General features: G+C 37.2%; 2 protein-coding genes and 2 pseudogenes across 3 annotated transcripts; 2 read left to right on the forward strand and 2 right to left on the reverse strand.

Annotated features, from left to right (window-relative positions):
• The first annotated feature begins 1,635 nt into the window (after nt 1–1,635).
• On the forward strand, nt 1,636–2,649 carry LOC125833330 (uncharacterized). The gene is made up of 2 exons (XM_049512473.1): nt 1,636–2,025; nt 2,275–2,649. Exons 1-2 carry the CDS (start codon nt 1,636–1,638, stop codon nt 2,647–2,649), a joined length of 765 nt encoding a protein of 254 aa, XP_049368430.1.
• A 27,632-nt stretch (nt 2,650–30,281) lies between these two features.
• On the reverse strand, nt 30,282–37,149 carry LOC125833311 (protein RDM16). 2 transcript variants are annotated; one of them, XM_049512452.1, is made up of 7 exons: nt 36,620–36,772; nt 33,722–33,805; nt 33,521–33,639; nt 32,872–33,309; nt 32,591–32,785; nt 32,234–32,394; nt 30,282–31,709 (listed from the first exon to the last, which is right to left on the reverse strand). In XM_049512452.1, the coding sequence occupies exons 3-7, from the start codon at nt 33,560–33,562 to the stop codon at nt 30,824–30,826; spliced, it is 1,722 nt and encodes a 573-aa protein (XP_049368409.1). In that variant the 5' UTR covers nt 33,563–33,639; nt 33,722–33,805; nt 36,620–36,772; the 3' UTR covers nt 30,282–30,823. The 2 variants fall into 2 exon arrangements, with proteins under 2 accessions (XP_049368409.1, XP_049368408.1); XM_049512451.1 differs by having other exon boundaries at nt 33,521–33,805; nt 36,620–37,149.
• Nucleotides 37,150–51,086: 13,937 nt separating this feature from the next.
• LOC125833331 (flowering time control protein FPA-like) lies at nt 51,087–52,071 on the forward strand (annotated as a pseudogene).
• A 46,936-nt stretch (nt 52,072–99,007) lies between these two features.
• Nucleotides 99,008–104,213, reverse strand: LOC125833310 (uncharacterized; annotated as a pseudogene).
• Nucleotides 104,214–144,179: the final 39,966 nt, after the last annotated feature.

The raw sequence follows: 144,179 nt of genomic DNA on the forward strand, positions 1-144,179 counted from the left end.
AGTCGTCGAACATCTTTGGCGAGCTAAGTGATGAGTCCACAAATTGGACTCATTTAGGGATATGTTTTGATAGAATTAGTGTCCTCAAATGCATGTTTTGTCTCAAAACTGATAAAATACCTTAGGTTTCAGGTATTTAGACTTGGATACAAAGGCATGGACACAATTAAGCAAAAAGGAACAACGGAAGATGAAAAAATGGAGAAATGAAGATCTGCGGATCGCCGAAGCTATTCGGCGTGTCGCCAAATGATTTCACCTCGCCTTTTGTTCTAGTGTGCTAAGCCCTAAAAGAAAGGATCAAATCGGCAGTGAAAAGGAGCAGTCAGCGTGTCGTCGAGCAGTTTCATGAAGTAGTACTATGTCGCCCAATGATCCAAACACTACGATGTTAAAGGATAGAGCAAAATGGCGATGAAACTTACCAAAGGGGGGATCGCCGAGTTGATCGGCAATCTCGACTAATGACGCCGAATGATCCGCTACAACACAGTATTTTGAAAACTATAAATTCTCGTTGAGATTTGTAGCTTAATATCAGATTTTTAATATAAAATTTTTAACATAGAATTTTGAGTTCTAAGTTTGGAGAGGGTTTTGAAGAACTTGAAGATTCAAAGGGTTTTAAATCCAAAAATTTGGACTTGGGTCTTGTGGATTCTTTACTCTTTACTTGTTTTGAGACCTAAATCTTCATACCCATTTGAATGCAAACTCATATTGGTATAAATTTCTATCTCTTTTACATGTGTGATTTTGTGAATATGGGTTAGATTAATTGTTGGGTCTTGCTTGCTGATGGTTTATTTGTTGTTTAGATGTGATTTCGTTTAATAGTTTTGGTGGAACTTAATGAAATTGTAGTTGCAAATATGACTTCACCTTTGTATTTTTGGCTTGCTAGAGAGAGAGAGGTCGTAAAACTAAGACTACTAAATTGATGGCTGGTGGGAGTGGGTCGACATAAGGTTCAGCTTGAGAGAGTGAACCATAGTCCTTCTCCCACACACTCAGCTCGAGAGAGTGAGTGGGCTAAGGGTGAGGTTGTTCTTCATGCGACAAGTGGGTGTCCGAGAGGAACCCATTTGATTCGGGGTAAGTTGCTCGAGAGAGAATTTACCCCACTATAGTCTAGCCTAGTCACAAATACTCAACGGATTCACTATCAAAAGCATGTACCCAATAGTCTAGTCTAGCCCGTATTCTTATCACATCCCAAGAATCTCGTCTCCCTATTCGTATCTCTACGTATTTTTGCTATTTTTGTGTACTTGTCACAAACCCCCATTGATAATTGACGTTTGCGTCACCCCTTAGATTTAACATGTTTATTTCGAAAATGTTTTTAGCTATGACTAATTAGAACTAAATTTTATTCTTCTATTAATTCTCAAGCCCACTCCCTTGGGACTCGACCCCAACCCTTGGTTGGGTTACTTTACTATTGTACGAACGTAGACACTTGCGTTGGAAGTTGTGTTTTGATTACGCAACCATCAAAATGGCGCCACTGCCGGGGAGTGGTGTTATTTGAGAATTCTTAGTTTAGTAAATTTTTTGTTCTTCTTAATTGTAGTTTACTCACTTAATCTTTAATTTTGTTTTGTTTGCTTGTGTGTGAATATTTCAGAAAGCATGAGTGTTAACGGTAGCAACAGTAGCCAGGTGGGCCACCAAGATGATATCAGAAATATCAACGATGTCCAAGATCCCAAGATCAAAGGTCCTCATCTCATGGGAGGTATTGGAGCTATCCGGTTACCTCCAACCGAGGGAAATGCAGTGTTCCACATAACGAGCACTATGTTGCAACTCTTGCAATTAAAGGGACTTTTCAGCGGGTTGGCTTGCGAAGATCCTCACGAGCATCTTTGTAACTTCGTGGATATGTGCGGACCATTCTCATTCAAAAATATCTCTCAGGAGTCAGTCTGGTTAAGATTATTCCCTTTCTCGTTGATGGGAGAGGCGTGCAAATGGTTGGCCGAGTTGCCGCGTGAATCCATCACTTCCTGGGAGGAATTGGTAACCACATTTTAGGTGCAATTTTTCACTCCCTCGAAGATGATGACCCTTCAAGATAGCATTCAAAGCTTCAAGCGTCTGGAAGGAGAGCCTCTGCATGAGACTTGGTTACGGTTCAAAAAGTTGGTACTTCAATGCCCAACCCATGGTTTACCCAATAATGTGCTGCTGCAGTACTTTTATTGAAGTTTGGACTCAGTAAACAAAGGAGTCGCTGACCAACTTTCACCTGGAGGCTTAATGCAGTAGCCATATGCAGTAGTAGCCCAACTTTTAGATAGCATGACAACTATCAACAGAGTGTGGTACACTCGCGAGGACCAAGTCTCTCCTCTCATCTTCAAGCTATCTAAGCAGCTGATTGAAAAAGATCATGAGAGAGACCAAAACATGGCCAAGATCATGACATATCTTGACATTCTATCTAAAAATGTCATGGGGGCTGGTGCCCGTGGTGTCAATGCCGTGGGGGTCGGGTGTGCGAATTCTGAGGAGATGAAGTTTGAAGCTTTGTATAACGAGGAGGTAAACTTTCTAGCCAGCCAAGGCGGTGGCTATCGTTCAAACTACCCAAGGCAGGGTGGTAACCAAGGTTGGGCTAGAGATGAAGGCTGGAAGGATTGATATCGTGAATGGAGGGACCGTAATCCGAATTGGAAGGATGGGAAGAAGGATAGATATGTGCCTCCCCATGAGCGCCAAAATCCCAAGGACTCGGAAGGTGGTAGGTCTGAGGATATGCTCTCACCTATCCTCAACAAAGTAGAAGGGTCAGTCAAAATGTTAAAGGCATGAAAGAAGATTTGTCCACTCTTAGTCAGACCGTCACCTCTCATTAAGTTTCGATCAAACAGTTAGAGACCCAAATGGGTCATATCTTGTCTCATCTCAATCCAAGACAACAAGAGGGTTTGCCTAGTGACACTATGGTCAACCCCAAGAATGAGGTTTAAAGGTGGACTTGTGTCGTGCCACGACGTTAACTAAGGCGTTGTTTGGGAGGAAACCCAAAACCCTTTTTTACTTTATTTATGTTCTGGTAAAATAATGGTGTGTTGTTTGTACAAGTTGAAGTGTGGAAGGTGTTCAAAAAGTGCAGGGTGGCGAGCAACAAGTCTAGTCGGCGAATCACTGAGGAGGTCAGTGATTTCATTTAGTAGTTGTGTTGTAACTTAATGAAATTGTAGTTGCAAATACGATTTCACCTTTGCATTTTTGGCTTGCTCGAGAGAGAGAGGTCGTAAAACTAAGACTACTGAATTGATGGCCGGTGGGAGTGGGTCGACATGAGGTTCAGCTCGAGAGAGTGAACCCTAGTCCTTCTACCACACACTCAGCTCGAGAGAGTGAGTGGGCAAAGGCGGAGGTTGCTCTTCATGCTGCTAGTGGGTGTCTGAGAGGAACCCATTTGATTCGGGGTAAGTTGCTCGAGAGAGAATTTATCCCAACTATAGTCTAGCCTAGTCACAAATACTCAACGGATTTACTATCAAAAGCATGTACCTAATAGTCTAGTCTAGCCCGTATTCCTATCACATCTCAAGAATCACGTCTCCATAATCGTATATCTTCTTATTTTTGTTGTTTTTCCTTACTTGTCACAAACCCCCATTGATAATTGACGCTTGTGTCACCGCTTAGATTTAACATGTTTATATTTGAAAATGTTTTTAGCTATGACTAATTAGAGCTTAATTTTATTCTTCTATTAATTCTCAAGCCCACTCCCTTGGGACTCGACTCCAACCCTTGGTTGGGTTCTTTACGATCGTAGTCATTTGCATTGGAAGTTGTGTCTTAATTACGCAAACATCACTAAGTCGGGCTCACCAAAGGGATTGGCTTAAAAATTATGGTAAGTTAGTGATAGGAAGGCCTTCGGCGAATCGCCGACTACTTTCAGTGAGCAGTTTGTCCGCCGAAAGTTACAGTGCAACAAGGGTTTCAGGGGTGCAAATAAAGAGCGATCAAGAGTACTTTTGGTGAGTCACCGAGAGCTTTCGGGGACCTCAGGCTTCTCGCCAAAAGTTACTGAGTCAAACCACAAATTTAACATGAAATTAAAAGCGAGATGAAGACATTAGGCGGAACGCCGGGTAATTCAGTGAGCTCTACCCAGCTCGCCGAACGGCCCAACATGCCCATTTTCAATCCACCTTCTCGAATTCAATCCCGCAACCCCCGAAAACAAAATCAAAGCATGCACTAATGGAATTTAAAAAAGACTCGTACTACCCATTACCCCGAGATACTCAGATTTTTCTCGGTTCTGCAAAATTTGGCTATTTGACGATATTTGCTTTTAAGAGTGTTGTTACCGGCTCTATCATTGAGTAGTTTTCATCATTTAGCACAAACATGGGCTACTCAAACTTCACCCAATCAATCTAAACAACACGCAACCACAACCCAATACAATTTCATTTATTTAAAAGAACAAAAATTACGGGCATTTGACGATCAAAACAATACGGGCAAGATTTTCAAATTAAAATTGGCATTTAAGCATTCTAACTCTATCAGAGAGGCCCAACACACAACAACACGGTACGATCATTGCAAGTGAGTACAAAATTTTTGAATGTAAACTTGGGATTCAGAAACAAACCTTATATGCCGATTAAAACGCGATTGAAAAGCTAGGCGGCAAAGAAATCCTAGTTTCGAGCACCAATCAACAACTAAAATACTAATGGAATATAAAAATATTGAAAATACTACCTTGGTGTGAGTTTGTGAAGATTAAAAGCGAGGGAAAGTGAAGGATTTCAAATTCTAAGACTCTTTGGCCATTATAAATCGTCTAGTTCGCGCCCATTCGACGACATTAGTGGCACTCGCCGAACTACTCGGCGCCACGCCGAGTAGTCACCATCCTCGCCGAGTTTTACAGACTCATATGTAAATTGGTCTTGAGTCTAACGACGGTCTAGTTCGGGGTAGCCAAACCCTTCGACAATTCGCGGAATGGACCTATAGATTGCCAATCTACACTTGTCGATCACTCTCCACATTTCAACCTGCAAAATCAATACACCATTATTTCTATAATAAAACAAATCATTTAAGACCTTGGGTTGCCTCCGAAGAAGCGCCTTAGTTAATGTCGTGGCACAACGTGAATCAACCCTTAAATTTCAATATTGGGGGTTACCTCATTTTCATAAGGTCACCCTTCTGTTGGATCCGAGTTCGGCGAGGGCATCAATTGGTCCATTTGGGACCCCAGCAACTGAATGAGCAAAGAATGAGAGGTAGTCATCTGATTTAGCATCATAACATTCTCTCTAATCTCTTCCAACACTCTGTCGTGCTTATTGACTTTTTGTAGGATGAGCAAGAGGACCTCTTCAATTTTCTCGCCCTCTTTCTTCTTCGTCTTTTGACGGTTGTGAGGAGGAATGTACTTATCATTTCCTTTGGATAGTACCTCTAAGTCATTGACCTTTTGGTCCAAGTCATCGAGCTACTCCAACAAAGTGGCCATTCCTTGGTCTTTCTCTTTCTTCTTGATGGTCTTGGCCATGTGATCAAGGAGGTGGGCTGCTTTTGCGTAGGGAAACTGGATGAATCCGCCTGGAGAAATTCAATCAGTCACCATTTGAATCTCATGGCCAATACCCCTATACAAGCATTCCAGTAGCATACGTTCTGGAATGTCATGATCTGGGCACTGATGCACGAGAGCTTTGAATCGTCGCCGCAACTCGTGAACTGACTCCTCTTCCTCTCTATTGAAACTTAAGATGCCATCCCTGAGCATCAAATTTTCTTTAGACGGAGGTAATCCATTTGATCACCAGCTTCACTATTTACACTCATTTTCATGTTTCCGTCATAAAACAAACAAACAAAAACAAAACTAAAAATAAAGTTAGTAACATACGACTATCAGAAGCAAAGTTCAACTTAATCAAAAAAATTCACGTAACACCACTCCCCTACAGCAGCGCCATTTTGATGTTTGCATAATTAAGACACAACTTCCAATGCAAGTGTCTACGATCGTATAATAGTAAAGTAACCCAACCAAGGGTTAGGGTCGAGTCCCAAGGGAATGGTTCCTAAAAATTAGTGGTTAAGCACGAACGTGCTAAAGCTAACCGTAGCTAAAGACTTTTCGAATGAAGACATGACAAATTAAAGGGTTTGACACGAGTGTCAATTATAAGGAAAGGTTCAAAATAGTCCCTCATCTTTGGGTTAAGGCTCAAAGTCATCCTTGAGTTTTCACATGGAGCACTAATAGTTCCTCATATTTGCAATATTGGTGCAGTTTTGGTCCTCCTCAAAAATTTTGCCTATTTTTTAACATTAATTTTATCCACAATTTTATGTAAGGAATGTCCAATCGTCTTTCTATATATTTAGTAGAAATAATAACTCTATGTGAGAAGGTGATAAGAAGAACACATTGTTCTCTTCAGTAGAAATATTACTGAAGCTAAACTAAGAACATCTTAACATATGACGTTCGAAGAAAAGAAAAAAAATTGTACTATTGCACGTGAAATTATCGTGATGAACCTCTCGACTTTACCTGCAATACAATTTCTACTTAACAAAAAAAGATGTTTTTCTTCTCACATTCTCTCATATGGAGTTATTATTTTTACTAAATATATAAAATGACGATTGAACATATCACACATAAATTATGGATAAAATCAATGTTAAAAAATAGGCAAAATTTTGGAGGAGGACCAAAAGTGCACCAATATTGCAAACATGAGGGACTATTACTGCTCCATGTGAAAACTCAAGGATGACTTTGAGCCTTAACCCAAATATGAGGGACTATTTTGAGCCTTTCCTCGTCAATTATCAATAGGGGGTTTGTAAAAAAGTAAATATCAAAATCAACAAAAATAAAGAGAGATACGAATATGGAGCCGGGATTCTTGGGATGTGATAGGAATACGGGCTAAACTAGATCATTGGGTACATGCTTTTGATAGTAAATTTGTTGAATATTTGCGACTAGGCTAGACTATAGTGGAGGTAAATTCTCTCTCGAGCAACTTACCCCGAATCAACTCGGTTTCTCTCGAACACCGAGTTGCCGCTTTAAGCATAGCCTCCACCTTAGCCCACTCACTCTCTCGAGCTGAGTGTGTGGGAGAAGGACTAGGGTTCACTCTCTCGAGTTGAACCTCATGTCGCCCAATCCCACAGGCCATCAATTTAGTAGTCTTAGTTTTACGACCTCTCTCTCAAGCAAGTCGAAAACACAAAGGTGAAATCGTATTTGAAACTACAATTTCATTAAGTTACACCATAACTACTAAACGAAATCACATTTACACAATAAATAAACCATCAACAAGCAAGACCCAACAAATAATCTAACCCATATTCACAAAATCGCACCCCAAGAATTGGGGTTTTAGCTAGACATGTAAAAGAGATATAAAGTTATACCAATCTCAGTTTCCATCAATGGGCATGCAAGATTAAGTCTTAAAACAAGTCAAGAGTGAAGAATCCACAAGACCCAAGTCCAAACTCTTGGAGTTGAAACCCTTTGACTCTTCAAGTTCTTCAAAAACCCTCTCCAAACTTAGAGAGAATATTGTCTCTCAAAATTGTATTCTAAACTTAATACAACTAAAACTGACTACTAAGAATAAAAATTGAACTAGTATTTATAGTTTTCAGAAAATGTATTGCGAAAGAGCCAATCGACGCAGTTAGTCGGGATCGCCGATACACTGGGCGATCCGCCCTTTGGTCTGCTTCATCGCCTTTCAGCTCTTTCCTTCAGTATCTTCACGTCCTGGATCATTGGGCAGTATAGTACTACTTTGTGGAACTGCTCGGTGACACGTCGACTTCTCCATTTCACCACCAATTTGATCTTTTCCTTTAGGGCTCAGCACACTGGAAAAAAAGGCGAGGATAAGACCTTTTGGCGACTCACCGAACGGGTTCGGCATTTCTCAGATCTTCATTTCTTCGTTCTTTCGGCTGCCTTTGTTCCTTTTTGCTAAGTAGTGTCCATGCTTTCCCTCAAACTCCAAATATCTGAAACTTAACGGTTTTAATCAAATATTGAGTCAAAATATGCATTTGAGGACACTAATTCTATCAAAACATAGCCCTAAATGAGTCAAATTTATGGACTCATCACTGCCCCAGCCAGAAGCAGGAAATCAGGACTTCAGACCCCGCAGAAGGGATAGGTCCTAGATCATGCCAAGATGAAAGCTCATGCTGATCAACTGGTGAAGAAAGTTTTGGTTGTATGGGGAACTGCTTCCAATAAATCTGAAGAAGATGCAGACAGTCAAGAAGACGTTTCAATTATGGATGTGGAAGAAGATGAATTTGTCTTCAATTCCATTATCTCATTAATGGCAAAATTTGACGATGAAGAGGATCGGAATGAGGTAACTCTTTTTTATCTTAAAAATGATCTATATACTCTTCCCATTATAAGATTGAGAAAACTTGATGCATTATTAATTGACTCAGTTGATGAACTAACCACTAAAATTTTGATGATGAGTAAAAACCTGAGTTTGTGCGAAGATGAAAACTCTGCTCTTAGTTTTCAAGTATCTGAGATGAGTGTTAGGATAGGCATACTAGAGACTGGTAGAGTGCTACTTGAGGAGGAACTTGGTACCTCGGAGGGTGGGAAGCAAAAGCTTAGTAACTTTGAGGTAGAGCTGGAAGAGAAACTTATGACCTCGAAGTAATAAGCTAGTTGCCTCCCTTGAGAGAAACTCTCAACTGATGAAGGATATGTGTAAGATCAAAGAAGAGTTAAGCCATTCCCTCAAATGGACTGACTCATCCAAGATACTCTCCAACTTAGCAAATCAAAGTTTCAATGGCAAAAAGGGGTTAGGCTGTAGACAAATAGAACTTCTCTACAACCCCCATAGCAAATATGTGTCTGTCGCTAACAATCTTTTGTGTACTCACTATGGTCAAAATGGTCATCTGAAAGAAAAGTGTGAGACTCTGAGAAAAGTAAAAGAAAGACATGAGAAGTTCGTCAAATGAAATAAGGTTTTTGAATAAAAGAAAAAGGTTCCTGGTCCCAGTTACCATTTTAACAAGAACACTATGCCCTCATGGACAGGAAGGTTTCTTATTAAGCCTTTTGACTGTTTTTTGGAACTCCATCTGAAGTGGGTTCCTAAATCTAATAAGTGATTCTTGTGCAGAAGAGAGGAAGCAGTCAGTGTTGGTACATGGACAGTGGATGCTCAAGGCACATGACTGTAGATACTCTAAATTTCCTCTCTTTGAAAGAACACCAGGGCGGTGGTGTGTCATTTGGTGGTGGGAAGAAAGGTGTCATTCTTGGAATTGGCAAGATAGGGAGAACTTATGATCATTCCATAGACAATGTGCATTATGTTGATAGTTTGAAATACAATCTCTTGAGTGTTTCCCAAATATGTGACAAAGGGAATGAAGTTAGACTTTTTTCTCATAGGTGTTTGGTTTTTGACTGTATTACTAACAAGGTTGTTATGACTGCCAAAAGAGTCAAAAATATGTATGTTGCAGATCTTGATTCGATAGAAGGAGACGGTATTTCATGCCTAAGTGCTCAAGATGATAGTGCAAATCTATGGCATAGGCGACTGGGTCATGTAAGCACATCCTTGTTGAACAAATTGACTACGGGGGACCTAGTCTGTGGCTTGCCAAAGCTGAAGTTCTCTAATGACAAAGTTTGTGATGCATGTCCGAAAGGGAAACAACAAGATCGACCTTCAAATCCAAGAAAGGTGTGAGCACAACCAAACCTCTAGAGCTTCTCCATATGGATCTATATGGGCCTTTCAGAATTCAAAGCAATGGAGGTAAAATGTATATTATGGTGATTGTTGATGATTTCTCTAGGTTCACCTGGAACATGTTCCTGCGAACTAAGGACGAGACAGCTGGACTGTTGATCACATTTGCCAAAGCAATACAATTGAAGGTTGACTGCAAGATTGCTAGCATCAGATCTGACCATGACACAAAATTTGAAAACTCTCAAATTGAAGGGTTTTGTGCTGAAAATGGAATCAATCACAATTTCTCTGCATCAAGAACGCCTCAGTAAAATAGAGTCGTTGAACAAAAAAACATAACATTGGTGGACATTGCTAGAACCATGTTGATTAACTCAGGGCTGGCAATGAATTTTTTGGGCAGAAGCAATCAATACCACCTGTTATGTTACCAACAGGTGTGTCATCAGGTCTGTGATCAAGAAAACACCATATGAGTTGCTGAATAACAGGAAACCTTCCATTGCTCATCTGAAGTCGTTTGGTTGCAATTTCTTTGTACTAAATAATGGGAAGGATGACCTCGACAAGTTTGATGCTAGGAGTGACGAAGGGGTATTTGTTGGCTACTCTTCTACCAGCAAGGCATACAGGGTGTTTAATAAAAGAACTCTATGTGTTGAAGAAAGTATGTATGTAAGAATTAATGAATCTGAGAGCGGTAATTTACTTAAAGAAGACCTTGATTTGGAGGAGCTGATTAAGAAAAGGCAGAACAACACAATCCAAAATCCTGGAAACAAACAAGTGGCAAGCGGGAGTGGTGAAAAACTCGCAGAGGAACCTAGTCCCTCTAGCTCAGCTCGGGAGGTGTTATCTCACAATATAGAAGAAGAAGAAGGTGAATCTAATTCTGATGTGGAAGAAGAGATTACCAGAAAGTTTGAATAGAAACATCAATCTTCACATCCACTGGACAATCTCATCTCTCCACTTGACTCTGAAATACAAACTAGATCCAGAACAAGAAATCGAGTTTCATATTCAACCTTCATATCATCCATCGAGCCTAAGAATGTCAAAGAGGCTTTACAGGATGCAGATTGGGTAACATCAATGCAAGAAGAACTTCATCAGTTTGAAAGAAGCAAAGTTTGGCACCTGGTCCCCAGACCTCTCAACAGAACCATTATTGGGACCAGATGGGTCTTTAGAAACAAACTTGATGAGCATGGGACTATCACCAGGAACAAGTCAAGACTCGTGGTGCAGAGGTACAACCAAGATGAAGAGATTGATTATGATGAGACATTTGCTTCTATAGTCAGATGGAAACCATTAGAATTTTGATAGCCTTTGTTGCTCACATGGAATTCAAGCTATTTCAAATGGATGTCAAGAGTGCCTTCTTGAATGGGAATTTGAAAAAAGAGGTGTATGTCAAACAGCCTCCAAGTTTTGAAGATGCTAAACTGTCAAATTATGTGCTGAAGCTGGATAAAGCTTTGTATGGCCTAAAGCAAGCTCCCTGAGTTTGGTATGAGCGGCTGTCAAAATTCCTCCTTGCAAATGGGTTCAAAAGAGGTAAAATTGATAATACTTTATTCCTCAAATCCAGAGGAAAGGAGTTGTTGATTGTGCAGGTTTATGTAGATGACATCATCTTAGGAGCGACTTCAGATTTACTAAGCAAAGAGCTTGTTGAGTTGATGAGTAGTAAAATTGAAATGAGCATGATAGGGGAGCTTACCTTCTTCTTGGGATTGCAAATCAATCAATCTTCCCAAGGCACTTCTATATGTCAAGAGAAGAATATAAAGGATTTACTCAAAAAATTTAATATACTTGAAGCAAAAGTTCTGGATACTCCAATGAGCACAACTGTGAAACTCGACCTGGATGGAGATGGAATTAAGGTCAATCAAACCATGTACAGGGGTATTATTGGGTCACTTATGTATCTCATATCCAGCAGATTTGACATAGTCTTCAGTGTAGGGATGTGTGCAAGGTTTCAAGAAGAACCAAAGGAATCACACTTGAACGCTGTCAAGCGAGTTTTGAGATACTTGAAGGGCACACAGGACCTGGTCCTCTTCTGTCCCACTGGTGACTCCTTTGATCTTATTGGTTATGCTGATTATGCAGGTTTTATTGTTGATCGAAAGAGCACATCAGGCATGGCACACTTCCTAGGATCATCACTGATTTCATGGGGGACTAAGAAGCAAAATTTTGTGGCCTTGTCTACAACATAAGCAGAATATATGGCTGCCGCATCTTGTTGTGCACAGCTACTATGGATCAAGCAGCAGCTGGAAGACTTTGGTGTTCTCACAAACACTATTCCTCTTATTTGCGATAACACCAGTGCAATGAACATGGCCAAAAACCTTGTTCAGCATAAGAGGACAAAGCACATAGATGTGAGGCATCACTTTCTGAGGGACAATGTTGAAAAGCAAAATGTGGTGATGAAATTCTGCAAGACAGAAGACCAATTGGTTGATATCTTCACAAAACCTTTGAGTAAAGAATGCTTCATCAAAAACAGGTTGAGACTGGGGATGCACAAGATCACCTGATTCCATGACAAGTCCGCACAAAATCCTCCATTTGATTATGTAAAGGAGGGAAGGTATCTATACTTGGTGCAATGCCTATCATTTGAGAATTCACATATGGTACCTTAATGCAGGTATGCACTCGTGACATGATGGATGAAGGGAAGATCTAATCATACATGCAGGGCTATACACTAAAATGGAACCTGGTCCTCACGAGGTTAGTATCACTTATGCTACAATGTATGTCTGACAAAGGTCGCTGCATGTGTCTCTAACCAATTCATCGCGTCAGTTTTAAACGTCTTTTCACTTTAAATCCAAGAGTCACTACTTTTCAAGGACCCGATACCTCTTGTACTTAAATATAAACCCTACCTCTGAGAATCCATATCTTAAACTCTTCCTAATCCATCTAAGATTCACTCTTTGCTTCTAAATCGTTTCCTTCTCTTCTCATCAAAATGACTAACTCCTCCATTTCTTCAAAAATCCCTATTTCCCAAGAAGTTGAAAACCCTAGTTCATTCAACTTCTCCATTTCTCCCCCATAAGAGTCTCCTTCGACGCCTATTTATGGTGTTGGTGAAACAGGTGAATCCACCACTCGTCTGACTGAAGTAGTGGCTTCTCTTGCACTTCCATCTGGGGAAATCTTGCCCTGCTCTCCTATGTTAGTGTTGTCTTGTGATAAGACCCAAAATTCGGAGGCACAATCTGTTGCGAAGCCTGTGACGAACCTCGTCCTGAAGAAATAGAAGTGGCTTCAAGGGTTGTATATTCCACAATGTCTGAACAATTTTTTGAAGGGCATTTGCCTGAGGAAAGGGGTCCCGAGTCAAACATTCTAGCAGCAGAGGCAGAACTGGTGGTCGTGCAAAGTTTGACTTTGCTTCGAGGAGATGTTCAACCAACTTACTTGGAACTAGATGATAGATCACATGAACAGGTCCCTCTCAGTGGTGAACCTATTTTTGACCAAACTCCCAAGTCTTTTGATGTTGAAACTGAAGAGGAGGAGAAAGAACCTCCCTTGAGATGGAGCAGAATAGGGGTACGGGGAGCCAACACCTTAACAGTTGGTGTCCCAGATCGAGAGATAGTTAAAAATGCTCTTGAGGTCGACCACATTGTTGAATCCACTATGTCTGAGAAGGAGAGACAAAGAAAAGGAAAAGGAAAGATGGTTGTGTCCTGCTCTAAAGGGGACAAGAAAAGGTATGGAACGAGAAGTGAAACACAGAAATTTATGGGGAGTGCCATAACAACAAGCAAAGTACAAATAGAAAGGGCCAAGAAAAGGGGGAGGGCCGTCATGAGCCTGAAAAGCCTGCCTCCACCCCTTTGACTGTTGGGTCCAGTGACACTGAGTCTGATGATGTTGCTACCTATATGGCGAAAAGAAGGAAAGAAGGAGAAGAAGAAAGGGGCAAATCAAAGGAATTGCAGAAGGCTGCAAAGAAATCACCTGTCAAGAAGGAGAAAGTGAAAAAGAAAAAGGGGACTATTGTCAAATCAAGTCGAGCGAAGGGACCAGGTCCGTCTGTTCAAAATTTTGTTGCAGATGAAGAGATGACAAGGGAAGATTGGATAGCTGAGATGGAGAACCAGAAAGTGTTGAACGGTAGAGTATTCGACCCTGAAATTCTTATTGCATTTGGTATGTCGAACCTCTCTGATGATATTTCTCTACAAGGATGGGGCCATCTGTTCAAACCCCCAACACCTTATCTACATGAACCTGAGGTATGATAATTTTACTATAAAATGGAGCTTCTAGAGGATGGGGGAATTAAGACTACTGACAAAGGTGTTAAAATCCTTCTAGATGAGAAAACCTTAGGGATTATTCTAGGTGTACCGGTGGAGGGAAAATGATCTATTGAAGGTTGTAAACCATCTAGTGGGTTCTCAAAAAGATCCACCAAGTGTGGGAACATCAAGCGTGCAGGATTTTCCAAGAAGTTTCTCAAGGGAGAGTACCAGCTACTCTTTGAGTTCATCAATAAGGTGTTGGTACCACTAACAGAGAAAAGAACAGTAGCATCTGTTGGTGATCTGTTTCTCATGGAGAAATTGGATGAACTTGAGGAAATTAATCTCCCTGCTATAATGCTTGAATACATACACAGGGTAATGACTTGGAAAAAGGCTAAACATGGCATTCCCTATGGCTACTTGCTGAATTATTTGTTTAACCATTTCGAAGTGCCTTCGGGATGAGGGGTACCTGGTACCACCAAGAAGATGCTTATTGTTGCCACCCTGCTGGCCTCTCTTAAACGTGAGTTGACTGATCTCACTGCGATCCTAAATGATAAGGAGGTTGAAATTGTGCAACTGAAGTCTAAGTTGCAGAAGGCCGTCTCAGGAGGACCTGGTACCACTGGTGTGGATGAGCAGGTGGTGCAAAAGTTGAGGGATGAGAATGCAATGTTGCTAAAGACAAATACCTCACTTAGTGAGGAAGTCAAGGCTCTCAACAAGCAAATTATCCAGGCTCATGAGGATGTAAATGAACGAATGTCTTTACTAATGCGCACCCTTAATCCCTTTCCCCCTCCGTCCTAAAAGTGTCGTGTCTCCCCTATTTCTTCATCTCTATGTTAAAAATCTTTTGTGGCTTTGTGTACTGGTTGGCTGACTTTTGTGGTCAGCGTTTGTGAACTAATGTTAATTGTTACTGTGCCCTATTTTTGTATGGTTTAATATTCTCTTTCTTCCTACATGTCCATGTTCAGTGTGGCCCATGGCCCTGAATTCTTTAATGTTTTGCATATAACTGGCATATGTTTACTATTACATGTTGTGCAATCAGAAGGGAACTTAACTAAGGGGGAAGAACAGTGATAGGGGGAACTTTGACAGGGGGAACTAATGTTCATTTGAATGAATGCTTAACACTCATGTGAGGCTACTTGTACCTTGTTTGTCATCATCAAAAAGGGGGAAACTGATAAGTATTAATGCTTTCGAATATTTTAATGATCTCCTCACAAATGTAGGGACCCGGTCCTCTGCAGAGTATGCTCGTCTAGGTCTATATGCTAGACAACTGGCAAGTTATCACATCAGTGGTTGGTGAGGCGCCAGTGTCCTGAACCAATCAGAACGGACGAGGTTGTTTGTACGTTGGACAACAACTTTTCGTGGTTGATATATTCAACACACAAACAACAAATTAACTCATTCATTCAAAGAGAGATATTCAAGCTTCAAAATAGCAAGGGACCGATAGATTGCATTATTGCTTCATGTTTCAGCTGTTACTTTGATTGCTTGTATTTGTGCGTATATTGTAGGAATCATTTCGTTTGTGATAGAAATGTTTCAACCTTGGGTGAATCATTGTAAGAACTTAGTTGTGAGTAACTTAGTGTCTTACATCAAAGTCTATATTAATCGGTTGGTTAGTATAATGGGCAGTGTTGTATTTGCTTAGGCTCGTTTTAAGTAATAGGTAGTATTACTTAATGTGGGGATTAGCAGGCTAATCATGTTGTAAACTGGGTTTTACTTTTGCTTGTAAAGATTAGTAAAAGCAGTTTGAAAATTCCTGTGAGACAGGTCGTGGTTTTACTCCCTTGGCAAGGAGGTTTCCACGTAAAGTTGTGTGTACAACCTTTACTTTCAGCATCTATTTACTTTCAGCAGTTATTTACTTTTATGTCACTATAAATTGTACTGAGGACCTGGTCCTATCGTAGCTAGTAGACGCATACATTCCAACACAGCGGAAGCATACCAGAATCTTACTGCTTGCATGAATAATAGATAATCAATATTGTTTATGCTAGAACACATATAATATGCTAGAACAGACAAACTTACTAAAATTTAATTCAAGAATTACCTCTTGAAGCGTGAACAGATACCTTCAAGTGAATCCCCAAGATAAACAAACCTTCAAGCGAATCTACAAGATAGACAATAGTTATGGTCTTCTACAGTAATCCCAAGTTCACATTTGAACTCTCTCAATACTTAGGTGGGCAAGTATGAATAGAAACCTTCAATCTCATTCTAGGTTAGGAGAATCCCTACTTATAGAGATTTCTTTCCAGTCAAAAAAGGAGAAGAAACCCCAGTGTTCCTTGAAAACAAGAAAAATCACACGTTGGTTTTATTGAACCAAAAACTAACGCTTTCTTTTTCCTTTTCCTTAGAAATAGAATTCTGAGTTCTAGTTAAATATGGGCACTGTAGGGACCACAGAATTAATTATTGAGGCTTCCTATTATGGAAATAATTCCAAATAATTAATTTGAATTATTCTTACCATAATAAATTACAAATCATTCCACTAGAAATTCGTAATTGCACTCCTCTATTTATATTTTGTAATTCCCCATTAAACACTTATGTAATTTCCCATGTTAAGATTACATATATTAATCAATAAATTAAGTTACTGACGAATTTAATTCAATGATTAATTTTTTTATAGCACTACTTAACTTATTTCATGTGTTGGATTCATAAATCCAGTTGCAAGGTTTGACACGATGAAAACTTATAAGTTTCTCAAAAAGGCATATCAATCAATCTCTATAACGAGACATGAATTCCATCAACTAACTTATTATTTCACCAATATATATTAATATCATCCAATCTACCAGGCATATTGACCCATCTCAGAATCTCACTTTTTAATAAATCAAAACGATAATTAATATATACAGATCATAATAGTTATATCAGGATTGAGAATATATGTACATTTAATAGTTTAGAGAATATGTTTTTGTCAGTCAGTCTAAAATAACTATCTCTACTGGATCATGTTCAATACATACAAAATGCACTAATACAAGAGGTTGGAACTATACCATTCTCATAATCAAGATAAATTACATATAATCCTGTGCTGCAATCGTACCGATGACATGTCCAATTTTCATCCTAGATTGTGAACAAAAAACTTTATACTTATAAGAACCGATGATTTAATCATCTGTGTATAAGTTAAAACTATAAACACTAAGGGTGTGTTTGGTATGAAGGAAAATGTTTTCCTAGAAAATATTTTCCTGGAAAACAAGTTGATTTTTGACTTATTTTCTCATGTTTGGTTGGTGAGTAGAAAATATTTTCCGGAAAAGATTGTGTTTAATTTATGAATGAAAAATGTTTTTGAGAAATATCTTTTATTTTTACTAGAATAGAAAAAAAAAATTAAAAACAAAATTAAATTTTTTTGGGGGTGTGGGGGGTGGGGGGTGGGGTCAAGGGTAGAGGTGAAAAAGTGAAATTTTGAAGTTGAAAATATTTTTTTTGGGGGGTGGAGCGGATGGTAGGGCTGGGGGGGGCTGGTTGGGGTTGGTGGGGGGGTCGAGGGTATGGGTGAAAAAATGAAATTTGGAAGTTGAAAATATTTTTTTTGGGGGGTGGAGCGGATGGTAGGGGGGGGGGGGGCTGGTTGGGGTTGGTGGGGGGTCGAGGGTATGGGTGAAAAAATGAAATTTGGAAGTTGAAATTTTTTTAAAAAAATTAAATTAAATTTTTTTGTGGGGTGGGTGGGGGTTTCGAGGGTAGGGTGAAAAAATGAAATTTTGAAGTTGAAAATATTTTTTAAAAGCAAACTTAATTTTGAAGTATATCTTAACATATGATTAATAGTATTTATCCCAACATACTAGACCTGATTCACGGTAATAGTTATGGAATATTTATGCTTTTATGAGTATGCAGATGCAAAATATACTAAAGATAACATATACAGAGTGAAAGTGTTCGATTCTTCTACAATTTTCAGTATGCATTTTCACTACACTATCACTTTAATTTGTAATATCAATTTAGAGCAATCTATAACATACCCAATGTTGTAATTTAGGGCAATCTATGAGCTCTTAACTGATACTTTAAGATTTTTGCAACTTATTATTTTTCTCATGTGTAAATGACAGTTTTGTTATGTGTTAATAAAAAAAAATACAAAGTCCCTTGCCTAGAGCTATTTTAGTTTCTAAAAAGAATAATAATAATCAAAATTATCCTCTCAAACTAATTAATTAATCGACGTTGGAGACTGGATTTGATGGTACCATTGCATTCCAACACTTGACTTCAGTATCCTTTGGCATTTTGTAGTGTGCTCTTGCTATAATAATAATTAATACAACACATAGTATATGGATCCCTCAATTATCTAAAGTCAATTTGTTGTTTATTTTACAATAAACCTTGAACAATGTTATGAATCTGATGATCATTGAACTATGTAACAACAACATAGTGTAATCCTATAACACGTAGGAGCCACATAATTTACTCTGACACCAAACCCTAATTTACACCAAAAAACACCAGTCATGGCCATGATGGCTATTGACCAACCTTCCCCGGAGGAGGCTGGGCCAACAACAATATCACTGACAAAAGAACCATTGAAGAAGACATGTGAATAGATCAAGCCCCCCCCCCACCCCCCAAACCTTATATAAGCCTATTCTGAAGAAACAAATATCTTATCTGCATGGGGAACCAAGGATATTGTGGGAAGAAGAGGAGGTGGATCAGATGATTATCAAAGAAGATTTACAGTTTGCTGTGATAGGAAAATTTTTGTATAGCTGGCCTGATATTCAAGATTTACGAAGACTGATCCCAAAACAATATGAAATGAAAGGAGAGGTAAACATTGGACTGTTGAGCAACAGGTATATACTGATTCAGGCTTCAAGACTGGAGGACTATGTGAGTCTATTATCGAAGCAACAATTCCATATAACACATAATCATATGTCGTACCCACTACGAACACTCAAATGGGATCCATGTTTTGATCCATCGGAGGAGACATCAATAGCAATTGCTTGGATTTCCTTTCCAGCTTTGCCACCAAATATTTTTGGGGAGAAAGCATTGTTCTCCATTGCAGCAGCAGTAGGAAAACCATTGCAAGTGGACTTGGCCACAAAAAACAAAACTAGGCCAAATTGTGCAAGGGTCAATATGGAAGTGGACTTGCTAGGAGATTTTCTGAAAAGAATAAATCTAGGCATGCGGATAAAAACTGGAGAAGTGAAAGAAAAGTGGATAACCATCAAATATGATTATGTGCCTAAGTATTGTAAGAATTGTAAGCTTCAAGGACACAATGAGAATGAATGTTTTATAATTCACCCAAAACAGGAAACTGAGGGTACTGAAGCATACAAGAAGGAGCAGGCGAGAAGATGGGATGAAGAATTACCAAAGGAGGACACAGGAAAAGCAAAAGTAGGGGAGAATGAGGTTTTTCAGGAACAGAGGAGAAAAACCTATCAAAAGGGAGGAAGACAACCATATAAGGGCAAAGTGGAGCATAAATGGAACCCCATACCACAAGTGCAAGAAAAGGGGACAGCAACCAGCAACAAATTTGGGGTACTAGATGACACTAAAGAAGATGAGAGGGCAGACAATGAAAAGGAAAAAAAAGAATACAGACCGGTGGGGAGCGAAAAACAAATAATGAGGAATACAACAAAAATATAGAAGTGGTATTGGAATCAGCGGAAAGAAGTGGGGAACAATTATTAGGGTCCAATGACAACAACAAGCAACACGATGCTCACAGTTCAGTAAATGATGTAGGTAAAGAGGATAGGCACAAGGACTCAGAACAATCAAAAAATACTTCCCCTCGACTGGAAGAGTATAATGATAATGTTGGAGTTACTGATGAAGATGAAGCAGTACCAGTGACAAACCAAGATTCCAAATTAATGGAGAAAGGTGAAATAAACGAAGAAGAAATCGCGCAGGAGAATGCAAAAATCAATACCTTATCAGAACAAGAAATCAAGGAGAAGAAAAGCACATAGGAAGATGAAAGCATGGAGATGAATGTTGAGTATGTGAGTAAGAGTGGAGATCTCTCTCCAAGGCAGATTGGAAACTTGAAAGAGAAGATAAAGAAAGCACCCAAACAGGATCAACCTCAATCACAAAGAAATACAAGGAGTAAGAAAAGGTCCTCTTTTACATCGGATTAATGATTAATAAGGCTATATTTTGGAATATCATATCTGTAAGAACTCAAAAGGCGTTTGAGAGATTAGTAGATCTGCATAAAAGACATCAGTATTCTTACATTGCTTTATTAGAACCTTTTCAAAGCCCATCTGAATTAGAAACACACAGGAGGAAATTAGGGCTTCCTAATGCTAGGGCGAACAGTTCAGCAAAAATTTGGGTCTTTTGGGAAGATGGTTGGGTGGAGACAGATTCAATAGATACATGTTAACATTTAACAATGAAGTACCAATTAAGGGGAACTGATGATAAATTCACAGTAACGACAGTGTATGCAAGGTGTAGTGCTTTGGATAGACAGGAGTTATGGGAAGATCTGGAAAATATTGTTGATCACACTATTGGCCCTTGGTTGGTGGGAGGAGATTTCAACACTATAATTGATGAGTCTGAGAAGTTGGGTGGACTGCCAGTGACCAACTAGGAGACGGCAGACTTTGCATCTTGTATTAGCGCATGTTCTTTGAATGAGCTAAAATTTGTTGAAAGTTGTTACACTTGGTGGACTGGTCGGAATATGATTGCATCTTTAAGAGATTGGATAGGGTTTTTGGGAATAATGATTTTATGCTGTTATTACCTAATAGTGAGGTTCATCCCTTAATTAGACAGGGCTCAGATCATGCACCATTACATGTGATATGTAATGCATTACAAGAACAAGTTGTGAAGCCGTTTAGGTTTTTGAACTTTTGGACAAAGCACAATGATTTTCAGAATGTAATGAATGAATGTGGAATGAAGAAGTTCTGGGGTTCCTTTTTTATATTGTCCATACCAAACTGAAGAAGACCAAAACTGTATTGACATCTTGGAGTAAGAGGACTTTTGGCAATATTTTTCAGAAAATTGCCACTTTTGAAGATATAGTGAAAGCCAAAGAAGTGCAGCTAGAAATTTCTCCAACAGAAGAGAATAGGAGCCTACTCAGCAAGGTGGAGGCAGATTTGAAGCGATATCGACATATAGAGGAAGAGTACTGGAGACAGAAAGCTGGAATGAAATGGTACACTGATGGAGATAAAAACATCAAGTTTTTCCATGCTTATGTGAAGGGAAAGAGAAGAAAGCTTCATATTAAGGAGATTCAGAAAAGGTAGGGAGATATCATTAGCAGCTCTCAGAATATAGGTGAAGAGGCAGTCAATGTTTTTAAGGAACATTTCATGGAGAATCAGGAGTGGAATAACATTGAATTACTTCAATGTATTCGTAAGCTGGTCATAGACGGATATAATGAAGAGATGGGAACAATGCCAACCAAGGAGGAAGTGAAGCATGTGGTCTTCTCTTTAAACGGGGATAGTGCGAGTGGTCCTGATGGATTTTCAGGACAATTTTTTCAGTCATGTTGGGATACTATTGGCGCGGATATTACAAATATGGTGAAGGCCTTTTTTTTATGGATGGGAGTTGCCCAAATATGTGACTCACACTAATCTAGTATTTATTCCAAAGAAGGAGGAGATTAAGACCTATGGTGATCTTAGACCTATCAGTCTTAGCACTTTTGTAAATAAGACCATATCAAGGTTGTTGCATGAAAGAATAGCAAAAGTGCTCCCTAAAATTATTTCCCCTAATCAGCCAGGATTTGTAAAGGGTAGAAGCATTTTAGAGAATGTGTTGCTGGCACAAGAGATTGTTAGGGATATAAACAGGAGTAATTTGCGCAATGTAGTGGTCAAGTTGGATATGACAAAGGCATATGATAGGGTGTTGTGGAAATTCTTGGTAAGGGTATTAAGGAACTTTAGGTTCTCTGAGAGAATTATTAAAATGATTGTGAGATTAATTAGCAGCAACTGGTACTCAGTATTGATGAACGGGCAATCATATGAATTTTTTCAATCATCCAGAGGACTCAAACAAGGAGACCCCTTGTCACCTACCCTTTTCATCATTGTGGCAGAGGTCCTAGCAAGGCAGTTGAATAATTTGTTTGATGACCAGGATTTTAGAGGCTATGGTATGCCTAAGTGGAGCCCAAAAATAAATCACTTATCATACGTTGATGACACCATACTATTTTGTTCAGGACATAAACAATCTATGAAGATGATGATGAAGGTACTTCAAGATTATGAAATGGCTTCAGGGCAGATGATCAACTTGGATAAGAGTATGTTCTATATGCATGAGAAGACTCCAGTGAGGGTTGTTAATCACATCAAGAGGATCACAGCAATCAGACAAGGTCATTTTCCTTTCATTCATCTCGGGTGTCCTGTTTTCTATGGAAGAAAAAACAAGATGCACTTTGAAGAATTGATTAAAAAGGTGGGGAAGAGACTAAGTCTTTGGCAGAATAAATTGTTGTCTTTTAGGGGTAGATACATTTTAATTGCTCACGTCCTACAGTCTATGCCTATTTATCTGCTATCATCTATGAACCCTCATGTCAATGTGATTAATCAACTCCACAAAAATTTTGCAAAGTTTTTTTGGGTAAATGCTACTGGATCAAGGAATAAGCATTGGGTGTCATGGGATAATATGTGCTATCCTAGAAAGGAATGAGGGATAGGATTCAGATCACTACATGTGATGGCTAAAGCTTTATTTGCTAAGCTATGGTGGACCTTCAGAACCTCTACATCTTCTCTGTGGAGTGAGTTTATGTGGAATAAGTATTGCAAAAAAATTCACCCAATTATGGCAAGGGGATATGGAGCATCGCATGTTTGGAGGAAAATGATGACAGTAAAGGACGAGGCTGAACATAACATATGGTGGCAGGTAAAAGCTGGAAATTCTAGCTTCTGGTTTGACAATTGGACTCAACAGGGTGCCTTATACTATGTAGACGGAGAAAATGCAATAGAAGAGGAACTGGAGGTCCAAGAGTTAATAAGAAGTGGAGAATAGGATATATAGGGATTGGGGAGCAAATTATCTGAAGAAATGACAACACATGTGGTGGAAAACATAAAACCTCCTACTGATTCACAGAGGAATGACACGCCTTTGTGGATGGGTAGTACACAAGGCAATTTCACTATGAAATCAGCTTATGAATTACTGAGACGGAGAAATGAAAAGAAGGAGGAGTACAGAAGGATCTGGACTAAAGGATTACCTTTCAAAATGAACTTTTTTCTTATGGAAGGTTTGGAAAAGAAAGATTGCTACAGATGATAATCTGAAAATCATGAAGATTAGCATTGCATCGAGATGTTGGTGTTGTGAGGAGAAGGCTGAGGAAACAATGACCCGTCTATTTCTAACCGCACCCATAGCTACTAAGTTATGGAGGCATTTTGTTATTTTGCAGGGATAGACATTGAAGATATGCACTGGAAGCAAATCATAATGAGTTGGTGGACAATTGACACAACTCCCAAACTGGTGATAGTATATAGAGCGATGCCAGCTATAATAATGTGGATCATATGGAAGAGGAGAAATGAGATAAAGCATGGAGGAAATGTCACTTTCATGGAGATGGTATGGCAAGTACAAGACTTGGTTTGGAAACTAATCAAAACTTACCAATGGATGAAGAAAGGAAAGAAAAGTTGGCCTCACACTATTGCCATGTTGAAGGAATACAAACCAAGATTATACTGCTTGGGAGTGACATGGCAATTCCCTGAAAAGGACAAGTTAAAATGCAATATTGATGGTGCATGTTGGGGAAATCCAGGAAAGTGTGCTTCAGCTTTTTGTGTTCGAGATGAGAAAGGGGATTTGATTTATGCAAAAGCTAGAGGAATCGGAATAGGTACCAATACAGAAGCAGAAGTCTATGCTATTAAAGAAGAGTTGGAGTTTTGTCTAACTCTACATGTACAAGGTATAACCAATGAAACAGACTCACTTACCCTCAAGAGGATGATAGAAAAGCAATGGAAGGTTCCTTGAGAATTAATAGAGATAATAGAAGATATAAGGGTTAAACTACAGTCATTACAAGGAAATATCATACACATTTTCAGAGAAGGAAACACTGTGGCAGATGCGCTAGCTAATGAAGTAATAGAAGCACAAAATACAAAGGAGTATCACTGTTTTCAAGACCGACCTGCAAGCATAAAAAAGCAAATCAACATGGACAAATCACAGATCCCTAATCTGAGGATTAGGACTCGGAGAATAAGCAGGCAATGATGAAAACAAGAATCGGCAAGGAAGGAAGAAAAATACAGACACATAACACAGAGATTCACAAAGGGGGTTACATTAATTACAAACCCAAAGGAAATAAGAAGCACAAATATAAGTTTGTTTGCCTGGCAAATGACAATATATTTGACATTAACCTAGCTAAATGCTCTTGTCACCAAGATGCATCACCAAACAGAGGGATCAATGGAGTCTTCCACCACAACATTCCAGAACAAAAAACAATAGGGAGGAACACGAAGGTGAACCAGTAGAATGGAAGCAAAAGAAAAATGAAGGGAAGGAGAACTCACGAGGAGGCGTCTACACATTGTATCTTGATCCATCATTTACTTGGGGATAAAACACCGACAATCTAGAAAGAAAGAAGAGAGGTCAGATCGGCAAAAACAGAACAAAATGAAAGTAAGTTTGGAGCTTACCAAAGGCGAGTGAAGATGATCGACAGAGCCATGGAGCTGGAAGATACCCAGATGAAGAACAACACAAAGTGGGGACAAAAGGAGAAGAGTATTTTTAAGTATGGTCAAGAGATTAGGAAACCTTTTGTTTTATTTTGGACCAGGCAGTTGGGGCCTAGTCTTACTATGTAAAGACTAACTTTTCTTATGCCTTATTTCAATAAATCGGCCCAGTCATAGACCAAAATTTGATTTTTTAAAAAAAGAATCTAAAAAAGTGATGTGTATACAACCTTACTCCTACCTTCGTGAAGGTAGAGACTTCTGAGCTCAAATAAAGCACATCAAAATCTTATTTAAAACCATCCTAAAGCCAATTTGTTGTTTATTTTGCAATAAACCTTGAACAAGGTTATGAATTTGATGATCATTGAACCATGTAACAACAACATAGTGTAATCCTATAAATAGAATCTAAAAATATGATGTGAATACAACCTTACTCCTACCTTCGTGAAGGCACATCAAAATCTTATTTAAAACCATCTCATATCCAAACCTAGCAACTAAACTAGCATATGGTAGATGAATCACAAATACTAGGTAAATTTTTTAAACAAAATCCTTGCAGGGTCACCTTTGTTAGGTAGAAAACGTTTTTATAATTTTCTTGTGTTCGCTTGGTCAAAAAAAAAATTAAAAAATATTCCATGGCTTCCCTAATAGAAATAGGAAGAACAAGTTGCACAAGTGACATTCCACATTGATTGGTGTCTTCCCTAAGGCTGGCAAGGGGACGGGGACGGGGACTGGGGGACGGGACGAAGAGGGACGGGAAGGGACGGGGGACGGTTCTGGGGGGATTTGGCCGGGACCGGGATTGGGGGGACAAAAATAAGTCTCATCCCGTCCCACTATATATACGGAATGGGACGGGTTTTGGGGGGACGGGACGGGACGGGGGATTTTTTATTTTTTATATACTTATTTATTTGTATTGAAATTATATGTTATTGAATAACATTTTTAGTTTATTTGATTTTTTTTCAATAACATTTTTAGCTAATAAATAATGCTTAAGTTTTCAAATTTCAAATTTCAATTTCAAACTTCAAATTTCAATTTCAAACTTCAATTTCAAACTTCAAATTTCAAATTTCAAATTTCAAATTCAACATTCAAATTTCAAATTTCAAATTCAACTTTCAAATTTCAAATTCAACTTTCAAATTTCAAATTTCAAATTCAACTTTCAAATTTCAAATTTCAAATTCAACTTTCAAATTTCAAACTTCAATTTTCAATTTTCAATTTTCAAATTACAAATTTGAGAAGTTCAAATTTGTCTTTTAAATATTTTAAAGTAATTTAAACTTGAAATTTTGATTTTTAAATGAAGAAAAGGCCCCAAAAAAGAAGGACGTTATGTGCAATACTTTGAATTTTCCTTCTTTTAATTTTTTTGTTAATAATCTAGGTGTTAGTTGATGTATTAAAGTTCCATTTTTTAACATTTGTTCCTTATTATAAAATTTTGTAATAGCTAGTTCTCTTTTTATTATGTTCAACTATTTTCAAACAAATTAGTATATATGTAAATATGTATGAATATATTAAAATTAAAATGCAAGACAATAGTTATATAAAAAAGACTTAATAAAGCCTTCAAATTTATTCAATAAAATCTAATTGCAACTTAGAACTTAGAAGTTACAATTTACAAATATTAGTAGAGTAACTAATCTACGCAGCCACCTTCTAGGAAGGGTTCTGTTTCAATAAGTTCTCATATGTAAAACTAATATTTGTTACAAATATTAGATGAGTAACTAATTTACGCAGCCACCTTCTAGGAAGGGTTCTGTTACAATTAGTTCTCGGATGTAATATAATATTTGTATTTTCCTTTAAAATCCAATTCTAATTGTCGCATCATATCGACGGTAACATCCTCCGGTGTTGGCAAACTTGCTAGAAACTCTTGTGACTCTAATTCATCATCACTAGATCCAAGTACCGCATTAATCCAAGCTTCTTGTTTGGAACTTAACTTTGGCAAATTATAATTTCTCCTCTCGGCGTTGACCTAATCTCTAAATAAAACTGATATTTCCAAACTGTCTTCCGCCAATGAATGTCTATGATCGCCAAGTTGAAACCTTGCCGCACTAAAAGCAGCCTCTGATGCAACTGATGAAGCTTGAATAGCTAGAATATCACGAACCATTTTGCTCAAAATTGGAAATGCAACGCTCCGCCTCCTCCACCATGCTAATAATTCTTCATTGCCATCTTCGTCTTCCACTGTTTCTAAAGATTGATTAAGATATTCTTCAAAATCATCACGGTTAGTAGAATTAAGACCAAGAAAATCTCGCATATAACTTGAAATTCGAGCTTTACTCTGAGGATTAGAAGTTTGACCAACTTCTTGAGTATTTCTGTAGTTCTATATTTTTCATACAAAATTTTTGCTTCTACTTTTATGCTACACTTACACAGTTCACAAGTTGGATTTATTTCCGGTGAAATTTCTAAGGTATCATAAAAAGTGTCAACAAGTCCTTGCACACCTTGTAATTTATAGTCAAGATGAAGTAAAGTAGCACTTAAAAAAATTTGAGGAATAGGAAAAAAATATTTTAAAAAATTTTCAATCATACCTTCAATTGCAACTCTAAATTTTTCAATTTTCTTGTATTTAGAAAATTGAATTGAAATAGCACAAATATTTATTAATACTGATGAAATAGTAGGATAATAAATTCCAGAAAACATGATTGTAGCATCATAAAAAAGTCTTAAAAATTCTAATAGTTCATTAGTTTCTTCCCAATCTTCTTCACAAATTCTGTCTAATGGGTCAGCATTATGAGCATTAAACACCATTTGTATGGATCCTCTATATTCGTAAGCAACTGAAAACATTTCGTAAAAAGAATTTCACCTTGTTTTAATATGTCTTGGAATTTTTCTTGGTGGCAAATCACATAGTACACAACGCTCATTAAATTCCCTAATTCTAGCAGCTCTATTAGCATAAAAAATCCAGGCAGCAGCATATTCAATTTTCATACAACCACATTCAAATAATGAAATACCATCTTGTACAACTAAATTTAATACATGTGCAACACATCTAACATGAAAAGAATTATCATCAATTGGACATAATCTAGTTTTTAACATACTAGCAGCGTTTACATTATTAGATGCATTATCTAATGCGACAGACATTACTTTATCTATAAGCATGTAATAATCTATAACACTCAAAATATTTGAAGCTAAATATGCACCAGTTTTTTTCTCTACACATTCTTTATAACTTAAGATTCTTTTTTGCAAATTCCAGTTATGATTAATCCAATGTGCTGTAACAGTTAAATAATCACGTCCATTAACACTACGACCCATGTCCGAAGTTATAGACACTCTACAATCTAATATGCTAAACACACAACGAAGATATTGATAATGTTTACCTTGATATACAAAAACATCAGATTTAACAGTATTTCTTGAAAAACCTCTATAATTAGGATTATAAGTTTGTTGAATATATTTAATAAAACCGGGATGTGAAGGAAAACTATAAGGTAAACCACAAACAGAAACCATTTTAGCTAAATTTTCATGATCTCTTTCCTTATTATATTTATGTTGTGTTAGTGGACCACCGGGGTTAGAAGGGTCTAATGTTCCTTGAACCATGTTAGAAGCCCCTACGGATTCATTAACATTAATATCAAAATCATTAACTGGAATTCCTTTTTTTCTATTGGCTAATGATTTAGCTTCTTTATATTGAATCGGCACACAAGATAACAAATGTCTATTTAAGCCCCCCGTCCCACCTCGATCTCCACCTTGTTTATGTTTAAAAGGTTGCTTACATTTATTACAAATAACAATAGAATTTTCCTTATCTAAAGTCATAAATTGCCACACAACAGAAGTTTTAGGGCGCTGATACTTCACCTTCTCCCTTGTAGGAGGTATAAGGGGTGAGCGTCCAGAATTTTGCTCCGTTGAATTTGTAGTTTCATTTGGAACATTTGTCACCGGACTAGTAGGTGTATCTTCTAATTCATCTTCTCCCGAACCAACTTCTACTTCTTCACCTGAATTTTCATTAAGATAAGGATTAGTATCACCATAAATTTGTTGTAAAAGTTCACGATCGAGTTGAGCATTTGAATCAATATCATAAAAAGTATCATCAGCATAAGTAGAATCATTTGTATTAAATCTAACTCTAGAAGTACCACCACATTTACTCTTATTTTTTTCCTTACTACTTTTTTTAGTAAAATTAAATAATCTACTAATGCCACTTGGTTCTTTCTCTTTTCCTTTACCGGTATGTTTTTTGTTAGAACTCATATTTAATTATATGTAAAGTATAATATAAAAATAATAATAACACAAAAATTAATGACGAAAAATAAAATATAAATATTATGAAACGAATGTACCAAACGTCTGTGTTAATAGCGGACGTTATAACCGATTCTTGAAGCTTGTAGTTTGTTGTAACTTGTAACTTATAATTTGGAACTCCAATATTTGATAGCAAATATGAGAATTATATATATTATGATATATAATATGAAAACTTAGAATTGAAATATATGTATTATGATATAATATGAAACTTAAATGGAATAAAATATTGAGATTTGAGACTTAAGATTGAGACTTGAAAGGATATAAAAAATAGATGAGAGAATATATGATTTTGTAAGAAATAATAAGGGATAGAGGGGTATTTATAATATTAAAAGTGGGTTAAAGTGTATTTATAATAACTTGAGGGTTTAAAGTAAATTATTAAAAGTAGGGGTGGTAGGGGAAAAAAACCGTCAAAAAATCCGTTGGGGGGGCCCACTAGCCGTTGCCCAACGGATAGAAATTTATTTTTAAAAAAAATAAAAAATAAAAAATTGATAGGGGATCCCACGAACCGGCCAGTTCATCCGAGCCGAGTCAACTGGGACCAACGGGTGAACCGGACCGGTACCAGCCCCCTAATCCCGAAGGCCCCATCCCGCGAGACACAAACGGGACCAGGTCCGGCGAGCCGGTTCTCGGACCGGTCGCGGGCCGGGGCGGGCCGACCCGGTCCCCCTGCCAGTCCTAGTCTTCCCCACCATCCAACACACTTCATCTTCACTATTTTTTCAAATATACTTTATACCGCTCCATTAGTAAGATAATCATAAAGTGAAACATTTAAGGAAGAGATGTAGGATAATTTGCACAAGTACTCTGACAATAAAACTATTAAATGTCTTTCTCAAGGAGAATGTAAAAGAACTTCAAAGATAGGTAATATAGACATTAAAGTACTTGGACTCGAGCCATTTATATAATGGCATTTTAGGAATTTAAAGCTACTGTTTGCCAATTGACACAAGCAAATGCACCAACAGTTATTACATCTAGTAAGTAATATTCGAACAAACAGACGCAACTCATTGCATCAGAACAAAGAGGAGGACAGACATCTATAGCAACCATACAGCTTCAAGCCCACAGTGCTACCAACTAACACCCTTTATGCAGCGACCGCCTAGTCAGTCACCAGATGCTGATGTTGTTGTGCACTACACTACCTCAGCACGGAAAAAAGTGGCTGTTACACATTGATCAAAAACAAAAGGTGTACCTTGAACTACGAGTAGTTAATACTTAATAACAAGTAGAATCTACTCAAAATAGAGAAAGATGCCGATCACAGTTCCACAACCATCTCTGCCTTGGACAGCAAAGGTTAAGAGTAGCAAGTGCTCCTTTGAGAACATGAAATTACAAGTATCCTTGAAGTTTTCACTTTTCTTCTCCTCCAACATCATTCCACAATAGGACCACTCCAATTGTAATAGAACAGCATGAGACTAGAAAATCAGGTTTAGCAGAGACAGCAGAACGTTCAAATAAATTAAAATTCGTCATCTTTAAAGTTAACAGCAAGATCCCAGTAATGGGGAACCCCAGCATCAGCAAAAACTTTACGAGCAGCAGCCTCAGTCCTGCAGTCATAAACAAAAAACCTATGGAAGCTTGATTTAGCAACACTCCCTTGCCAGACCAACACGCACTTGTTGAGAGGCTTATCTTCATCTTCACCTTCACCTTCATCATCTTCTTTCTTACCAGCAGCTGCCCAATCAATTCTTCTAAGCATAAGTTTCCCATATCGCTTGATTGATTTTTTCCCACCTTCAACAACAACAACACTAATACCTCCTGAGATCACTGCACACCCAGTCAAACGATTCTCCTGCGCGTTAACATCCACCTTGAAGCGGGTTTGTGGGTGGGAGAGGTCATTAATTTTGTATACTGAAACAATAGTCTCCGGTGCGATATTTGAGTCATCAAAAAGTTTCCTCTCTTTCTTCTCTCGACGCTCATCAGGAGTAAGCTTACGAGCAATATTCCTGTCTACATGAGCCTGCTCACGCTCAGCAGCAGCACTTCTGATCTCCATTTCAAGCTTTGTAGGATCCTGTGTGGCTTCTGAGCCAAGAACTTTCATTAGATTGCTCATTTTAACTTTCGGCTTTGGTGGTTCCACCAGGCCTTGTCGTATCATTTCTTGTCTTTCTTTCTCTCTGGCCAATCTTCGCTGAGTTCGAAGTTTCTTTTGCTCCTTTTTGGTTAGTTTCAATGGTTGGGGAGGAGGTGGAGCTGGTTCAGCAGGTGGCTCAATAGGGCGAGGATGTTCAACATATATGGTGATCCTTTCAATCTTCAACTGTTCGTTAGTTACGTTACCATCAACAACATCACCATAAGTACCAGATCGTAACAGAGGAGCATCCCTGGCAGGTCAAGGCAAGAAAATAAGGGCAAGCACAAAAGAAACAGTCATTTCAAGTTATTTTCAGACTATTACACAACAAAGAAAACCCTAACCTCTAGTCAATATTTCATTATTTTTCAGCTCCAGAAATTTATCACAGGTTTAGCATAGGTAACAGAAAGAACAAACCAAAGAGGCTTGCAACATCACAAGAATATTACAATCCACATTACAGGTATTCGTGCAGAGAGTTCTGCAGAAAGATATAGCCAGAGGAAGGTGGAGTAATTTCATGTGGATAGGTTGCATAATGCACGTTCTTTCTTTATTCCTTATCTTGGTGAAGCATAGATAGACAGATCACAGAAGCACATCGGGATCTACCACCTACCAAGATGCTCTCATTTTACAGTTAACATCAAGACCACCAGTTCAAGCTCCTGAGCCACACTGTGGCCCCAACAATGAGAACTCAGGAGACATACAAAAGTTTACTAGAAAGCAAAACAATATTGACATTGAAAAACATTTAGATCAACTTACCACCACTCAACATCAGGAATAGGTTCCTTCTGTTTTTCCTTGGCAATAACCCTTTCCGATACCTCAATGAGATTCGGATTTATGTCAGGCTCTGCTTTAGCCTTGGTCAACTGTGCTTGCTTTGCCTTTAGCTCTTTAGCTCGTGCTTCACCAAATTGGCTCTGAAGACAAATGTTGCAACATGATCAAAACAAGTATAGGAAGCAACAACAGAGAATGAGCACTGAAGAAAACAAAAAACAGCAGCAGCAACCATAAAAGAGGGCAGAGCCCAGTGCATGAAGCATCCTGTGTAGGACCCGAGGAAGGGACGTACCCCAATAGCAGCAGCAACCATAACAGGGAAAAGTTAAATACCTTTAACTTGATTATCTCTGCATCTCTGGACCATTTGCCTTCCTCCACAAACTGAAATGTCATCCTCTTGGGCCTCAAAATTTTGTTCTTGTCAATTCCCATGCCTGGATCATAATGAGGATTTTTCTCAGGATCAACCTCAAGTTCAGGTTTGAGAATTTGAAATGCTTCTTGTTTCTTTTTATTGATGTTCACCTGCACATATACTCCAGGTTAAACACAGAAATTCAAACAAAATATAAAATATGAGAATGGACAGCCAGAACAAAAATGAGCCATACCTTAAGGGTGCTCGATGGCTTAAGCATATTGACAATATTTCCCTGCTCATCGATTTCCCTACCAAGGGCATCCAATCGAAGAACAGGGGCCTTTGCAGGCTTTGGCTGAAGGGTAACCTCTGGTGGCATTTGCCCTGGAAACATGTTTATGAGGGGAGCAAATTCTGGGTCCTGTCGGAATCCCATCTTAGCAGCAAGTTCCTGTGCACGCTTTACTGCTTCATATTTTTGAGCTGTGAGCCCCATAAGATGAGGCAAACCACTAGATGGTGGATTGGATGCACTTGGTGCTGAACCAGGAGGTAGCAATACCCCTGCATCTGAAGATGCAACTGGAGTAGGAAAAATCCCTGCATTAGCCGAAGGTTGAAGGCTCTCCTTGGGTCCCACCTGTGGAAGTCCCTCTCTTGTAAAGTTGGGACCCTTGTTCTTGTTTAACTACATGACAAAAATGAGCACAGTTACAAAGACTATGATATGTTTATAGCAAAGTGGAAACTCTAATCTTCCGTTTATATCCTTTTGCTCTCCCACACCCCCAAACCGTCCCCGGGAAAGGGAACCAGGATCGGGAGCAAAAGAGATCCAACAACCAAAAAGAAAAACAGCGTGCAAAACAGAAATGTACTAGATATTTGTAGCAACTTACTGCAGGTATCTTCTTGTACTTTTGAGTCAACTCCTTTTGCATTTGTAAAGCTCTCTTCGCTTTTGCTAAAGCATCAAGGGATAAGCTCCCACTCTTGCCAGCACCAGAAACTGTCCCATCTGTACTAGATTTCCCAGGAATCTGATGAGATCCGTTAATATTAACTCCCTTATTTTCATTTGTGGTAGAAAGCAAAGATACCTTGGTAGCTGGAGAATCACCATGAGCCAAGTTGTTACCAGGCAAAGTCCTTGATGTCACATTGTATGATCCCATTGTCTCACCCTGAAAAGTAAGGTCAGGGAAAAATCAGCACAAAAATCCCAGAGAGCACTAAAGTGTCACAAACAATGAAAGGAACGTGTATTCATCTCAAGATACAACAAAAAAAAAAATGAACAGCACTTCTCAATCAGAAGGAAAAAACACAACAGCAAAGACATGGGCAAGTCAAATAAGCTATCCAAACCTTCCAAGGTTGAAGACTCAGTCCCGAGCAGAGCATTACAATAATTCCATGTGACAATATGACAAAAGAATTTTATCGACTGAATCTCTTAATCAGAAGTGAACCTTTAAAACAATGGTGTTTTTGAGAGCGCAAAGCACAAAAAGAGACTACGCCTGGCCAAAATAAACCTTGCACAGACAGAATGTATATAATCACAATTTTAAAACTGAAAAGTAGATGGCAAAAAGTTCATCCATAGGACAAGCAAATCAAAACATAAATGGATCATCATCCTACTCTTCTACAAGATTGTCAAAACCAATTAGCTGTAGCAACTTTTGCCCTTCCTATGTCCTTTAACCATAAATGTTCTCAACTCCACTTCCTCTGCAACACCAAGTGAAATCAGAATCTTCACCAAATACTTCTTCATCTTCATGATTTTCAGGGACTTCACTTAACCATTCATTAGTCTCATCAATATTGTCAAAAACAAATCCAATCCTTTGTAACAACGCATCAATGTTTTAATTTGTATCTAATATACACCAGATCATTGAGACACTTTAGGGTTGTGGCAAGTAATTATGTAGCATCCCAATTCCTAACCACTTGTTTTGAATAATCACATCATGTTCCTTGATTTAGCTCCTCCTAGGTTTAAATATGGTTTTTGGACTTGTTGGGGATGGTTTCTGTTTGGCACCCAAGGGGCTCGGGTGAGTTTAGGGCAAGAAATTACCCTTCAACATGTTGCAGATTTTATTTGTCTAGTGCAACCGCAATTGCAGAAATGGCCTCACAATTGCGACACTACAATTACGGATTCAGTCATACAATTGCAAATTGCAATTGCGGAAATAGCCATGCAATTGCAAGGCCAGCCAGATTGTAGCATGATGCATTGCGAGCTAGCCATCAGAATTTCATAAATGGTTGTGACATAAAAGGGATTGTTTCCGAAATTTTTGACATTCCAACAAAATTTTGGACGACCTAGGCAACAAATTGGAGGGCAGTCCAACTTGGAATCCATATACCAAACCCTAGCGATTATACATGATTCTTCACTAGATTTTTTTATCAAAACTATGAAATAGAATGTCGAAATTGGAAGATTTGGGTCCAAGCCCTAGAAACATCTAATTGAGAATTTGATGTAACATCTAATTGAGAATTTTGTCATCAAAAAAAAAAAACATCTAATTGAGAATTTTACATCAATATGAAGTCAGATTAGAAATCTTATTTAATATTAGGACTTGTAGGGTTATGGAAATCCCGAAACGTAATTTATTTCAGAGTTTAACCACAAATCTCGAGGTTGTCTTTTTTGGGTTAACTTTGACTTTGGCCTAAATCTAGAAATATGGAATTGACATTAATGGATCAGACCACAATCCCCTTATACCTTCAAATTCATGCCACAACTCAGTTCTTTCATGGTTAGTATGAGGTCCATATACGCCAGAGAAAACCCATTTGAAATCATCTACTAAATTAAACGTTCAAATCTACAGGAAAGAGAAAATCCCAGCTTCAAAATCAACACATTTCCAGGCTCTTTTGTCCCACATAATTAGAATCCCCCCTTTGGTGCCAAGTGCTTTGAGTTCTGCCCAATCAATCCACCTATTCCCCCAAACCTGCCTGATCGGTGAAATGTTCCATTCCTCTATTTTAGTCTCCTGAAAACAAATGATGTTTATCCCCCATTTGTGAATAAGAGATTTCAAAGTGCTTCTCTCATCATTATTGTTGAGACCCTGCACGTTCCAGATAAGAAGCTTTACTCCCATCTTGAGTGAGCTTTTTTGAGACCTGCCCATTTCCTTCTTTCTGTTTTTTCAACAATCAAAAAGAAAAACAGCGTGCAAAACGGAACTGGAGTCGCTGAATTGGAGCCTATATCTATAAAAATGCCAAAGAATGCTCTTCAACTTTTTTCTTAAAAAACAAGTTCCAACTTTATTTTTTCTTCCATTCAGGTCCTCTATTTAAATGCAAAAATGAGGCAACAACTTCCGCGCCGATTGAAAATCCAATTAGCTACTAAACTTACATTTTCTTAATTAGATTTTTAAGTGGTAGATTTCTAATTAAGAATCACTTTGATAAATAATATTTGAATTAATTCAAAACTAACAAATTTACTAACTATTATTTAGAAAGTAATTTAATTATGCTTAGTAGACAACTAAAGGATCAAGATAATAACTTAGACCAATAAAATAGTTCTTTTTAAAATGATCATAAAGGGCTGGCAGTAGCCGCAGAGATTCGAACCTGCACCCACATCTTGTTGTGTCAAGGGTGTCTAAACTATGATATTTAACTGTTGAGGGTAGCATTTTATTTATATACAGGGTATAATTTTCAGTGAAGGGTGGTCTGCCTGACCACCTTAGTACACTGTAGCTCTGCTACGCTACTAGTGAACCATGGTTTGAATATCTAAGATGAAAAGGCAAGGTAATATTATTTTTTTCTTCATCTGCCTGAGCCCAGTGGACATATTAGGGAATACAGTTACTGGAGAAAGTACCATGAGGTGAACACCACAGTTGTGTATTATTTTTATATATATGGCAGCAAGAAATAAGCAAAATAAGTTTAAAATGATGAATAATATGCATTAGGTAACACACCTTAGCAATGGAACCAACAGCCTGATCCTGGACATTATCAGTTGGCTCTTTCTTAGAAGTTGTCATTTGAAATCCACCTCCCCTCCTTTCTTCATCAACTTCCACATCCTCCTCCTCCTCCTTTGCTTTATCCTCAAACCTCCTTTTCTCTCTTCTCTCCTCATCCTTATCCCTCCAATCTCCATCATCAACTCTCCGCTTATCCCTACCATTGTCGTCCTCGGTCCTCCTCTTGTCAGAAACTCTAGGTCTCTTGTCATCCGCATTGCTTCTATCAACACTTTCTGCTCGGTCTTTCCTCTTATGCGAATGCTTTTTCTCCAGTGCTTCCTCCTTCCTATCATGGTAATGAGATCTTTCTCGGCTTCCCTCTCTCTCAGATCGGTGATGTCCGTCTTCTGATCGATGCTTGGAACGATGGTGATGATGACGGTGGTCATCTTCATAGTGCTTATCCTTGGAACTACGGTGTTTGTCTCTGTAATCCCTACTCGATTTCTCTTTCTCAGCCATGTCTATGAGATGTTCGATACGATTAGGGCACACGCATACAGTTTATATTATCTTTCGTCAAATACATGATCCGCCGGGTCGGGTTTTAAGAATCGACACTTCCCTTTGTTTAACACCTATAATATATATATATATATATATGGAGATAACGGTATGAAAAAAAAACTTCAACTTTGGTCGGATTTGTTGTTGCGCACTAAACTTTCATAAGGACATAATAACTCCCTAGACTATTTAATACCGTATTTTTACCCCTTAACTATTTAATAGTGTATTTTAAAGGTATATATGTGCCCACGTGGACACATTACTATTTATAATTTTGCATTATTTTTTATGTCCACGTGGAAAAATATATATGTTTAAAATACGGTATTAAATAGTCTAGGGAGGTAATAGGTTCTCATGAAAGTTTAGTATCGCAACAGCAAATCCGAGCAAAGTTGGATATTTTTCAAACTCTTATCTCATATATATATATGTATAGAAAAAAAATTAGGGATATTTTTTACCCATATAAAAATAGTTTATAAATAGTTTATAAATAAAGCTTTGAGACTTGTTTTTTTCTCTGAGCCTCAATTTTACTATAAACAAAATCAAGTGTCACGTTTTATATCTGATCCTAACGCAATAGATATTTGATGTTGATGAACTGCACTGAAAGCATGTTTTATATCTGATCCTAACCCTTATGTTTGACTTAATAACATGTTTCTAATATTACGTTCACCTTCCTTATTTTGAATTTTTTGCAATAATTCTTTTAATATATTTATTAAAAGAACAATTTTTAAATAATTAAATTGTAATGAATAAAAAGTTAATACTCTAGACATGAAAATATTCTTTATTTTTTTCTACAATAATATGTCGTTCTTTTCCTACTCATTTGTTGTTGCTCTCTTCAATCTTCTTATCGTCTTCGTTTTTCTCTTTAAAAGTAACAATCTTCCGCTGAATCTTTTTTCTTTTAAGAAGAAGAAATCTAAGTAGGAATTCTTGCTTATAATATATGTTTTATAAATTTTATGACTTTGCTTATAGGTATTTAGTATTTTGTTTAATTGATGTTGATGAAGTATCTTGGTTAAGAGCAATAAGGCCTCTATGGGTATTCAGAAAGAGATGATTAATTTTTTGGTTTTATTCAGTGTACGGTATCTAGCTCTTTGAATTTCAATTTTTAATTTGCATTAAGAAGTTTTATTTTAAAATAAAATATTCTTTTTTAACGATGACTCGTGATTAAGGCTAGCCACCGGAACGGGTTGTACTGGTGCCGTTCCGGTACCATTCGGTCCGGTAGTATTAGGAACGGGATGAGATACATTGAATCGGTACACGAAACGGAACGGTATCATGATTTGGTACTGGTTCATCCCGGTTCATTCCGGTTCCGGTCCAGTCCGGTACCGGTAAGTCATTTTTAATTAAAATAAAAAATAATATTTTTGTCATTATTTACTTTTATTAGCATTTTTCTTTTGTTTATTTAATTTTTTAAAATTACAAACTTAAGTTATTTAACTTACAAGTTATAAGTATAACTTAATAACTTATAAACTTCAAAAGATTCAAATCTTTAAAACTTATAACATAACTACATAAGCTCAAAAACTTAAAACAAAAACTTTATTAAACTTAACTTACAAACTTATATACGTAAAAATTTAAAAAAATATATATAAAATAAACTTAAGTAAAACTATTATAAATTTTAAACCTTAAATACTATAAACTAATATAACTTAGAAAAATAAAAAAAAACATTTGTATTTTCGTAATTCAAAATAACTCAAAAAAAATTATTATTTTTTGAAATAACTATATGTGCCGTCCCGTTTATCCCATCCCGTTCCGTTCCGGTCCGTCTCGATTCTATCCCGATATATAGTGGGATGGGACGAAACTGAGCCTCCATCCCGGTAGTTCCGGTCCGGTTCATCTCGGTACCGGTCAACAACCCGGTCAAACCGTCCCGTTCTGGTCCGGTACCGGTTCGTTCCGGTCTGGTGGTCCCATTCCGGTCTGGTGCCCAGCCTTACTCGTGATCTCCATTCGTAGGATTCAAACCCAAAATCTCTTTTTTTATGGATAACAATATGGAAAAATTATCAAACTAGTCAAAATTAGCAATTTATTTATGAAAATTGACTACAGTTTCAAAATATTACAAAAAAGAGCAATATGTTGTTTTTATAGCAAACACTTCTGCTCTCTCCCTTGCCTTTCCTCCCTATCTCTTGCCCTCTCCTCTCTCGCTCACTCTCGCTTTGTCCCCTCTCTCACTTGCCTCTCCTCCGTCTTTCTTTCCCTCTTCTCTCTCTCGTCCTCTCCCCCCCCCCCCCCCCCCCCTCTCTCTCTCTCCTCCCAATAAGAAGAAATACATTCAAATTTGTTATTATCAATTGTATTCAATCAAATTTAGGTGAGAGCTTTGTATTTTATTTCAAAATTGTATTTAAAAAACTCCAAAAACTGTATTTTATATTTTTTGTATCGATTGTATATATATTCATACGAATACAATATGCATTCATCATCTCTGTCAAATGTATTTGTATCCTATTAAAGAGAGGATGAATACATTTGTGTTCGTTGTATTTCGAATACAATTGATACAAAATAAATACATAATCTAATGCAAAAAAAATAGAAAATACAACTGATACAAAATAAATGTTGCTTCCAATTGCACATGCAAGTGTACGCGGTCGCATAAGTAATATAGTGGCTATAAAAGAGCTGAATTATTAACTCAAAGGAATTGTCGATTAACTATTTTACTAAATTATATTAGTCTAATTATTTATTCAAGATGTCAAAAGAGTTTAATTTATATTTAAATACTAAGAATACAAGAATGAAATAATAAAATTACTTACAATGGTTGGAAAATTTCAGGACTGCAACATGCTTAAGGTTTTATGTAACACATCTCATGTAATGAATTAACTACGGTTATCAAATTACTGATTTACAAGGTTAATTTTACGATCATGATCTCCCGACCTCTAGTCGCCTACTCCAATAGACAATGTGTTTATATCTATGGTGATCAAGCATGAAATACTAAAACAATTTAAGCGATAACCAACACTAATTCAAACAATCGATGTTCAGCAATTACCTGTAGTCGCAGCCCCAAAACAAGGGTCTTTAGCTACTAATGTCTAAGAAAAGAAGAAGTAGAAGAAAAGAACCCTAAAAAGTATTATAGCTACAAAGTATGATAAAGAAGTTCCTCCTCACAAAATATCCCTAGGATCCTATTTATAGAGTTTAGGAAAAAATAATTCCACTTCTAGTCCAATTAGGAATCCTAAATAAACTAAAATTTGTTCGGAAAGTTGGGGTTGGCTAGGGGCAGTGCGCCACCATAGCGCCAGGACTGTTGGGGCAGCGCACCAGCAATATGCCTGAACTTGGCTCCAGTAGTTTAGGCCCTGGCGTGGTATGCCAAGACTTTTCCAGGTGTGTTTTTCTTCACGCTCATTTTCCCTCGCTCATGTCGCCTCCTATTTAGCTCATATTCCTTTAGAAACCCATGCATATGTTAATCATGTAGGTTAGTGTGCATTTATTGTAATTCCCAATCAAAACACAATCAATATCATCAAGAATGTCCTCGAAACATAAGGCACATGAAGGTAAATCGTAGTAAATGGGCATATAAATATGCCCAAGATTAATAAATACAAAATACAATCCTCTCTACTCCCTCTCTCCATCTCGCTCGCCTCTCTCCTCTTAATATGTATTCATTTTGATACAAATTAGTTTGTATTTGTATTCTTTTTCTCCAAAATTAGAGAAAAAAAATACACTCTCTCCTTTCTCTCCCAGATCTCGCTCGCTTCTCTCCTTCCTCCTCCCCTAACATTCCTTTCTCTCCCAGATCTCTCTCGCTTCTCTCCTCCCTCCTACCCTAACATTTCTCTATTATCCAATATTAAGCAAACTATAATTACAGAGTCCTATTTAATGTTAAATGTTTACTATTTTGATAAATTTCCCTAAAATTATGCCTTTGCAACTTTTGATTATCACAAAGATAATCACATTAATACTTTTCAATTTCATTGTTGTCAAAATAATTAGAAAATTTGTCAGATTTCATATTTTCTAATTGTTAATTTAACGCTATATATTTCATATACCAATTAAGAGTTACTGACAATTTGATCAAAAAGTGGGTTAGATTATGTTTCCATAAATTCAAAACGTGGTGAACATTCTAGGATTTGGATTTTTTCTTCTAACTAAACTTTTTGAACAAGAAATTTACAAAAGTAAATATTTTTTTAAAATAAAAAATAATATGAATAAGAATGAATTAGTCATATTATAATTATTTTTATCAAGACAAATTGATTAAAAGAATTGTTACAAAGAAATCAAAACAAGGAAGATAAATGTAATATAACAAAATCACAAGGGAGGTCAGTTTTATGGAGTCAAATCGATGAACTCTTGGGGATCCTCCTCTACCTTTGAACCATAAAACTCTGAAGGATTCATCCTAGTAAAATCTCAAACCCTAGCCATTGTTGTTCCATTCGGGTTAGCCCGTGCAATAGCATGTTGATTGACCTGAGTGGTTATGGCATGAGCCGACGCTTGGAAAGCATCCCTAAACTCGACATGAGAAACTTGCTCATTCAAGGGGTCTGTTAGAGCTTGCGGTGCTTGTTAGTTCTTATTCTTATTTCTTCTAACGTAAGCTTTTTTAGGAGGCATGTTATGTAAATATGTAAAGCACGAATTAGAACATAAGAAGGTTAAATAGTGTTAAACTCTATCTCACGACTGAGAGCATGAAAGAAGTGAAGTATTTCCTAAATTATTTCATAGCTTTTTATTCATAGATGTGGCGCGCCTCACACCCATGAATAAGACTCTACTTAACACGACTTTCAAACACCCTAGGAAACTTACACCTGATGCTTTGATACCAAGTTTTTCACTATCTTAGACTACCCCTAGTTGTAATATGGTGCTTAGATCCACAAGTGACCGCAAGCTAACCCATGGTCTACTATAACACTATGATTTGTTTAAACAATAACTGAGAATAACGGAATGCATAAGTTAAAGTGAAATAAATAATAAGTCAATGATTTAAAACTGAATACTCAAAAGTGAGTTTATTTGATACAACATAGAGGTGATATGTCTACTTAATTGTCTATCTGAAAGTCTTGACTACGTTGAGTTTCTAGGATAAGCCCCTAGCTAGATCTGATTGTCTGAAAAGTAAAATAGTAAATAATTGAAAGAAATATAAAGATTTTACTCAAAATGGAAGGACTCACCAAATGTGTTATTGAGATGATCGAAATTCATACTTATCGTAGGTTGGATGTTGAATGTCTGAACCTATATTATAAAATAATATAGTGCAAACAGTATGTGATCATTACTTTGAATGTATTGAATATGTCAAATATGCATGATAAGACTAACAAACTGAATATGAACCCATGTATGACCCATGATTTTAGACTATGAACATATGATGAAGCTTATGAACTATGAAATTATGAATTTATGAAGATATGCATGCTTTTATGAAGTTGATATAAATGATTTGAGGATGCTTTGAGAGTAAAGTATCAATGTTGTTATTGTGAAAGATTTTCTCACACACTACTAAGAATATGATTGTTAAAGGTTTTCTCACATAAGGATTCATAAGGTTGAAATTTTTTCTCACCTAAGTTGAATCAAGATTAAAGAGCTATTCTAAATGAACTTTAGCTTGAATTGGTTGATTAATTGTGCCTTTGCATGATGAAAAGAATATGATTAATGACTATTTCATGGAATTTATACCTAGCATCGAGAGGATATCGAGATGGAGGTTCTCCCGTTAGTAAAGGTCGGGTCACTAGTAGCAATCTCTTTGTCCCATAACTATGTGCCACCATAGAATAGACATTAGCTACTGGATCCACTTTAGTTAGATTTATGGTTCTTATCTTGGCAAGTAAGGACATCCCTTTACGATGTGGGACAAACACTGGATTCCATGTTATAGCTCACATGGTCAATGTCGGTTACATGGTAAACTTCCCGCAATAATTAACTAAGATTACTTCTAAAGTATCCCACAAGTGTTTTAAAGATGTTAAGCTTGTATTAACCATGATTATGTCTTATGTTTTCTAACCATTTTATCTTATGATTTAGCTTGGTCATTGTATGTTATGTAAAGTCCTTTTTAACATGATCATAACACTTGTGCATTGTTATCATACTTAGTACATTCCATGTACTAATGCATACTTGTGCCTACATTGTTTCACTAATGTAGGATCTGACACTCCTATCTCTTACACTTGTGGCTAGTTGATCCATTTGGTATTTGAAGATTGGTGAGTCCTCATGATCCAAGGACATAGACACTTTTATAGCTTTATGTCATTTTAGTTTTCAGATATTTGTACGTGGTATATAGGTTATGTCCCAACTACTTGTTTTGTTTAGTAGATGCCTTGTTGAGTCTTATGTTAGATTTCCACTTAGCCAAACTCTTTTATGATATAAAATTATTTATTTGAAATCTTTATTTCTATTATCTTGTATGATGTATGCTAAGTGGCTTGTGTAGGGCCTCTCGAGATCCTATACATCATGTTACGCCTAGGGTATACTTTGGGTCGTGACAGTGTTGCGCTTTGGCCTGGATCGCACAAAAAATTAGGCATTACTTGTCTACATACATCACATACTTGATCTCAAGGATGGATCTACTCAAGTACATCTTTTATTCCTTCAGTTAAACTAGAAAAGTGGCAAATTTTATTGATCGAGTTTGATATTGTGTACGTGACATAGAAAGCCATCAAAGGACAAGCCTTGGCTGATCACCTCCCAGAAAACTTGGTGGACCAATATAACAAGTCACTCACGACCGACTTCCTTGATGAAGAGGCGTTGTTTATAAGAGAAGATACATCAGAGTCATACAATGGATGGAAGATGTTCTTTGAGAGATCATCAAATTCCAGAGGAGTCGTAATAGGAGCAGTGTTAATATCAGAAACATGTCAATATTACCTAATCTCAACCAAGATAAGGTTTTGTTGTACAAATAATATGGAAGAATATGAAGCTTGTATTCTCGGACTTAGGATAGGCGTAGACATGAACATCAAAGAACTCTCGGTGAAAGGTGATTCTGACTTATTAGTTCATCAGGTGTAAGGAGAATGTACCACTAAGATTGTTAAGATCCTTCCTTATTTGCATTGTGTAAAGGAGTTAAGTAGGATATTCACAAGGATTAAGTTCAAGCAGGTCCCTCGAGCTCAAAACGAGTTTGCCGATGCTTTGGCAACATTGTCCTCAATGATACATCATCCAAACAAGAATTACATCGACCATATAAAGGTAGAGATACATGATCAACATGCATATCATTTTCATGTAGATAAGGAACTGGCTGGAAAGTCATGATTCTACGACATTAGTAGGTTGATAGAAGCACAAGAATATCCTGAAAATACCACAAGCAAGCAAAAATGGACTTTAAGGAGGATGGTCTATCATTTCTTCCTTAATGGAGAAATTTTATATAAGATAACTCTGCATTTAGGATTGTTGAGGTGTGTTGATGCCATATAAGTGATAAGGCTTTAGGAAGAAATACATGTAGTATCATGTGGACCCCATATGAATGGTCACCTTGGCGAATGAGATTTTAAGAGGTGGGTATTTTTGGATGACCATGGAGAGAGATAACATCTAATACGTGCAGAAATGTCATCAGTGTCAAGTGCATGGAGACTTTATAAAGGTTCCACTAAATGAGCTCAATGTGATGGGTACCCTTGGCAATTTACCTATTAGGGCATGGACGTAATTGGACCCATTGAGCCTCCCATATCGAATGTGCATCATTTTATTCTAGTAGTTATCGACTATTTCACAAAGTGGGGCGAAACTTTGACATACAAGGCAATGACTAAGAAGGCTGTAGCAGACTTTGTTCGCAACATATATAGTTTGTCAGTTCTGGATTAATATATCAAATCTCAACATCGATCTTATGAGAGAAACTTGTGAAAGGTTTAAGACTGCTCTTCAAAATTCCACAGTTTATTGACCACAGAAGAATGGGTGCAGTTGAGGTTGCAAATAAGCATATCAAGAAGATTTTTAAGTCAAATAGTTGACATTCAGAAGCAATGGCATGAGAAGCCACCATATGTTTTGCTTGGTTATCGCACCGTAATTAGAACATCTACTTGGACAACTCCATATATGTTTTGAAGCAATAATACCTACCGAGGTAGAAATACCATCTGTAAGGATTATTCAAGAGTTTGGTCTAAATGATACATAATGGATACGTAGCATGCATGAACAATAGATGCTTCTCGATAAAAATAGGATGGACGCAGTCTGTCATGACCAACTCTATCATAATAGAATGACCAAAAAATTTAACAATAAAGTCAAACCTCGACAGTTCACACACACCAGGACAATTAGTATTGAAGATGATATTTCCTCACCAAGAAGAAGCTAAAGGAAAATTTTCACCAAACTGGCAGGGTCTCTATATGATTTAAAGAGTACTATTTGAAGGAGCAATAATATTAGCAAAAATGGATGCCAGAGTGAGCACAAAGCCAATCAATTTAGACGCCATCAAGAAGAACCACATTTGAAGACCTCAAGACTAGTTTTTATTTCTTATACTTTTGAATTTCTTTGATGTAACATAACTACGTCTCGATCTGAATTCCAATGGTGGGGTACATAGGCAACCAACACCAGAGCCGTCTACCTTAAAAAACCCAATAACATTATTTCCATGTATTCAGAACTATGCTTGACCTAACTTCCCTCGATGGGATACATAGGCAATCTTTGTTGGACTCAGCCCCTTCATACTTTCATTTTCTATTGTATTTGAACTTCGTCCTGACCTGGTTCTATTTGGATACGTAGGCAGCCAGAGTTAGTCTTGATTATTACATTATTTTACTTTCTTATTGTACTCAAACTACGTTATGACCTGATTCCACTTGGATATGTAGGTAGCCCGAGTCAAGCTCGATTATTGCATCACATAGTTTTATTTATTTATTTTTTCCTTGTAACTGAATTATGTTCTATTTTGATGCATAGGGAACTCGAGTAAGATTCTGTCATTTCATTGCATAATTTTCACTTTTTTTACCCTTGAACTATGTACAAGCTTAATTCTAATTTGGGGATACGTAGTCAACCTTAAAGGTTTGGTCATACCTATACGAAACCCTCTTTTAGTTATGTATCATCAGAAAACAAAAGATCTCACGAAAGAGTCTGGGAAGTGTCATGAGAAGACAAGACCATGAGAAAGACCACATCTGAATATGGAGAAGCATGATGGACTTTGAAACATGTAATAACCTAAATATAATAGAGAATTACTCTCTCTCTCTCTATATATATATATATATATACACACATAATAAACTTATTTACTAAGAACAAGCTATTGCTTTTTTGAAATATTACTCTACTATTCCACCTACCAAGTATCTAGGGTAAGATATCACATGCGGACTGAGAAGGTGTTGAAAGATTTAGGGTATACTTGGATCGTAACATTGCTAGATTAAATCGAAAAAACAATATTATTTGAAAAATAATGTTAAGTTGGGGTAGTATTATAGAGTCCGTAGTTTAAAGAGTAATTTTTTAAATAAAAATTTTCAAAGGAGTAACAAAAATTGGAAACAAATTAAATGGCTGAAGGGGTGTGTGTGTGTGGGGGGGGGGGGGACCACACCTTACAATAAAAAGTTAACGACACATTAACTTTTTATGGAAAGGCGTTAAGGAACCCACGTCTTTCAAAAATTAAATGTGAAATATGGCTAAGACAAAGTCTCTCACCATACATAAAATATACTAGTGTTCTTTTATTATATTTCTATCATCACTTGTTTAGTTTCTCTTGCACCTAAGAAAAAAAAAGGAAACGAAAGGAAATTTCCCATGTTTTATCAGAAGCTAAGAGTAGTAGAAATCGCCCCAGTTGCTATATCACTAGCAACAACAACAAGGCATTCTTTAAATTTAGCAAAACGAATTTTAACAAGGCTATTGAATGTAAATGACTTATAAGAGTGAATGCATACAAAAGTTTGAAATATTATGCATTGATTTTCTATTTTTTCTTCTATGCTTTTATCAACCCCTTTTCTAAACTCATCACCCCTTTCAAATAATCACCATTACGCCAAGAAAGTCAGATTAGAAAGAATATTTTGATGATAGAATTGTAACAGAAGGAAATGAGTATTCTTAATGTATGGTAAAATCATTTGTGTTAATCATCTTTAACATTTACTTTTTGCTAGGCATGGGTGTTTATTGACTTGTAAGGCGTTTCCATCCACATGTTTTGCCATAAAGAGTTAAGGCGCCATTAAAATTTTATTATAAGACACAATACCTCACTCTTTATCGATTTGATTTCTTGCTATTTTTTGTTACTCTTTTGAATTTTTTGATATGAAAATATCATTTAGGTGTGGACTCCAATATTATATCCAGATAAATAGGCATAAATGTCATAGCCTTCTACATCATCATGCCACTTAGGTGCAACATGTCATAGGATTGTCCATGTGGAAGGCTTACATTGGAAGAACAATAGCCTTTGGTGGAATATTCTAGAAATATATGGAGAGTTCAATGCAAGACATTATAATTCCATGGATTTACATGGAAGGTCCTTGGAATCTTCTAATGGTGTAGAGTATTAGGACTTATTTGTAAATATGTAGGGACTTGTATAATAATAATTATTTATCTATTAGCCCCTAGGTTAGTAGTATAAATAGAGGGACATTCATTTGTAAAAATTATCAAGCAAATCTTCCAAGTCTTAGGCAATATAAAAACTTTCTGAAGCAATTCTCTTGTGTCTTTCTTTAACTCATCATTCCCTTAGAGATATAGTGTTAAAAAGGTTTACTTGATCTTGCAAGATCGTGAAAGATTTGTGAGCAAGTTATCAAGGTGCCGCACGATGTGCTTAGTAGAAGTCTAAGTCCGTGACAACGTGGCATCAGAGCAAAAGTTAATACTAGGGGAATAGTAAATGAGGGATGCATAATGCTGTTAGCACCACCAACGCCATAGAGGAAGTTAGGGAGAAGCACCAAAAGGGAAGAAGGAATCATACGAAGAATGAAGAACTATTTTTCGACCCCTCACCAAGTGAAGCGTTGCCATCTCATTCACCTTCAGCCACTAAGGCGAGTGAAGAAGAAAATGAAAAGTTGCCCATAGATATCATGTCTGGAGTAGAGTGGACCGTGATGGTTGACACTGCAAGGCAAGCTATGGAGATTTTTGGCAATTGTTTTAACAAGGCCGATGACAAGTTCAAGACTCTTAAGGATTTCTCCCTTTAGGGAAATGTCAATATCCTAAAAGTGTTGAAGGGGCATAAATATGTGTAATTGGAGATGAAGGAGACCATCACTTCCTTTGAGTATCGGCTTATGAATGCATTAAGCACAATTGAAACCGAAAAGCCGAAATGGTAGTGCTCAGGGAAAAATTAAAACTGGAAGGTCTGCGAGACCAAGATTAAGGCTCCCAAGCCTCCGATATTCAAAGACACTTGTGACGCACAAGACATTGAAGAATTTCCTTTAGCACTTGGAGAATTTCCTCAAGTGTAACAAAGTGAAGATAAGTGAAAACAATATCAACACAACCGTGTTGTACCTATTGGAGATGGTCATGCTATGATGGAGGCTAATAAGGAAGGGGATTTATACCATTAACACATGGGAGAAACTTCGAGTCGAGTCCAAGAAGACCTTTTTTCCAAACAACGTCATCTATGAGGCGAAGCACAAGTTTAGAGAGTTAAGCAAACATGCAACATACGAGCATATACGGATGAGTTCACCACCCTAACGCTTCAGATTCTCAACCTCACAAATGAAGATATGTTGTTCCACTTCATCGATGGGCTGTAAAATTGTGCCAAGATGGAGTTGGAATGTCGACAGGTTAGGACTATTGATGAAGCCATCAAGCATGCCAAAACTTTAACATACTATAGGCATGAAAAGCATGACAAATGCAATGGAAAGGAGACGAGAAGTAGTCATGCCAAATGTGGGGGAGAACGTAGCAAAAGAAAGGAGAAACAACCAAATCCCAAGAATCACAACAGTTACAAGTATGATGGTAGAAGTTTGGATGCTAGAGCTATGATAAGAGGAAAGCGCAGACCACGAAGGGACACAATTTCTACAGATGTGGTGGCCACATTGCTATGCAAGGTGCCATGAAATGAAGACTTTTGGAGGTATCTTATGGGAACAGAAGTGAAAAAGATGCTCATGAACAAGGGTAAGGTTCAGGCACGATGTAGTTGGGCATGATCCATGCGGAGATGTAATGACTCTGCAGGTCATTTTTTTGAAATTTTGTAAAATTACCATTTTACCCCTCCTTAAGATATGAAAACCTAAAGAAGGAAACATAATTTACAAAAACTTCATTTAATTAATTGCCTTTTGTTCTCCACTGCAATTAACAATTAATTTTCTCTCTATTCTTATTTTTGCCCAAATCTCAGTTTGATTGTTTTATTTGTGTTGAGTAGTTTTCTAGGGTTTCATTAATGGCATCGGGAGAAGCACCATCGAACAATTTATGGGTGGGTAATCTTGCCTCTGACATAACCGATGTAGATCTAATATTGTTGTTTCAAAACTTTGGCCCAGTTAATAGTGTAACCCGATATACCACTCGCGGGTTTGGATTTATCTTCTTTAGAAACATCAACGACTCCAAGGAGGCTAAAGACACACTCCAAGGATCCTCCTTTCATGGCAATGCTCTTAGGATCGAATTCGCTAAGCCGATTTGTGTTTTTGTTTTTTTTCTGTTTCTTTGTTGTTTGATTTGGATGTATTTTTATTATTTCTTCATAATTATTTGTTGAGTTTTGTTAGTAAAATTGTAAATGTTGTAATTTCCAGTTATCTAGAGAAAGTCATCGCCTTTCTGTGCACTCTATATAAAAAAATTTAACAAAATTGTCCAAACAAGTTTGTGATAAAATAAATATGAGTAGAAAATAGAAAAAGTTGTAGATGAAATAAATTAGAAAGAAAATAATTACGAATTTTTCCTTTTCACTTGTAATTAATAAATGAATGAATAATAGATAGAGAATTTTGCCAATTTTGATAGAATGTAACAAACAAAGAGAGAAACAATGTATCAAAAATAATTATTGTTATTGTAAATCTGAAAATGAATTATTTTGCAACTAGTATGATATATTCCTTCGTAAAAGACTGTGTAGCTGGAACCAACTAGTTTGGATTGAAGCGTAGTTAATTGAAGGATTATTTCCTGCTAGCACAACTTATGAGATATTTTTATATTGCATGTCTCCTATAATATGGTGTTATCTTAAATCTTTCAGGAGCAAGGACACTATCCCAATAGGAGCATTCGTCATCCTAACCCTCGAATGCCTCAAGATTTTGTGAGGAACTACTCTCATTCTATGAATGATGTCTTCACAAGGCAACATGTAATGCTCCCTTTGTCTTTGAAAAGTTTCTAAATTCTTTTCTTAGTATTTAGACAAAGAATGAGTACTGTTCATCTGTTAATTCTATTTTCTTCTTTTGTGTAGCCATTTCAGTTGCCTAGTAAAGTATTATGTATAAGTTATCCTCCCTCAGTTCATGTGGATAACGACATGATACATACTCCTATGATTCTACTTGGTGAGATTAATGGAATAGAAACATTTTATGATAAAAATTTCTCATTGGTTGAGTTTAGAAGCGTAGAGGAAGCCCAACGTGCTAGAGAGGGCTTGCAAGGTAAGCTTTTCAATGATCCCAGAATCACAATTGAATATTCAAGCAATGAAAATCCATTTCAACTAGCATAGACAATGGGCCATAATTGGCCTATATTGGCCTCAAATGTATCTGGATGTTTGCCACGTTATGGTCATTTGTTGGATGAACCATATGGTTTAGGACCTTTGGGAAGTAATGTTCTTTCGGGTCATGTTACAATCAGTCAAGCAAATAACAGTGATGTAAGAATTTCTCCTAGACAACACTACTCTGCCCATATATGGCGTGGCATTATCGCCAGAAAAGGAACATCTCTGTGTCGGGCTGTCTGTGTTCCTACTGGGGAAAGTGTAAGATTTGAGCTGTAAGTATAATTTAAACTTTCCTTGTTGCTTAGATATGAGTTTTTTGGATTTCCCCTAGGATTTAACAAATTTCTCAGCGTGTTAATATCAGTCAATTATCATCTTTCTAAAGAAAAATATTTCAACTGGTGGTCTCTGCATTTTTTCTAACCTTTGGGGTATGGAGATGGGGGTTCTTCACCAAATTTCTTATGAAACTCATTTCTATATTGTGTCAAGAAAAGATGTTAGAATAGAATATATAAATGTTTGATCTTTCTTTGGATTAGCACAATTTATATAATTATTATATAAGTTAACTACATTCAAGTGCTGACATTTTTCTTTTTGCAGCCCTGATATAGTCAACTGCTCAGCTAGAATGAGGTTAGACAAGTTGACTATACACTATTCAAATGCTGCTGTCGGGTTCAATATTTTTTTCTTCTTGCGTGATACTGATAAAGATTTTGCCTCATACACAGAGTTTTTATGGTACTTGAGTGCAAAAGATCGTGTTGAAGTTGCAAAGCTTTGTGATGGAACTCACATGTTCTTGGTGCCACCTTCAGACTTCATTAGGAAGGTTCTGAAAGTTGATGGTCCAGCGTGTCTTTATGGTGTAGTTCTAAAGTATGCACCTCATACAACTAGTGGCACATCCTTGCCACTAGAGTCCTATCAACCTTAATACGTCGATGTACCAGAGATTACATCCTCTCAGGTTGACTGAGAGAAGCTCTTATTAACATATGACCATATTACAAGTCTAAGTAATTTTTAGCCATCAAGTAGTGTAGAAGGATCTGCAGGAGCGTTTGCTTCGGATGTTACTGTTGCACCATAGTCTTGGAGATATGTTGATAGACAACTTTAGCTTGGAAGACATCATGATGTCGGGATAGCTCATGACACCATATGTTTTAGTGGTGTTCCGTATAAAAGCAATCTCTTTATGTCCTTAGATATCATTTCTTTTCATTGAATAATGTTTACTCTATTTATGTGTCATTTTTCGATAATAGAGATGAAATGAAATAGGTGCGCGATTGTGACATACTAATCAGAAACTTAATCTTGTAGAAAATATTTGTTAAAGGGCCCTGTATCAGACTGATTAAGTAATTTTCATCACCAATATTCATTTGAACTCCTTTTCTACAAAGATTCCCTCCTTTAGGAGGAAATATTCATATTCTTAATGTGCAGGATATGTACAACTCTTGATGAAGACTTATGTAAGCAAGTGAATATGCTAGGTGAACCCAATTCTTGTACGAGAGTGGGGTTGCTCACAAAAGAGCGTTAAATTGTGTAAAATGAATCTTTGTATATTAAACTTAAGAATACCCCAAAAAAGACCACATGTAAAAAATATTTTTTTTCCTCATTAATTATTGACATAGACTTCATTTCTTTCCATTATTATCTATATGCCCGTTGAGCCCAAAAACAGTTTCTTTGGAGGGGAAACTTACATAAATCTCATTAGTTTAGGAGTTAATTACTTAGATATTTTCTAGTTTGCAATATTATGTATCTTATCGAATTTTGATGCCTCCAAATACGTCCAGATACATGTATCTCAGGTACATGAGTCAAATTTAGGTGCAATTTATTCTAGATACATTGTATCCAAGTGGACTCGCATGTATCTAGGATACATAGCAAATCTCGTGCACCACTCTCCCATGTATCGGGTATCCCAGATACATGCGAATTACTCTAGATACATATAAATACTTGTATCTAGTATGATTCACATGTATCTGAGATACGTATGAATTTCACTCGCCTCTCTCCCTATTTTTTTGTATTTGGTAGCAAAAATACATGTATCTATGTGTAAGATACAGAGGAATTCATAATTAGTGGTAAGATACATAATATTTAATTTGAAAGTATAGGTAATAATAGTATATATGGTAATTAAATATGTCTAATTATGTAGTTTTTTCTTCTTTGGAATCAATTAAAGCCAACAAAATAGACCAAATTAATACAACAATTTTCCCTAAACGATGCTAGGACTCAAGAAACACTTTCTTTAAGTTGCATGCTTCAATATATATAGTTCATATGCAATATTTCAACGTATAAAATAACCTAGGGAAATAAAATTTTCACTTCAAAATTAACATTGCAATATATACCGGAGAGGGAGAGTTAGAGTCTTTCAAATTGTGTTTGGTTTTCTAAGCATCAAGGTTTCATTTCTTTATTTTGTTTTTAACTGGTTATATTCTGTATGCTTTGAGAATAGATTGAGAAATCAAAATTCATGAGTAGATACTTTTGTTTCTGATAATGTGTGTTAATTATTACTCCCCTGATCTCTTGTCCTGTTGCAATCTGAATAAAGGAAAATGACATTTTCAGATATCTTATGTGTAAAAATTATATAAAAAATGGCTTGTAATAAATATAGAATTTTATGTGTAATAGACAAATCAAGCATGGGACTTATGTACTCTACATGTTTAAAATATTTTTTAGCAATTTTTCTAAAGAAGTTTCTTAGGATTGTGACTTGATTTGCATTCGCTCTTTTATTATACTGTTTATTAAAATAATTATCATATAGTGGTATTAATTATTCAAAAATATATTTCATCAAAAAAAAATATTTCATCATTTTTTATGTGGCATCTCTATGACCTCCAATTGCATAATTTCTTTTCTCTTTTCTAACATTACTTTCTTCATTTCACTATGTAATAACAACACAATAATTTCTACTATAAATTTTTTCAATTTCTCTTAATTATTATAAATTAAAAGTTCATCTCCATAACTAATACCACTTCAGTTTCATAACCTTAATTACAATAATTATATCCATTAATCTTATGACTTACTCACACATTTTCATCACTCCATGTAACATCCTAGAAATTAGTAGCCTAAACTAGAGCCTAACACAAGGATTAGAGTCGTAAATAACTCCCAGTACTTTTTTTTTTTTTTGGTTAAGGCATCAAGGTACGAATCCCCAAGGACCAACTAAGGATCCTTGAGGAGAACCCTAAAACCCCCCTCAAATGTTATGCCCGAGGCTACCCCTGGACGCAACACGGGACCTAGGATCACGAGTGACCCCAAGCTAACCCTGCTGGCATAATCATGAGCATACTAAAGATAAACTGAGCAATAAAATTGTGCAGAAGCTAAATAATAATGAAAGTCTGAAATGATGGGGAATACCCATATACTGTCTGTATAAATGGAAAGTGAGAGTTTGAATACAAATGAGAAATCAAACTTCAAAACTAAAGCTGAAACTAACTATGTATGAAATAAAGCCTCTACTAATTAGAAATGATGGGACATGCCCCAGCTAGATCTAGCAAAACAGAAACTAAAACTAAAAGCGATAAAGATAGTCATGTCACTAGTCCTCGGAGAATGAGGACTTACCACTGATGCTGCTGAACTGAAGATCGGGAACTGATCTATGCGTGACCTGACTGCTGAGGGCCTGAAACCTACATCATGAGAAGATGTAGCGCAGAGTATGCGTTAGTTCTTGAAAGGTACTGAACATGCAGGATAGAGTAAAGCTGAATAATAACATAACTGAAAATAACCATATATCTGAACAATGACATGAGATAAGCATGATACAACTGGAAATACTGAATATGAAATACTGAATGCAATGGCCAAGTTTATAACATGCTGGGATTGATTTCTAAACTATACTAATAACATGGTCAATGCAATAAAATCTGACTGAACTGTAAGGGAACTACTAATAACCGACATAAAACAACATGAGCTAAATGTGGAGTCCGATGTATACATCCCATCGAAAGGACCTAATATACCCAACCAAAGGTATAGAGGCATGCTGGCGTGATCACTAAAATGATATCCACATAGAGAACATACAACCTACGGGGAACGTAGTTTTGAGACTTGGGGGGGTGTCTAAGCCTAGTCCACTCGGTATTAAGCTTCCCATATGATTAAGTAATTTAGCACATTATAACTGAAATACTGTAGTACTGGATAGCTCAAAACTGACATGCAAACTGAGAATGCAACATTTATATACTGATAATAATGCATTCAAAATCTGAGGCATGTTTATATATAACTGAATTTACTGACCTAGCATGTGTAATTCATGAACTAAAGGAACTACATAGCTAGGGTTCTGAGTTTATGCATGAATCTGGGCAAAGCAATACTATAACGATATAATACAATTTAGATCATTGTAACAACTTAAACCCAACAATTTTAACATTCAAGAAACCATAAGTCTAGGTAATAATAAGGGAATCAAGAATCTGACTGAAAACTAGGGACCTAATGGGTGAAATGAACTCACTAGTGAAATCCCACATACTTGGTGACGAATTCCATGGAGAAATCTTTCGATTTTGGGGTTGGAACTGATGGAACCTTCCTGCGTTCTTGATCTAGGGTTTGGTCGCCTCTTTCTTCTTTCTACGCTTTAAGTTTCTAAGTTTTGATTAATGATTTGACTTAGGTAAGTTCTAGTTATGTTTATAAGCTTAAACTGATCAAAACCATGTAGTTTAGGGGTTAAACGACATAGTTTAGGGGTCCAATGCATAAGGGAACAGACCAAAAGACCCCTAACTTAAAATCTGTCGGGGTCACCGATGGATGGGACAGACGGACTATCGATAGACTGACGGTCCGTGCTGATCAACTGTCTATCATGAGTGGAGGCTGGTTTTGGGGGTGGTGACCCACGGACACGGACCATGGTCCGTGACCTGACCTACGGACCATAGGTCCGGCCGTGGGTCAACACTTCACCAAATTTTTGGGCTGAGTCTGGAGAGGGGTTGGGATGCAAACCACGGACCAGCAGCACGGTCGGTGGGTCACCCTACGGTCCGTGAGTGGCTACCATGAGTCACACCTGAAACTTTTGGAAATCTGCACTGAGATCCATTTTCGGATATGAGGTGTTACATTATCTCCCCCCTAGAAACATTCGTCCTCGAATGAAGGCTAACTAGCTGAAAATGGAGGGAGAGGGCTGCAATCCCTACCACTAAACTACTGAAACTGATTTATGACTGAACTATGTTCCAAGAACATGCAAATATGCTGAAAATGCAAGTGCAAACTGAAGGAACATGATACTAAGACTGAATTTATGCATGAATGACTGAAAAACTGAAGAGGAACTATTACCTCAAGCTGGAATGGAATCAGAAGGAAAGAGGTGAGGATACTTGACCTTCATGGCTGCTTCTGCTTCCCAAGTAGCTCCCTTTACAGACTGATTCCTCCACAAAACCTTGACTGAAGCGACTTATTTGTTTCTCAACCTTCGAACCTGATGATTAAGGATTTCAACTGGTAGCTCTTCATAAGTGAGACTATCCTTCAGAGGCACACTTTCCAAAGGCACAATAGACGCTGGGTCACCCATACACTTCTTCAACAACGAAATGTGGAAAACCGGATTCACTGCTGCTAGTTTTGTTGGCAACTCTAACTCATAAGTCACTTTACCAACCCTTTTCAAGATCTTTTAAGGGCCTACATATCTAGGACTGAGCTTCTATTTCTTGCCAAATCTCATCACCCATTTCATAGCTGACACTTTCAGGAAAACCCAATCATCAACTTGGAACTCTAGTTCCCTTCTCCTTACATCTGCATAGGATTTCTGGCGACTCTGGGCTGTCTTAAGTCTATCCTTGATGATTTGTACTTTCTCCATAGCATCATGAACTGAATCTGGCCCTATTAAGGCTGCTTCACCTACTTCAAACCAACCAACTGGAGATCTACATCTACGCCCATACAATGCCTCATAAGGGGCTATCTGAATGCTGGAATGGTAACTATTATTGTAGGCGAACTCTATAAGAGGAAGGTGATCATCCTAACTACCCTTAAAATCGATCACACAAGCTCTCAGCATGTCCTCTAAGGTCTGAATGATACACTGCCTGATCATCCGTCTGCGGATGAAATGATGTGCTAAGATTAACCTGAGTACCAAGACCTTTCTGGAATGACTTCCATAAATGAGAGGTAAACTGAGGACCTATATCTGAAATGATAGACAAGGGAATCCCATGCAACCTTACTATCTCATTAATGTAAAGCTTGGCGTAGTCCTCTGCCGAATCTGTAGTCTTAATAGCCAAAAAGCGTGCAGACTTAGTAATTCTATCAACAATCACCCAAATGGAGTCATGCTATCTGCGAGTACGAGGTAAACTTGTGATGAAGTCCATGTTGATCACTTCCCACTTCCAAGTAGGAATATCAATATCTTGAGTCATACCTCCTGGTTTCTGATGTACTACCTTGACTTGCTGAATATTAGGGCACTTAGTCACAAAAACTGCTATATTCCTTTTCATACCATTCCACCAAAAGACTTCCCGCAGATCACAGTACATCTTAGTGGCGTCTGGATGGATAGAATATCTGGAGTTTGGGCTTCTGTAAGAATCTGTTGTTTCAACTTGCCCACCTCAGGAACACATAGTCGACCCTGGTAGCTACGCCACCATCTCCCCCTTGGGAGAAAACCTCAACTCTCTGCTGATGGACTGCACCCTTAAGTTGAAACAATATCGGATCACTGTCTTGCTTTTCCTTAACCTCCACTACCAACGAAGATTCTGCCCCATTCTAATCTGTTACACCACCATCTGATATGCTCATAAGACGAACTCCTAAGCAAGCAAGCCTGTGAACATCTTTTGCTAGCTCCTTTATTTCTTCCTCAACATGTGCTATACTACCTATAAATAGTCTGCTTAGAGAATCTGCTACCACATTGGCCTTACCAGGATGGTAATGCACACTCATATCATAATCTTTGAGGAACTCAAGCCATGTCCTCTGGCTAAGATTCAACTCTTTCTGGGTGAACACATATTGAATGCTCTTATGGTGTGTGAACATATCTACGTGAACACCATAAAAATAATGTCTCCAAATCTTAAGTGCAAACACCACTGCTGCTAGCTCGAGGTCATGAGTTGGATAGTTCTTCTTATGCACCTTAAGCTATCTAGAAGCATATGCTATAACCTTACCTCGCTGTATGAACACATAACCTATGCTGACTCTGGATGCATCATAGTAGATAACATAACCGTCTGAACCCTCTGGTAGAGTCAAAATAGGAGCTGTAGTCAACCTAGTTTTCAATTCTCCGAAGCTTTTATCACAATCATCTGACCACTGAAACTTGACTTTCTTTTGCGTCAACTTAGTCAATGGAGAGGATATGGATGAAAACCCTTCCACGAACCTTCTGTAATAACCAGCTAGACCTAAGAAAATTCTGATACCTATAGGTGAGGTAGGTCTGGACCATTATTTCACTGCTGCTATCTTCTGGAGAATCCTCTCGGATCCCTTCGCTAGACATAATGTGACCAAGGAAAGCAACAAATTGCAACCAAAACTCACATTTGCTAAACTTAGCGAATAACTGGCGATCTTTGAGAGTTTGCAGAACAACCCTTAAATGACTCACATGTTCTTCCTTATTCCTAGAATAAATGAGGATATCATCAGTAAAGATGATAACGAACAAGTCCAAATATTGCTTGAACACCTTGTTCATCAAATCCATGAAAGTTGTAGGAGCATTGGTTAGTCCAAATGACATAACTAGAAATTCATAATCACCATACCGAGTTCTAAAGCTTGTCTTCGGGATCTCACTATCTCTGACTTTGAACTGATGATAACCAGATCTGAGGTCTATCTTTGAGAAATGACTAGCACCCTGAGGTTGGTAAAAAAAGTCACCAATCCTGGGGATGGGATACTTATTCTTGATTGTGACCTTGTTCAACTGCCTATAGTCAATGCACATTCTGAGAGAACCATCTTTCTTCTTCACAAACAATACTGGTGCACCCCATGGGGAAATACTGAGTTTGATGAAGCCCTTATCTAGAAGGTCTTTCAACTGCTCTTTCAATTCCTTAAGCTCAACTGGACCCATTTTGTAAGGAGGAATAGAAATAGGCTGGGTATCTGGAAATAGATCAATTCCAAAGTCAATTTCCCTTTCAGGAGGAACTCCGGGAAGATCTTTGGAAATACTTCTAGGAACTCATTGACTACTGGAACTGACTCAAGAGTTGGGGTTTCAGAGCTTGAATCCTTAACCCGAACTACATGATAGAGATACCCCTTAGAAATTATCTTTCTGGCCTTAAGGTAAGAAATGAATCGACCCATAGGCGCTAATCTACTACCCTTCCATTCTAAAGATTGATTCGTCTGGAAACTGAAAACGAATAATCCTAGTTCTACAATCGACTGAGGTAAAACAGGAATGTAACCAATCCATGCCTAGAATGACATCGAAGTCTATCATTTCTAACTCTACAAGATCTGCTGAGGTGACTTTCTAAGAAACTGTGATAGGGCAATTTCTGTATACCCATCTAGCTATGATTGGGTCACCGACTAGAGTTGAGACTAGGAAAGGTTCTGAGAGAATTTCTGGACTAACATCGAATTTGACTGCTATATAAGGAGTTACAAAAGACAAAGTTGCCCCTGGATCTAACAATGCATAAACATAAAGGTCAAAGACTCATAACGTACAAGTGACTACATCAAGAGAATCTTCCTGATCCTGGTCAGCCTGGAGAGCATACAAACTGTTTTGGCATTGACCGCTACCTGTACCAGAAGAGTTACCCTGCTGAGTTAGGTAACCTGCTGGTGCTGCTAAAGTTGTGGACTGAGGTCTACCATTATTACCTCTTTGACCCTTCTTAGAAGGACAATCCTTCAACCTGTGACCAGACTGACCACACCCAAAGAATCATTCTTTCCTTCAAGACACTCTCCCGGATGGTTCTTACCACTGTTAAGGTAAGTTGGGTAGGTTTTGGTGCCTGAAGCACTACCTTGAGTCTTAGAGCCTTACGCATGACCTTTCTGATCATTACGAAACTTGGAAGAGGAACACTAGCTGATGAAGGTGTTAGAGTTGAAGATTTCTGCTGATACTGCGAGCGATTTCCACCATTAGATTTCTGTTGAGAATAATCATAGTTACATGTCCTTGCTTTCTTATTCTCCTTGGCCTGTTCCCTAAGATTATCACTATCAACCTGCTGAGCATGAGTCATGAGCCTAGAGATGTTCATATCTTCAAGCAACATAGTATTCCTAGTCTCTGTCTTCACTAGATCTGATACCCCATACATAAACTTATTCATTTGAGCCCTGGAGTTAGCAACCATGTGAGGAGTATACATGGAGAGTTGGGTGAACTTGAGTCCATACTCTTGGACCGTCATAGAACCCTACCTCAAATTCATGAACTTTTGAGTTTTTGCCTCTCTCAACTCTCTTGGGAAAAATTAGTCCAGAAAGGTCTCACTAAAGCAATTCCAAGTGATAGGAGCTGCATCTGTACCACTATTCTCCTTCCACTGAGTGTACCAGCTGTGAGCTACATCCTTAAGCTGGTAAGATGCCAACTCAATTCGATCATTTCCAGTTACCTGCATCACTCCAAAGATCTTCTTGACCTCATTAATGAAGCTTTGGGGATCTTCACCAATCTGCGATCCTAAGAACTCTGACGGATTCATCCTAACGAAATGACAAACTCTAGCTGCAGCTGACCTAACATTAGCATTTACTGGAACTAGAGCCTGCTGATTGTTCTGTTGGTCACACTCTGAGCCAACAACTGGATAACATTCCGAAATTCAGCATTCGAAACTTCCTGATCTAGGAGTTGAGGAGCTGCATTTGCATTCCTGGCATTGACATTCCTTGCATAAGCTCTATGAGGAGGCATGATCTTAAAGAGTATAACGAAGGATTAGCACGAGGAATTAGATCATACCTTACGCACGATAAGAGTAACAAAGAAAATAGAAGTTTTCCTAAATCACTTCGTAGCCTCCTTCTCATTAGATGTGGTGCACTTCACACCCATGAAAAAAGACTATACTTAGTGCGGCTTTTCAAACATCCTAGGACACTTAAACCTAATGCTCTGATACCAAGTTTGTCACTCCCCGAGGCAACCCCCATAGACGCAACACGGGACCTAGGATCATGAGTGACCCCAAGCTAACCCTGTTGGCATAATCATGAGCATACTAAAGATAAATTGAGCAATAAAACTGTGTGGAAGCTAAATAATAATGAAAGTCTGAAATGATGGGGAATACCCATATATTGTTTGTATAAATGGAAAGTGAGATTTTGAATACAAATGAGAAATCAAACTCCAAAACTAAATCTGAAACTAATTATGTTTGAAATAAAGCCTCTACTGACTAGAAATGCTGGGACATGCCCCAGCTAGATCTAGCAAAATAGAAACTAAAACTAAAAGTGATAAAGATAGTCATGCCACTAGTCCTCGGAGAATAAGGACTCACCACTGATGCTGCTGAACTGAAGATCGGGAACCGATCTATGCGTGACTTGACGAGAAGATGAAGCGTAGAGTATGCGTCAGTACTTGAAAGGTACTGACCATGCAAGATAGATTAAAGCTGAATAATAACATAACTAAAAATAACTATATATCTGAACAATGACCTGAGATAATCATGATACAATTGAGAATACTTAACATGAAATACTGAATGCAATGACCAAGTTTATAACATGCTGGGACTGATTTCTGAATTATACTAATAACATGGTCAATGCAATAGAATCTGACTAAACTGTAAGGAGCTACTAATAACCGACATAAAACCACACTAGCTTAATGTGGAGTCCGATGTATACTCCTCATTGTGAGGACCCAATATACTCGGCCAAAGGTATAGAGGCATGCTGGCGTGATCACTAAAATGATATCCACATAGAGAACATACAACCTACGGGGAACGTAGTTTTGAGACTTGGGGGGGGGGTGTCTAAGCCTAGTCCAATCGGTATTAAGCTTCCCATATGATTAGGTAATTTAGCACATTATAACTGAAATACTATAGTACTGGATAGCTCAAAACTGACATGCAAATTGAGAATGCAACATTTATATACTGATAATAATGCATTCAAAATTTGAGGCATGTTTATATATAACTGAATTTAGTGACCTAGCATGTGTAATTCATGAACTAAAGGAACTACATAGCTAGGGTTCTGAGTTTATGCATGAATCTGGGCAAAGCAATACTATAATGATATAATATGATTTAGATCATTGTAACAACTTAAACCCAACAATTCTAACATTCAAGAAACCCTAAGTCTAGGTAATAATAAGGGAATCAAGAATCTGACTGAAAACTAAGGACCTAATGGGTGAAAGGAACCCACTAGTGAAATTCCACATACCTGGTGATGAATTCTATGGAGAAATCTTTCGATTTTGGGGTTGGAACTGATGGAACCTTCCTGCGTTCTTGAACTAGGGTTTGGTCGCCTCTTTCTTCTTTCTATGCTTTAAGTTTCTAAGTTTTGATTAATGATTTGAGTTAGGTAAGTTCAAGTTATGTTTCTAAGCTTAAACTGATCAAAACCATGTAGTTTAGGGGTTAAACGACATAGTTTAGGGGTCCAATACATAAGGGAAAAGACCAAAAGACCTCGACTTAAAGGCTGTTAGGGTCACCGACGGACGGGATCAATAGACCATAGATCATCTGACAATCTGTGCTGGTCAACCGTCAGTCATGACTGGAGGCTTGTTCTGGGGGTGGTGATCCATGGACATGGACTACGGTCCGTGACCTGACCTACAAACCATAGGTCCGGCCGTGGGTCAACACTTGGCCAAATTTTTAGGCTGAGTTTGGGGATGGGTTGCAGATGCAAACCACAGACCACCAACATTAGCTGTGGGTCACCCTACGGTCCATGGGTGGTGACCATCAGTCGCACCTGAAACTTCTGGAAATCTACACTAAGATCCGTTTTCGGTTACGAGGTGTTACATCAAAACTGCCCAAAAAGCTGTCACCCATGGAGGGACGTACTCCCCATAGGCTAGTCCACGCTCTGTGGGAGGAGGGCTTGGGTCAAGGACTGGGATGAAGGGCTGCAGAACCCCAAACCACAGACCTTCAAGACGCCACGTGAATCCACTCATGGACCGTGGGTCCTGGGCTGTAGGTTACACATGAAACTGCCATTTGGTAGTTTAAGTCTAGGGGTCTTTTGGAGTTTTACCTTTTAATTAATTACTAAGTAGTGTCATTTTAAGCTTATTTTAAACACCTATATAAATATTTTCCCCACCTAAACTAACTCATCTAAGATCATAATTCCTAAATCCCCAAATCAAAAACCCAACCCTCTCCAAAATCTTCTCTCTAGAACTCCAAAGAAGAAGCAGAAGAAGATCAAGTTAGGGCTTGAAGAAGTAGGATTTTTTCACACGAATTTGTTGGATTTATTCACCTAAGGTATGGTAGTCTTTTATTCATTGATAGCTTTAATCTATGGAGCCCTCAAACTCTCAATTTCAAAGTATGAAATTCCCTAAAAGCTAGAGTTTTCACTCCAAGTCATGGATTCTTTCTAAAAACATTTTTAATGATTTAATTATCATATATTATGGTTGAATTGTTGATTATCGTGGTTTTTATGATAAAATCTCACATGAATCCATGAAACCTCCCCATATCCTTAATTTATGACTTTGTGATGTGGGTGAATTATAGTAAGGTGAATACTGTGAGATTGTACTTGTAGTAGTTTAGTTATTTGAATCATGTTACCATCCATGTCTAATGTAGTAAGCCTAGATATGTTGATTTAATGTGATCTATGGACCTTGTGGGGCAAAGCATGAGAATCAAGTATGCTTATGAGGTTTTTGTATATGCATTTAGTTCACTTTGAGAGTAGAGTGAATATGGCTATGATCTAATTGTTGTGTTGATTGGATGATTATCCTCATGTACACACTTATATATGCATATGATATGATGTGAAAGGTTGGTCATATGTAGTGATTCTAAGGTTGGAAGACTAGTCTTACCTAATGAATCTATGAGTTTTAGTAGGAGTTATATGGATTGAGTGTCAAGACATTCTTCTGTAATTATGAAATTAAGCAAGACTTAACATGAACTCAATGGGAATGATGCTTAGCACCGAGTGGATAGTGATATGAGATGGAAGACTTCACGTTAGTAGAGGCCGGGTTTCTAGGAACAATCTCTTGGGATGGAAGCCCTCACGTTAGTAGATGCCGGGTTTTCTAGTACCAATCCCCTTATCCCATAAACTATGTGCCCTCATAGGTCTTTAGCTAGTGGATCTACCTAAGCTAATAGTTTGGTTCTACCTTAGGCAAGTAGGACAACCCCTTTTCGGTGTGGGGTAGACACCAAATTCCATGGTAAGCTCACATGGTCTATGCCGGTTAAAGCTAATCCCACTATGATAATATGAACTAGAATATGAGTTATGAACTATAGTTATTCAATAAGCTTTCCTTAGTGTGGGTAGGATTATGAGATCTTATTCATACATTGCACAATGATGCTTTGAGAGTATTTATGGTATGTTTCCAATATGATATGATGATCTATATGTTGAATATGCTTATGCCTTATGCTTTTACACTAATTTTCATGATGAACTCTAAACTTGGTAAAATGCATACTTTTCAACTAAAATGTCCCCTTTTAGCATGTTTTCAAGAATTTTATGCATGGCTATCATACTTAGTGTATTTTTGTACTAACCCATATTTCTTTTACATTTTTCCACAAAGTGTAGGTTCGGGTGTTTGAGGTGTTCTTCCTTTGAGACAAGCTTGGATTGACTATTCTCCTAGCTTGTGGTGAGTCCTCATGGATCCGAGGACGATTAATATCTTGTTGTTCCTTTCCTTTCATTGTATTAGACTTTCATATTTCTATTGTAAGGGATGTGACCCTATTTGAGACTTCGATTGTAATAGATGGCTAAATGAGACAATGTCTAGCCTTCCGCTTTGCTTTTATGAAAACTTCTTAAAACTTGAAATGTATTTTTACTCTTATTGTTCTAATGCTTTATGTTATGATGTGCTAAGTGGCTTAGATAGTGCCTTTAGGGGTATTATGTGCCATGTTACGTCTAGGGGGTACCCTTGGGTCGTGACACTCCAACTCTTAATAATCTCCATTACTCATATATCTTTTCAAGTCTATAACTCTTAAATAATATTTTACTTATAATTTTTGACACTTTATCATAATTTTCTCATTATAAATTTTTGTTTGATCACAAGTAAATGTGATGTGACACCTCTCATAAATTAAGATTTTTTTTTGTTGACATTGTCCCTATTTATTTCCATGTATATGTCATAATATTATAAAAACTCAAAAGCCATTTCTTCAACTCTCTTAATTATGGTAAATGTGCTATGTTAATATTGTGGAGAAATGAAGAGGTGTTATATACCGATAACAAAGTTAATGACGTATGTTTCATTATGCTAATAGGTTGTTTTTTTACCTTCCTACTTGTGGGTTTCTTCAGTTTAATATTAGTAATACTGAATTATTTATTGGTTTAATAAAAGAATGAAATTAACAGTTGTAATGGATAGATAATAAAGGGCTACCATATATAATATTTCAATTTGTTATAAAATAATATTATGTGGATGTCCACTATACCAAGAAGTTACTCTCACCAATTATCTACATTATTTCCCTCCATTATGAAGATAACCTCCACCTTTATGATCATTATTCTTGTAACATTTCATCTCCATAACCTCCTCCAGTATATTCATGTTTAATGGCATGTTAATGACTAACCTTTTGTATGTCTCTATGCTGCACTATAAATAAAAGCATAATAGTTCATATTGTATACACTTGAATACTTGGAAGAATAAGAAAAACTCCCATATCTTGTCTCTATATTTCTATTGTTCTCATCTTCTATATTTCTTGTCTTATTTTACTTTAGTTTTATAATACGTTATCAGTACGATTGTTCTACTATTGAAGGATTGAAGCAAAGTAAATATAAAGAAGGTAAAAATAGTTGTGCTTATTTTTCTCTCGGGAAAAGATAAATTACTATATAATCTATTTTATATTCTACTTTTGATTATGCATCATTTGTTTTCTTACCATCTTAGAATCAAATGAGTCCAGGAAATTGCTTTTACTTTGAGCAAACTTTTAGTTTGATCACTTATATGTTTAAAATGTAAAGATAGTTTTGTAAGTTAATAATTTGTAAAGTAATTGTTATTTATGATCTTGTTTTATTAAAATGTAGATCATGTTCTACATACCTTTGTTAATTCATTATAGTTGAATATAATCATGATTTCCCTTAAATTATGTATCATAATTAAGAAATTCATAGCCACCATAATTGATAATATTTTTAAAGGGCTTGAGGGAAGCCCTAGTATATTGGCCTATTATGCTATTGTTTGAGAGGGTAAGACAATGGATTCAAGTTTCACTTTACTAAAAGGATAAGACGTCGGGATATAAGTTCAGGTGAACCATGATGATAAGAAATTGGGTCCAAGTCCCATTAATTTATGGTCTAAGGCTTCTTTTTATGGATAAGATGTTAGGTTTAAGTCCTAATGTGCCAAAGTGATGATATGATGATGATTAAAGCAAAATAATATACGTTTGACCAAAAGTCATGAAATTTACCCAATTAATTTGCTTTATTCTCTTATATGAATGTGGTAGCAATGCATAATATGTCTGAAAAATGACAAGTAGTTGAATGTATGAATATGAGTGTGGTAAAATGTTAATGGTCATCATTGTGGTAATTAAAAGGAAGAACATTATGGGTACTTAAGATGGTCCTTAAAATTTGAAGGTGGTTTTTGTTGGACCCGCCCATGTTTCTTTTTGTATAAGTGAATAATTAGTCTATGAATATAAGTTTCTCACTTGCTTTATGATATAAGTGTTTTAAATCCTACATTTCTTTTTATGGACAATGGGTAGCATTGGTACATTAATTGGAAAAAATACTTTCTACAAGTTATTGAAAATAAGAAGAAGTCGACTTTAAATAGAATCAGTAGTAACTGAGGAATGATTGGACACATCCTTATTTAAAAGACACCTCTTCAGCTAAAATACTTATTAGTTAATTTTATGGAAACAAAGTTTCGATAATTCCACATAAAGAATAAACATATTATGCGACAACCCTTCTTCAATAGGTAAATGACTACGTATTATATCACTTAACATTAATATATATCGATTATTAAAAATTAAACATTTTTTAAGAGGAAAACAGTTTGACAAACTTGTAGCTGATGGACTGTCATAGAGTCCTTAATTAACAGAGTCCTAAATTTGTTACACAACCTATGTAAATACAAAATACATATCCTCAAGTAAAACCCACAAGATTAAGATTCTGACTTCACCTATTTTTGTTCTTCCCTATAGCTATGGCGATATGGGAAGAACTGCCTAACGATCTCCTTGTTAAGATCGTGAATCACATTAAAATGATGGAAGATTTCATTGTTGTACGTGTTGTTTGTACATCGTGGGAGCTGCTATCACTAAGGATGATTTTGACATGTCTTCGCCTCAAGTTCCGTTGCTAATGTTGAATGCTACCAAAGATAACAAATATCAAATATCGAGAATTTTACTCTCTTTCCAAGAAGAAAATGTAAATTTCTATGGCCCACATAATTATATTTTGGTTTAATAATTAATATAACTTAAATCCTAAACATGTGTGGAGAAGTCGGGAAGTTACCTAGTAACTTCCAACTACCCATTAAGTGGGGAAGTTACCTAGTAATTTCCAACTACCCATTAAGTGGGGAGTTACTTGGTAATTTTAAAACTACCCAACATCTCCACTAATCACAATGATGGAAAGTGGAAATAATGTTCAAAACTCTCTAAGATTAAAAGGGTCCTCTCTTTGCCATAAAGATATAGTCTTATCCATCAAAGCTATTTATAATGTGTAAGGCAAGAGAGAAAAACAACTTCTAAAGAACAATAAATAAAAGATTTCTGCTCAATTCAAGTCAAGATTAATCTAAACATGCAAATTTATTTTATTGATTTGAGTTTGAGATTTTGTAATGTTCTTATTATAGGCAAGGAAAATGGAAAGAACATTACATCTATGGGTTTTGCTAGAGGAAGTACTTTTGTACAAAGAACTTCGATTGGAAAAGTAAAGGGTATAGTGTTGTATCTTCTTATATGAATGTACCAGCACATAATAAGATCATTAGGCAACCTAATTTTAATCCAATAGAACATGACACTTTCTTTCGTCATGATGATCTTGAAGTAATGCAAGAGGCTTTGAGAAATAAATCATGTATTTTACAACCTTCAAGGTCTTATATACACAGTAGTCCAAGTATGTGCTCTAGAAAAGCAAGTAGAACCCCCCCCCCCCCCCCCCCCCACATGTACCTATAATAACTGGTACCTACTATAGTACTACTGTTATGAAATTGCTTCAAGTATTTTTCCTTCTATAGTTTGTTGTATGGTGTCCTTGATCTAGTCTAAAATATGTTACTTTTTGTACCTTGATGCATCCCGCTCTACTGGTCATTGCTTTTCTAAGGACAAAATTTCCTGAGCTTTAGTAGGTAATTCATTTTGTTGTTAGTGGACTGAGTTTATTTCAATGTTTTATTAGCAAGGGAGCGAGCACAAAGCTTTACATATGTGGGCTCTTTGAGAAGGTGTGCTGAAAAGAGAACTTTCAATGGAAAAAATAAAGATTCTAGAAATACAAAGTATGATCTGAATGAACTTACACAAGATGATCTTACTCTTACTCAAGATGAAGTTGAAGTGATGCAAGACACTCGGAGAAGTAAAACAGGTATTTAACTCTCTGAACTGTTAGAACTTCTTCATTGTTTATAGATTGAGATTCTGTAATATTTTACTTATGGAAAAACTCGTAGGTTCATGTGAATTTGACAATATAAAAAAGGTTAGAGGACCAAATTTGTGTAAAGTTGTTACAGGACTCAAACCTGGAGAAAAGCTTAGAGTCACTTTTTACCAGAATCGAGTTGTTGGGGATCATCACGCTTTATTTTCGAGATACTTAGGTTCCTTGGTTCGTGATCTTAATATGTGTCCTTTGCGAGTACACTCATGGACATACATCGAAGAAGCTAAATTGGAACACATGTGGGGAGCTGTCACTGTAAGGATTTAAATGAATACTACTGATTGAATTGTATTTCTTGAATCTTGTTGCTGGTTCATTTATTTGACATTCTCTACAATATATCAAAAAATATAGGAATAGATGTAAAGTGCAGTCACCTGGTGTAACATATTAGTAAGAGATTCTTTTATATTGCAGAACTTTAATGTTTGCACAAATTTTACTTGGTGTAAAATATCAAGCTGCTTTAGTAATCAGTAAGAGATTACAAATACGTACTCTACCCTACATAGCAATCACCTCACAACTAATATCTGATACTTTACAAAATGATATCAAGTGTCATTGAAATATTGTTCGTACAATCAAACTTGTATCACTTTTTTGCTATAGCAAGGTTGACAGTAACTATATTTTTTTACTTCGTAAAATCACTTCTCAACTTCACTCCAAATGGTTCACTACTTCATTCCAAACATTTTTCATTGCTTAACTTATCTTGTTGCGACACTGTTTCAAGAGACTGCAATGTATGATTTTTATCTCGTATTCTTCTTTTTTTCTTTCTTTCTTATGCTCTGTTAACTGTCTATTGTCTACAATTGTCCCTCTATTTTGTCAATAACATGCAATTGTCCCTCTGTTCTTATGCTATGTTAATTGTCTATAGTCTGCAATTGTCCCTCTGTTCTTATGCTATGTTAATTGTCTATTGTCTGCAATTGTCCCTCTGTGTTGTCCATAACCTGCAATTGTCCCTCTGTTTTGTCCATAAATTGCAATTGTCCCTTTGTTTTCAGCCAACCCCATCAAGTGTATCAACCTTGCTGATTATTTATTGTCTCTAAGATTTGTTTTAAAATTTTGAGTCTCTTGTTTAATGCCATATGCCAAATATATTAGGAAAAATTTGATAGTGATGACTGATACGCTCAAATTACACCTCTCTAAAGAAGCGTAAGCAATCGTTATCAAGTAAAGAACCCAACTTGTAGGTTGGGGTCGATCCCACGAGGAATATGGTCTAGACTTAAACTTAACTTAAATTATATTCGTTTAGTGAACTTATTTCCAAAACAAGTAATTAAAAGGGGGGATTTGTGAAACAAATTCTGAAAGTTATGTGAACAATTAGTAAGCAAGATTCAAACTTTTGTTGTTATCAAGATGAGAGAGAAACTAGGGTGTACGTGTTCCCCATAAGCTCATAATGCGGTAATCCTAGTAATAGTAATCCTTTCCTAGTGTATTACATGAAAAGTGATAAGTTAGGTATCTCTAATTCCTTGGTCCAACAACTATAGAATTTCATCCCGCACCTTGGTCCGGCTACGTGTGTATAATTTACTAACCCTTACCTTTACCTCATATTAGACATCACATCAATGTATGACTTAGTTTTTACCCTCGCACCAATCGACATTAGACTATTAGATAGTATCACACTAAATCTATGTTGATAATTCTTTTCTTATTAACTACCTCCTTTGTCCGGTAAGTAGCAACAAGGCGAGTTCTAACGTTTGCAACCGCTAAAAAGACTTCTAAACGAAAGAATTATCAATGCATACAATAACACTATTCAAGAATTACTTAGTTACTATTCATACTTTGTTAATTTCTCTTGGTTCCCACAACCCTAGTTATGGATTTAGTTACCCATAAAAGCAAGACCACAATTCATCTTTTTAGATGAAGAAATCATGAACTTACGTAATGAGAAGAATAAACCCAGAATCTCAACTTGAATTTCAAAGTCAAAATCTTCAAAACGAACTTAGAAAATCAAGAATTGCTAAAATTGCAAGTTAATCTCCAAAGCCAAAAACTAGAATAAAAGTAATGAAGTCTAACCCCTAAAAATGAGGTTTACATGCCCTATATATAAAAAAACAAGTCCCAACTAAAAAGGAAATGAAATAAGGAAATAATATTTCAGGATGCGGTTTTGATCTATGACACTGACCTACAGACCATGGATTGACCTACGGTCCGTAGGTCCCTTCCGTGGTTCTGGACTTAGGCAAATTTTCCAACTTCAAAAATCTTCATCTCAGACGCAACCGACGGATCAACATTCGGACCGTGGTTCAATCCATGGTCCGTGGATCCTTCTTCGTAGCTCCATACTTAGAATCTTCAAAATCAGGTACTGGAACCCCCTCTCTAAATCATTTGATGGAACAGTAGGACGGCCCGTAGGTTGATCTACGGTCTGTCGATTGCAACCGTGGTTCCACACTTGGTCAAGAATTCCTTTATTTTCCTTCAGCCTTGCCTACCCATCTATGTCTACCATCTACGGGGAGTGACTGGACCTACGGTCCATAGTTCACATCTGTAGATGCCCTGTTCTGCACATTCTTCAGCTGTGTCTCTCAACTTCCATGTTCGAACTTATTTCCTGCAAACATGATAAAAATACATTAATACCAATGCAAAATGGCCCTAGAAACACACAACTCTTATGTGAAATATATTAAAAATTGAAACGACTCGGAAAAATGATAGGTTAAGCAAGAGCCTATGACTTTGTGTTGACTTTATAATGAGGTTCTATGAGGGGTTTTTATGTAATTTCGTTTTAATTGATTATTATGTGGGGTTGATTTTAAATGGTTTTGGGTCTTAAAACTTTCCTTTAACTAATTATTTTCCCAAATCAAATCCCAAGTTCTTTCTCTCTATATATCTCTCTCTAACTCAAGGAAGAAGAAGAAGAAGTGGGAGCTAGGGTTGTGGATGCAAGGCATTTTCTTCATCAAATTTCTTGGGGAATCTTAGTAAAGGCATGGGAGTTCTTTATCTAGGGCAAGCTATCACCCTAGAGCCAATTTCAAATGGTTTTCAACTTTTCCAAAGTTTGTGAAAAAGCCTAATTTCTACTCAAACTCAAGGGTTCTTCCATGAAACGATTTCAAATGATAAGTTATGATATTATTGATGTTTATTTGATGTTTTAAGGTGAAAAACTCCATGAATCCTTGTATTCTACAAAACCCTAAAATGTGTTTGTGAAGTGGGTCTATTTCTATAAATTCAAAGTTGATGGAATTATGTGTAAAGTGAATTGTATTGATATATCTTGTGTTGTTTAATGTTTATTCATGATTAATTGTTGATAATGGGTGAATTAAGGGTGGTAAGCCTTATGGGTGAAGTATTGGTAATTGCTTGGATTTTGGTGATTTTGGCTATGGCTTTGAATTATGGTAAGAAAGCTTGAACTCTCTTTATTGAATTGATTGTTGTTGGTAGGTTGAATCCACCTTTGGTGGAAGTGTTATATCTTGTTCTTGTGTGGTATTATTGTGAATTGTAGCCATGAAGGCATTGGGGAAGTTGTTGCATAATGTTGGAATATTGTATTATTGTGAATTGAGGCCATGAAGGGCATTATATGAGTGTTATTGTATTGTTATATTATTATATATAAATGAGGATATATGTAAAGTCCTATATGAAGCTATATGTGTGAAGGTATGATGTGAATGAGTTTATGTGATCTTGTGATGATCCTATGTAAAGTGGATAGCATTGTGATATAAAGTATGATTTTTCTCATGATGTATATATGAAATGATGTTGGATTATGAAGTATCCTTAAATGATAATGTTGTGACTTGGTTGGTAGACTAAAGTGTCTCTCCTTGTTACTTAAAGTCTTGAATGCATGAATGTGTGAAGTGGGATAGAACTAAGAAAGGTGCCCTTTCTATAAATACTAAAAGAGGAATTCTACGCCAAGACTTGAATCAGCAAAACTAAGAAATGGTGCCCTTTCATAAGTCTAGCTTTCCTAAGTAAATGTATAACCTTGAAGGATGGGCCTTAGGGCGAAGTTCCCTTATTGAGTGAGATGATAGACTTAGAGATGGATGGAGCCGGAACGACATGATAATCCTTATCTAAGAAAGTCAAATGAGCTATCCTTATGAACCTTGATTGGCCATGACTAAGAAATGGGGCCTTTCTTGGGAAGAGGTACTATGAGTCGGTTGAACTAGAAAAGGAACCCTCTCTAGTACATATGTGATTGAATACTCTATGGGAAACAAGGCTAGCACCGAGTGGATGTGGTTAGGAAGGTGGCCTAGTTGAGTATGAGATTAGGCACAATGAACTTCCTTGGACATCCCCTAAACTATGTGCCCACATGGGTTGCTTACTAGTTCTACCTTTGGCAAGTAGAACAACCTCCACGGAGTAGGATAGACTCCGGATTCCATACCTAGCTAGTATGGTCTATGTCGGTTATGCCTATTCCCATCGTGTGGGATGTGCACTCTAGTTATTGGATAGGTTCTACAATGTGTAGGTAGTAGTATGGGATGCTATCTACACATGGCACGAGTAGGTTTTGAAGATACTAAAGTGAGTTCCCTAAGTCTAACGACTATTATGTGAAAGTCCCCTTATGTGCTTGAATGTCTCCTAAATGGTTTCTTAAAGAATGTTGGCCTATTGATGTTATGTTGTAAAGGAAATGTCCTTATCTAAGGTAATCTTGAGGAACTCTTAAGTGTGCTTGAAGAGGTTGTATGGGCGGTCACTTCTTGTGTTAGTCAAGTGTGTCTTAATGTTATATTAGGTAGAGGTCCTATGGTAATGAAATGACATGTGTTCCTTTAAAGTTAAGCATGGATTGTATATGAATATATGTTGAGTATGTATACAGTTGGCTATGGTTTTATATGTGAACATTGACTTGTATTATGTCTCTTATACTTGTGAAGTGAAGGTTTTATCAAAATGATATGAAAGCATACATTCCTTGTAAATGTCCGTTGTGCATGTTTTCTTGCATGGCCTCCATACTTAGTACTTAATTGTGCTAACCCCTTTCTTTCCCTTTTTGACTAAAGTGTAGTGATTTGGAGATGGTGACATGTCATGGCTACTTGATAGGTTTCAACGTGTTGAAGATGAAGACGTGGTGAGTCCTCATAGATTCGAGGACAATACCCTATATATTCCTCTTGATGTATTTCTAGTATTTTATTTAAGTCTTGTATGGGCTTAGTTCTTATGTTGTACTCCAAAGTATTAGATGGTTTATGAGACATATATATTGTAAAGTTAGATGTTTTAAAAGTCTTCCGCTTGCTTATTAATGAAAGTATTCTTCGTGTGTGAAGAAAGTTTTAAATTCCTTGTGGTTTTTAGCTTTATGCGATGAATGAATACTAAGAGGCTTGTATTAGACCTCCGAGAGGTTGAGTACGCCGGTTACGACTAGGGGGTGCTCTCGGGTCGTGACAAAAATACCGTAAACTCACAACGTATCAACACCCTCAACTTAAATTCATTGTTTATCCTCAAGCGACGCACTAAGACTCTAAACGACACTTGTATAGAAGCAAGCATTGAAGATCAAGCAATCACATAGCTCTCTATCCCGACTCTCTTTTTGAGTGCAAATATTTTCTCTTAGACTGAACAAGATAACTCATGCTGATCAAAATATGACAAAGATCGACCAATCAACACACAACATACACTTTTTTTGCTATCACCAAGGTACCAACTTTCCGACAATGTAACTAGTGCCCTTACTTCAAACAAAATCCTTTTTTCACACATTGAATATGATTTTGAGTACAAGGATTCATTCAATACTTATGCTTAGAAGTAATTTCAAGTACAATTAGTGCTTAATACCATAGGCTTGCCCTTATTTTCACTGTTTAGACTCTCCAAACTAGTTGCTAGGATCACTATAGGACTTTTCTTAGCTTGTAACGTAGGATTGGGGTCAGGTGTGGTACATTTAGGTGCTTTCTAGTGACTTTCTGCCCTCTTTGACATTACATTGGCTATTTACCTCTTCCTTGACCTATTTTTGACAACTTTTCATCCAACTTTCTTTCCTTTCTTTCTTTGCAAATGAATGTGACTTTTGACTTTTTTTTCACTTTATTTTTCTTTTATTTCTTTCAACACTTTTCTTTTCATACCCTTTTTTCCATTTGGTTTCCTTTTTCATAGCCACCCTTTTTAGTTGAGGTGCACAATGTCCGATGTCGGACCAGGGCCAAGATCAAGGTAACTTTTGGGCTTAGCCACCCTCAACTTAGGCTTTTGGCCTAAGTCAAGGTGCACATGTCCAAGGAGGGACCGGGGCCAAGATAATGTTTTTATGGGAAGGCGAGTTAGGTGAATCAAAAGAATTGGTCAATTTTAGGCTCAAATATTTGGATCAAAAGGGAATAATGCTATCATTTGGTTAGATCATTTTAGGCTTAAGTGGACTAATTTGAACAATGACCTATGATCACTTCCTAACTTCTAGCGTAGATTATCTTAGTAGGACCAATAGGGCAAGTTCTAGATTGGCACAAAACTGTCTGAACAATCAACCATTCTCACACACTCTTGGCACATAGTTTTATTATCAGATTATCAGATTACCCAGTTCAAGTTTTTAGCTTAAGTCATGAGATCAAGTTGGTTCTTTATCATGTCATACTCAGAGCCAACACATCTCATTCTAGCCTACATATTTTAGCACATATCACAAATTTTGGACGGGTATCATTTTTCTTTCTTAATTATGCCATCATGCTTCATTATTTCTCATGCTTCTACACATACAATCCTAACACATGCCGGTTCAACAAAAATTAAACAGTCTCTTGGGAAAAAGAACACATGCAAGAAAATCCCAAGAGAGGATTATGAGTTGGGTTACTCAGACTTCACCCTATCACTCACAATCCATCTATCCCACCCCAACAAAATAGAGTGCAATTGTCCCTAATGCACAAAAATAAGCAATAAAGAGTAGGTTGAAGGTGAAGCAAACCTGTGGCGCAAATGCGCCGAAGACCTCAACAAGCGGGTGGGTCCGGTTTCTCGGAGCCCACTGGAACAACACTTGGGTCACCCTCAGTAGTGCCCACATCATCTATCACATCATCATCATTTGTGCTATCAGTCACTCTAACTGCACCATCAATGGTGCTAACATCATCTCCCACGACAGTCATGGCCTCGGTGGTGGGCCTAGAACTAGAGGCTCCAATAATACTCTCACAAGCCCTCTGCTGGCGCAACTCTTCATCTACAATGGAGGCTCTCCTAGCCTACTCATTCTGCTGGCGTTCCCGCTTCCTAGCTTGAGCATCCTCAGTGGTGTCAGAAATGTGACTTGAGTGATGCCTCTTCCCTCTAGCACAGGTGGGCTCGGACTGTGCTATGTCATCACTGAATAAGGCATCAAGCACGGTGTAATCACCCAATGCAGTAGGTGTAGAATCTGGCTCATCTGTTGGAGGGGCTATGATGACATCAAGGTCGGCATGGAGATTGTCCAACTCGATCCGGATAGAGGAGAGATCTGTGACGGGGGATGGTTGTGCGAGGACTCTCAATTCGAAGGCATCTAGGCGCTTATGAACGGCCTGGACCTTCTGGTCCATCATGGTCTCCATCCTCCGCTCCATTCTAACCTCGGACTCTGCAATAGACTTCTGCATCCATAGCTTCACATGATGAAACAGTGTGGCCATCTGAGCCTCCAATTTCTAAACACGAGCCAAGGGCACCACAACAGCTCCTGAAGGTGGGGTGACTCTGGGACGAGCTACGGGCCCGACTAGTGGCCTGAGATGGAGAGGCCGAGGCATCATCAGTGTGGGCTGGAGGGGCAGGGTCATCACCCTGCATCTGCTCCACATCATCTACTAAATTTTCTCCCAAAAGGGGTACATCGACTTATGGCTCTCGGCGTGGTGCCGCCACATTCACCTCATCCCGAATCAGGACTATATCCAGGGTCCCCGTTGCTCGGATCAACTTGTCACAATGCTAGATCGGCACTCCAGAGTCCCTTCATAACTAAAAAATGAGGCAAGGAAAAAGGTAAGTGGTGGAGGGCTTGAAAGCCCTCTCATGAATCTCCGCAATGATCATGCGGGCAAAATCAATCTCGAACCTCGCAACCAATGCTACTATCATAATTACGCGGTCCCAAGTGAGTGTATTATCAACCTTCATGGGAGAAACATGATTCCGTACCAACAGCTAGAAAAACTTAGCTAAAATTATGAGAGTGGCCTTCTTGATGCTTAAGCCCGGAATGGTGACCCACTCGGCTCGCTCTCCGTCAGTAGCAATATAACGAGCCAGCCAGTGTAATACAATCTCCCTTTTCTCGGCACTCCACTGGAACTCCCCTCCCCACACAATTTCCCATCTGTAGTCAAATTTGGTCATATTGAGTGCCCAAGTGTGGCTAGGGCTAGGGCCGTAGAGGAATCGGTGGATGGTGTTCTTAGAAATGTCCACAGAAAACTCATGTACTAGTGTAGCCTTGAGTGAGCTTTGTGATTGGTATTTCTGTGAATAGAGCCTCGAAGACTGGTTGCGTAGGAAACATAGAACTCCCTCACGATCTCCTCACTATATGCTCCTAGTTCCTTGCCCATCTACTCACACTTATGATGTTGAAATAGCCAGTGGATGTCGGGTACAGTGTGTAGGCTCCCCGTGAGAACTCTGTGCTCCTCTGTGATTAGCTGGGCCATCTTATTTTTTTCATTCAACATCTTAGCATCCCTGTAGATTTGCCATTGGCCCTCCACACACCATCTATTTGGCTCCTTAGCAACTAGAGCAGGGTCGTTATTTTGTGGCACTTGAACCTCCCCCGAACTAGTAGGCTTATCAAACGAGGCAGTCTGACCATGTGAAATCGAGCCTATGGCGGACCCAGAAGCAGACCCTACAGCAGAAGCGAACTCAGAACCGAAAGGAGACCCAGCCGGTGACCCGATCAATGTATCCTCCTTATTAGACTGGGAGGCAGTGACTGCGTCGGGGACCACCTTCTTGGCTTGATTCCGAGTAGCCCGGGGTGTTGTGGGTGATGTCCTTCCGGTGGGGGGGACATATTCGGGGTCTTTCGTAGCATCAGTATCCTCGTCGATTAGCCGACGGGTAGGAGTCATTGATTTTGATATATCCTTGACGACTATAGCTTTCTTTGGGGACATTGTACCTATGGGGGAGGAATTAGTACCAATATGAACTAAAGACACACTCGAATTTTTTTTAGAACAAATAATGAACAAAATAAAAAAAAAATAAAATTACAGGCAGTGACTTCAGTGGCTACCTATGGTGGGTTTCTATGGTCCGTAGGTTGACCTACAGTCCGTGGATCCTCTCCGTAGGTCAGAAGTTCCAAAGAGTTGGGCTCTGATGGGAACCACAAATGTGCATAACGGTTCGTAGATTGACCTACAGACCATAGTCCACCTCCGTGGTTCTACACTTAGTGAAATTGCTTTGTGCCACAGACCACAAACATGATCTACAGTCCGTAGACTGATCTACGGTCCGTAGACGGGGTCTCGTGGATCCATTCTGTGCTAGGTATCAGACACTCTTCACTCAAAACTAAATTCTATCAATTTAAACCATGGACCTTAGCCTAATCATGCATTTCAACATAATTTTATGCTAGTTTGTCATCCCAAGGGTTCCAATTACTCAATTTTCAATAGGTATTGCATACGAGGCTAGGTACCCTAAGTCAAAACTTGTATTTAGACTTTTATTACATTGTTTTTACACATTACAAAGACAACACAATCATAATCTATCGTCCCAAGGGTGTTTCTAATTTTTGTTTAGCATGAAATTTCATACAATAGCTACCCAAGGTCAAGAGCCACTTCCTGACTTTCTGTAGCAACAATGAACCGGAATTCAAAGTGAAGGGAAAGTTGATTACCTTACAAGCAAAGGAAATGTATTGTGTGATGACTCTAGTCTTCCAACAACTTCTAACTCGCCTTTTGCACCGAACCCGGATACCAAAACATCTGGGAAATTTGGAATGAAGGAATTTGGGAGAGAGGAGAGTTAATTGGGAATATGGGAGGATGAATGTGGAGAGATTAATAGGGGAATGGTGGTAATATGGAGGAATTTTAGGATTTTGAGGGGTTTAGAAATGGTTAGGAGGAAAATATGGGAAGTGGGAAATGATTTGAAAAAAAGGGTTTTTATTTAAAAGAGGTTTGGGTGGGTCAGGCAGAACTAGGGTTTGGACCCACGAGACCCCGTCTACGGTCCGTGGGTCGACCTACAGTCTGTAGATGGGGTCTGTAGGTCACTTTTACACTTAGAAAAACTTAAATGTCTTACTTAGGATATACGGACACCATTCACGGTCCGTGGAATGAACCACGAACCGTCGATGGGGTCCGTAGACCTCTGCACAGACCTTTTCTTCAGATTTTTACTTTTCGCCCCTGCACATGTAGAAACCATTAGGCCTTTCTTTTTACATTTTCTGGACACTTTTTAGACACGGACTCTATGCTATAGCTAGCTAACACTAAAACAAAAATAAAGCACCTATCTAAAGGAATATAGAAAAGCAAATAAACAAAGAAAACTACTAAACCGAAAAGAAGAACCTATGGTTGGAGAGATTGTACATCTTGGGTTGCCTCCCAAGCAGCGCTTGATTTCATGTCGCGGTACGACGCATGCCTCTTGATTACTCAGACTTCAACAAGATAGTAGGCCTCAACAACTTCTTGCACACTTTCGGCGTTTCCCAGATAGATCTTGATCCGGTGCCCATTTACCTTAAACCTTGTTCCCTCAGTGTTCTCCAGCTCCACCACTCCATGTGGGAGCACTTGCGTGACTAAGAATTGCCCCGTCCACTTGGACTTGAACTTGCCCGGAAACAACCCTCAACCTAGAGGTGAATAGAAGCACAAGATCACCCACAACAAATTCTCGCTTTTCAATCCTTTGATCATGATACTTCTTCATCTTCTCCTTGTAAAAGGCTGAAGTTTCAAAAGCTTTTAGGCGAAACTCATCAAGCACATTCAAGTCACTCATTCTCTGATTTGATGCGGCGCCCCAATCCAAATTTAACTTCTTTAGCGCCCACATAGCCTTATGCTCTAACTCTACCGGAAAATGACAAGACTTCCCATATACAAGTTGGTAGGGGGACATACCTATGGGAGTCTTGAATGCGATGCAATAGGCCCATAGAGCATCATCAAGCTTCCTTGACCAATCAATTCTATTAGCATTTATAGTCTTAGCCAAAATCTTCTTGATCTTTCTGTTGGATACTTCAACTTGCCATCTAGACTGCGGATGGTAGGAGTGGCCACATAGTGGCAGACCCAATATTTCTCAAGTAGCGCCTTAAACAACTTATTACAAAAGTGGGAACCTCTATCGCTGATAATTGCCCTAGGTGCACCAAATCTAGAGAAGATATTCTTTTTTCAAGAATGCGGTGACACTTTTACCTTCATTGTTGGAAAGCGCAATTGCTTCCACCCACTTCGACACATAATCAACCACAACAAGAATATACTTCATCCCATGTGAACTCACAAATGGACCCATAAATTCAATTCCCCATACATCGAACAACTCTTCACCAATATAGGATTCATAGAAAGCTCTTGCCTCTTTGAAATCCCTCCTTCTCTTTGGCAACGGTCACAAGACTTGGCGAAATCATGCACATCTTGGTGGATGGTAGGCCAGTAATACCAACACTGTAAGATTTTATGCGCAGTCTGAATACCACTATGATGCCCACCAATAGATGATAAATGGCATGCCTCTAGTATACTCAACATCTCGACCTCAGGCACACAACGACGAATAATCCCATCAGCACAACTACGATACAAGTAAGGCTCATCCCAAAAGAACTTCTTCACATCATGCATAAACTTTTTCCTTTGGTGAAAAGACAAATCCGATGGCACCAGATCACTTGCCAAGTAGTTAGCAAAGTCTGCGAACCAAGGAATCAGATCATGAGAAACAACTGATGAGTCCACAAATTGGACTCATTTAAGGCTTTATTTTAAAGAAAATAGTGTCCTTGAATGATTGTTTTACCTCAATACTTGATTAAAATGCTGAAGTTTTAGGTATTTGAAGTTTTAGTGGAAGCATGGACACTTGGCGCGAAACGGAGCAAATAGGGCTGAAAAGAACAAGAATTGGAATCCTGCGGATCACCGAGATTAACTTGGTGAGTCGCCGAAACGAAGTGAGCCACCCTTTGTTCCAGTACGCGAAGCCTTGAAGGAAGTGGATCAAAGGGCGAGGAAAAGAGTAGTCGGCGGGTCGCTGATCAATTCTGCGAAGCAGTACCGTACTGCCCAATGATCCAAAATGCAAGGATGCAAAAGGCAAGACACTGAAGGCGATGAGCTGACCAAAAGGCGGATCGCCGAGTTCATCGGCGATCTCGACTAATGTCGCCGAACAATCCTCCACAGCACAATATGTGAAAACTATAAATACTATTTAGTATTAGAGATAAAAAAAACATATTACTATTATTTTTTTTACTTCAGAACATATTCTTGCTTATATTTTTCTCTCAAGTTTGGAGAGAGTTGTGTGGAGACTTGAAGAAAGGAGTTCTTCTTCCCCAAGTTGGAAGTGGGTCTTCTCTATTCACTTTCCTTTGCTTAATTTAAGGTTTAATTTCTTATACCCAGTTGATTTCATTATCATGTTAGGTATAATTTCTTATTTCTTGATGCGTGGCTAAAAACCCCCATTCTTGGGTGTGATTTAGCAAATATGGGTTGATATTCTTGTTGGGTCTTGCTTGCTGATAGGTTAGATGTATTTTAGTGGTGATTTCACCTAGTGGTTGTGGTTTAATCTAAAGGGTTTGTAGTTGCAAATACAAATCCACCCATGTGTTTTCGGCTTGCCTGAGAGGGAGGTCGGGAAACCAAAACCACTAGACTGATGGCCTAAGGAGTGGGTCGACATGAGGTTCATCCCGAGAGGGTGAGCCCTAGTCCCATATCCTAACACTCAGCTCGAGAGAGTGAGTGGGGTAAGGCGTAGGCTGGTGTTCATGCGGCAAATGGGTGTCCGAGAGAAATTCATTTGAAATAAGGTAAGTTGCCTGAGAGGGAACTTATTTCCATTTAAAGCTTAGCCTAGTCACTATTATTTTGCAAATCTCCGATCGAAAGCATGTACCCAACAATTTATCTCTACTTGTATTGTGGTCACATCCCAAGAACCTTTCCCCATACTTGACTTTCTTGTTTATTTTGTTGTTTTAGTACTTGTTACAAAACCCCCTTTTGATATTTGACACTTTTGTGTCACCTCTTTTGCATTTACAATGTCTTTTATCGCAAATGTCTTTAACTACGACTAACTTGAATGAAATTCTAATTGGTTATTAATTCTCAAAATCGCTCCCTTGGGACACGACCCCAACCCTTGGTTGGGTACTATATTATTGACAATCGTAGACACTCATATCGCAGGATGGTGTCGTTGGTCACGATAAGCATCAGCAGCCAATACTTGTTCATCTGGAAAACCATCATTAATTTCAGCCCTATCACCAAGCTTGAGCATAGCTTCTTCCTCCCTTCTAGACAAGTGATTGGCAACCTGATTTTCTATCCCCTTTCTATCTTTCACCAGAAAGCCGAACTCTTGTAGCAACAACACCCATCTAATCAGCCTCGATTTTGCATCCTTCTTGGCCATCAAATACTTCAATGCAGAATGGTCAGTATGCACAATGACCTTAGTACCACGCAAGTAAGATCGAAATTTCTCGAATGCGAAAACCACTGCAAGAAGCTCATATTCACTGTATAGTTCTTTTGAGCCACATTTAGAGCTTTACTAGTATAGTAAATAGGATGAAGAATCTTCTCTCGCCTCTGTTCCAATACCACACCAAGCGCCACTCCACTTGCATCACACATTACCTCAAACAGTTGTCCCTAGTCCGGTGAAATAATGATAGGTGCAGCAACTAACTTCTCCTTCAACTCTCCAAATGCTCTCAGACAAGCATCATCAAAATCAAACTTATACTCCTTTTCGAGCAGTTTGCACAATGAATGTGCAATTTTGGAGAAATCCTTGATGAACCTCCAATAGAAACCTGCATGCCCAAGAAAACTTCTAACACCTTTAACAGAGATAGGTGGTGGAAGCTTTTCTATTACCTCAACTTTCGCTCTATCAACCTCAATACCCTTCTCAGAGATTCGATGACCCATAACTATTTTCACCATAAAGTGGCACTTCTCCCAATTGAGTACAAGATTTCACTCTTCACACCGTTTAAGCACCTCTGCCAAATGGTCCAGACAATGATCAAAAGAGTCACCTACCACAGAGAAATCATCCATAAATACCTCAATAGTTTCCTCCACTATATAAAAAAATATCGACATCATACAATGCTGGAAGGTCGCTGGAGCATTACACAACCCAAATGGCATCCATTTGAATGAGAAAGTCCCATAATGGCAAGTGAATGTGGTCTTCTCTTGGTCTTCCAGAGCTATAGAAATCTGATTGTAGCCCAAATAACCATCAAGTAAACAATACCAACCCTTACCCGCAAGTCGGTCCAATATCTGATGCATGAACGACATAGGAAAGTGGTCCTTTTTTGTCCAAGCATTTAATTTTCGGTAGTCCATGCAGACTCTCCATCCAGTCACGGGCCGTATCAGAACAAGCTCATTTATCTCATTAGGTTCCACAGTAATCCCACCTTTCTTGAGCACACATTAAACAGGACACACCCAACTACTATCTGCAATGGGATAAATAACTCTAGCATCCCACCACTTGATGATTTCCTTCTTAACTTCCTCTTGCATAGGCGGATTTAGTCTTCTCTGGTGCTCAATACTAGGCTTGTGATCCGGCATGATTTGAATTTTATGAGAACAAATACTAGGAGGAATCCCAATAATGTCCGCAATAGTCCACCCAATAGCTTGCTTGAATCTCTTCAACACGGAAACCAATGCCTCAACTTGTGCCACATTCAAATCTGCCGCAATGATGACCGGTAAAGTACCATCTTTCCCCAAGAATACATACGTCAAATGTGATGGTATAGACTTAAGCTCCAATTTTGGAGCCTTTTCAACAGACGGTCTAGCAGGTGGAGAGTCGCGATCTTTATATCTAACACCAATCTCTTTGGTTTTGAATAGAATTCAAACCTATCAAGTGCAGCGACCAATTCATCATAATCTTCAATACCATCACCCTCAAAGTTCATCATTACCGCTGCTAGCTCATCAACACCCAACCTCTCTTCAATAGGTACCTCCGATCCACTCTCTACAATATGTATCACCATAGATACTGATTTGAGCTCACTACTCTGCTTCATGGACCTAGAGATATTGAAAGTTGCCTCTTCATTGTTCAATCAAAACTTCATCGGCCCTTTCTCCATATCAACTAAGGCGCGCCCAGTGACTAGGAATGGTCTCCCAAGGATAATGGGAACCTCAAAGTCAACATCACAATCAAGTATCACAAAATCCATCAAAAAGATAAAATACTGAACTTTCACTAGTACATCTTAGAGCACACCAATGGGCTTCTTCACAGTTCTATCGGCCATAAGCAGTCGCATAACAGTTGGTTTTGGATCCCCTAAATCAAACTTCTTGTAAATAGCCAATGGCATCAGATTGATACTAGCACCCAAATTGCACAACACCTTTGAAAAATGTATCAACCCAATGGTACAAGGAATAGTGAAGGCCCCAGGATCCTCATTCTTCTACACAAGGGACCTTGTAGTAATAACACTACAATGTTGCAACTTATCATCATCCTCAAAACTCACGACCCACTTTTTAGTCACCAAGTCCTTCATAAACTTCGCATACCCAAGCATTTGCTCCAAAGCTTTTATTAACGACACATTGATGGAAAGTTGTTTCAACATACTAATAAACCTGTGGTATTTTCCTTCTTCAGTCTTCTTTACTAACCTCTGTGGGAAAGGAGGTGGAGGTCTAGGCATGAGAACAACTTTCTGAGTTATCTATGCTTCCTTCTCTGTCGCGTTCTCGGACTCTCCATTTACCTCAATCACATCATCATTTTTACTAGCCTCAACTTCAACCCCAGACGGCATAGGTGGATCAATGGTCTGCTTACCCCCTCGAGTAGTGACTACCATACAATGCCCATAATTCTTTGGATTTTGAATAGTGTTGCTAGGAAGTGTGCTAGGTTGACGTGGGTTTATTGTAGTAGACAACTGAGTCATTTGTAGCTCAAGATGCTTGATCGACACTGCATGGGCATCAACTTTTTGACCAATACCCTACAAGTCATTTCGCATCTCATTCACATTCTCATCAGTCGCATCATATCCTCAATACGTGACATATTACCTCTAGCTTTCCTATTACCGGATTCCCGATTTTGAGGAGGGACATAAGGCCCAACCCAATCATTTTTGTAGCCATAGTTGTTTCAGTTGTAGTTCTTGTCGCGATTGTAGTTCCCATCCCGAACATAATGACCCTCTCAGTTGTAGTTTCCATAGTTCCGACCTTGGTTTCCTTGACCTTGGCGTCAATTATCCATATTGGAACCTTGGGTGTTGGCTCAGAAACCCCTTGTCTGATCATTCACCGCATAAATATCCTCTTCATAGTAACATTCCTCAACCGATGGTGGATTTCTAGTCAAATAATATACATCATTTACCTTTTCAGTATCTCCGCTTACATGCTTCAACACCAACCCCAGTTTAGTCCACATCTGAGCCATCTCCTCACGAATATCATCGGTAGATTGGTTAGTTGTAGCTTGGACTGCAAACGTGTTTCTCCCAGTATCTGACTTTCTAGTGCTCTACGCTTTATTATTTCAGGAAATCTTCTCCAGTTTCTCCTCAATCTGCTCAAAAGTGCACTCACCATATGAACCTCTAGCGATAGTATCAAGCAATGCCTTACTATTGTCATCCTGACCTCGGTAGAAGTATTCCTTCTGCGATTCATCATCAAATGCGGTAATTCGGAACACCTCTTATGAAAGCAGTGAACCTGTCCCAAGAACTACTCACAGACTCTCCAGGTAGTGTTACAAAGTTGTTGAGTTTATCTTTGTGGTTCAACTTCTTTGACACGGGAAAGTATCTTGCCAAGAACACCTTAGTTAGTTGTTCCCATGTGTAGATTGAGTTATAAGGAAGCTCAGTAAACCGCACAGTAGCATCGCCTGTCAATGATAGAGGCAATACTCGCAATCCAATGACATCTATGTCCAAGTCCGGTCGACCCACACAACTTTTGCAAACACTCCTCAACTTGGCTATGTGAGCATGTGGATCCTCCAATTCCAAACCAGCAAACAAACCCCTCGCTGTAGGCATATGCATCAAACTATTGGTCACCACAAATGTAATCCCCGGAGGTAGAGGGGGTAGGACAAGAGGTCCTTCAGATTCAATGGCATTAAAGTTGACCTTATAGTTATCACGCAGTCTTGGTCCTGGTGGATCCTGTACCCTAAATGCATCTCTGAGTAGATTCTCAGCTTGAACGTGATTATTCTCATCACCAGCCCTCGGAGGTTGCAACCCAACTCCATCACCTAAATTTCCTCCGATAGGATTGATTGGGACTCCTTGGTTATTCATTCTTTGCAAAGTTCTGTTCAATTCTGGATCGTAAGGAGTAAGTGGTTCACCTTGGCTCCGTGTACTTGGCATACACTAGAGTAGGAACCCGAGAGAAACAAAAACAAAAGAAAAATTAAAATTAGGAAATATTTGACTAAAGTTCAATAATGTAGTTAAACTTAATCTAAATGCCTTATTCCCCGGCAGCGGCGCCAAAATTTGATACCCTCAAATTACACCTCCCTAAAAAAGCGTAAGCGATCGTTATCAAGTAAAAAACCCAACTTGTAGGTTGGGGTCGATCCCACGAGGAATATGGTCTAGACTTAAACTTAACTTACAATTATATTCGTTTAGTCAACTTATTTCCGAAATAAGAAATTAAAAGGGAGGATTTGTGAAACAAATTCTGAAAGTTATGTGAACAATTAGTAAGCAAGATTCAAACTTTTATTGTTATCAAGATTTTAGAGAAACTAGGGTGTACGTGTTCCCCATAAGCTCATAACACGGTAATCCTAGTAATCGTAATCCTTTCCTAGTGTATTACATGTAAAGTGATAAATTAGGTATCTCTAATTCCTTGGTGCAACAACTATAGAATTTCACCCTGCACCTTGGTTCGGCTACGTGTGTATAATTTACTAACCCTTACCTTTACCTCATATTAGACATCATATCGATGCATGACTTAGTTTTCACGCTCGCACAAATTGACATTAGACTATTAGATAGTATCACACTAAATCTATGTTGGTAATTCTTTTCTTATTAACTACCTCCTTGGTCCGACAAGTAGCAACAAGGCGAGTTCTAACATTTGCAACCGCTAAAAAGACTTCTAAACGAAAGAATTATCAATGCATGTAATAACACTATTCAAGAATTACTTAGTTACTATTCATACTTTGCTAATCGCTCATGGTTCCCACAACCCTAGTTGTGGATTTAGTTACCCATAGTAGCAAGAACGCAATTCATATTTTTAGATGAAGAAATCATGAACTTACGTAATGAGAAGAATAAACCCAGAATCTCAGCTTGAATTTCAAAGTTAAAATCTTCAAAACGAACTTAGGAAATCAAGAATTACTAAAATTGCAAGTTAATCTCCCAAGCCAAAAACTAGAATAAAAGTAATGAAGTCTAACCGCTAAAAACGAGGTTTACATGCCCTATATATATAAAAAACAAGTCCCAACTAAAAAGGAAACGAAATAAGGAAATAATGTTTCAGTACAAGGTTTCGATCTACGACACTGACCTACAGACTGTGGATTGACCTACGGTCCGTAGGTCCCTTCCGTGGTTCAGGACTTAGGCAAATTTTCCAACTTCAAAAATCTTCATCTCTGACGCAATCGACGGATCAACAGTACGGACCGTGGTTCAATCCACGGTCCGTGGATCCTTCTTCGTAGCTCCATACTTAGAATCTTCAAAATCAGGTACTGGAAACCCCTCTCTGAATCATTTGACGAAACAACAGGATGGTCCGTAGGTCGATCTACGGTCCGTCGATTACAACCGTGGTTCCACACTTGGTCAAGAATTCCCTGATTTTTCTTCAGCATTGCCTACCCATTTACATCTACCATCTACGGGGCGTGACTGGACCTACGGTCCGTAGTTCATGTCCATAGATGCCCTTTTCTGCACATTCTTCAGTTGTGTCTCTCAACTTCCACGTCCAAACTTATTTCCTGCAAACATGATAAAAATACATTAACACACAACTCTTAAGTGAAATATATTAAAAATACCATAAGCTCACGGTATATCAATGACATGATTGGTCATAAAGATCATGTATTGAAACATATGCGAAGGTTGTGGAACAATTGGAGAGGGTCTCTACACTTGGATGTGAAGTCTAAGCTATTGCAAGAGGTTCTAAAAGATGTGCCAGAGGGGGTCAACAAGAGCGATTGGAAATGGTTGGTCAAAGAGCCATTGGCATCTTTAATCATCGCTATAGCATTTTGATTTCTGTCTCAATATTTTCTGCTGAATAGTTAGCCATCTATTCATCTGCAATTGAGATTCTTTCTCTGTATCCTACAAACCTATACTAGTCTGGATAGTAATCAATGACTGGATCGCCAATAAATTTTCATTGGATTCCTCCACTCGATCATCCACACTGCCCATTCCATGTTACTTCATCATTTTTAGCGGCTCCCAAAACTGAAACATGTAACATATTCAGAAATCTAAAAGGCTTAATTTTCTGATTTGTATTAACACTGATTTCCATATGGATAGGTGAGTGATCAGAGAAGAAATTCTCCTTGAATTGAGTTGTAATGTTACTATAGTTGATAATCCTAAGGATCCTGTACCAGTTGAAACCATGTTTCTTTCCCTTATATGGTCTCTTATAATTTCTCTCTTTGTTCATGAGAAGGTCTTGATAACTTATTCCTTTTGTCATTGTATCTTTTTGGTTTATTTTCTTTCCAGATTTGGCTGGACAATTTCCCTTCTTAACTCTTATTGCATTTTCCACCTAAATCTTTGAAATTCTTGTAGCTTTTGACTATTCTAAGTTTCTTGCAAAATGATTTGTGTTCCATCAGAGTCATTGTTGTAGACAGATTCTTTGCCTGGTCAATCATTGACCACCTCTTATTAGAAAAATAAAGTATGTATATGTGGTTGGAACACCTTTTCATATTTTTGAAAGGACTAGACACTGACTGATGAAAGTGAAACAATTGATGCTTCACTTGCTTCCATCATATGCAAAACTTTTTCCTGCGGTTCAACTGGGGTGGTTCCAGAAATGATGACCAAAAATAACTTATATTTGACAGATTTTAAGATGTCACCATCCATTATTCAGTCTTGTGTCATCCCATCATGCTTGGGCACTTTAGATCTTGTAGTTGATTTTAGTGTAAGGTCTTTCAATTATGGTTTTGCGTCTTATTATTACTTCAAAGTTTGGAACTTGACTGTTGAAACTTATTGTCATCTTCTTTCTGAGGTGGACTTGAAAGTATAAAGCATGTCAAAATTTTAATATTTCAAATGCACTTGTGCTGATCACTATGTTTCCTTTGGCTCTTATTAAATGATTCCTTATGTCAAAACTTGCTTGTTCCAACCTCTTCTTTAAGCAAGAAATTGTGTATCATAATGTTGTTGATGTGCTGTTAATATAGGAAAAAAGTACGTGGAATGCAATGAACAGGTCTAAGTTGAGTATGCCTCATTGTATGGGTAGCAAGCCGATTAGAGAGATAATTTATGAGTTGGTACGTATGTGATTCTTATAATCCTATTAAGAAAGCTACTCTTCATTTCAAGTATATGACTGCTTGTTTGAATGTGAAGGAAGGCAAGCATGGTAATCCACTAGACATGGCGACTATCTTCTTTGAGACTCGTAAGAAGGACAACAAGCTTTTCGAACCTGAAACCAATCAAAAATATGTATGTTCATTTTACAATTTTATTTTATATACTTTTACTTAATATATTGCACTATCTTTAAATTTTCTTGTACTTTACAGGAAGAAATTCAGGAACTACTACAAGTTGAGCAATCACTTACTAATATTGAGGTAGTAGAGAGATGCTTCGGACCTCAGAGCAGGAGTCATGCTGTTGGATTTGGTGGCGGGATTACCAGAAGATTTGAAAGGAGGTAGCTCTGCAAAAGCTGCACTGTTAGAACAGCTAAATGTGAGTCGAAAAGAAAAGGTTGCACTGTTAGAAGAACTGAATGCGAGTCGAAAAGAAAATGAATCAATGAAAAGACGCATGGATAACATAGAGAAGAGATGTGAAATATTTGAAAGTACAATCTTTAGATATCCTTCATCACCACCATCATCAAGTGAACAAAATACTGGTTAAATCATTTTACAGGTTAGTAAGCTTGTTAATGTGCAACAAAGTATTTTCCAGTTTAGTAAGCTTGTTAACATGTATAAGCTGAGCATACCATGTTGCCATTGTTGAACACCATTATTTCCAATAACTGTAATACAAGGGACAACCTTCTGTGGATCTATGTAGCTCATGTAAGGGTATATCTACATGAAAAAAGCACATAGACAACATGACATTCACAACAACATTTCCAGATTTTAGGACTCATCAACCAATTAGAAAGAATTCACAAAGTTTTGAATGGCTTCGAAAACATTCCCATTGTAGATCACAGTAACTACTAAACTCCTTAGTTTTCATACTATCCTTAGTTTTCATATTAAAGTAAGTTTTACATTTATTAAGAGAGGAGTATTTCTAATACATGTTGAAGTACTTGCACTTCGGAAACTCGCCTTGCTTGAACATTTTTTCTACTTTTCCCATTGTCTTTGTCCCTTCGAAGTTCGAATACTCATCAAAGTACAATTAAAGAAGATGAACTAGTTCCTGGAAACTACAAATCATTCCACACTGGACAAAGATGCATTGGATATGAATACAAAAATAAAGCGAATAGAGAAGTACATTATGAGAAGTTACAGGAAACAACTTCTACATTTATGCACCAGAATATTTTTATATACCAGACCTGAATTTATGCAGAAGTAAGCCCACCCAAGTTAGCACACTGGGGAAGTATTATCAAAATTCTTTACTATACAAGTCATCATTTCCTCTTTCAATGTTCTTGCATCGATTAATTATTTCTCTTTTTAGAATGGGTATTGTATTATTAAGAATTAAAGTATACAGTCAAAAGTATTTACATGTCAAAATATATTTGCTGATTTTTTTATGAGAAAATAATTATACAATCATCATTTATGTCTCAGCAACATACCAATTGAACTATTTAATTAACTAATGCAAGCTTTTATCCTTGCAACAGATGATCAAAAATTTGAAGTCGCGAAGGATTTTCAAGTTTGGAGTGAGTTGAAAAACAATTGAAGATGTTAGTAGATGAACCAAGTTGAAGTGCAAGAATTTTATCAAACCTACTTTACTTATTATCTAAGCTATTTGCTTAAAAAATACTAATTACGATCTCTACATATATATTCTAGACTCTTAGTTTTCTTTTTGTAGGATTTTTAAAACCTCTTTGTTTTATGTAATTAACTACATACCATGCTTATATATATTATCAACCATTTATACATATTATTGACTTTATTTTATAAGTTATGAAATTTTGTATAATTACATATGAAATAATGATTTTTAATTATCAATCACAAGGGACAAAACGTAACTAATTTTCATTTCATAATATTTATTTTTTTTAAAATATCAATAAGAATTAACGAAAGGATTCCAGTCTCTAAAAGATCCTATAATATCTCTTTTTGAAGTTATCTACAACCAAAATAAAAATTAACGAAGGGAAAATGTTATCGCAAAAAGAGATCTAACGACCAATTTTTATGCCGTCACTAAAGATTTCTTAACGACCGGACTAGAATTTGGTCGTCTACTTTTCACATCAGAGCTACTAATGACGGGAGACGATCAATTTCTTTCCGGTCGTAAGTAACTAATAACGATTGGATTTACACTTTTAGCGACTTAATTTTCTTTCACTAAAAACCCATTTTGTTGTAGTGATTCTCGAAGAACAATATGGTTGATCTGGGTATGTATTCTTGATTGAATTACTACATTTATATGTATGTGAAAATCATGTAGTTCTACGATCATGAATAATTGTACGAGTATTTCTTCTTGAAGCTAGAGGTAGAGATTATGTGTCATCCGAGGGATGGCTTTGTACCATTTCATGGTATAGAGGAAAAACGAACTTGTTGCACCCTTTCTACCGTACCCAAATTCAACTTCTTGCACTAAAATCATTATTGGCTACACATGGTGTGAAAGTAGTACCTATTCGATGGAGGAATCCATTTATACAAAAACCTGTATTATTTGCCAGCCCTTCTATTACATCATATTACGTATTGATGGTTTCTATTTTTATAACCCATAATTATTTGGCTTTTTAGCGACAATGAGACCTCAATTGGATTCCTAGTAGCTTTATAAGTAGTTTATTCAATTTACAAAATTATATATATATATATATATATAAGTTTTATCTACTTTTTTTAAAATTTTTTTTATAAATATTATCAAAAAAATTACTAATAAGGACGAGTCTATTGTAATGACCCGAAAGGTCATTTTTGGGAATTTTCATAAAATTATTTATTTACTCCTCCCGATATTTGGCTGAGTCATTTTTAATCAGTCGATGAAGTTGTTTTGAGAATTTTGAACCATTCGATAACTAAGGCTATTAAATTAATGGGTAATTTTTAGATAATTTATTTAGTTTGTGACTAATGGGCTAAGTCCATATATTTTAGGGAAAAATAAGCAAATTCCCCATAAAAGAAAAATAATTACAAATATATATCCCTTTACATTCATACCCCACTAAATAATTACACCATATACCCCCTTACTAATTTCGCTTAACTGATACTAAATCAATATCATATACTGTATTGGTATCATTAAGGCTGATAATTTCGCTGAATTGATACTAAATCAGTATATATATACTGTATTGATATCATTAAAGCTGATAATTTCGCTGAATGAATACTAAATCAGTATACATATGCTGTATTGGTATCATTAAGGTTTCTTGTTAAGAAATTACTCATTACTCAATGATACTATAAGAGTATATATATATATATACTCTTATAGTATCATTGACTAATGAGTAATTTCGGAACAAGAAACCTTAATGATACCACAACAATATACGTATATACTCTTATAGTATCATTGACTTATAAGTAATTTATGAACAAGAAACCTTAATGATACCAATACAATATATATATATACTGATTTAGTATCAGTTAAGCGAAATTATCAACCTTAATGATATCAATACAATATATGATATGAATGGGGAGGGGGTATGGACTGTAATTATTTATGAGAGAATGGGTATTTCAGGAATTACTTTTGATTTGGGTATGAACTTGTAATTACTTTGGATTTTATGGTCCATTTATGTAATTTTCCCTTTTTTATTTAATACCCTAAACTACTTGGCCCATATAGATTAAAATAAGTAGTAAGAATTGTCACTTTTTATACTTAATTATTTAAGAAAAGAAAAGAGAGGCAGAAAGTTATCTCTTCGGGCGAAGGTTGAAGAATGTCTCGCACTTCGTATTGCAGGTAAAATATTTTTTCTTCCAAATCACAACCTTCAGCCTAGAATGTTGATTTCAATTGTTGGTAGGGCACCCTTATTATTGTTTGTGTAAATATAGTGAAATTTCTCATATAAATGGTTGCAATTGGCCGTTAGGCATGAAGACACCCCTTTTTGCGCACGGCGGCGGGAGGGTTTTTCCATTTTAAGTGGCGTTATTGATTAAGGGATTATTTTGTTTTTTCAGAGTCGCCACTGGGAATTGAGTTATGGTGTTCCCAGTCACCTTTTTGTGTAATCCCTAATCATAAGGAAATGACTCTTTATTTGGTCTGCGAATCAGAAATTCGGGTAAGGAATTCTGTTGACCGAGGGGAAGGTATTAGGCATCCCTCGAATCCCATGGTTCTAGCACGGTCGCTTTTATTGACTTATACTTATCTTGATATATTTTTTGGATAATTTGTGTCTATATGCTAAGGTTTGCTTATTGTTGAATTTTTATTAGTCTTAAACCTGATGCATAACTGCATTCTCGATCTTGACATTTGGAGACATAACTGTCTTCCCCTCTCGAGTTCATCACATCACATAATCTCAATTTACACTTCTTGGTTTGAATTAACAAAATTAATTATCAAAATAATTTGGTCAAGGTGCGTAACCGCATCCTTGAATTTATTAAGTATCTCAAAAAGATGTGGAACCACATTCTTAATTGAGATGAAATTTAATTATTATTACTCATATAATGTATAATAGAGCCTAATAAATACCTATGACTATATTAAAATAGTCTAAAATAGATAGAGACATCAAAATATTATAGTGTTCAAAAATTTTCCTATATTTCAATTACCCCCACTCGGCTTACTAAATTTTATTATGTTGAATCTTATCATCTTGACGCAATTATGCTTCCAGATATTAATAAAACAGAGCATGGTTAATTTATATATATACTTTTTACTATTCTAAATCTAAATAATAAATTTTGAATAAGACAAACATATGAATTAAAATCACGCTTCAACTAATGATTAATGACACATGTTGACCTATTTTATTAACAATAAAGTAAAAAAAATCTTAAGATAAAACTTTTATTTTTTGTAAGTTATTAAACCAAATCTAATAATATAATTAATGAACCCATAAAAGGCCCTTTTTAGAGAAAAGATAAAAAATAAATAAAAAATCTTTAGTATTTATACTAAATTTAAACTAATATTATCTACATGTCATATAGAATAATAGGAACACTTTGTTTTATTAATTTTATATTATTATTTTTATTTTGTTGTTCTTTGTAAGTTTTTTTTTTTTTGTTTTTTAAACGTTCTGTACCATTATTTTTTTTTCTTTTTCATTCTGTTTTTCTTCTTTGCTTTTTACTTTAATTTTTGTCGTTCTATGTTTTTGTTTTCTTTTTTTTTCCTTTTGTTTCATTATTTTTTTTCGTTGTTTTTTTTTATATTTTTATAATTTTTTTTGTTTGACATTCTGTACATTTATTTTTCTTTTTCTTTTTAATCTATTTTAATTTAATTTGTCTTCGTAGCTTCTCCTTATCCTAACAAGTTTATTATTATTATGTTTTGTTAGAACCCTAAATATCAAGACAACACACATATTATAGCATAAAACATGAACAAAGAATTCATTCAACTTAGTAAGACACAAACATAAAAACTTTGATAATTAATTAAGGAAAAAGAGCGAGGAATGGACTCTTAAGCATGTAAGAAAAACTCACATGTCATATAGCATGTTCGAATATATTTCAGTACACAACATTAATAATATTAACAGATTGAACACATACGAAATCTGAACAACTTCAATATATTGAAATTAATTCTTGCACAATAATGACATAAAATTATGCAAAAAATAAAAATACAAATAAATGTTACCTCTTGTGAAAATTAGTTAACGAGAAGAAAGGACAAATAATCAGGAGCTACGAACTTGAAACCGCGAAAATAGATTTCTAGATCTTCAATCACAATGTGAGAAAGTACAATATGTATTGTTTTTTTTTATGCCTATCTCTGTGTGTGCCTTTTATGTGTTTTTTTTTTGTAGTATGTGGGTGTAAGTATATAGGTGTTAGGATAGGTGTAGGTGTGGGGTAGTGGGTTGTATTGTGTGGGGTGTGGAATGTGGAGGAAAACGTGAGGGAGTGGGAGTGTGGGGAAGTTGAGAGAAAGTGGGAGTATAACTTGATGATGGTTTTATTTTCTTTTCTTATTTATTTTTTAATTTTTGGAAGATAAGTCAAAAGCTTTTTATGTTATTTTTTTTAAAAAAAAAAATTTTGTTCTCCTTTTCCCTTTTTGGTTTTGTACGTGCAGTATGTTTTGGATAGGAGTAGGAGTGGGGTAGGTTTGTTAGATTATTTAGGTTATTTTTTATTTTAATTTTAGTTTTACTCTACTTTTAAAAGAATAATAACTAACTACAAATTATAATAACATATAAACTAATTATTTAAAATTAATAAAAATCTAAGAAAAAGTCAACTAGCTATATATATATAAAAAACAATTAAATAATACTAGCTTATTTATAAATACACGACCCTATCTATGTAGCTTCTCTTGAACCTTGACTTGAGTCTTCGCGCTTCTTGAGTTATGAGATATTGATTTTCATCTCAAATGAGTTCAAAGGTAAACGTCTTTCTCCAGGTAGGTTCCTTTTACTGGTACTTGGTTATTGACTTTTTTTTTTTTAGAATGAGTTGTTGCTTCTTCAATCAAAATTGATCTTGAAAATTACACTTTTTTTTCCATCCAAGATCCTGAGCTGGAAATGTGGATTGACCCCATTCTATCACTAGATTCCTGAATTAAAACAAACAAAAATAATAACACAAAATTTTGCCCCAGTTTAATATAAGAAAATTTTGTGAGAAAAATAAAAGATGGTGCTTAGCTTTAAATCGAGACTTTGAACGATTCGAGCTTTGTCGCGATGTACTCTTTAGAGGGCTTATGCGTGTTTACACCAACTCCATTCTTCATGATGAACCGGTTAAATAAAATTATGTTAGTCTAGTCCTATTATCCAGGAAGGTCCTTGCTATACTACGTCCCATTATTCAGGAGGGTCCTTGCTATACTACGTCCCATTGTTCAGGAGGGTCCTTGCTATACTACGTCCCATTGTTCAGGAGGGTCCTTGCTATACTACGTCCCATTGTTCAGGAGGGTCCTTGCTATACTACGTCCCATTGTTCAGGAGGGTCCTTGCTATACTACGTCCCATTGTTCAGGAGGGTCCTTGCTATACTACGTCCCATTATTCATGAGGGTCCTTGCTATACTACGTCCCATTATTCAGGAGGGTCCTTGCTATACTACGTCCCATTATTCAGGAGGGTCCTTGCTATACTACGTCCCATTGTTCAGGAGGATCCTTGCTATACTACGTCCCATTATTCAGGAGGGTCCTTGCTATACTACGTCCCATTATTCATGAGGGTCCTTGCTATACTACATCCCATTATTCATGAGGGTCCTTGCTATACTACGTCCCATTATTCAGGAGGGTCTTTGCTACACTACGTCCCATTATTCAGGAGGGTCCTTTGCTACACTATGTTCCATAGACTAATAAGACAAACAAACACTTACCCAATAAGAACTATAATTTGTGTGCAATGTTGCCATTTAGCTCTTCGTAGACTAAATTGAACATCTAGATTTTTGGATCTTTGATCTCGAAATAACTTGTGCCCCTGCTTCAACAAAGAAAATTTGTTAGTTTAAAAATGTGGTGGTTGGTTTGTGGTTCTGCCTTTTGACGAGGATTGCTCCAGTACTCATTGTGTTTTACTTTTTCCAAAACCCAGTGCTCGTTATTGATTGATTGTATTTTCACCCAAATTTGCTCATTTTGAGGGACTTAAATCCAATATCTGCCTTTATGTCATGACACTCATTGTTTACCCTTCATCAAATCATTGACTTCTTCTGAATCCAAAACTTGCCGACAGATGATAACTCATTGGCCTGATGCTTTGCATTGTACAAATTTAGAATTGGTAACAAGTCTTGAAATCCTTTCTTACTTTCTTGACATAAACTTGACTCAAGGACATATGAAACAAAGCGATGAAAAGTGAAAGAAAAATATATACTACACGAGAATAGCAAAAAAATGATTCGATGAAGACTCTCTTTTAGAAAGAGAAAGAAAGAAAAACTTATCTGAGTGAGGTAGCCGACTCTACTGATCATGACATGCAATTTGAATTGATTACCCGATTTGTCCATCCAATCTATTCATCGACCATTATTGATCATCTAATCTTGATGTGGAGTTCCAACTATTTGACGGAGTCATAACTAATTTCGAACTCTTATTCGCCTTATGATGTCCACGAGAGTTTTTTTTTCCACTAAAACTCTTTCACTTTGAATTCTTCAACTCTCATTCGTCTCATGGTGCCCGTTAGGGTTTTCACCAATAAAACTCTCTCATTTTATTTCTCTCAACTTACATTCGCCTTATGATGCCTAGTTAGGGTTTTCACCAATAACACTCTCTCATTTTTTATTTTATTTTTTTCTTATTTTCACAACTCACTTTCGCCTTATGATGCCGAGTTAGGGTTTTCACCAATAAGACTCTCTCATTTTTGTTTCTCTCAACTCACATTCGCCTTATGATGCCCAATTAGTGTTTTCACCAATAAGACTCTCTCATGGTTTCATCATTTGTACCCTTAACATACTTACTCTTGACATTTCAAAGGTTGATCCAAAGGTCTTTCTTTGATTGAAACACAACTTTTATACAAGGTTAGAAAGGAATGACAAGATGAAGGCTCAAATATGACTTTAAATGATAGGATTGACTTTAGCTTTGGGATAGAAAGTAAATTAATTCTCAACAAGGGTGATAACATATGAATTAATACTTAGACACAAAACCAAGAATTTCTATTACATCAACCTTTGAAATGTCAAGTCCAAATATAAGGGTTTCTAATACCGAAAAATCACATCATATATAATATCTCTTCACAGCATTAGCATTGATGACCATTTCTGTCATTTTGCCTTCTATATCTGCTAAGTAAAGAGCACCATTGGATAATGCCTTCTTTACAATGAATGGTCCTTTCCAATTTGGAGAAAATTTGCCTTTGACTTCAGCCTGGTGTGGCAGAATACGTCCCAACACTAATTGACCCTCTTCGAAACGTCTGGGATGCACCTTTTTGTTGTATGCTTGTGCCATTCTTTTCTGGTACAATTGTCCATGGCATACTGATGTCATTCGCTTCTCATCAATCAAACTTAATTGCTCCAAGGGTGTTTTGATCCACTCATCATCATCAATTTCATCCTCTACAACAATCCGCAAGGATGGAATCTCAACCTCTGCAGGTATAACTGCCTTAGTCCCATATACCAGCGAATATGGGGTGGCACCCACTGACGTACGAACTGTAGTGCGATAACCCAACAAAGCAAAAGGCAACTTTTCATGCCATTGTCTAGAACTTTGCACCATTTTACGAAGTATCTTTTTTATATTTTTGTTGGCAGCTTCTACAGCCCCATTTGCTTTTGGGCGATAAGGAGTCGAATTTCGATGTTCAATCTTAAATTGACGGCATACCTATTGCATTAAGTGACTGTTGAGATTTGCAGCATTATCGGTAACAATTGCCTTTGGAATACTAAATCGACAGATGATGTTGAAATGAATGAAATCCACCATGACCTTCTTGGTCACTGACTTGAAAGTTACTACTTCCACCCACTTTGTAAAGTAATCAATGGCCACCAGGATGAACCTATGACCATTCGACGCTTTTGGTTCTATTGGTCCAATCACATCCATTCCCCATGCCAAGAAAGGCCATAGAGCAGACATCGCATGCAACTCGGAGGGAGGAGAATGTATCAAATCATCGTGTAGTTGACATTCATGACACTTATGAACAAATAGTATAGAATCCCGCTCCATGGTGAGCCAATAATAACCTGCTCGAAGTATCTTCTTTGCCAGAACATATCCATTCATATGAGGTCCACAAACTCTTGAGTGTACTTCAATCATAATTGTTGAAGCCTCTTTAGCATTTACACATCTTAGAAGACCCAAATCAGGTGTTTTCTTGTACAATATGCCTCCGCTTTAGAAAAACTCGCTAGCTAGTCGCCGAATAGTCCTTTTTTGATTACTAGTGACATTAGTAGGACATTCTCCAAACTGAAGATATGTTTTAATATCATGAAACCAAGGTTTACCGTCAAATTCTTCCTCCACCAAGTTGCAATAAGCACGTTGATCACGAATCTGTATGTACAAAGGGTCGATATGAGCTTCGTCAGGATGTTGAAACATCGAAGATAAAGTTGCCAATGCATCAGCAATCTCATTATGAACTCTAGGAATGTCTCTAAACTTTATTGACACAAACTGTCGACAAAGATGCAAGCCTCATACTCTGACATATTATTGGTACAATAGAATCTAAGTTGGGCTGTCATAGGGAAATATTCCCCTGATTCAGACATAAGAACTGCTCCTATCCCAACTCTCTTCTTGTTAGCAGCACCGTCAAAGAACAACTTCCATCCTTGATCCTTATCCTGAATAACTTCATCGATAAATGACACCCCTTCGTCTGGAAAGTAGGTCTTAAGTGGTTCATATTCATCATCAATAGGGTTCTCTGCCAAATGATCTGCCAAGGCTTAAGCCTTCATTGCGGTCCGCGTCACATAGATAATGTCAAATTCTGTGAGTAATATTTGCCATTTCGCAAGCCTGCCCGTGGACATGGGCTTTTGAAAAATGTATTTTAACGGATCCATACGATAAATGAGATAAGTAGTATAAGATGAAAGATAGTGCTTCAACTTCTGTGCTACCCAAGTTAGGGCACAACACGCTCTTTCGAGAAGGGTGTACTTCGATTCATAAACGGTAAATTTCTTGCTGAGGTAATAAATGGCCTGCTCTTTCTTCCCAGTGCCATCATGCTGACCCAATACACATCCAAAAGAATTATCCAGTACTGACATATATAATATCAATGGTTTGCCCGGCTCGGGAGGAACCAACACAGGAGGATTCGATAAGTAATTCTTAATCCTTTCAAAAGCCTCTCGACATTCTTCGGTCCACTTGACTGTGGCATTCATTTTTAACAACTTAAAAATGGGCTCGCAAGTTGTTGTGAGTTGAGCAATGAATCTACTGATGTAGTTTAACCTTCCTAGAAGGCTCATAACCTCAGTTTTATTCTTTGGAGGTGGCAGTTTCTGAATGGCTTTTATTTTTGAAGGATCTAACTCGATACCTCGTCGATTGACTATAAACCCCAAAAGCTTTCCTGACGGTACTCCAAATACACATTTTGCAGGATTAAGCTTGAGATTATACCTGCGAAGCCTTTCGAAGAATCTTCTTAAGTCTTGCACATGATTTGACTGTTTTTTTGATTTAATGATCACATCATCCACATAAACTTCCATTTCTTTATGCATAATATCATGAAACATGGTTGTCATTGCCCTCATATAAGTTGCTCCTGCATTTTTTAACCCAAATGGCATGACTCGATAACAATATGTATCCCATGGAGTGATAAAAGACGTTTTTTCTGCATCTTCATCATCCATAATAATCTGATGGTAACCGCATAGCAATCCACAAAAGATGCAATATCATGTTTAGCACAATTATCCAACAAAATATGAATGTTGGGCAAAGGAAAATCATCTTTTGGACTTGCTTTGTTCAAATCACGATAATCAACACACATTCGAACTTTGCCATCTTTCTTAAGGACAGGTACGATGTTGGCTAACCAAGAAGGATATTGAGCGACTCGAATGACTTTGGCCTCAAGTTGCTTTGTGATTTCCTCTTTAATTATTACAGTTATGTCAGTTTTAAGCTTTCTCAACTTTTGCTTTACTGGAGGGAACTTAGGATCAATCGGCAACTTGTGAACCACCATGTCAGTGCTTAATCCAGGCATGTCATCATAAGATGACGCAAAAACATCCTTGTAATCAAACAGAGCCTGGACTATATCCTCCTTTTGATGTCGAGCATGTACGCTTATCTTACTCTCTTTAATATTTTCATGATCCCCTAAATTTATCGTCTCAGTTTCACTCATGTTTGGGTTTGATTTATTCTCAAAAGATTTGAAATCCCTGCTTACTTCTTCAAATACTTCGTCTTCATCATATTCGATCTCTTGACTTATTATTTCAGGATTAGGTCGAAGATTAGATTGGATTTTAAGATTCGGTGAAAAATTCTGCATACATGTCATATCACTAGAATCGGCATAGAAAGAACTGTATAGAAGAAAACAAAATAAATATATTAGACTGAAATAAAAACACAATTACATCCTATTGAAAAGGAAAATAGAGAGTTTGAAATAAAACAACGAGACAAAATCCGAATTACAACCCTTGAATAAATCGGATGACAAAAAGAAAAACAAAACAGACTACCAAGACTCATTCTTAATGGGGAGAGGAGTGGCCTCCCAATTGTTCAGCTGGACATTAGGACCAATGAATTGCACATCTCTATCGCTAGTGCCTTCTCCGAGTTCAATCATATCAGCCTCGACAAATAAATCTTGAAAATAGTTGATCGATTCTTCGTGAACCTCCAGCACTGGCTCTGGGCGTGGTGACTCAGAAGATTCTGTTGTGCGGGCTTTGAGGAAAGATTTGTATATGGGTGGTATAGGCTTGGTAAGTGACCATACATCTCTCTTCTGTTTTTTGGCCTTCATTTTGTCCTCGACTCTAACTTGTATCCTAAGCCAAAAGTACCAAGACTCTTTCGTGGACTCACCGGATAAGCTCTCCCTTGCAAGAAGATCCCCAAGCCTTTACCTGGTTCAAAACCATGCTTCAGCATTTTATTTACCGTCATCACGGATGCCATGGGCAGTTGTGGTTTTGAAATGAGATTCCCCTCGAGGATATGCTCAACAACCACTACCTCAAAAGCTTGATAAACCAATGCCTCATTATCATTATTCGCCTTGATAAAAGGGAGGGAAAGTCTTTGTAGACTGACAGATCCCCTCACCATGAACAATCATTTTTTGTCGGTCGTATTCAAACTTAATCATTTGATGCAACGTAGAAGGGACTGCCCCAGCTCTATGCACCCATGGTCTTCCCAACAATAGATTGTAGGATGCATTGATATTCAGCACTTGAAAATTCACGGTGAAATCGACAGGCCCTATTTTTAGTATGAGCTCTATCTCCCCAATGGCATCTGTTTTGGACCCATCAAAAGCCCTAACACATACGTTGTTGGGTCGTACCCTTTCAACATTAACATTCAATTTTTGTAGAGTTGACAAGGGACAAATATTTGCCCTAGACCCTCCGTCAATTAGAACTCGAGTGACATATGAAAGCTCACACTTTACAGTGATATGGAGGCCTTGGTTATGTCCCACACCTTCCACTGGTAGTTCATCATCTGAAAAGGTGATGCGGTTTACCTCAAAGATTCTCTCAGCAATCTTCTCTAATTGACTCACTGTAACTTCATTAGGAACATGTGCTTCATTCAGAATCCTCATTACAGCTTTACGATGTTCATCTGAATGTATTAACAATGACAACAAAAAGATTTGGGCTGGAGTTTTCCTTAACTGTTCCACAAAGGAGTAGTCTGACAATTTCATCTTTCTTAAGAACTCCTCTTCCTCCCCTTCAGTGACTGGACTTTTAACTTGCATTTGGTCATTTTTATTTTTCCTTAATTCAGCCGGGGCATAGCATCTTCCCGAACGAGTTATTCCTCCTATTTCATCTACTTCTTCATTGATTTCTTTCCCCTTGTATGTCACGACGGTAGGCTCATAATTCCAAGGGACAGCCTTGGGATTAGTCATTGGAAGTTGGGACACTGGCCTAATGATCACAGGTGGAATATAGGCTCCTTGCACGATCAAGATAGGCTTGTCTGGCCCTCTTGGAACAACCAATCTTGCCTCTCTCTGACTTGTCCAAACATCTTCAAGTGCTCCCTTTACAGTTAGGATGGGTGCGCTTGATGGGGTCAACTTTTCAGACGTACTTTCCGCCCCTGAAGGCATCATTTTTGTTAAGTCAACGACATTTGCTGAACTTTCCATGCCAGTTTCAACCCTAAGGATTGGCTTGTATGGGACTGCAAATTCTTCGTGGTCATTCATCATCTCTAACATGTTTGTTTCAGTATGTCTGGGCAGTGGATTTTGATTGATGTTCGGTCCATTTGGGCTTTCAACTATAATTCGACGAGTATCGATCAAATCTTGAATTGCCTTTTTCAAGTACCAGCATCTTTCTATGTTGTGCCCTGGGGCATCAGAACAATATGCGCAGTGTTGGGAATAATCAAGATTTCTCGGAGGAGGATTCAACATCTTTCTTTCAATAGGACTCAAAACATTCAACGTTCTTAATTTTTGAAACAAGCTAGCATATGATTCTCCAATAGGGGTGAACTCATCCTTAGCTCCATTTCCCTTCTTGTATTCTTTTCTAAGACGAAAAGGAATTGTAGTTGTATTTTGGTGAATTTGTGGGGGTGATGGATGATTTTGAGGAAGTGGTGCACGCCATTGCGGATAAGAAGGGGGAACAATTGGTTGTGCGCTAAAATGGGGATATTGAGGATATGGGACAGGATATTGTGGAATTTGGGGAGGAAAGTAGTGTTGTGTATGATTATCTTGGGCATAGGTTCGAGGTGCTGATACAACGGTGGCTACATCTTCCCTTCTTTTCTTCCCTCCAATATTTCCATAACCATTTTGAAGCGCTTGTGTTGTGGCTTTTAAAGCAGCTTGGCTTACGATCTTCCCAGACTTGATGCCATTTTCCACCATTTCCCCAACCTTGATAACTTCGGCGAATGTCTTCCCGACAGCAGAAAGCAAGTAATGAAAGTAATCAGGTTCTTGGGCTTGGAGAAAAACGTCAATCATCTCTGACTCCTTCATTGGTGGTTTAACCCTAGCAGCTTGCTTCCTTCATTTAACGGCATATTCACGAATATTTTATGTGGTCTGTTTCCTCATGTTAGCAAGTGAGGAGCGGTCTGGCATAATATCAATATTATATTGGAATTGTTGCACAAAACATCGAGCCAAATCATCCCATGTATGCCAGTTGGCATTATCCTGATCTATGAACCATTCAGATGCAATTCCTACTACGCTTTTCCTAAAATAGGCCATGAGCAACTCTTCTTTGCCCTCTGCACCTCTCAATTGATTGCAATATCTCTTCAAATGAGCTATGGGGTCTCCGTGACCATCATATTTCTCAAACTTCGGGGTTTTAAAACCAGTAGGCAAATGGACGTGGGGAAACATGCACAAATCACTGAATGAGATGCCTTTGTGGCCCCCTAGTCCTTGCATATCTCTTATACTCTGTTCGAAACTCTTCATTTTCTTAGCCATTTCTTCATGCTCCTCATTCTTAACTGTCTTCTCAATTTTAAAGGGGGAACTATATTGATGAGTCTGGGGATAAGAACTTGGAATTTTAAGGGCCTCTTCAGGGGTGTAGCCATGGTCATAAAGAACTTGGAATGAAGGATCATTGTTGGATTTGGGCACCACTGTTGGATTTGAAGTGCTATTAGTCAGTGCAGTTGACACAAATAGCGGGTTACTCATCATAGGTGTATTCAAGGGACGCACTGTAGAAGTTTTAGTGACGTTCGATGTGTTAGTGTAGGGGCCGAATCTAGGTGGATAAATTGGATCATTGGTCGATAGGATTTATATTTTCCTATATTATGATAATGACAAATTAGGACTTAATAAAACACATTTTTATTTTTTATAAAATTCAAAATAAAGTAAAAATTATTGTATATAATAGTAAAAACATGATTGGACACTAAGGAAAACAAACCATCACATTTTTTATTTTATTTTATTTTTTTTAAAAATAAAATAAAATAAAAATCTCCTATTAAATAATCTGAGTAGAGTTGAAAGGAGAAAACAAAATTAGTATAAATTTTTATTTTTTTTTCTAAATAATTATTATTATAAGAGTGATTGAAAAAATAAAAATAAATAAAAATAAAAAACACATAAGAAAAATAAGCACTCAAATCTTTTTGTTGTAGTCTAACCCCTCTTATTAGATAATCCTGCTAGACTTTTTAAAAAAAAATAGTATAATTGGTTTTATTTTATTTTTTCTTAATTTATCTTTACCCCTTTTTAAAATAAAAATAAAAATATGATAGTAATAATAACTAAAAAAATAATAATCTTATATTTATGAACAAAGTACAAATTTTGACAAAGTAAAAGTGTTTAATAAAAGAAGGACACTAAGACCTTTATATTTTTAGAATTTTCCTTTTTTTTTTTTAATTAATTCATCCAAAGCCGGTCGACATTTTGTATAGCCTTCCTAATAGTGCAACAAGTAGAACAAAAAATGTACATGATGGTCTTAAGTGGGGGTACCTGTCCTAGAAGGACTCGACCCTTGTGTCGAGCCCCATTAGTTTAAAAATATGCATTATGCAGATAAATCGGATCCTATTGGGGATAATCATCGCTGAGACTTATTTTACTAAGTTAGCAACCTAATGGAATGAGTGTCTAGACTGGTCGTAAAACGAGTGGACTACTCGAGTTGGGAAGGGATAGCTTACCGGTAGCAGGGCTTTCCGGCCTCACTATTAGTCATTCCCATCATAAGACATGTATTACTATAGAATCCTTCCCAGGAGCGTTGCCGCATCTCTGGTATCTCATGGCTCGAGAGCGTAATCGCATCTCCGAATAAAGTATCTCAGAAGACTCAGATGGGTGCGCGAGGAGAGACAGATATATAACAATTCACATAATATCAATGCGATAAACAAGTAGCAAATAACACATTATACTAACAACACAATATCCAAAAAGAATAATAATAAAAATAAAGATCAAAGTCATACGCAAGTCAATATTTTGAAGCTCGAATTCTGGTTATCCCCAGCGGAGTCTTCTGAGATACTTTATTCAGAGATGCGATTACGCTCTCGAGCCATGAGATACCAGAGATGCAGCAACGATCCTGGGAAGGATTCTATAGTAACACATGTCTTAAGATGGGAAGGACTAATAGTGAGGCCGGAAAGCCATTTGCACCTGCAGAAAAAGAAATTCAGAACATGACAAGGTTGTAAAACACAAAAAAGAAGAGGAGTACTTATCCAGTGAGTAGGCGGTGTTGACGGAAGCCTTTGAAGTACCGAAATGAACTGAGATTGAGCAGAGACACCATGGTCGTAGGGAAGAGACAGAGGAGCTATGATAAGCTCTAGAATAGGAAACCTTATAGATTAGGATATTTGTGATGGTGTGAGGATAGATGTGTTTTTTATTTTAATTTTGTTTAGTACTGTCTGTATGCTTTGTTCTTGGATGGGCAAAATGGGCTTTTGCCCATGTGTATTGTTGCTTTTCTATTAATAAAAACCCAAATTTGAATTAAAAAAAAATTGTTAATCATGACCTATTAATGGCCAAAGATAAGGAAAATATAATATAATAAGGGATTGAAGGAATAAATTGAAATAGGAAAATTGATGCATATTAGTTTCATATTTTGGCTACTGATTTTTGTGGTTAGTTATCTGGCTTCAATTTTGATTCTTTTTATAATTATCATCTTATTATTTAAGTTTTGATATATTAAGATAGGTAATTAAATATTAGATATATTGTATTGTATGAATACTGTTAGATTATGATATTGGAGGAATCAGAATTTTACCCTAGGCTTGAAAATTGAAGAAAAATTGAAAGAGTTGACATGTTAATTGGCATCAAGATTTAGGAACTTGATTTTAGGTTTGCGTGAGTTTTTGGGTCTAGGTTAGACATATAGTAATATAGGTGTTGTTAGTTTTGAAAGCTTATTGTGATTATTTATGTGAACATACTGTATTGATTTGGAAGCCCAATGAAAAAGAAGGCTCAAGTCCCGGAGTGATTGTTCGAGTATTTGAGGAAAATGGATTTCTAAACCCTTGTTAGGTGTATAAATCGTGTATTTCCTTGTGGTATGTGTTAAAAAGTAATGAGACTTGGTGATGGGTTGACTTGCCCATATTGAATAATTCTAATGATGAAAAGGGGGTAATAAAAGGCAATTTGATTAATTATTGATGTGTGATGTGTTGAGAATGGTTTGAAAGGCTCATTGACTCATTGTTGATGTTGTATTACGATTGTGTTGTTGTTAATTGTGCATTATTATGAAAATGGTCATCTCCTAATTATTTATGTGAACATGTCATTTGCATTAGTTCTGAGACATGGTTGTGATAAGTGTTATGTAAATTGAGAAAGAATAAGAAATTATAGAGGATGTACCATTTCGAGGGACGTGTCGCGTGCCCAACAATTACTATTATTGTAACACTCCAGAAATTTTTTGAACTAAGACTCAAACCGTTATTCGTAGTAAGTCAGATTTACCATGGAATTAAAAATTTCTTAAGTGTTAAGGTCACTAGATGTAGCATCTTTAGTTCGAAAAAGAACTAGACAAAATTCATTCAAGTTATTCCTAAGTTCCTTTAAGTTTTGGGTCAACTTCAAACGAACATAAAATTCAGTACATGATGAGTTATGTGGCCCATAAGATATCAAATTAAAGGTCTTTGAATTATCATTCCAATGCCATTGAGTTTGCTAATTTTTGAGCTCGTATGAGGGATATATTCCCGTTTGAAGTCGGGTTGTCCAAATAAGGAAAATTACCCAAAAATAGTCAGGAGTATTTTGGTATTTTCCTTACCCAATCAGATTTTAATTCATTTCTAGTAATGTTTTAGGGGTCTAATATAATTAAGTTTAGTTTCATAATCCTAATATACGCCTAGAGTTTTATTTGAGAGTTCAAGAATAGAAAAGAAGAGAAAGGAGGAGAAATGAGAGGATCATAGTGTTCATCAAGATTCTTGAGTTTTGTTGCGGATTTTCGCCATGAGTTTAATCCCTAAGAGGTATGTAAGTTTCCATAGTGTTGGGTTCGTTCATCCAAACGCCAAACATGATTTGTATATTCAAATTCATCTTTAAAGATTGAAGGGTTTAAGTTCTAGATAGGTGTTCATGAAGTTTCATTCTAAATCTTGTTTTGTTGCGATTTTGATGATTTATTGAGATAAAAGTGAGTGTTTTGAAGGCTGTATTTAGTATATTTGTGTGTACTTATGTTGATTAATCAAATCGAAGTGATTGGGGAATAAACCGTTCGAATCTAGGTGAACTAGAGTGAGAAAACGAGCAAAGAAAGTTGTCGGGTTTTCTGGGTTGGGGCCTAATGCCCTGCACCAGTCAATGCGCCCCAACCAGACTTCTGTAGGTAGAGGGCTGGCACCCTGTGCCACTCAATGCGCCATGGTCGGCTTCCCCCTCCCCTTCTCCACCATTTCGCCTGTTTGAGTCCTTTAAGAGGGTACTTTCAAGCCCTATCAATTCTAAACACTCTACATTACTTCTAAACACCTAGAAATCATTTCTAACATGAATCATACCCTTGAATTCGTAATTCAAAATCAAGGTAGAATTAAGAGTTAAGTCTTGAGAGTTCTTTCGAACATTTTAAGAAAGTCCCTTTAAGTCTTTTTGAGGAGTCTTCTACAACTTCTAGTAACTTTTTTCAAGACTCGAGCAAGTGAGTATGAGAATGGGAAGAATGTATTCATGAGTCTACTTTATCATCACGAGATCCTTCATATCATGAACCATAACTCTTGAATTCATAATTCACATTCAAGAGAGAGTTAAGAGTAGAGTTCAAAAAACCTTTTGAGTTCAATTGTGAATCCTTTGAGATCAACTATCGATTTGAACTAAGTTTTGACAAAGTAAGTATTAGAATGTGAAGAGTTGTATACATGAGTTCCATATTGCTATGTAGACCCTCGAGTCGAGTCGTTCATTCCCATAAATTCCGCATGAACTCCATAAGTTGAGTATATTTGAGAGGGGTAGTATCTTCTAGTTCTAAGTCTTGAGTATTGAGTTCCTAATCATTTTGGGATTATATTCCTAATCATGGGGCTACTACACGTTACCTATGAAGGTCCTTCAGTTAAGTAGTTTATGCATATAATTTCGCATGAACCCTATGAGTCGAGCAGTCTTGAGATAAGAGATATCATTGAGTCCTTGAGTTAAGTAGTTGATGCCCATAATTCCGCATGAACCCTCCGAGTCGAGCATTCTTGAGATGAGTAGTACCATTGACTCATTGAGTTGTTGAGTTCAAGTATTGAGTTCTATGCATGGTTATTGAAAACCTTGGATTGAGTCGTTCACGTCCATAATTCAGCATGAAACCTATTTTAAGAAGTCTTTTTACAAATTGCTTTAAAACTTGTTTTAAGACTTGAACACTTGAGTTGAGAAATTGTAGAGTCGAGTTCATTTTCTTTAAAATGATATATGGGAACTAAGTAGTCCCAAGAGTAAATGTTTTCACATTTAAAAGAGGAGGAAACTGAGATTTCCAATAGATTTTTGAGCAGTTTGAGTAACATCTTTATTTAGAGAAAGATTTTTGAGTAATAATTTCAAACAACAAAAAGAGTAATGTTTTTAAACATAAGAGCATCGATATGGGGTGAGAGTTCATACAACTCACAGCCCCCATAAACCATGTAGCCAACGTGGGTAGAAATGGTCATACTTTTTAGATGATTCCTTAATGCTTTGTAGCATAGACTAGTGGATCCACTTAGTTGAGAGGTTCTATACCTTGACAAAATATAGGACAGTTTTGGTAGCATGGGCGAGACGTTGTATCATCACATAACTCATAGTGATGGTTTTCCGTTAGATAAACTCCCACATAGTTATATTATATTTTATTATATACAAATTGAGTTGTTATTGTGTTCTTCAATACATTGAGTTGCTATCTACTATTTTAAAAGTTTTCCATATATTGTATCTTTTATTGTCGCTTTGTTCTTGAGTATCTTGAGTTGAATTGTGTTTCATTGAGTCGAGTACCTTATTATTGAGTTGAGCCCCATTTCATTGAGTTGAGAACCTTATTTCTGAGTTGAGTATCTTACCCTTGAGTACTTCTGAGTTGAGTAAGTTTGAGTAGTTTTGAGTATCCTTGAGTATTCCTTGAGTTGAGTTGAACGATGTTTCTTTGAGTTGAGTTGAGTTGAGTTGAGTGAGTTGAGAAGAGGTAACTATGTTTCTTTTCCACTAGTTCAAGCTTATGTTATGCTTTGGAATTCCCCTTACATGCTCGTACACTCCATGAACTGATCCATTTGGCCTGCATCGTTTCATGATGCATAGATAGGTATTCAGGATCATCAATAGGCGCTTCGTTGATATCACATGTAGTTCGAGTTAGCTATGATGAGCCTTCTTGCTTTCGGAGGATGTCATTGCTTTTTTCAGTTTTGTCAAGATTTCCTGGGTATTGTCCCGACTTCGATCTTTGTCATTTAGAGGCTTCATAGATAGACAATAGAGTTTGAGAAGTCTATTTCATTTATCTTATTAAATGTATTAAAGACTTGAGTTGCCTATTGTTGGCTAGTTGAATATTCTATTTATATTCAGAGTAAATCATTTGAGTTAAAGCTTTGTATTTGAGTTTCATGAATTTTATTTAGTTTTTACGCTTTTGTATGCTTGAGTTAGTAATTCGCTTGTATTGAGCCAGGATGAGGGTTCGCTTGGGGACTATCAATGGTTCTCGAGTGCCGGCCATGTCCAGGGTGTAGGCTCGAGTTGTGATAAACTTGGTATCAGAGCACATAGTTCAAGTGTCCTAGGGTGTCTATAAAGCCGTGTTAGTAGGGTCTTGTTTATGGTTTTGAGGGCCCCAATTCTATAAATGAGGGAGTACAAACATTTTAGAAAAGTTGCCCTTATTTCATACTCTTAATCATGCAATAGAGCTATATCATAGAGATTTATTCTAACTCGTGCGTTCTCATATCCATTCAACTACCCCCCATACTAAAGGTGGTTGAAAAGCAAAGTCAATCCTTTATCGATGAGTTACTCTTCGTAGAGTCTTGAGGAACTCATGAGACTCTAAAGGGGCTTGAGAGAAGCCTATGAGTGAGTTAAGTGTTGAGTTTCAGAGTAATGCATTTATATGAATCGTGACTTGTTTCAGCTTAGATCCTTATAAGGAAGTATGTTTAGAGCTTGGGTAAAATTTTCACCCAAAAAGGTAACATGAGTTACGAGATTATGAGTAGTAGTAGTAAAGAGTACGCCTTAAGTTAAGAGAATAGTATGGAGAGGATCAGTAATCTAAGGAAAGAAGATAGTGATGGGGCAGTATATGTTATTGCAATTATGCACCCAATTAGTTATAAGTGATGAGTTCATTTATGAGTCAAGTAAGGAATAGTAAGGTTGTAGAAGAGTTCATGATAAGAGGAATAGTTACTAGTCAAGATGACTTAGAGTATATGTTAACCGAAATAGAGTTGATGTCGATGTGTTATCGTAATAGAGAAGACTAAGTATATGAGTGGGATCAGATAGCAGAGTATTCATGAGGTGATAGACCCAAGCTAGGCTTATGAATTTTGAAAGGAAAACCCCATAGTATTCAGAGGATGATAGAACTATTTGAGAGATAATGCACAGTAAGTGAGTAAGTAGTACTTAAGTTGTGAAGTCGAATATGATGGTAAATTATGAGTATGGAGACTAAGAGATAAAGATTGACTACTTGTCATAAGGTCCTAGTGGATGAGTGTTTCTAAATTTGTATCTAGTAGTTGTAAGTTAGTATAGTAACCGAGCAATCATATTGATAATCCGGTTTAGTGATAAACATTAAGCTTGAATTTGCAATGAGTGTTATGATCAAAAGAATGGCAACATGAGTGTTATGATGTTAGTCTTTAGATTTGATCTAGAAGACTTGACATAAAGTAGGTGAGGAATTGAGATGATTAGCTACAATAAATATGAGTGGTACAAGTGAGAGACCCTAACCTTTAGATAAGGGTAGTGAAGTGTGGCTAAGTCACAAGAGTAACAAGAGCATTAAGAGGTGTACCGAGAGGGTATGTAATTAGAAGAGGTTAAGAGAAACACCTTAGAAAGAGGTCTTAGTACCTGCTTATTGAGAGTTCGGTAGTCATGAGATAAACTTCTCCTGAGTGTTAGAGTAAAAGAGGAGGTAGACCAGTTAGAGATGATGGAATAGGTCCATAGCTTTCAAGTGTAATCTTTAGACCTAAGGGGGAGATGATAAGATTTGAAATCAAGTCAAGTGTCGAGAATAAGATAGTAATGAGCTCAAAAAAGTATGGGAGATATCTTTTTAGATGTCCTTTTAGTAATGGAGTGATGTTAGAAACAGAGGGTTAATGATCCTATCGTGATAATGATGGTGTGATAATTCCGTCTAAGGTTATTAATAAAGAGGAAGATCAAGATAAGTTTTTAATATGAGAAATAGTTAAATGAGAGCCCTCTGTTGGTTTTGAAGGAGTTGGTTAGTAGGAGTCCATGGAGTTGTTAGAAGTACTAAGCTTGAATGTGGTGTTGTTAAACATTAGGTGGTTCTTGATATGAGCCCAATGTTGTGTTAAAGAGTAATAGTTTTGGGATGTGATTCCCTATAGAGGTATAGAACCCGAACCCAAGGATTTGGGTTAATATTGAATATAGTAAGAGCATACAATTAGACTCAGACCTTAGTAAGAGTAACCCAAGTCCATACCCAGTCCAGTCGTTATTCGAGGAAGAATGATCCCAAGGAGAAGATATTGTAACACCCCAGAAATTTTTTGAACTAAGACTCAAACCGTTCTTCATAGTGAGTGAGATTTTACCAAGGAATTAAAAATTTCTTAAGTGTGAAGGTCACTAGATGTAGCACTTTTAATTCTAAAAAGAACTAGAGAGAATTCATTCAAGTTATTCCTAAGTTCCTTTAAGTTTTGGGTCAACTTCAAACGACCATAACTTTCAAAAAAGGATGAGTTAGGTGGCCCATAAGATATCAAATGTAAGGTCTTTGAATTATCTTTCAAACTCCACTGAGTTTGCTAATTTTCAAGCTCGTATAAGGGTGATATGCCCATTTGAAGTCGGGTTGTCCATATAAGGAAAGTTACCCGAATATAGTGAGGGATATTTTGGTCTTTTCCTTACCCAATATGATTTAATTCATTTTTAGTAAGGTTTTAGGAGTCTAATCTGATTAGGTTTAGTTTCATAATCCTAATATAATCTTAGGGATTTAGTTGAGAGTTCAAGAAGAGAAAAGAAGAGAAAATAGGAGAAAAGAGGAGAGGATCAAAGCGTTCATCGAGATTCTTATGTTTTGTTACAGATTTTTGCCATGGGTTTAATTCCTAAGAGGTATTTAAGTTTTCATAGTATTGGTTTCGTTCACCCACATTCCAAATATGATTTTCATATTCGACTTCGTCTTTAAAGATTGAAAGATTTAAGTTCATGATAGGTGTTCTTGAAGTTTCATTCTAAATCTTGTTTTGTTGGGGTTTTGATGATTTCTTGAGATGAAAGTGAGTGCTTAGAGGAATATATTGAGGATATTAGTGTGTACTTATGTTGAGTAATCAAATCCAAGTGATTGGGGAAGAAACCGTTCGAATCTAAGCGAACTAGGGTGAGAAAACGAGCAAACAACGTCATCGGGGTTTTCTGGGTTGGAGCCTGGCGGCCTACGCCAGCCAGTGCACCCCAACCAGACCTCTGTAGGTAAAGGTCTGGCTCCTTTTGCCACTCAGTGCGCTAGGGTCGCCTGCCCCCACCCTTCTCTGTCATTTCTCTCGTTTGAGTCCTTTAAGAAGGTACCTTCAAGCCCTATCAGTTCTAAACACTCTAAACTACTTCTAAACACCTAGAAATCACTCCTAACATGAATCATAACCTTGAATTAATAATTCAAATTCAAGGTACAGTTAAGTGTTGGGAGTTCTTTCGAACATTTTAAGAAAGTCCATTTGACTCTTTTTGAGGAGTCTCCTACAACTTCTAGTAACTTGTTTCAAGACTCGAGCATGTGAGTATGAGAATGAGGAGAATGTATTCATGAGTCTACTTTATCATCACGAGATCCTTCATATCATGAACCATAACTCTTGAATTCATAATTTACATTCAAGAGAGAGTTAAGAGTATAGTTCAAAAAACATTTTGAGTTAAATTGTGAATCCTTTGAGATCAACTATCAATTTGAACAAAGTTTTGAGAAAGTAAGTATGAGAATGTAAATCGTTGTATACATGAGTTCCTTATTCATATGTAGACCCTCGAGTCGAGTCGTTCATGCCCATAAATTCCACATGAACTCTATAAGTTGAGTATCTTTGAGAGGGGTAGTATCTTAAAGTTCTAAGTCTTGAGTATTGAGTTCTTAATCATTTTTGGATTATATTCCTAATCATGGGGCTACTACACATTACCCATGAAGGTCTTTGAGTTGAGTAGTTCATGCCCATAATTCCGCATGAACCCTATGAGTCGAGCAGTCTTGAGATGAGAGGTATCATTGTGTCCTTGAGTTAAACAGTTCATTCCCATAATTCCGCATAAACCATTCGAGTCGAGTATTCTTGAGATTATTAGTACCATTGACTCCTTGAGTTCTTGAGTTCCAAGTATTGAGTTATATGCATGGTTACTGAAAACCTTGGATTGAGTCGTTCACGTTCATAATTCGGCATTAACTCTATTTTACAAAGTATTTTTACAAATTGCTATAAAACTTGAGCACTTGAGTTGAGAAAGAGTAGAGTCGAATTAATTTTCTTTAACATGATATATGGGAACTAAGTATTCCCAAGAGTAAATGTATTCACATTTAAAAGAGGAGAAAACTGAGATTTCCAAAATAGTTTTTAGCAATTTGAGTAACATCTCATTTTAGAGAAATATTTTTGAGTAATATTATCAAACCACATAAAGAGTTATGTTTTTAAACATATGAGCTGAGTATATTTTGGAAGTAGTATTTGAGCACCGATATGGGGGGAGAGTTCATACAACACACAACCCTCATAAACCATGTAGCCAACGTGGGTAGAAAGGTTCATACTCTTTAGATGATTCCTTAATGATTTTGAGCATTGACTAGTGGATCCATGATGAGTCTGAGATTTGGACTCATTTAGGGCTTTGTTTATATATATTTAGTGTCCTCAAATACTTAATTTATTCCATAAACTGATGAAAAATCCTTGATTTTTAGGTACATGGATTGAGGAACGAAGCAAGGATACTAACATGCAAAAAGGAACAAAAAAGACTGAATAATTGAAGGAAGGCAAGCCTTGTGATCGCCAAGAGCGTTTGGTGAATCGTCGAAGGGCCAGTTCCACCGCCTAAAGTTCTAGTGTGCCAGCCTTGAGGGAAGAAACCAAATTGGTGACAAAAAAAACAGTCGGTGCATCATCAAGTAGTTACACTATGTAGTTAGAGATCGCTTAAAGTTACATAACTCAAGGATGCTGAATGACAAGGCAAAAAAGCGATGAAAGAGATCAAAGGGTGGCTTGCCGAGTGGATCGGTGAGCCCGAGTTACTTCACCAAAATGCCTATTCGTAGCACATTTTTGGCAGCTATAAATAAGTTATTGAACATTTAGTTTAGTATGTTGTAACATCTTGAAAATGTTTTAATTATCTTTTACATCTGGGGATAGTTTTCTCTAGAGTTTTTCCTTAGCTTCGAAGGATTGAAGAAATTCACTTTTGAGAAATTGGAAGTGGGTCTTTGAGATTCATCAAATTGGAGTATTGTAAGGACGAAATTACTCTTACTGAGTTGATGGATAAACAATTTGGTAACTTTTTTTACCTTTTTATAATGTCTAGCTAAAACCCCAATTATTGGGATGTAATCATGTGATTGTGGGATGATTTACTTTATGGGTATTGCTAATTTTTAGTTTAAATACTATTTAAAAGTGAGTTTAATCATTAATTGTGGTTTAATTTAAGAATTGTAGTTGCAAATACAGTTCTATGTTTCTGTTCTTGGCTTGCTTGGGAGAGAGGTTTTAGAATTAATGTTTTTTATCAATGGTTTATGGGTATTGGGTTGATCTGGGTTTAGCTCGAGAGAGTGAACCCTAAAACCAATTCCACACAGTTAACTCGAGAGAGTGAATGGATTAAGGTGTGGGCAGCTCTTCATTTGCATGTTTGTTGATGTTCGAAAGAAATCACCGGATTTGGGGTAATTTTTCGAGAGAAAGTTACCTCCCTTATAGCCTAGCCTACACACTAATATCTAGCTATTCACTAATAGTTGCAATTACCCATATGTCTATATTTTCCTATAATCGATTACATCCCAAGGATCTGTCTCATTATTGTTAATTCCTTGTGTTTGTAGTTTATAATCGAAAACCAAAACCCCCATCTGACATTCGTGTCACCCCTTTTATTTGATATGTCTTTTTTCGATAATGTTTATTCCTATGGCTGATTAGACTGCATTCATACTTCTTGATTGAATTTAAAACACGTACTGTTCCCTGTGGGATTCAACCTTAATTCATTTAGTTGGGTTTTATACTGATTTACGATAGTTGACACTTAGAATTGGAAGTAGTGTCTTTGAAACGTTATTAACAAAAAATGGCGCCGCTGTTGAGGAGTGGTGTTGTTGGAAATTATTTTGGTGAAGTTAAATTGTGTTCTTTTTAGCCATAGTTGAATCTAGTTACTTTTAGTTTTGGTTTTGTGTTGCTTGTGTTAAAACAGAGGAGGAAAGAGTGTCAACGGAAGTAATGGTAGCCAAGTGGGCCATCAAGATGACATCGGGAATCTCAATGATGTCAATGACCCTAACCAAATGGATGGTGTTGGTGCCATTCGTTTGCTTCTAGCTGAAGGAAACACTATGTTTCAAATTACAAGCACCATGTTGCAACTCCTTCAACTGAAGGGTTTGTTTGGAGGTCTGGCTTATGAGGATATCAATGAGCATATAAGGAATTTTGTTGATGTTTGTGGATCGTTCTCCTTTAAGAACATATCTCAAGAATCAGTCCGGCTGAGGTTGTTCCCATTTTCTCTAATGGGAGAAACATGCTAGTGGTTGGCTGAGTTGCCAAGAGATTCTATCACTTTGTGGGAAGCCTTTATTACTGCATTCCAATTGCAATTTTTCCCTTCTTCGAAGATGATGACTCTTCGGGACAACATTCAAAGCTTCAGCGCTTGGAGGGTGAGCCAATCCATGAGACTTGGCTAAGGATTAAGAAGATGGTGCTGCAATGCCCAACTCATGGAATGCTCGATAATGTACTACTGCAATACATTTACAGATGCCTTAATTAGGTGAACAAGGGAGTGGCTGATCAACTTTCTCTGGGAGGTTTAATGCAACAGCCTTATGTAATAGCATCCCAACTCCTTGATGGCATGACCAAGATAAACTGGGCATGGTACACCCACAAAGATCAAGTCTCTCCTCTCACTTATAAACCGACAAAGGAGCAGATCGAAAAGGATCAAAAGAGAGACCAAAACATGAAAAAGATAATGACCCAATTGGACATCTTGACCAAGAATGTTATGGGTGTTGGTACATGGAGTGTTAATGTTGTCGGTGTTGGTGGTGTAAACCCCAAAGAGGCCAATTTTAAAGCATTGTACAATCAAGAAGTGAACTTCCTAGCCAGCCAAAGAGGAAGCTATCGTGCTAAATACCCAAGGCCGGGTGGAAACCAAGGTTGGAATAGAGATGAGGGCTAGAGATACTGTGATAGATAGTGGCGTGATCGTAACGCCACTTGGAACTAAAGAGAAATGGAGAAGGATAGGTATGTTCCTCTCCACGAGTGTTAAAAGCACAAAGATTCTAATGGTGGCCAGACTGAGGATATGCTCTCACGTATTCTTAACAAAGTTGAAGGGTTCGTTAAAGTTTTGAAGGAAGTGAAGGAAGATGCCAGATGGTAACCTTGCATTCCATCTCTATCAAGTTGTTGGAGACCCAAATTGGTCAAATTTCTTCACATTTAAACCCAAGACAACAAGGGGGGTTACCTAGTGATACTATGGCAAACCCCAAGAGTGAAGCTTGAGTGGGTACTTGCGTCATGCCACAATGTTAACTAAGGCCCTTCTTGGGAGGCAACCCAAGGTTTTAATGCTTTGTGTTTGTTTTTGGAATAACGGGTGTTGAATGTGCAGGTACAAAAAGTGGAATGTGCTTGAAAAATGCAAGTTGGCGAGCCAAGAGTCTAGTGGACGACTCGCCGAAGAGGTCGGCGAGCCTGACTTGGACCGCCATTGGACTCACAAAATCACAGGTGAGAGTCTGTAAAACTCGACGGGCCCATGGATGAGTCGGTGACTCACCGAATAGGTCGGCGAGCCCAGTTTTATCTGCTGTTTGGACCCCTAAATTAACTGGAGGTCCTGTAAAACTCGGTGAGGTAAGTCTCCACTCAGCGGATCACCAAGTGGTTCGACAATGATGACTAAGATCACCGAAAGGGCCATGAACTGCAAGGTTTTAAAAGGTCAAACAGTTTAAACTTTCAATATCTTTCATATTCCCTCATTTTAGCCTCGTACACTTTCACCCACACTCTATAGTTTGCATATTTTTCCCATTTCTTTGTTGCTTGTCATGTTGATCTCGTGCTTAGATTTGGATTACAGTGCCGCCTAGCGTTACAAATTCTTATTTTGGCTTAAAGGTTGGTTTTTCGAACCCTGAACTCTTAAATAGCAGTTGAATTTGAATGCATTTTGTTTAAATCTTATTGTTGTGTGATGGGCCTGTACTGAAATCGTAGTGTTGTGCTAGTTTGCTTATTTTAGTTTTGAAATCGTGCCTAAATTGCTTAAATTATTGATTTCTCGAGTTTTGTGCTTTAAAATTGATCATTAATTTTTGGGTTGTGGTAAATTTTTGTTGGGTCTAGTCGGGTGAAGTCTGAGTAACCTCAATTGTGATAAATGACGTACTTTGCCCGATGATGGATCATTTGACGTCATTCTTAAGGGCGAAAGTCGTTAAATGGCCAGATTTGACCAAATCGGGGGAAGTTTGAGCACCCCAGTAGCATGGGTCGCATAGGTCTGGACTTAATTGCATAAGTGTGTAGTTTGATTTTGTTTTGGGTGTTGCGGGCTTGAATTTGGGAAACGGGGTTGAAATTTCACACGTTGGGCAGTTTGGCGAGATAAGTCGAGCTCGCCGAACCGTTCGACGGTTCGCTAATGTCCCCCCCCCTTGATAGCCTTTAATGTCATGTTTTGGCTAGATTAGAGTCTGTAGCTTTTGGCGGGAAGCCTGAGCTCACCAAGTTCACTCGGCGACTCTCCGAAAGTCTCCCTTGATCGCCCTTTCTGCGCCCTAACCCCTAAAACTTGTTGTAAAATTCGGCGGGATAGTCTGAGCTTGCCGAGTGATGTCAGAGATTTGCTGAAGGGTCTTACAGATCGTCGACCTACCATTTTTATGAGAAATTTTCAAGCTAGTCCTTTCAGCGAACCCAATCTGGCTGGCCAAAGTAACTCGGTGACTTGTTCGACGAGTCTTTCTGTAACTAAATTTTGAGTTTTTTTCTGGAGTATTATCTAACTTTTTATGATTTATTTTTTTGCAGATATGGCTAGGACCAACTGGGATGAGAGTGGAATGTCGCCCCACAAACGAGCAAGGGGAATCGTAATTAATGAGGGAGCAGTTGCTCCTTCTAAAAAGGGAAAGAAAGCACCTCTGAAGGGAGGAAAGGGCAATGGTAAAGCTCCCGTATCTGAGAGATCAGAGCACAACTCCGGTAGTGATGGGGATTCTATTCATTCTCAGGCCTCACTCTCCGAGCCTGAGGATGACCAACCATTTCAGACCTGCAGAGCTGAGATTCGTGCCAGAGTTTGTCAAGATGCATCTAGGATCCTGGAGTCCACCCCTCTTACTGCTGATATAGTGCCAGCTCTGGCACAGACGGTGGTTGAAGCACCACTAGTTCAGGGCCCTTCTCCCAGGCTACTGAACAGGCTAAATGCCGAGGGATTGAGGACTATTCTTGAAGAGAAGAGATTGTCCATGGATGGTGTAGTGGACAGGTACCCTCATGTGTGGGACACTCTCCGATTCCATCTGTTTGAGCAGTTTACCAGTTCTCGTGGCCCTTATATTCCTACATGGGTCCGGGAGTTTTACACGGTGTACAGTAACCTAGGTCCTAAGGGAAAGAAGAAGGCCAGTGCCTTCAGACCGGTAGAGTCTATCATGGTTCGAGGGAAGATAGTGAGATACATCAGCGATTATATCAGCGTTGTATTTGATAGACGGTTAATTTTTGACTACCCGAGTTTGGCTACCACTGTGACAACCCTAGATGAACTAAAGGGACGGCTAGCTCCCATTATTACTGCTATCACCTCGAGGTGGATCGAGGCCGGAGATCCTATTGAGAAGAGGGACTTGAATATAATAGCTCGGTTTTAGTTCGAGTTCATTAGTAGCTCCATCATGCCCTTATAGAATGAGTCCATCCTCCGCTTCCCAAAGGAGGCTTGTCTCGGATCAATCATCATCTGAAAAACCATCAACTTGGGGCTAATCATGGAGCATGAGATGGCCATGAGGGCTAAACAACGCCAGACATCCCTTCATTTCCAGTTTTTATTACAGAGCTATGTCGGTGGGATGGAGTTACTCGTGATAAGACGAAGGAGATTGAGGTCACACCTACATCCTCCACAGATATCTGCCACATAGAGGCTGAGTACACACGGAATGAGGCATATAAGAGGAGAGCAGCTCCGGTGGATGCATCCCCGAAGGTTGATATTGAGTCCATTCTTTCCCAATTCTCCTAAAAACCGCCCAACCTCCCTAAATTCTCTCCAACTCTTCTTCTTCTTCTCACCTTTCATCTTCAAAACCTCCATTAACACCACCAACCTTTATTCTTCTCAACCACCCATTATAAACCCTCAACACCCACAACCCCAACACTACGTTTACCCACTTCTCTCTTCCTCCCAACTCTTTCTCCATGTTTTCCCTCACCCAATGCCAAACCCAAACCCCTCCCCCCCTCTAATTTCGACCTTTTCTTTTTTTCCTTTTTTTGTTCTTTTTCACAAGTTACAATGGCTCCAAAAGCAAAAAATGTGGTTGGTTTTAAACAGAGTAGGAAGGGGGAAGCATCCGAGTCTAGAAATCGGGAACCAGTCCAGAAATTTGGGAAAAAAGAGGTGGAGTAGTATGGTTGAGAATGGTTTGAGTGTCAGCGGGAACCGAAGTATATGGGCGACGAGTACGTCTATGAGGGAAGGTTGCAGTCTCAATTTCCTGTTATTTATCAAACTATGCTTGAGTTGGGGCTGAGATTTATTTTTTATCATCCGAGAGATTGTAATTTGTCTTTAGTTCGTGAGTTTTATGCAAATTGGCTCACTGAAACTAAGTATAAAATTGTTCCTATTAGAGGTAAGGTCTACGATACTAAATGAATATTTGGGGACCCCGAATTGTGATTCTGATGACTTTAATACATTAAAGGATAAACCTCCTTATAGGGATATCCGACATACTTTATGTGGGGTAGAGTCCACAGCTAGGTAGGAGCGTAACAAGGATACTGGGAGGCATAATAGCCTCTATTTTGCTAATTTCAATTAGATTGCTAGGGTATGGCTAAAAATTATGTGTAGTGTATTGCTTCCCACGATGCATCTGACAGAGGTAACGAGGGATAGGGTGGTGTTGGTTTATATGTTGATGAAGGGGATGCCCATTAATGTAGGGGCAATTCTTAGACAAAATATGATGAAATTTAGGAATAATATAAGGTGGAGGTTTTGCTATGGGGGTTTGATAAACCTTTTTCTGAGGGCCCAAAGTATTGAGGAAGAGGCTGTGGACCTGACTATTGCTTTTCACCCGGATTTGATGGGTAAGTTAGTTGATGTGACTCGAACAAAGGCACTAGACACGTCCCATGGACCTGTCTTGTCTGCCCAAGAGAGGCAAGCCCGTGATGACAGTTTCATGGCAAGAATGTTCGGTATGACAGATTTGTAGCTGCGGATAGATGGATGTCCGGTTACAGATGATGAGATGGAGACCATGGTGGAACGCTACCCCTTGACCGAGAGTGCAGCGTTCTTATGCAGGATTGGTCCCGCATTCTTAGAGCCTCTTAATGATGACGAGGCTACTGCTGACAAAGCTATGAATGATGAAGAGGATGATGATGTGGATGAGGAGGCGAATGCCTTGATGGTGTTTGATCGCGGTGACGACGAGGCCTAGAGGCCCGATGGAGTTTTCCTAACTCTATACTTTGCTTTAGATGTGCACTGAGGACAGTGCTTATTTTTAAAGTATGGGGTGGGGTAATATGTCTCTGTTGTATATAGTTGTTTACTGCTTTATCGATTCTAGTGTTAGTTTTTAGTTGTAGAATTAAGTGAATATAAATTGATCATAAGTCCCTTCGGAACGATAACTCGTTTCTTAAAGAATATATATGATTTGCGCAACCACGTATACTTGCGTGTATATTGGGGAGCAACAGAGAGATAAACATTAACTCTAGAAATTATACTTCGAGCTTCTAGGAATGTCGGTTTCCTTCATTTTTCTTTATGTTCGGGGACGAACATGATTTTTAGTGGTGGATAATATAATGACCCAGAAGGTTATTTTTGAGAAATTTCATAAAATTATTATTTTACTCCTCCCGATAGTTGGTTAAGTCATTTTTAATTTGTCGGTGAAGTTGATTTGGGAATTTTGAACCATTTGATAAATGAGGTTATTAAATTGATGGGTAATTTTTAGATAATTTATTTAGTTTGTGACTAATAGGCTAAGTCCATAATTTATTTAATACCCTAAACTACTTGGCCATATAGATTAAAGTAAGTAGTTAGACTTTCACTTTTTATACTTAATTATTTAAGAAAAGAAAAGAGAGGCTAGAAAGTTACCTCTTCGGGCGAAGGTTGAAGAATGCTTCGCACTTCGTATTGTAGGTAAAATATTTTTTCATCCAAATCACAACCTTCAGCATAGAATTTTGATTTCAATTGTTGGTAGAGCACTATTATTATTGTTTGTGTAAATAGAGTAAAATTTCTCATATAATTGGTTATAATTGGCCGTTAGGCATGAAGACAAAAGTTAATTGGTAATCATAACCTAATAATGGCCAAAGATTAGGAAAATATAATATAGTAAGGGATTGAAGGAATAAATTGAAATATGATAATTGATGCATATTTTCTTGCTTTGGCTACTGATTCTCGTGGTTTGCTAACTGGATTCAATTTCTATTCTTTTTATAATTATCATCTTATGATTCAAGTTTTGATATATTGAGATAGGTAATTAAATATTAGATATATTGTATTATATGAATACCATTAGATTATGATGTTGGAGGAATGGGAATTTAACCTTAGGCTTGAAAATTGAAGAAAAATTGAAAGAGTTGACATGTTAATTGTCATCTAGATTTAGGAACTTGATTTTAGGTTTAGGTGAGTTTTTGGGTCTAGGTTAGACATAAAATAATATGAGTGTTGTTAATTTTGAAAGCTTATTCTGATTATTTATGTGAATAGATTGTATTGATTTGGAAGCCCAACGAAAAAGAAGGCCAAGACCCGGAGTGATTGTTCGAGTATTTGATGCAAGTTAATTTCTAAACCCTTCTTAAGTATATATAATCATGTATTTCCTTGTGGTATGTGTTGTGGAGTAATGAGACTTGGTGATGGTTTGACTTATCCATATTGAATAATTCTAATTATTAAAAAGGGGTAATAAAAGGCAATGTGATTAATTGTTGGTGTGTGATGTGTTGAGAATGGTTTGAAAGTCTTATTGACTCATTGTTGATGTTGTATCACGATTGTGTTGTTGTGAATTGTGCATTATTATGAAAATGGGCATCTCCTCATTATTTATGTGAATATGTCATTTGCATTGGTTCCGAGACATGGTTGTGATAAGCGTTATGTTAATTGAGGTAGAATAAGAAATTAAAGAGGATGTACCATTTCGAGAGATGTATCGCGTTCCGTGACGGATACTATTATCGAGGACGTATTACACACCACGACAAATTCTATTATTGAGGGATGAATCGCACTCTGCGACAAGTTTTATTATCGAGGGTCATATCGTACACTGAGATGGATGCATGGACAAATATGTCCCCTATGAGTCCCGGACTGAGAAACAATGAGTGTGTATCATTAGGTCAGACATGCATCATTATGCTTAACATTGCATTTCATTGCATTGTGCATCTTTATCATTGGTGAACTTGATCTTGTGTGTTGCAGATCTTGTGAGATCTTTTCTATGGAACTTGTGTTTGATGAATATTGAGTTTGTTGTTGAGGATTAATAAATTGTTAGAGTGTTGTGTTGGAGTTGTGTGCTATGTAAATTGTGAACTGTTAGGTTGGGCTGGTTTTATGTAGGTTGTAGTTATGGAGGTTCGGCTGGGGTGTAAGGAGTACCCGTATTCTATTCCCTTAGCTTGTGTTTAGAAGTTTAATTGATGAGTACTGTGTGGTTTGATACTCACCCATTGCTTCCACATTTTTGTAGGTTACTAGCCCGAATCTTTGCGATACTTTCTATTCTCTTCTTGTCCGAGGCTTCCTGTGGAGATTTGTGAGGCAATTGTTTGTTATCTCAGCGAATCTTCTTACTTCTATTTATGAACTTGTTCTATTTTAGAAACCACGTCATTTGAGACTTACGTTTTCTTTCAAATCTATTGTAATACAGTAGAGGCTTGTACATGTGACAACTAGGTTTTGGGATATATTTAAGTCGATTATGAATTTCCGTATTATATTAAAGTATTAAACTTTTATTTATAGTTTATTTCCACACTTTTTCGTAATTGTTCAATTTTAGGCTGACTTGTCTTGGTAGGATAAGACGAGTGTCATCATGTCTATATTTGGGTCATGACATTTACTAGTTGGTAAGAAAAGTGAAAACGGAAGACATATTAAAGATGCCTAAAAATGTGACGGGTGAAGACCAATTAGGAATTAGGAAGAGTTAGTTAATTGTAACACCTTGGAAATTGTAAAGTTGAAAGGAAAGAAAAGTTGTAAAAAATTTGTTAAGGCAGTGTTCTACGAGTCCTACCTACGGGTCACAAGGAGTGAATTGTAGAACCCAGAGTTGAGTTTTGGAAAATAAAGTTTCTGAAGTTTGACCTACGAGTAGCCAGGACGAGCCATGGAAATTTGGGCAGGTCGTAGATGACCTTCGTGGAATGAAATTAGAGAAATTAAAATTGGACCACAGTCTATGAGTGGAGATGTGAGACGTAGATTGTTCTACGGGTCGTAGGAATGTCTCGTAGGACTGATCATGACTTAGTGAAATTTTGAACTTTAACTTGAGTTCTACGGGTGAGGTCTATGGACCGTAAGTTGAACGATGGACCATAGAAAGATCTCGTGGAAAGTAAGGTTAATTTTGGGTTTCTGAAGTTGGTTCTACAGTTACCCAGTACAGACCGTAGAAAGTTCTATGTATAGTAGGTCCAAACCATAGGAACATCCGACTATTAATTTTTAAGGGTATTTGGGTCTTTTCCTATGCATTTAATGCCTATACTATGTCGTCTTTACCCCTATTTTTAAGTCATATAATTACCTTTCTACCCCTAAAACTATCCCAACCCTCTTATTCACTCAAATCCCCAAATCCAATCCATATTCATCTTCTCCAATTCTCTCTCAAGTTCAAGAAGAAGAAGAATCTAGAGTTTCCAAATCAAGTCGCATTTTCACCATTTCTTTTGAGTTATGACTAGCAAGTATGTAGGGTTTCATCAATATGTTCCATTCACCCATTGAGCCCCAAAGATTTCTCAATTCTCCAAGTTCAATGTCATCAATTAATTAGGTTTTTATTCAATTATTCATGGGATCAAATTGTGTTGATTCAATTGTTTGATTTCGATCTTATTATGATTGTTTTGACTCAGTTACATGCTTTCCAATTGATTTCACATGAACTCATGCATTGATCATGATTTTTGACTATGAACTCTTTAAGGCATAAATTTATGAAGGAGCTATGAATCTAGGAATGATGATTTCATTAAGTCATGTGTGATTTATGAAAATTAATGTTTGATGAATTACGTTTCTCTAAGATGAGCATCCGTTGAATTGTGAAAGGATTTTCTCACATATTAAGGGATCATGGTTTAGTGAAAGTTTTTCTCACCCATGATTGATTCAAGATTTAATGAGCTACTCTATGATATTTTAAGCTTGGATTAGTATTTGCATTTTTCTTTTCCATGTATGATGATATGTTTATGAAAATGACTATTCCGTTAGGATTTAACTTAGCACCGAGAGAACTTTGAGGTGGAGGCTAAAATAGGGTAGTCTCTTATAGCAACCTCGAGTTCCAAACTATGTGCCCCCGTAGGATTGCATTGAATGACCTAGATAGTGGATCCACATGTAGTATACAATATGATACAAAGTTCTACCTTGGAAAGTAGACTCTCCCTTATCGATGTGGGAGTTACATCAGATTTCATGTCATAGCTCGCATGGTCTGTTGTCGGTTAAAGCTAATATATCACAAAAAGAACTAAGTTATACTAAAAAATTTATGAAACTTTTCTTATGATTTTAAGATGTATTGACCATGTTCATGATTCATGACTCTTCTTTGAAGGTTTTACTATGTTGTAGCTTGGTCATGCACATCATATTTTCAATTATGTCCTCTTATGATAATGTTTTATGTTTAATTGCATTTCGTAGTACTTATTGTATTCCATGTACTAATGCATACTTGTGCCTGCATTGTTTCACTAATGTAATGTCTGACGATCTACCTTCTCCCGCTCGTGGCTAGTGGCTTGACCATTTGAAGTTCAAGAATTGTTGAGTCCTCATTTTCCAAGGACCATGTTACATTTACTTTGCTTTCCTATTTCTTTAGTTTTTGGATATTGTACTTGGTGTACAGGTTACTTCCCGACTACTTCTTGAGATGTTTAGAATGACTTGTCGAGACTATGATTTGACTTTCACTTTATGTCAAAACTCTTTTATTGATATGGAACCATTTACTTTAATTCCTCATATTTTCTATTATATTGTGTTGTATGCATGTCAAGCGGCTTGTGTAGGGCCTCCCATATTCTTATACGTCATGTCACGTCTAGGGCGTACTTTGGATGGTGACATTAATTATGAAAACAGGGTATTTAGCTTAAGAATGTTTATTATAATAGTATTAAGGTAATTTAACTTTATAAATTGGGGTTCCTACTTTTATAATAACTAGTTTTTGGGAACTTGCGTTGCACGTTTATCTTAAAATATTTTTTTTAAAAGGACAAATATACCCCCGAGCTATCATAAATAATATCTAAATACCATTTGTTATACTTTTAGGACACTGATGTCCTTACCATCTAATTTTTGGAGTGTGTATACTCTTTAGACTAATAAAGGGACTCGTGACTCAATCTTAAAGACCTATTTGGAATTTGTTTGATTTTTACCCATAATTGAAAAGACTCACCCAACTAATTAACCCCCCCCCCCTCCCCAAATAAGTTAACACGAACACCCAAATTGTAATCCAAAAACCACCCAAATCATTCACTTTCATTCACCCATCTAATTCCCTAAATCAGATCATTTTTTCCACCAAGATTTTCTTTTTAGGGGATTGAGCAATCTTGGAAGAAGCTGAAATAGTCGAAGACATGAAATTCTTGGAACATTTTTCCAATGATTTCAGTTTTGTTGCTTTGGATAAATTCTCCTTCTCATCAAATGTGCAAAAGAACACAATAAAACAACAAAGTAAATTAAGAAATCTTGCAACAAATTTAACATTTGTCTAAAAATTTCTGTATATTTTTGTCGACTCTATAGCCATACCTAAGTGAAGTCTTTTGAGGGTTTAGCGAATTAGATCGCTGATTTTGGGAATTAGGGAATTAGATGGCTCTCTGATGAATCATTGCACTTCACTGTGCATGTTGGACACTAAACCACATTTTCTCCCATAGCCATTGCATGTCATCTTGAACCCCTTATGACCACGATGAATTGTAGTCTAGTTCTTTCTGGCTAAGTTCAACAAAATCACAATGAAAATCATGTTGTATCTTGATATTTTTATTAAGAAGTCAAGTGGCGGCTTCATCACTCAAAGGGCACGATCTGAATGAAAGTGAAATCCGGGGGAGGGGGATTATAATTTGGGTGTGGGTCTTTAGTTATTTGGGTGGATTTTTAATTAGACAGGTGAGTTTTTTAATTATGGGTAAATATCAAATAAATTTTGGATAGGCCTTTAAGATCGAGACACATGTCTCTCCTCTAGTCCAAAGGGTATATACACCCCAAAAATTAGATAGTAAGGACATCAGTTTCCTAAAAGTATAATGGTGGGTATTTAGATACCATTTATGATAGTTTGGGGGTATATTTGTCCCTTTTCCGTAAAATATTTAATACAAAATTTATCTCTCAAATGATTATGATACATATATTATTGTACTTTCTCGGTGCTATAACATAAAAATCAAAATGTTAAAAAAAGTAACAATTCATAGTGGAGATAAGGAAATCTTGCAAATTTAATGCTATTTTAATGACATATATAATACTTTAATTTATTTTTTTAAAAATCATATTTTCCTAGTGAAGGTTGGACTTGCCAAAAACATGCAATCTTACCAAGAAATTGTAGGGAAAGGTCTCTTATAGACAAAAAAAAATAGATTGCATGACCCTTCCCCTTCTAAACATTTTAGCTAACAAAAAAAAATTGGATTTCTCATATTGAATCCTGATGTTAGGCATCTAAGATTTGTCCAACTGAAAAAGCTCCTTTGGGAAAACTCGATAGATACCTAAAATCATCATCGGGTATGTTAGAGACGTGATATATTTGGCCGGGGAATCCGCAACAACATTTTTTTCTCTTAGGTAGTGCATCCCCACTACATTGGCCACACCATACTTCTAAATACTTTAATTTTAAAGATAAATACATACTATAATAAAATTATTTTTCTTTTAAAATTAACTATCATGCATGATATAAAAACTAAATTGAAATATATATATATATCGCATCATGATCAAGGGTTAATATATCTTCATCATCTTCAACAAAGTATGAAATAGAGAAATTTAATGTGGGATCTAGTTTTATACTGTGGAAGATTAGAACGAGATCATCCTTGGTGTTATAAGGGTTATGGAAGGTAATTGAGAAGGTTTTAACAGAAGAGTTGAAACAATCCGAAAAAGAACACTTGAAGGAGAGAGAATTGATTGTAATCTTCATGAGCGTTACAAATAGCATTTTCCAAAAAATTGTTGAAGAGAAATTTGCAGCAATGAAATGGAAGTTAGAACATCTACTTTCTTAAAAGTCGCTGACAAAAATGCCTCTACTTGAAAATAAGGTTGAACAATCTCCATATGAACGAAGGTACACCGGTCAAAACCCACCTTGATGAGTTCATGGACTTAAAGAACATAGATATAAAAGTTAAAAGTGAGAATCAGACCTTAATCGTTTTATGTTATTTACTATACCATCTAACGATACTTTTGCTGATACATTGTTATATAAGGAAAATGATGATATTATTAATGCACTAAAATCTAAAGAGTTGAAAAAAAGCTTTATGAATAGTAGAATTGAGGGTGAAGGTTTGTGAGTAGGAAAAACATAACAAAAATGATTTTAGTAGAAAAAGTTAAACGCCAGATCAAAGTCTAAAACTAGGAAGTAGAGTTTTTATGTGCGAAGAGTAGGATCATTACATAAGAAATTGTCCTAAACTAGTGGAGAAAGGAATAAAGCAAAAATTTGATTACTAAAAAAATATTATTGACACTAGTAATAATTTTAATGATAGTGACTATGTAGGAGAATTTTGCGCTTTGAGTTCTGGCCATAGGCACAATTCCTAGATACTTGATTCCGGTGCAGCTTTCCACATGTATCCACACAAAAGTTGGCTAGCAACTTACAAGTAGACGAGTGGAACTGGCTGATTTATGAAATTACTTTTAATCATTTAAATACACCCCTTATTTGGTGTTTTTAGTCACACTTTCAAAGATTTACTATAATTGTTGCATAATATCTTGAATATTTTTCATGACCCAATTTCTCTGTAACAACATGTAGTCTAGTTGGCCACCTAGGGAAAAGTGAGGGTGCAACAAGTCTAGACTAGAGGGCAAGAGCCAAGGCAAAGGGGTAAGGCCGAAGCCAAGGGCCAAGGCTTCCCCAAACTTAGCAAACACTGTCTCACCTTCACAACCACCTTCATGGCCAGTGGTGAGGACCACGACTCGTGGAGTGGTCTGTGGAGCTTGGGCAGTATCTCCCTAAAGGCTGCCTAAAGTTGGGACATCACTAGGAGCCACTTCACGATCAGTGGTGAAGACCACGACCCGTGGGAAGGCTCGTGGTCATGCCTTCGACTTATAGGGGGCAAGGCCTTGGGGCCAAGCTACTGGACCATGGACCATGGACCATGAGCAGGACCACGACCAGTGGTGTGGACCACGGCTCATGATCCCTATCGTGGTGCCTGGCACCATGCTGCCTAAGTGAGGGCAAAATTGGAAATTCCTTATTCGGTGGTTGTTAAGTGAGGTCATTTTGTATGGTCTTAGTAAACCTATATAAACCATTTTAAGCCTTTAACCACCCCAATTAAGTCATTATTTCCAAAACCACAAAAAGATCCCAAAGTTCATACCCTCAAAAAAATTCTCTCTCTAGAAAACTCAAGAAGAAGAAGAAGAAGAAGAAGAAGGGGGTCAAGCTAGGTCAAATTCCTCCAATCATAACATCTTTGTGAGGGATTTATAGTAAAGGTATGATATCTTATTCATCCATGGATTCTTCCATCCATGGAGCCCCCTAGATTTACCCCAATTTTGAAGATGAACCCCAATTCTAGTTAGGGTTTCTTCCTATATTGTGGGTGTTGTAGTATTTTGATCCAATTGAGTGAATAATGATCAATTATGATAGAATTAGTAGTTAATAATGATATTATTATGAAATTACATGATTTCCATGTCTAACCCTAGTCTACTTGATGAAACTGAAGTAATGTGGGTTTATGCCTTGAAAGGTGAGGATTTAGAAGATAATCCTCTAGGGTTGATGCATGTGTAGTAATTGAATGAGATTAAAAGCATGTAGACATGAATTGAATTATATTAGAGCATTTATGATGGATCATGACTAGTAAAGCTTGAGATTGAACCTTTATGATGATATATGACTAGAATCACTTAAGAATGAAGCATGTGATTAGAATGCCTTGTAAGCTAGGTATGTATGATGATTGTAAGAAGTAAAACTTTAAGAGTAAGGCATGTAGTCATGAATTTAGAATTCTAAGGCTTTGAGAGTAAAGATAATATGTTTAGATATGCGTGTAATAGCTTTGAGAGGGAAGCCTATATGAGAATGGTAGACTAGTAGATATCATTGTTGTGGAAGGACTCTACCCACCTAATCTACCTTAACCAAGATTGAATGTATGAAGTAATAGAATCACTTGAATTATGATTATATCCATGTCTAATGTAGTTATTCTAGGTGTGTTGATTTGATATGAGCTTTGACCCTAAAAGAGGCAAGGTATGACCTTATGCATGTTTTATGAAAGTTTATTCTCATTAACTCATAATGAACTTAATGTGAAAGTTTTTCTCAAATAATGAAGATTCTAAGGTGGAAAGGCTATTCTCACCTAATTGAATCTAAGAGTAAAATTGATCATGGATGGTGATAGTTACTCAATCATAGTCTAAGGAGATATTCTTATGAACTATGTTGGATTGAGTGTCAAGATATTCTTTCATGAATATGATCTTAAGTCAAGAATTAACAAGCTATCTTGTGGGATTTATTCCTAGCACCGAGTTGATATTGAAGTAAGATGGAAACTTTTACTTAGTTGGGTCCGGCTTCCAAAATGGGAACATTCACCAAGTAGAGTCTGGGTTTCCCAAAGTATGTCTCATGAGATGGAGTCCCTCACCAAGTAGAGTCCGGGTTTCCCAATGGAAATCTCTGTATCCCATAACTACGTTACCCATAGGAAAGTTAGCTAGTGGATCCAACTAAGATAGAAAATTGGTTCTACCTTAGACAAGTAGACCAACCCTTGATGGTGTAGGTAATACCGAGAGGGGTCATATGAAAGCTCACATGGTCCCATGTCGGATAAGGCTATATCCCAACTAGTATAAGATTATTAATGAACTAAAGACATACTTAAATAAGCATCTTCAAGTTTTCAAACATAATGAACTAAGACATGCTTGAGGAAGCATCTCCAAGTGTTCAAATACCTAATGAACTTAGACATGCTTAATGAAGTATCTCATAGTGTTCAAGTTAATAATGATCTTAGACATTCTTAATGAAGTATCTCATAGTGTGAAAGATAATAAACAAGAGGAACTAAGATGTGCTTAAAGAAGTGTGTACTAGTGTTCCAATGTTTTAAAAGAGGGACTAGTCCCTAACCAAGAAGTATGAGATGATGACCTAAAGTGGTACTTAGTATGGATGGGATTATGGGGTCTTATCCATGCATTTAACAAGTATGACTAAAGTTTACCTAGCAACTGTTTCTCTTATGTGATGTATGTTGTGGTAGGATTGTGCTATAGTTGCCTTCCTTGTTATGATTGACTAAAGGTGAGAGATTTCCTTGTCTATGAGAAATAAGCTAAGGATGAGATCCAAAGATAGTAAGTATGATTATGATGACCTAAAAGTGATACTTAGTGTGGGTGGGATTATGGGGTCTCATCATGCATTGCACAAGTATGCTTTGTGGTTACTTGAGAAGTAGTTGTCTTATGATATGAAGGAGTAAGGGTTGACTAATGCTTATATAATGCCTATGCGATTATGCTTATGAATATGTTATTGTCTCTTATGCTTATAGTTTATGTTTTATAAAGCATGTCTTATGATTATGGCATATATCTTATGTTGATTAACCCTTATGTTATGCTCTTATGATTTTATGCTAGCTATCATATTTAGTACATTTTGTACTAGCACATACTCTTGCCTACATTCTCATCAAATGTAGGGTCCGGCGATTTTGAGTTCCATCTCCGAGGATAGCTTCTTAGTAGAAGCAAGGAGTTGAAGACTTGGTAAGTCCTCATAGCATCGAGGATTTGATCACATTTCCTTTATGTCTTTCTTTTTTGTTTTAGACTTTTGTATGGGCTGCGTCCCAATAGTTATTCAAAGTTGTTTTAGATGATTTGAGACAGTATTATAGACTTTCGCTTGCTTTTATAAAGACTTCAATTGTATGGAAAAAGTTTTAAAATTTCTGCATCATTTCTATTGCTTTATGTTATGATATGCTAAGTGGCTTACATTGAGTCCTTCGGGGTTTTATGTGCCATGTTACATCTAGGGTATACCCCTGGATCGTGACAAACTTGGTAATCAGAGCACAAGGTTTACAATGGTTCGAGGATGTCTTAAACCACGGCTAGTAGAGTCTTGTTCACAAGTGTGAAGCGCGCAACATTTATTAATAAGAGACTATTAGATGCTTAGGAAACTTCATTTCTTCATTCTCTAAGTATGCCATAAAATTTGACTATATTAGGTCTCTCTCCTACTCCTTATCCAATGGTCTTTAGGATATGACTACTCGAAGGGCTCATGACACAAGGAGCAATGGAGAAAATGTTGGTTGTGATACCAATTATGGCTATGTGACTAGATAGGACTTGATATGCTAGATTTAGATGACATCCTTTGGTATAAATGGGTTGCATTATGGTTGTGTTGTTGATAGTAGAACTCGACCTAGTCATGATGAGTTTTGGGGAATGTTGATAGATTTGGGGTGAATAGGGTATTTTAGTAAATGTGTAGATGTATTGAGTGAGTGGACTCCTTTAAAGGGTGTAAGTGTAATTCACCATAGTTTAGAGTCTTCTTGTGAGATGAATGTGAAAGTTTAAAGATGACTTAAATCAGAACTTAGTTGAATTGAAATAAATGGTGCTTAGAAAGTCCGTTTAGGCTTGCTCCTAAGGGGGAGATGATGTGCTTGGTTAGTAAGGCCGTTGAGTGTTTCTAATGTGTAGGAGTTGGGTTTACTTGAATTTCTCACCCTAGCAAGGTGAAATAAGTAGGGAAGTTTAGTCCCCGTTTTGTAGGTCCATATGAACTTTTGAGATGATAAGTTCCTCTTGGTTTGTATTATGTGTGGGGTCATGGGTTTTTATGTGCTGCCATGATTTCCTTATATGATGCATGTTCATGAAAGCTTGTGATTTAAAAGAAAAATGAGTTTGCATGATTATTTCCTCATGTTGTAGTGCATTGAGTATGAGTTGCCTATTTGACTTCATGAGATGAATATATGGGCATGCCTTAGTTTGGAGTTGAGAGATTCCTCCTTGAATGAATACTTTTTTAGAGTAAATTGCATATAGGCTCCATGAGTGTATGTTGTGCATGTTTTTGCTACGAGATGGTAGTTCCTCCTTGAATATGAGTAGATGAAGAATTTCATGCATAATAGGTTGTTAGATGTAGTTCCTACTTCCTTGTGTTGCATTGAGTATGTTTATCTTGGAGTTGAAGTTTTCCGCCTTTGTTTATGTGCATTTAGATGAGTTGCATGCATGATGGGTTGCTAGACTAGATTTGTGACCTTAAGAGGTGTTTCGAATCGTCATTCAAGGATGAATGTTCCCAAGGGGGAGATATTGTCACACCCCATAATCTAGTAGGCCACCTAGGGCTAAGTGTGGGTGCAACAAGTCTAGACTAGAGGGTAAGAGCCAACGAAAAGGGGCAAGACTCAAGCGAAGGGCCAAGGCTGCCCCAAACTTGGAAAGCACTGCCTCACCTTCACGACCACCACCACGGCTCGTGGAGTGGTATGTGAAGCTTGAGCAATAGCTCCCTAAAGGCTTCCTAAAGTTGGCACATCACTACGAGCCACTTCACAGTCAGTGGTGAAGACCATGACCTGTGGGAAGGCTCGTGGTCATTTCTTAGACTTATGGGGGGGGCAAGGCCTTGGGGACAAGCTACTGGACCATGGACTAAGAGCGGGACCACGGCTCGTGAGCCCTGTCGTAGTGTATGGCACCATGTTGCCTAAATGAGGGCAAAATAGGAAATTCCTTATTAGGTGGTTGTTAAGTGGTCGTTTTTATGGTCTTAGAACACCTATAGAAACCATTCTATGCCTTTAACCACCCCAATTAAGTCATTATTTCCAAAACCCCAAAAAGATCCCAAAGTTCATATTCTCAAAAGAATTCTCCCTCTAGAAGAAGAAGAAGAAGAAGAAGAAGAAGAAGACGAAGAAGAAGAGGAAGAGGAAGAGGAAGAGGAAGAGGAAGAGGAAGAGGAAGAAGAAGAAGAAGAAGAAGAAGAAGAAGAAGAAGAAGAAGAAGAAGAAGAAGAAGAAGAATAGGAAGAATAGGAAGAATAGGAAGAAGAGGAAGACGATGAGGAAGAGGAAGAGGAAGAAGCAGAGGAAGAAAAAGAGGAAGAAGAAGAAGAAGGGGGTCAAGCTAAGTCAAATTCCTCCAATCTTCCACGAATTCTAAGGGATTTATAGTCAGGGTATGATAGCTTATTCATTCATGGATTCTTCCATCCATAGAGCCCCCTAGATTTCCCCCAATTGTGAAAATGAACCCCAATTCTAGTTAGGGTTTCTTCCTATAATGTGGGTATTGTTGTATGTTGATCCAATTGAGTGAATAATGATCAATTATGATAAGTTTAGTAGTTAATCATGATATTATGATGAAATTACATGTTTTCCATGTCTAATCCTAGTTTAATTGATGAAATTTAAGTAATATGGGTTTATGCCTTGAAAGGTGAAATTGAGGATTTAGAGATAATGTTCTAGGGTTGATGACATATGTAGTAATTTCTTGAGAGTAAAAGCATGTAGACATGAATTGAATTAGATTAGAGCATTTATTATGGATCATGACTAGTAAAGCTTAAGATTGAACCTTTATGATGATATATGACTAGAATCACTTAAGAATGAAGCATGTGTGCCTTGTAATCTAGGTATGTATGATGATTGTAAGAAGTAAAGCTTTAAGAGTAAGGCTTGTAGTCATGAATGTAGAATTCTAGGGCTATGAGAGTAAAGCTAATATGTTCAGATATGCTTGTAATAGCTTTGAGAGTGAAGCCTATATGAGAATGGTAGACTAGTAGATATCATTGTTGTGAAGGACTCTACCCACCTAATCTACCTTAAGCATGATTGAATGTATGAAGTGATAGAATCACTTGAGTTATGATTATATCCATGTCTAATGTAGTTATTCTAGATGTGTTGATTTGATATGATATTTGACCCTAAAAAGGGTAAGGTATGACCTTATGCATGTTTTATGAAAGGTTATTCTCCTAAACTCATAATTAACTTAATGTTAAAGGTTTTCTCACATAATGAAGATTCTAAGGTTGAAAGGCTATTCACACCAATTAAATCTAAAACTAAAAGTGATCATGGATGGTGATAGTTGCTCACGCGTGGTCTAAAGAAATATTCTTATGAATTATGTTGGATTGAGTGTCAAAACATTCTTCCATGAATATGAACTTAAGTCAAGACTTAACAAGCTATATTGTGGGATTTAAGTCAAGACCGAGTGGATATTGAAGTGAGATGGAAGTTTTTACCTAGTTGAGTCCGGCTTCCAAAATGGGAACTCTCACCAAGTAGAGTTCGGGTTTCCCAAAGTATGTCTCATGAGATGGAGTCCCTCACCAAGTAGAGTCTGGGTTTCCTAGTAGAAATCTTTATATCCCATAACTACGTGCCCCGTAGGAAAGTTAGCTAGACGATCCAATTAAGCTACCAAACCGTTCTACCTTAGGCAAGTAGACTAACCTTGACGGTGTGGGTAACACCGGGAGGGGTCATATGAAAGATCACATGGTCCCATGTCGGTTAAGGCTATATCCCAACTAGTACAAGATTATTAATGAACTTAAGACATGCTTAAAGAAGCATCTCGAAGTGTTCAAACATAATGAACTAAGACATGTTTGATGAAATCTCCAAGTGTTCAAATACCTAATGAACTTAGACATGCTTAATGAAGTATCCCATAGTGTTCAAGTTAATAATGAACTTAGACATGCTTACTGAAGTATCTCATAGTGTTCAAGATAATAATGTAGAGGAACTAAGATGTTCTTTGATTAGACGTATCAAGGACACTTTATTCAATTCTAAGTGTCAACGATCGCTAGTCAGTATAATAACCCAACTAAATGAGTTGGGGTCGAATCCCACAGGGAGTGGTACGTGTTTAAGATTCAATAGGAAAGTACGAATATGCTCAAGTCAATCATAGGAATAGACATTATCGAATAAAACATACTTCAAATCAGGGGGTGACACGAATGTCAAATAACAGAGGGGTTTTTATTGTAATTATCAACTACAACAGCAGCAAATAATACGAAGTAACAAATATTGAGATGGGTTCTTGGGATGTGATTCAATTATAAGCTAATGTAGACAAATGGGTAGTTGCATATGTTAGTTAATAGCTGTAAATTAGTGAATAGGCTAGACTATAGAGGAGGTAAACTTTCTCTCGAACAATTTACCCCGAATCAAGTTGGTTTCTCTCGAACACCAACAAGCAAGCAAATAAGAACAACCTACACCTTAGTCCATTCACTCTCTCGAGCTGAATGTGTGGAAAAGGGTTTAGGATTCACTCTCTCAAGCTAAACCCATGACAACCCAATACCCACAGACCATCAATCAATAATCTTGGTTTTAAAACCTCTCTCTCGAGCAAGCCAAAAACACGAAGGTAGAACTACATTTGCAACTACAATCCTTTAATTTTAACCATAATTAATGATTGAAATCACTTCTAAACAGCATTTAAACTAACAATTAGCAATACCATAAGCTAGATATGCCCATAATCACACCCCAAGAATTGGGGTTTTAGCTAGACATCATAAAAAGATAAAAAAGTCGTTACCAAATTATGTTTCCATCAACTGGGCAAGATGAATATCGTCTTTACAAAGGTCCAAATTGAAGAATCTCGAAAACCCACTTCCAATTTCTCAAAAATGGAAAACTTCAATTCTTCAAAGCTAAGGAAAACTTAGTCTCAATACTCAGAGTTCAAACTCAAAAATTACTCTAATGAATGTTCAGAATAAAATTTGATACTAAACATAACATTTGAAAATGTATTTATAGTCGCCAAAAATATGTTGCGAAGGGTCATTCGGCGCAGTAAGTCAAGCTCGCCGATTAGCTCGGCTATCCTCCCTTTGGTCAGTTCTATCGCCTTTTTGTTTTGGCCTTCAACATCCTCAAGTTTTCTAACTTTGGGCGATCCAAAACTGCATCGCGGAACCACTCGGCGACACGCCGACTACTCTTTTCTCTCGCCAACTTGATTTTCTCCTTCAGGGCTTGGCACACTGGAACTTTGGGCGAGATGGTGGCCATTCGGCGACTCGCCAAAGGAATTTGGCGATCACCAGGCCTTCATTTCTTCCTTCTTTCAGGTCGCTTTGTTCCTTTTTGCAAATTAGTGTTCATGCTTTGTTCCTCAATACAAATACCTGCAAATCAAGGATTTAACATCTGTTATTGGCACAAAATGAGCATTTGAGGACACTAGTTCTATCCAAATAAATCCCTAAATGAGTCCAAATCGTGGACTCATCATGCTTAATGAAGTATCTCCTAGTGTTCCAATGTTTTAAAAGAGGGACTAGTCCCTAACCCAGATGTATGAGATGATGACCTAAAGTGGTACATAGTGTTGACACCCAATTTTGGCTCTCCACATTTATTTAACTAAAGTAATAATAATAATAATAATAATAATAATAATAATAATAATAATAATAATAATGATAATAATAATAATAATAACAATAAAATATATTTGAAATTTTTATAGGAATACAAAAAGATTTTTTAATTATTTATTTTACCTAATAAATTTATTTCATAAGTGTTATTTCTTATAAAAATTAAATATATTATATTACTACTTACTTTCTCATTTTTTAAATAAGTGTCGTTCTTAAGAATTGAATCTATTTTTTGTTCAGATATAATTTCTTTTGTCGCAATAGATATTTTCCGTACATTGTTTAAAATTAGAAAGCCTAATTAATTAATGAGTTACTAATTTATATTAATTTAATTTTAAGAGTGACTAATTTTATCAAATAAGCTAATCTTGCAAAATAATTATTTTTAATTTAATAAATTATGACTATTTAATAAAGAAGAGGTTATAATTTAAATGAATTTAATTTGAGCAATTTTGGCAATCCAAATCCCCTTAAACCGGCCAATCCGTGTGTGCCACGTAGGCGAGCACACGAATTGTGCTTCTTAACTTTTAATCTCAACCCTCTATTTAAATCCAACGAATTTAATTAATTCATATTTTAATATATAATTATCATCAATATATATATATATATATATATATATATATATTATTAATCTTTTTTTAAACCCTTGATTTTTATTAACTATCCGATCAAACGATCGGACGGCCGAAATTAAACCCAAGACTTTTCAGCGTAGACTCCTACGCTGCCCTTACTCTGTTTTAGCATAGACATCACGTTCTTCTTCCCCTACCGCTGCCCTATACTGCGCCTCCTAGCCTTCTCTTCCCCAAAAGAAAAATCAATGTGTCTCTTCACCTTTCCAGACCACGCCCAGAACGTCGATGCCCTAGGCTCCTCTCCCATCACTGCCCATGGCCGCCCCATATGATCGCCCATCTCACTGTCAGAAAAACGGCTCTGGGCCGCCGGTAAACATCTTATCAATCATTCAATCCTCTCAAATCGACTTGGAAAGGTCGATTCTTGGGGGATTTTTCTCCCCATTCATCATTAGTCCTCCCGTTTTTGGCTTTACAAGAATCGAGGCCAATAAAGGTTATGATTTGGCTATAAAAGGAGCCATTTGGTTCCTTTCGAAGGAACAGAGAAAAAATCATCTAAAAAGGGGACAGGAACAACATAAAAAATCATCACCGAAGAACAATCGAGCAAATTTGAGGAACTATCCAAAAGAGCAAATATCGCAATAAACTTCAAGTTTTTATTAGAGTCCGAAAGTTCTCTTCTCTTTCTTGGTCCTCCAATTTTCTATTTATTTTTAATTCGAGTTTGAGGAAGTTCGAAGTTGAAATCTCTTGGCGTCGAAGCTCTAATTTGCTGCTCAACAAAAGGTACAATCTTCGTCCATATCTTCTCCTTTTGTTTTAATATGGGCATGTGTTTGTGTCTTAAATATGATATGAGTAGTCTATAATACAGTTAACTAGTTTACAATGATAAAACAACGTTGATAGGAGTTTCGATCACTAGCTTAGTCTAATATGGCAGAATATAAAGCTTGTATTCTCAGACTCAAAATGGCCATAGACATGAATATCAAAGAACTCTTGGTGATAGGAGATTCCGAGTTGTTGATTCATCAAGTGCAAGGAGAATGGACTACTAAGAATGTCAAGATCCTTCCTTATTTGAATTACATAAAAGAGTTGAGTAGGAAATTCACAAGGATTGAGTACAAGCATGTCCCTCGAGCTCAAAATGAGTTTGTCGATGCTTTGGCAACATTGTCCTCGATGATTCAACATCCAGACAAGAATTACATCGACCCTATCGATATAGAGATACATGATCAACATGCATACTGTTTTCATGTAGATGAGGAATTGGATGGAAAACTCTAGTACTATAACATCAGAAGATTGATAGAAGCACAAGAATATCCTGAAAATGCTACAAGCAAGCAGAAACGGACTTTGAGGAGGATGGCCAATCATTTCTTCCTTAACAGAGAAATTCTATATAGGAGAACTTCGGATTTAGGATTGTTGAGGTGTGTCCATGCCGCAGAAGCGACAAGGCTTTTGGAAGAAATACATGCAGGAACATGTGAACCTCACATGAATGGGTTCACTTTGGCAAAGAAGATTTAAGAGCCGGATATTTTTGGATGAACATGGAGAGAGATAGCATCCGGTATGTGCAAAAGTGTCATCACTGTCAAGTGCATGTAGATTTTATACGGGTTCTACCGAATGATCTCAATGTGATGGGCTCTCCTTGGCCATTTGCCACTTGGGGAATGGATGTTATTAGACCCATAGAGCCTCCTGCGTAAAATGGACATCGTTTCATTCTGGTAGCTATCGATTATTTCACAAAATGGGTCGAAGCTTCGACATACAAGGCAGTGACTAAGAAGGTAGTGGCAGACTTTGTTCGCAACAACATAGTTTGTCGGTTTGGAATTCTAGAATCAATCATAATTAATGATGCCACCAACCTTAATAGCGATCTTATGAAGGAAACTTGTGAAAGGTTCAAGATTGTTCACCGAAATTCCACGGTTTACCAGCCACAGATGAATGGAGTAGTTGAGGCTGCAAATAAGAATATCAAGAAGGTTTTTAGGAAAATAGTAGACAGACACAGGCAATGGCATGAGAAGCTACCATATTCTTTACTCAGTTATTGCACCATGATTAGAACATTAACTGGGGCAACTCATTATATGTTGGATTATGGTTCGGAAGCAGTAATACCCATTGAGGTAGAAATACCATCTTTAAGGATTATCCAAGAAGTTGGTCTGGACGATGTAGAATGGATATGTAGGCAGCCTGAATCAGGCCCGGTCATTGCATTACATATTCTTACTTTCCCCTTGCATATTTTTTACTTTTCTATTGTATTTGAACTACATCCTGACCTAATTCCACTTGGATACGTAGGCAGCCTGAGTCAGGGGGGCCATTGCATTTCATATTTTTCACTCTCCCTTATTGTATTTGAACTACGTTCTGACCTGATTCCAGTTGGATATGTAGGCAACTTGAGTCAAGTTCGGTCATTGCATTACATACTTCTATTTCTCCCAATTGTATTTGAACTACGTTATGATCTGATTCCAACTTTGGGGATATGTAGACAGCCTGAGTCAGGCTCGATCAATGCACTGCATAATTACCATTTTTTCCTTACCCTTAGGAAACACTACTTCATAGTTAGCATAACCTTAGAATATGAAGAATCTCGATCATTGCAGTGTCTGCAAAAGAGCTAGTGAAGCTTCATCAGAAGGGTAAAAGCTATAGGAAGACTATGTTGGATATAGTCAACAAAACGGAAAGCTCGATGGACTTCGGAACATGTCATATTCAAAAAACGCTAAAGAATTACTACACATATATATACCCAATATATAAGTAATATACTTATTTTCTAGAAAAAAAAAAACAAAAACAAGCTAATTCTTTTCAAAAGATATTTTCTACTCTTCCACCTACCAAGACTCAAGTTAAGGAACTATGTGCACGCTAAGAAGACGTCGAAAGATTCAAGTGACGAGGCTTCAGTCCACAAGTTCATACAAATCAACACCCCCTCCCAAACTAAAAAAAAAATTGAGCGCAGGAACACAGGAATCAAGAAAATAACATCAAGTCTCGGGGAACGATCGGAAGCGCCATTCGACTTCTACAATCATGAGCCAAAATACTATCTCTCTACTTTATTTCCCGAATGTACTTCAACTTGCATCTTATATCTAAGAACATTACTTTTTTGCAGGTACGCTCAAGATCCATACCAAATACTGAAGAGAGGGGCCCCTCGTCGGAAAATAGAATAGTTAGCTTTCTGTAAAAATAACTCCACCAATTAGAGACAGTACATAGCAAACATCATCAAACTCTGCCAATTGGAGGCGGTACATAGTAAATGTCACTCAAACTCCGCCAATTTGAGGTTGTACATAGCAAACATCGTCAAACTCCACCAACCGGAGGCTATACATAGCAAACATCAATCGAATTTCGCCAATCAGATCCTGTATATAAGCAAAAGAAGCAACACTCCGCCAATCGGACACTAACATTGTAGCGATGCCACTAAAGCTCCACCGACCGGGGGCATGCAAGCATAGCAACGTTGTCATACGCTAACAATAATGTTACATTACAAGCTTTACACAGCCAGATCCATGATTTTATATT

Source organism: Solanum verrucosum, unplaced genomic scaffold (genome assembly GCF_900185275.1).
Source record: "Solanum verrucosum unplaced genomic scaffold, falcon-dt-bn FXZP01000274.1, whole genome shotgun sequence".
NCBI lineage: Eukaryota > Viridiplantae > Streptophyta > Magnoliopsida > Solanales > Solanaceae > Solanum > Solanum verrucosum.

Excerpts from the sequence above, each read along its gene's own strand:
- LOC125833330 (XM_049512473.1), top strand. The coding sequence starts at position 1,636 with ATGAGTGTTAACGGTAGCAACAGTAGCCAGGTGGGCCACCAAGATGAT. Across the intron at positions 2,026-2,274 it reads TCACTTCCTGGGAGGAATTG|CCATATGCAGTAGTAGCCCA; the intron begins GTAACCACATTT and ends TTAATGCAGTAG.
- LOC125833311 (XM_049512451.1), bottom strand. The coding sequence starts at position 37,132 with ATGGCTGAGAAAGAGAAATCGAGTAGGGATTACAGAGACAAACACCGT. Across the intron at positions 33,310-33,520 it reads AGTACAAGAAGATACCTGCA|TTAAACAAGAACAAGGGTCC; the intron begins GTAAGTTGCTAC and ends TTTGTCATGTAG. Across the intron at positions 32,395-32,590 it reads CAGAGATAATCAAGTTAAAG|AGCCAATTTGGTGAAGCACG; the intron begins GTATTTAACTTT and ends ATTTGTCTTCAG.